Source organism: Eumetopias jubatus, unplaced genomic scaffold (genome assembly GCF_037043125.1).
Source record: "Eumetopias jubatus isolate StellerSeaLion01/CBP00866 unplaced genomic scaffold, mEumJub1_p1.0 scaffold_3, whole genome shotgun sequence".
Taxonomy (NCBI): domain Eukaryota; kingdom Metazoa; phylum Chordata; class Mammalia; order Carnivora; family Otariidae; genus Eumetopias; species Eumetopias jubatus.
In genome coordinates this window covers 6,861,418-7,005,596 of record NW_028274809.1, presented here as the reverse complement: position 1 = coordinate 7,005,596, position 144,179 = coordinate 6,861,418, and the positions used below count along the sequence as shown (strand labels likewise).

The 144,179-nt window shown below is 44.1% G+C and overlaps 1 protein-coding gene, 1 non-coding gene and 1 pseudogene across 8 annotated transcripts; 2 read left to right on the top strand and 1 right to left on the bottom strand.

The window, feature by feature from the left end:
* Nucleotides 1-27,893: 27,893 nt before the first annotated feature.
* LOC148164655 (charged multivesicular body protein 3 pseudogene) lies at nt 27,894-28,487 on the bottom strand (annotated as a pseudogene).
* Nucleotides 28,488-39,215: 10,728 nt separating this feature from the next.
* On the top strand, nt 39,216-91,431 carry LOC148164654 (uncharacterized). Of its 7 annotated transcripts, none has more exons than XR_015767830.1 (5): nt 39,216-39,458; nt 70,824-71,039; nt 79,239-79,281; nt 83,430-83,540; nt 89,472-91,431. XR_015767830.1 is itself a non-coding variant. In XM_088021484.1 (4 exons), the coding sequence occupies exons 1-3, from the start codon at nt 39,396-39,398 to the stop codon at nt 89,754-89,756; spliced, it is 456 nt and encodes a 151-aa protein (XP_087877610.1). In that variant the 5' UTR covers nt 39,216-39,395; the 3' UTR covers nt 89,757-89,778; nt 90,048-91,431. The 7 variants fall into 7 exon arrangements, 2 of the variants coding, with proteins under 2 accessions (XP_087877610.1, XP_087877609.1); XR_015767829.1 differs by having other exon boundaries at nt 79,174-79,281; XR_015767828.1 differs by lacking the exons at nt 70,824-71,039; nt 83,430-83,540 and having other exon boundaries at nt 79,174-79,281; nt 89,472-90,131; nt 91,134-91,431.
* Nucleotides 91,432-102,665: 11,234 nt separating this feature from the next.
* Nucleotides 102,666-102,793, top strand: LOC114210922 (U8 small nucleolar RNA). Its single transcript, XR_003609616.1, has one exon. It is a non-coding gene; the product is annotated as a U8 small nucleolar RNA (small nucleolar RNA).
* The last annotated feature ends 41,386 nt before the right edge of the window (nt 102,794-144,179 follow it).

The following is a 144,179-nucleotide window of genomic DNA, read 5'->3' as shown; positions in this document are numbered from 1 at the left end:
TAACATCGTGTTACCGGCCGTATACATGTACACTGTTGAGGTGGGACTGCATAAAGTTTATAGACTGCCTTTCTGACTAATTATAATAGATTGAATCATAACTTCTCCCTCCCCCAAGAGACATGGCTTCCCAGAACCCATGAATGTGACTTAATTTGGAAAAAGCGTCTTTGCCAACAGAATTCATTTAAGGATCTCAAGATGAGAGCGTCTTGATTTTAGGAAAGGTCCTAAATCCAATGACAGGTGTCATTTTGAAGAGGGGAGGGCACAGAGACACACAGGGGAGAAAACTGCGTGAGGGCAGAGGCGGAGATGGGACTCGGGTGGCTTCAAGACCATGAATGTCTGGAGCCACCAGCGGCTGCAAGAGGCAAGGAAGCAGTCTCCCCTGGAGACCTGGTCAGAGCATGGCCCTGCTGACACCTTGGCTGGTACCCTGGCTTCGGACTTCCAGCCTCCATGAGTGTGAGCCAGTAAATCTCTGCTGTTTCGAGCCACCCATTTATGGTAATTTGTTATGACAACCCTAGAAACTTAACACACGAATTATATTGTAAACATTTTTCCCCATGCTACTAGACATTGTGGAAATTATTTTTAAGGACAGCACATCATTCTATAGTTTGAGGAAGCCAATCAATCTTCTATTGCAAATTATTAAATGTTTTTAAATTGAACTAACTAAATAGCAAGGAATTAAATACACTTGGACATAACATGCATTTTGAGTATCTGATGATGTCCTCAGGAAGATCTCCCGGAAGTAGAACTGCTTGGTCAAAGCACACACCCTCCACTCACACGCACCTCTCTTGCAGGAAGCCGACTGCTCAAAGCCTGCAATTTCTGTAAATACTATTTTACACTAGTTGGTATAAGACGTGTAATAACTCTTTGACTCATCTGTCTGACAATGCTTACAAATGCTGTCTTTGTGAGCATGAAAAATAATTCTCTGAGGACCAGGTAACATTGCACTTATCTGTCCGGGTTTCCCTCTGGTATGTTTTAGTCAACATCAGCTCACGTCCCTCCACCTTGGTGCCAGACACATATTTAAAATGTGCTTCTTTGGGCCTCTTCTTTTATCGGTCCCTGCTCTAAAAACAAACCCTTGGGGCGCCTGGGTGGCTCTGTCGGTTAAGCATCTGCCTTCGGCTCAGGTCGTGATACTGGGGTCCTGGGATGGAGCCTGGCGTCGGGCTCCCCGCTCAGCGGGGAGTCTGCTTCTCCCTCTCCTTCTGCCCCTGCCCCCTAACTCATGCGTGCACTCTCTCTCAGGTAAATCAATAAAATCTTTAAAAAATAAAAACAAATTAAAGCAAATCCTCAGCTCTAGCCAGTCATCCTTAAGCAGCTGGAATAACAGTTGCATGGGGATGCTCTTTAGTCCCCATGTTGGAGTAGCATGAACGTATTGGCTACTGCACAAAATGGTGGCCCAAGAAGTCCGTGGGCACCATTGTTCTGAAGAAGACAGCATAGAAAAACCACAGAAAACTGTTATTTATCTAGAGTCAAAGGATCTGCGATTCCACTTGTTTTGGGCTAACATCAAATTATTTTTACCTTGGTAATGCTTGTAAGTTTCACTTCACGTTGGTGACATATCTGGGCAATGAGAGCAGTGAGATAAATAAACTCGAAGATTCCAAGATTCTACTCCCCTGCTAATGTTCGAAAGGCCCATTTGAAGGGCATTGGCATGTTCATTGCTAAGTATTGGAGCAAATGTATCTGAGCCACACCAAGCCGTCCTATGTGCTCAAAGGTGATACCTGAAGTCAAGCTCTTGCCAAAATCACTGTCAAAAAGGTCATGATTGTATTAAACAGAAGCGATTCTTCTGGGAGCCTACCTCGGTTTTTCAGTTGAATAAAACATTTTATTATTATATGAACTACCATCTTGACACGAAAGGTTATAATTAAAGGCAATAAAATAAATCACGGAATCATTCCCAAACTAACTATTTTGTCTCATTTGTAAGTTTATAAGAGACCGTGTCCTGCCATAAACTTACACAATATGTCCATGTAATTCTGACCTGGAATCTGACAATGACTTTAAAAATTTAGCCCAGAAAGAAGCTGATTCGTGTAATTAAATATGAGATGCCTTATTTATTTGGCCAATAGCTATCAGACAATCCTCCGTCTTGACTCAAAGAAAGAAACACAACACAGGTGCACAACAACACACTCGGGCCACACAGGTAAGGATGCACAAGCATGCACAGCCACACACACTAAAAAGTATGCAACCTTCCTCTTAGCAACTTATGCCAATGCCTCTTTAGGAAGAGGCAACCACACGTGCATGAGGAAAGGCCTGTAGCAGTAAAGCCCTCACAGAGGAAAAGGATGTGTGCATGTAACTCCCTTTTGAAGTTAGCGGGGAGCTAATAGATATGGGTCCTCAGTGTGTGTGCGTATCACTAGAAAATTCTGGGTCGACTTCTGTGCCCCTGGAAGCCGGGGGGCAGAGTGACCGTAGCCGGCTGCCAGACTGCCAACTCCACCCAGTGACTGCTCCGGAAATGGGCATGTGAATCCATTCCAGCCAGGGACCGGCAAGGGAGAGTGTGCTAGAGGCTGCTGGGTATGGCTTCATGGCTTCTTGCCTTATGGGTCTTTCTTCTACAAAGATGAAGCTGAGGCAGGGCACGAGGCAGAGCTAAGAATCTGAGGCTTGGAGCCAGAGCCAGTGAGTTCAATGAAGCCCCCAAATCCCTGTACTTCCAGAGCCGATCCATTCTTTATTATTCGAGCCATTTTGGGCGGGCCATTATGGCAGGGGGTTGTGTGATAGACTATCACATTTGGCTCATCTCATTTTATACATGATACCAGAGCCCATTAAGCCATGGCCCAGGGGCTTGCCCAAGATCATCAGCTATTTTCACAAAGACCAGCACCAGGGTCCAGTGTCCCGATGACCAGACTGCAGCCTGTAGAAGCTTGAACAGATCTTGCACGTGCTTTTTGAATGTTATGCTTTGGTGGATCAATGGGCTTTTCTGGTGAGGGTCTTTAATAATCAGAGAAAATAGGTAAAGTCAATGGAGCAATGCTTGTCTGGAAGATCATATCTCGATGACCCAATTTACTGAGATTTTTCTTAATCCTTGCTCTTGCGCCAAGGTCCTTGCCTCATGAATAACATTTTAGAATTTTGTTATTGATGGGCAAGCTAATTAAGATTCCTATTCTCCAATTAGTTCTTGCCTTTTGATTAGAGTGTTTCTGACTGTTGCTGTTGTAATGCTCAGAAAGGGTTTCAGGTTCCTCAGGACATCTTGCACACATACCCATTCTAGCCTTTGCCTTATAGGGAAGAGGAGGAGAAGAGGGGCTGCAGACAGCCCCCCTCCCACAAGCCTGGACTTTTTTTCAGAGAAGCGTAGACACTCTCTTCTTTGTTCCTCTCCTCTTCGTGGCTTATGTTACCTTACTCCTGATTCAGCCTCCCAATAACACACCTTTTGTTGTTGTTCTAGGCATTATGTAGGACAGAGAGGTACAAGGCCCTGAATCAGAAAATCCGGTTTTAACACCTGGAAATGACCATGTGTAAGTCATTTCCACGACACCCTGAAACACTTCATGTTCCCAGGCTTCCCCTCACTCATATGAGAAGGAGGACAACACTCTCTGAGCACACCTTCTGCCGAAGCTGCTCTGCACCTCCAGTCCTGTTGTGCTGATCCTGTAGTTCATGGACACATGTTGGGTGTCCAGTATGTAAAAGGTACATTGCCAGGGAGGAACTATAAAAGGAGACTGTGGAGCATTATCTAAGGTATCTTGTTACCATTATAAAAACGCTCATTTGGAAACTGTACCAAACATTGTGTTTCTTCTTAAACTACTGTCATCTTCCAGATCCATAAGCTTCCCAGCTGCCCTATTAGTCACATCAGTGGTAGGAACAAAATGCTACCCTTTTCATGCCCTGCCACTTTCCCCCGCTGAATAATAATTGTGTCAACCGGAAATATTATAAAGGTCATCTGGCCAGGGGATTTATTCTACATTGTGCATCATTGGGTTTTATAAGTGATTGATGTCCCTGACAATTCTCACTTTCTGTTTTGTATTTAATCAGTCTCACATGGATCAGGAATAACATAAACTTTTACTCTCTGTAAAAAGATAGTGGCCAGATTAAGCTTGTTTAATTCAGAAAATGGCATCACGTCGTTAAAAGCATCCTTTTATATATTATGGGTGGAATTTTTTTGCCCCCTCCACCAACCACCAAAAAGAAAAAAAAAAAAAAAGATATGTGAGGTCTGAACCCTAGTGCCTCCAACTTATTTGTAAATAGTGTTATTGTAGATGTGATGGAGATGAGGTCATCCTGGAGTAGGGTGGGCCCCAAGTCCAGTATGACTGATGTCCCTATGAGAGGATGGCCATGTGCAGACAGACACACAGAGAAGGCCATGTATAGGTGGAGACAGAGAATGCAGTTATGCAGCTGTGAGCCGAGGAATACCAAAGACTGCAGCTACCACCAGAAGGTGGGAAGAGGTAAGGAAGGATCCCCTTTCAGGTTTCAAAGAGTGCATGTCTTTGCACACACATTAATTTCAGATTTCCAGCCTCTGGAGCTGTGAGCAGATACATTTCTCTTGTTTAAGCCACCCGGTTTCTGGAAATTTGTTATGGCAGCCTTAGAAAACTAATACAGTATATAAGTATATAAGAAGTTTGGGAGGGGAGTGGGAGGGATGGGGTGGCTGGGTGATGGACATTGGGGAGGGTATGTGCTATGGTGAGTGCTGTGAATTGTGTAGGACTGATGAATCACAGGCCTGTACCCCTGAAACAAATAATACATTATATGTTAATAAAAAGGAAAAAAAAAGAAGTTTGGGAAGTGGAAGTTTTCCAAATGTAGCTTAATCTGTTTCTGTGTAACAAATTACCTCCATTTTGCAGCTTAAAACAACACAACTTTTTATCTCACAATTTCTACGGGTCAGGAACCTGAGGGTGGCTTAGCTGGGCCTTCTGCTTCCCTGTCCCTCGCAGGCTGCCCTCAAGGGCTGGGTGCTCATCTGAAGGCTCGATTGGGACAGGGCTAGTCATAAACTGATGGTGGCATCTGGTTCCAGCTGAAGGGCAAAAGAGGAGGCCCAGTCTCCTCATTCTTTACCCTATGAAAGCTTCCTGCCTTCTGCCCCATTTTTCAGTTCTCATGGAGACTGCTCACACCATGGAGTGTTAAATAAAATTTGTTCATATCACCAAAATTGTCTGCTGTAATCATTCTTTAACATATACTAATATGAACTGAAGTCTTCAGAGACACAGAGAGGGTGTGCAGCATTTTGAAGGGTACACGAATATGCTACTCCAAAATATATTTCTTTGGCATAAGGATAATTTTGAGCTGATTATTTTGAGACACAGCCGACACAGGAAAAGCTCTGAATATGGAGTTGAAATTACCTTTTTTAAAGGGAAATTAACATGTATAAAGGAAATCTCCATTTGTATGGGTATCTCTTTCTCTGTACCAGGAAGAGAAGGATGGCTCTAAATCATGAGAAACTTCTATCAGTGGAGAAGTCACCACTCAAATCTGCATAACATCCTTGCCCTTGTTTACCATGGCTTTCCTAGCAACCGCTCTGTGACTGGCCTCTCCTACCCCGACACATATCTTTCTTCCTTTCATCTTTAGCTAAAGATGACAGCTAAGCTAAAGATGGTACCTTAGGCCACCTGGGGAGTTACTCACTTTTCCTTGGGTATCTCCCGTGTATACGTGAGGTACACATGTTAATCAACTTCAGTTTGTTTTTCTCTTGTTCATCTGTCTTTTATTTAGGGGTCTCAACTAGGAACTCAGAAGGGTAGGGGGGCAATTATTTTTCCTCCCCTACAATTTCCTGAGCTTATTTGATTGGACTTCCCCTCCTTTTCTGTTTTGGGGAACTTTCCAAGGGATGTTTTGGGAAGTGCTAATCTAGAGTTATATTTTACTAAGTAAAATTTAAACCCACTGCAGTTGCTTGTTCTGGCTCTTAAGTTCAGGGAAGATGTGTTCTTGGCATGGCAACTTGGAATTCAAGAGTTATTTTCCATGAAACAATGCAGCTAGATGTAGTTGAAATAGAATGATTAGAGCTGTAATTTGGGTATATGTGGGTAAAACAAGTTTTTGTGGACTAGTCTGGAAACCAAACCACCAGGGATAGAGCTGTCACTAGAGAAGAATCCACTCGGGGTTGCACGCAGATTAGAAACATACATAAGGAATTCATCCCAGGCTTCACTGGGGAGCTGACTTTGTTGGAATTCTCAAAGCAAAGCTTTTTATCAAGCCTAAAACATGCACCCCTTTTTTGAATGACTGAACCTAACATGAATGGTTTTTACTTGTTGCCAACTTACGTGCCTTGAAATTCTGAGATGTTCTTTCATATTGAATTTTTCTTAAGAATTAAAAAAAAAATCCTGAGTAAATATCTTACAGTTATAATCAACTTTAATTACTTGTTGCTATGGAGTTTTGCTTGGTTACAAATTCTTCATCTGTTGTTCCTAATTCAACTTGAGTTTCAGAAGCTGAAGGGATAGTCTAATTCTAATGAGAGATAATACACAAATTTTTTAACAGGTTTAGTCTTCACTCCAGCAATGCCTACCCAAGGAGTGCCAAGAAAAGAAAATGTTGGTGGGGGGAATTTTTTCCTTTTTCCTTTCCAAAAACCCTTCTATGTTTTTTGACTGGTATAATAATCAAATTAACATAAGACATATTAACAGGAGAAAAACTAATGTAATTATGTATGTGGGGGGGGGGCTCTAAAAATATGAGACCTGAGGACAAGCTGGACAACTGAGGCTTATATCATCTTGAGTTGAGGAAAAGGATAGGGCCTGGGGCTTCAAAGGGAAGGAGGGCAGTTCACAGGAAGTTGAGTTTAGATGTTTGGTAATCAGGTGTTTGTCCTGCCATGTGGATAGGTCATTAAGATAAAAATGTGATTGCTTGGTAATAGCTCTCTTTCTGGGCTTGGACCCCTATCCAAATTCTTTTAGGTAGTTTAAAGGAGAGATGAAAGTTTTTCTTGAGTCTGCTGGGTCTTGATTGCCTTCAATCTAAAATAGTCCACATGCCAAAGTAGCAAATTTTGGGGAGGCTTCTTCTGAACCCCTTCAAAAACAAAACAGGAGAGAATGATACTTCGTAAGAGCTATAATACAGATCTTCAAGAAGAAACATTTGGAATGTTTTCTTTTTTCAGGATGGAGATTTTGTCATAGCAGCTTGGGAACAGGAGAAAAGCCATTTGTCAAAGGATTCATTTTAAAACTCAAGCTGTTAGTTGGGAGGCAGGCTCCCGTGAGAAATTTTATGCTAACTTGTTTTTCCCGAAGAAAAGAAAAAGTTTAGTATTTGTCAAAATGATTCTGATGATCTTATTCTATTGTTTGGTGGAGCAAAGTAAAAATCAATGCCAGACCAGGCCAGGTGAATTTAACAAAATCTTTCCAAAAACAGAAGATACTGTGTCAAATGAGAGTAAAATCGAACTGCAACAGTGACTAGGGCTTGTTCCGAACACTTAATCCATACCACTCACAAGAGCTGAACATTTGCCATTATCATTTCTCAGGTGGCTCTTCTGTCATTTTGGAAGGGAAACTTGAGATGAAAGTTGAATAATTTAGAGGTGGAATGGTAGCACTTTTGAAGCTTAATTCAAGATGGTGGTTTTGTAATGTGTTTGCTTGGCTATGCTGACCTGTTTCCAGGATCACCTTTCTTGTATGTTTCCGGTTCCGTGGGCCACAAAGGACATTTGTGGGAGATTCTGAGGGCACAGGGACACAGGAGCCATCCTCTAGGTCTTGCACATCCCTGAGCAGCTGATTCACCTTTCCGCTTGTTGGCATGAATGAGCATCTGGGGCTGCAACCAGTCCACCTTCCCTTGGATTTCCCTTCAGGTTCTCCAGTTCTTGGGTCAGATGTGTGTGTTCAGCTTCATGAGAAAGAACCCGGCTTTTGCAGGGCACCCGCCTCATCAAGGCTGGAGGCAGCAAGAATGGTTCGAATCTGCCAACTCTAGGCTTCGGCTGTTCTCTAAGCAGTAGCCATCTGTCTAAACTTGTGCGGTTCCTGCTTTGATCTCTTCCATTTTACATCAGTCTTCCCTTCTGACTCTTGCCCTGTGGACTTCGAGCTCCAGCATCAGACATGAAGGTAATGGCCTTACAGCTATATAAAAGCAAATATAGATATGAAGATATATAGATGTGTAGTGGTTCTGTATCTCTGAGCTTTAACTGGTACACATGCCTGTCTACAAATATAAATAAATGAAATATTGAAAAAAATAAATTAAACACAATAAACTGTTAATAATTACTGAACTAGATAGCATGTGTATGAATATTTATTTTACTATTCTCTCAACTTTTTTGTATGTTTGAACTTTTTTATATACACGATTTGGGGAAAGAAAGAATGAGTCGTAGTAATGGGTAAAGTTTATAGATTTTCAGTCCAAAGGGAGTAATGTTGTAGCAAATATTTTTTTTAAAGTTAAATTAAGTAATATATTCATTCAGTGAGTATTGAGACAGCATTCAATTGAGCCAGGCACTGCCCTAGGTGCTGAGGATTCTATGGCAAACAGACCATCAGAGTTCCTGCCCTCATGGAGTTTGTATTCTAGCATTTTCTTAAACATCTACAATTCATTGGCAGTCTTAACATTTTGGTTCCTCATGGCCACTCTTGATATCAATGCATAATGCAAGTGGGAGTAACCAATCACAGATTTCCTCTACTATCTGAAGACTAGCCATTACCTGACCTTCCTTTTTTACCAATTAGACCCTATCAGATGCTTGGCATGATCGATGAGTAAGATGCCAGTGACCATTTTGGGTTATGTCTTTTCAGTTGTACACAGACAGTAAAACTGACCTAAGCAAATGAACCATGGTAGTCGCTAAGGTCCCTTTTTTTCGAGGGGCCAGCCTCTAAAGTTGCATGTCAGGACAGTGCTATGGTGGAAGATGGTGGGTTGACAGTGGGCAGGTGTAATGCTGGCTTATGGAAACCTGGATATGGAGGTAAGAAGGTGATGTATAGAGAGATGCTGAGGCTCTGCATAGGTCACAGTTTGGGGTCCACCTCCGTTAAGAAGACCCAATGTTCTTGTTGTGATAACATGTCTTTTGATTAAAGATCTTAAATGTCCTAGTTGACAGTGTGTGGGGATTGCTCCTTTTCCTCTTTAGCAAACCCAACATAGGAAAAGCAAACCTATATAGTTTGGAAAGGAAGGACTAAGTGAAAGGTTAAAATCCAAATATGGTTTAAAAAAAAAACCCACTTGGTTTCTACAAGCTCAAAACCAGAGGAAAAACTTGCCGCTTGTGTTATCATTGTCTGCCAGTGAATTGTTTTCAGTTAGGCAGCATTGTCTCCTGTGTCTATTCTATTCTGGGTAGAGGATGTGATGAAGACAATAATTCCTTAATAGATAGTGTTTAGGAAGAGAAAGACAAAGAAATGAAGTCGTTTGTGTAAGATTTCAACAGTGAAAATTTAGAGAACTTATTCTCTAAATGAGTGTTGTCTTGGGATCTCTTTGCCTTGAGATCCATTCTTTTTCCAATCCCTTCTATGTCCGTACCCAGGAGGCCTGAGCAGGAGACACTTCCCAGTCTCCCTTATTGTGGTAGACAGAATAATGGCCCTCCAAAGATGTCCATGTCTTAGTCCCCAGAACCTGTGAATATATTTCTTTACATGGCAAAGGGGACTTTGCAGATGTGATTAAACTAGAGGTCTTGAGATGGAAAGGTTGCCCTGGATTATCTAGGTGGGTCCATGTAACCACTAGAATCAGAGAGAATAAGTTGTGACAACAGAAGTAGAGAGTGGGAACAGAGAGAAAGAAATTTGAAGATGTTACCCTGCTGACTTTGAAGTTGGAGGAAGGGGCTGTGAGCCAAGAAATGCAGGGAGTTATTCTAGGGCTGGAAAAAAGCTAGGAAAAAGATTCTCCTCTAGAGCCTCCAGAAGGAACCAGTCATTCTAACACTTTGACTTTAGCCCAATGAAACTGATTCTGGGTTTCTCATCTTTAGAATTGTAAGGAAATAAATTTATGTGACGGTGTGTTGAAAGTTTGAGCTGATTTGTTTCAGCAGCAATAGGAAGCTAACACATTTATTAACTGGCTTCCAAATGGATTTGGCCAAAGTGAGGCATTGTTGAGAGAGTGGAGGGTGAGGGAATGGAGAAGCCAAAGCATTTCTTCTCTTCTTTCTCTGCCTTTGGTGTTACCACTAACGTGGGCCATGTCTCCTCTGTGGACCCAGCTCAGACCAGACATACCCAGCTTCTAACACATGACACCATCTCTGGGCTTTGGTAGGTCCACTTTCTCTCTTTGCTCCTCCAGCTAGCAATGGCATCAGCGCCTGGCTGATGCTAATTTCTGGGTTGCCTCACTAACTCCTGTTGGGTTTTTTTAACAAAAAATCTCAAATGAGGTGCATGACAAAGTATATACTTAGAGTGATTATACATATGTAGTGATTACTATACACTTCAGTGAGTTTGTTAATAAAGATACCTTCCAAGTTGTATGGCCCCAGCTCCTATTGCAGTGCCATCACAGGCCATGCCCCTATTTTATCAAAATCAATTTTGATTTGTTGTAAAAATATCTTTATAACCCATGTGCATTGATTCCAGTTATCTCTTTATTAATGAGAAGAAAACAATCACAACATTGCTATGATTAAAATGCTCATATCATCTATTAGACTGGCTAGTGTTTTTATTGCATTAGCAAGTATATTACTATGTGATACTTTATAGTCTTAGATAATGACAATCTCACCCAGTGTTACCTGTTATTCTGTAATAGCCAGTCTCTACGTGGCCACAAATGATTCTCATCTCCTAGTATTTATACCCTGTATACTACCCCGCACATTGGATCTGTGTACCCAATAGAATATAGCAGAAGTGACAGTGTGTTACTTTTAAGGTTAAATCATAAAAGATATTTTAATTTTTACTTTGAACTGACTTTTAATCTATTTTTTTCTTTTACTGAGTGGAGGATTGAAATCCAACTGTAATTGTGCTTTGGTCAAATCAGCTTTTATATTTCAAAGCTCAGTTAGATGCATACACATTTATAATTGCTGTGTCTCCCTGATGAATTGACTCCCTTATCATTGTGAAATGTTCCTCTTTACCCCTTTTATTATTGTTTGCTCTGGAATTCACTTTGTGTGATGTTAATAAAACCACTCCAGCTTTCTTTTGATCAGTGTATTATCTTTTCTCTCTTCTACTTTTAACCTGTGTCTTTACCTTTATTTTTATTCATTTATATATTTATATATTTTTAAGTAGACTCCATGCCTAATGGTGGAGCCCAGTGTGAGGTTTGAATTCGCTACTTTGAGATCAAGACCTGAGCTGAGATCAAGGGTCAGTTGCTTTACTGACTGAGCCTCCCGGGCGCCCCTGTGTCTTCATCCTTGAGGTGGTTTTCTTGTAGGCAGCATATAGTTGCGTTTGCAGTTTTACCTACTTGGAAAATCTCTGCCCTTTAATTGAAGGGCATATCAGTTAGGGTTCAACTAGAGTTAGGGAGTCAGTAGGAAATACGTATTAAGAGCTTTCTGGTAAGGAATTGGCTTACGTGAGTGTGGGAACGGGCCAGACAAATCTAAAATTATAAAAGATCCCATCAGGAGCAGAGATCAGAATTCTCAGGCACAAGATGAAGCTACTATTCAAAGGTGAATTTCTTCTTCATCAAGAAAGCTCAGCTCTGCTCTTCAGGCCTTACACTGATTGAATCCAGCCACCCAAATCTTCTAAGATAATCCCATTGACTGACAGTCAAGTCGACTGATTATGGACTCTAATGATACCTACATAAAGTACAGCACCGCCTGGGTTACTATTTGATTGAAGTATCGGAGTCTGTACTTTCAGTTTTTTACTTTCTTAAAAACCATTCCTTGTTAATCCATCTTGGCCGGAAATAACTAATTATTTGTTTTTGGATGGTGTGAAATATTTTCATAAAATGGCCTTTCAATTTTTAAAATGTAACCTCACAGAAAGAAGGAGAGAGGCACAATTAGGAGCAATCGCAGGAGCTCTAGCTCACATTTGGAGCTCTAGCTCACAGTAACTGAAGTATAAAATTCTCACGGGGAAATTGAGTTAATAAGCCATCACCTTCGCTCTGTTGTAGCAGCCAGATTTTATACACCAGTAGCGAGTCCTTCAGGCTCCATGAATTTGGTTACAATTTCCACTCAGTAGGAGGCTGTGTCAGGTCTCCGAACCTCTAGCTTCCATTCCCCCTTGAGCAGTGTAAGTATATTCTAAGTAGGCAACTTAGAATTGAAAATGAGCCCTCTGCCCTCACTTGTCATGATTGGCTAGGTCAACTCAAAATCTGGCAGCGCTGACCACGCAGTAACTTTGTTGTCAGGACCATATCACAAACAGCCGAAATTACCCACATGGATAACAACAGAGAGTTTCGGAGTGCAAGCATACTGCATTTTTCGGGCTGGAATTTGCAATAAATCTGTAAAATTCACACACACATTTGATTTTTTAATATACCTCATACAGTGACCCTTTTCATTTAAATATAATTCTGATTTTTTCTTTTTTCAGTAAATGAATTTTTTTTTTCATTTTTTAGTTACTTTAAAATTTGAAATGTAGTGCCAGAGGGTCGGGGTGGATGGATGGGCAAAACGGGTGAAGGGCAGTGGCAGATGCAGGCTTCCAGTTATGGACTGGATAAGTCATGGAGATAAAAGCCTCAGCATGGGGAACACAGCCAATACGATTGTAACAACACTGTATGGTGACAGATGGGACCTGCACTTGCTGTGAGCATAGCACAGTGTATAAACTTGTCAAAAAACTGTGTTGTATACCTAAAACTAATGTAACATTGTACATCAACTACACTTCAAACAAAAAAATAATGAAAAAAATTTAATTACAATGTATCTTTATTTTTTTTTTAAAGATTTTATTTATTTATTTGACAGAGAGTGAGAGAGCGAGAGCAGGACCCCAAAGCAGGGGGAGCGGGAGAGGGAGACGCAGGCTTCCCCCGGAGGAAGGAGCCCGATGCGGGGCTCGATCCCAGGACCCTGGGATCATGACCTGAGCCGAAGGCAGACGCTTAACGACTGAGCCACCCAGGCGCCCCAATTACAATGTATTTTTATTCTAAGTCTCCAAACATTGGTAATATTTACTGATTACACAATTACATATACAATTACATACCTATGTAACAGATAATGATTTCATACTGTCCTCTCCATTTGCTGACCATATTTCTGCAATCCTCCTTCTTACACACTTCCTACTTGCCTCCCCAATATTTCATCTCTTCTAAAGAGGAAGCTCCTATGGCTTCAAAATCCTCAGAAATTAATTTTGGCCTCACTCCTTTATTCTCTCCACGTTACTTTGAAAATTTTATCATTTCTCTCAAATCATAAATACAGCATTTCTTTTCCCTCTTTCCTTTTGGAAAAAAAAAGAAAAATTATCTCTCATTTCTCTTTGAAGCATATTTTTAAAAGTCTGGAACACTCAGCATTTGGTAAAGACATGACAATTTAGATTGGTCGCTTATATCACTGTAGAATTGTTAATAAACTTCCAATACTTCAATCATTTAAAATTGTCCTCAATCCCTATTATAATAACAAACAACCCAACATGTTTGGAACTATTAGGTAGATTCCAGTATGATATATTTTTACTTTCCTTGGTTGATATCTTTAATTTGTCAATCTTTTTTTATAAATGCGTAAATCATGTCTTATAAAAATTGACAGTTGGGGCGCCTGAGTGGCTCAGTTGGTTAAGCGACTGCCTTCGGCTCAGGTCATGATCCTGGAGTCCCGGGATCGAGTCCCACATCGGGCTCCCTGCTCAGCAGGGAGTCTGCTTCTCCCTCTGACCCTCTTCCCTCTCGTGCTTTCTATCTCTCATTCTCTCTCTCTCTCAAATAAATAAATAAAATCTTTAAAAAAAATTGACAATTGTAGTAAAGATTGCTATTTTCTTATACAATATCAATTCTACTGCCTTTTTAAAGAAAATTCAGAGAAATAACCCTGATTTTAGCTACTTAGAACAAAGATTACATTTCCCAACTCTCCTTGCAGGCAGATGTGGCAATGTAATGAAGTCCCATCAGTGTAGTATGAGCAGAAGCATCAAGTGGGACTTCTAAGAAGCTCCTTCAAGTCAACTAGCTGCACTGGGAGGTGTGCCCCCTATTTTGCTGCTGCTTCTTCTTCTTCTTCTTCTTCTTCTTCTTCTTCTTCTTCTTCTTCTCCTCCGCCTCCTTCTCTTTTATAGCCTGGAATTCAGACTGATGGAGCTCTAGCTGTCATCACTCTTGTACTATGAAGCAAACATAAAAATGGAGACCAGGCATTTGGAGGGTAGAGCAGGAAGAGAGAAGGGTTCTTGATGATCACAGAGTTGCTATACCAGCCCTAGACTGCTGATCTCTGGTCTTCTTTCTAAAAACAGAGAGAGATATTCTGTTTTTTTAAAGCCACTTTTTTTTACATATTCTAAAATACACAACGTAGACCAATACTAATAAAACAATCTTAATATCATTTTGAAAATTACTCAGCTTCTCACAAAATCTCAAATTACATTCATGGAAAGGAAATATATAATATATATAAAAGAAATATATATATTTATAGAGCAATTATACATATTTAGTGATTAGCATATCTTTCAGGAAGTTTGTTAAAGTTCCTTCCCAACTGAGTGGCCCTGCCTCCTGTGGGTCGTGGCATCCCAGACCATGCCATTTCACCAAAATCCATTTCGATTTCTTTTTGTAGAAATACTTTTATAATTGATGTGTGTAGATTCTCGTTACCTCTTTATTAGTAAAATCAGTAACAACAACAGCAACATTTACTAAAATGTCCATGGCAAATATGAACTATTTGGGGCACCCCGGTGGCTCAGTGGGTTAAGCGTCTGACTCTTGGTTTCTGCTCAGGTCAGGATCTCAGGGCGGTGAGATAGAGCCCCATGTCGAGGCCCTGCGCTCAGTGCGGAGTCTCCTAGAGTTTCTTTTCCCCTCCATGTCTCTCCCCTCTGCTCCTCCCCGCTCCCCCACCTCATGCTCTCTCTTTCTTAGATAAATAGATATGTAGGTAAAATATTTTAGAAAAGAAAATATTCACTATTAGATTGGCTATTATTCTTTCATTTCACTTGAGATATGTATTATGATGTATCATCTTATAATCTTAGATAACGGTGACCTCACCCATACATTTCAGTCGTTATCCTGTAATAACAGGCCTCCAAGATGGCCTTCGATGATTCTCATCCCGGTATGAGCACTTTGTATCTCCCCCCCTACATTACTCAGGGCTGGCCCTGTGCACCCAGTAGAGTATGGTGGAAATTACAACGTGTAATTTCTGAGGCTAGGTCATGAAAGGGATTTCAGTGTCTGTTTTGATCTCTTGGATCACTTACTCTGGGGGAAGCTATAGCCATGTAAAGGCAGCCTCATGTTGAGGTTCACATGGTGATGTGGGTGAAGACTTTACTTGAGACTTGGGTGCAATGGTGAAGAAATAACTTGTTTTACCAACCTGCCAGCCACATGAGGGAGCAACCTTGGAACTGGGTCCTCCAGCCCCAGGCAAGCCTTCAGTTGATTACAGACAACCGTTTTAACTTGATCTGACGAGAAACTCAGAGCCAGAGCCACCTAACCAAGCTGCTCTTGAATTCCTGACAGAATCCATGAGAGGCAAAATATAATTATGGTTGTTTTAAGCCACTACATTTTATGATGATTTGTTATATAGCAATAGGGAATAATAGATATGCTAATGATACATTTTAGAATTTTGGATGTTTTTATAGGAATCAAACTGAGTTCATCATTTGAGCTCTTTCTTCTTTTTTACCTTTTGGTCAATTTCTAATAATTTGTAAAATCTTTTTTTTTTCCCCCAGAAAAACAAAAACTCAATAATGGCGAACACAGATTTCCAAAAAATAAATATTTTCAACTGTAAGTTTCAGGTATATTTTATTTTATTTTTCTCAACTTGTTTTGAGTGAGTAGATGGTAATTTATTAGCTATAGTTTCATCTACAAATCCTTAATTTTCAAAAGAATACCTACTCCAAAATTGTCATTATTTCTGTTATATTTCAGATATTTCTTTTCAAATTTGTTGAAAATTTCTAGAGTTGTTCCCCCGGCTAGAAACTCCTTGTATTATAAATAAATCTTTCGCACAACTGATTTTCTTATTGGCATAACAGTTGGCATGAGTAAAATGTTAAAGGGATGCATCCTTAGTGACTATATTCAAACTACTGAAAATCTGAAATTCAGGGTTCCTTGACATTTTACAACTGGCCTGAAATCTTCTTTATATGTACATACTGAAAGAAGACTTCATTGTGACCCATGACCCAAATACCCTGTGTCCATGTGTTCCGATGTTTAGGTTGGGGGTCTATGCTCTGGATTTGATCCCCATAAACCAGATATAGAAGCACAGAGCCTCTGCCTTGCTCCAATACATGGATTCCCAGCATCCGTGTGATATTTTCAGACTGCCTGGGCAGAAGGCACCCGTCTTTGCAATTTACCCTGGGTCCACCCAAAGACCCCTGACTGGTCTTGTCATCACTGGTGACATGTGGAGAGAATTGCACCCAAGTCTCAAGTAAAAGTTAAGCTCTCCCCAGAGAGGTAGTGAAAGTAGGCGGGTAGAGGGAGGTAAGTGCTATCTCGCTCTTACTCTTGTAGAGTGAAAAGTCCCAAGGTCTGTGATCCTTTGACTACAAAGGACAAGGGTTTCAAATGCTAAGGAGGCTTTTTTTTATAAGATTAAGTTCAATGTGCAGATGGAGGGAGACCCTGTAAGGAAGGCCACGGGGAAGCTTTATCCTCTGAATACACTTTCCCATGAAGCATCTGGGATTCTGAATAAGGAGGAAGAGGAGGCACAGGCCCTGTGGATGAATTTTCTCACTATGGAAACTTCCCCTCTGGAGGGGCTCTGCTGTAGTAGGGTCAGAGCTGAACTTGCTCAGCCAGCCAAGAGGAGAGGCACCTTGTTATGCATAAGGGAAGTGCCTCCAGGCAGGGGAAGGAGGCACGTGGCAGAGACTAGTGCACATTGTACTGCACAGTTGCTGTTTGCGTGGACTGAGACCAGCTGGCCTTGGAGTTAGATGGATTTGAGACTTGATCCTGATTCTCCAACTATGGCCCTTTGGAAAAATTTACCCAAACTCGTCATTTCTCAGCCGTCTCATCTACAAGATCAGGATAATAAAAGTTTCCACACAGAGTTGTTGGTGCTAAGTGAAGTGCAAGTCAGTGCTTCACCCAGGGCTGAGCCAATGCTCAGTGTCTGCTAGCAAGTCTTCTTCCCATCCCAAACAACGACAGGTGTGTGCTCAGGTAGTGGCCGGGTGGCACCTCTAGTGATCCGTTCGGGCTGCCGTAACGATTACCACGGGCTGGGGGCGGGGGTGTAGGCTTAACCGGCAGACACTTATTTCTCACCATTCTGGAGGCTGGAAGTCCAAGATCAAGGCGCTGGCAGACATGGCATCTGCTGAGGACCTGGTTCCTGATTTGCAGATGGCCTTCTCTTGTGTCCTCAGTGGCGGAGAGAAGAGATAAGGCGATCCTGAGTTTCCTCCTCTTCTCATAAAGGTGCTGATCCCATTCTTGAGGGCTCCCCCATCAGGACCTAATCACCTCCCAAAGGCCCTGCCTCCAAGTATCATTACCTTATTGGGATTTAAGCTTCAGTGTGTGCCTTTGAGGGGACACACACATTCAGTCCATAGCACAGCTGGAATATTGGTCCTCCCCTCTGCTTTTCCCCATCTGCCAGGTCACCCCAGCCTATACCAAAGCAGAGAGAAAAAGACCCAAAGGAATCTCTGGAGAAAAATCAAGATAAGCATAAAGCCGCAGGATTCTTGGAGAACCAGTTTCTCCACTCCCAGGGACTAGCGAGGTCAGCCGCGGGGAGGGGAAGTCTGCTGGAAAGAGGTCCTGGGTAGGTAGAAGAAGGGGCAGAATCCTCCTAGCACAAAAGGAAGAAGGACCTGCAGGTTGTCCTGAGAGCAGAGTAGAAGGAACATAACAGCCACTTAGCCTCTTTGAGTATGGACCCCACTGACACATCTTCTGGAGACATTTGCTGTCTAGCAGGCAAGGCCACTGCCTCTGAGTAGACGGTGGACCAGGTGCCCAGGTCCACCCAGGAACGGGATGTGAAGCGGATCTTCTACCTCTAACCGGGAGATAGTGGGATGTTCTCAGGATGGCCTGAGGATGGCCCCGAGGCCAGGACAATGGTGCACATCTACACCTCACCCATCTCCACCCTTTCTTTGCCAACACATGTGACAGATGCAGATGCTGGCTGGGTCACTCACAGACCCTCAGACAACCTGGCTCCCATGGTGTAGATATGTATCTGGGGTTACCATATATGTTGGCCGATTTCTATTTTTTTAAAAATGATATTCAAAAAGACTACTTTCCCTTAGCACTATCAATTTACTGAAGAAAGGACATTCTAATATAAAGGAAAACTGCAGAAGGGCAATATTGAAGTAAAGGAGTATTTTTTTAAGTTGAAGAAATTAAAAGCGTCGGCGACTCTCTCCTTCTTCCGGGCTGGTGGAGGCAGCCTGCTTGTGATGGGCTCTGGAGTGGGAGCCCCTTTGAGGTACTGTCCTGCTGGAGCCTGCCTTCCCGGGGAGCACTGACAGGAGAGTCCAGCAGGCTGGGCTGGCCCCTGTGCTCTGGTGCTTGGTGTCTGTGTGACTTCAGCAGAACTGCGGGGGTCACACAGCTTCCTCCCGAGTCGCACGGAGTATAAATGCCCGCCGGAGAGACTTGCTCTGAGGATAAAGTAGGTGACTATCCACAAAGCACTTTAGCTCACTGTCCAGAATTAGGACAGGGGCTAGAAAGGGTGGGTATCATTTTGTTTCATTATTTTAACTTTATTTTTTTTCCAAAGATTTTTATTTATCTATTTGATAGAGAGAGTGAGAGAGAGAGAGAGCCCGAGTAGGGTGAGGGGCGGAGGGAGAAGCAGGGAGCCCGATGTGGGACTCAATCCCCGGGCTCCGGGATCGTGACCTGAGCCGAAGGCAGCCGCTTAACTGACTGAGGCACCCAGGCGCCCCTATTACATTAACTTTAAAGCATCCAACAGCTGCTGTGTTTATCCAGGAGTGACTGCTTTCTCCTAGTTTAACAATACTGCTTCAGCTGGCTTTAGGCACTTTCAGTAATATCCATGGCATACTCCTGCACGCCCAAGTGGTGCCCCCATTTCTCCCACATGTCTGAGAGGCCCTGCACCTGCTTTATAATTGCTTCAGTTGAACTTGATCCCACCGGCTTGGCCACCCGTTTTCCTGCCAGTGCCCAGTCCTAAGAAATCAGTACCAGGCCAGCCCTGCCTGATTACACTGTCCACTGGGAAGATGAGCCTGACCCTCCCCCTGTGTTTTAAAGGACGTCAATATGGCCCAGACCTTCTGGATGACCTGGGGTGATTTTGACATCTGTGTAACTTCCTGCCTCTCTTCCTCCCCGCACACCCCGCCCCTTCCCACGGATAATGGGAAGATGATTGTGTACAAATTGTGTGTTTGGGCAGAGCCACGAGGAGAGCTGACACGGAATGTGGTGTGTCCTGCCCCTGGCACGGTGTCCGGCACAAGGATGGTCAGCATGGCAAATTCTGTGCCACTTGGCACTCTTCCCCTGCTTTTAGCCTGACTTTCAGCTTAAAGCTAAAAGTGGAAAAGTTTCTATGTCAAGCTTGTTTTGAATATTGCAAAGATGGGGATATGAATTTCTGTAACATCCATACGAAATGTTGAAGGCATGGGTGCCCTGTAACGGATTAAACAATCCGTGTTGCCAATGACAATGAAGAAAAAGACACAGATATTCATCCTTAGCAACACAAATCCATGATTTACACGTCTTGAAAGAAAGATCAACATTCACAGCTCTGATTGCAGATCCTCCTCAGAGACCACTCCCTGTGATGTTCAGTAATGTGGATATCGCAAGGCTGTCATAGAATCATATAAATGATCTCTGGAGAATCTCTGGAAGAAAGGTGAAATAAGAAACCAGATAGTTGAACAACGGGGAGAATGAAGGAGCCCGTAGCTGGAGAAACCTCATCTGTGTGCTGACGGGGTTCTGGCTGTGATGGGTCCGTCCTTCATCACACGGGGTAGCCCCTGGTGCGGTCTGGTTGATTGTATCAGACCGCTAAAACAACCAAGAAGCAGCAGGAGTCTGGGAAAAACTTGAACCAGAGAAGAAGGAGAAAAGGAAACATCCAAAGCACCCCTCGGAGCCCTATTCTCCTTCATTTCTTTAGCTGCCCGACTGAGTATGCAGCTTTCTATAGCCAAATCTGATGGAGCGAAAGGCCTTCAAAGAGATCGTTTGAGCTAAATAGATTTTATATTTTTATTTGCAAGCCTGGAGTTTTATTAAATACCTCTTATCCATTAAACAGATATTTGCCAAAGGTTCCAGATTCCTCTTGGGGGAGGAAGAGATGGCCTCTTTTGATTCACTTAGGAGGAGAAAAGACAATTAATGATAATAAGTTTTAAGAGGCTTTAATTAATAGTACACGAGTTAGATCATTACGTAAAACAATGGTCATAGGTATCAAAACTAACTTTTCCATACTTTGAAGGGCCATCTTTTTCAAAATAAGAGTATTGCTAAGGGGGAGTCCTTTGGTTTTCCGGCTGCCCCCATCGATGATTATGAAAGTATCACTTTATGGGACTGCCATAAGTATCTATGCTATGAACATAGCATAGATATGGCAGAGCCAGCTCTTCTTAGTCTTTTCTTGCCCAATCACATCTTCTTGGAGTCTGTGGTGGGACAAGGGGGTGGTTCTCACATCGCCCTGCTGCTGTCCTTCGAAGCTTGGGTGGGTGTCCACCATCTGCCATCTCCCCCTTCCCATGGTTGGGGGTCTTTGGGCTCAAGAAGGCTCTCCACGCTGCCAATCACCTGCAGCTGGCCCTGCCACTCACCACCAGCCTCGGCACTGAGCTGTGACCGGCTCTCCCTGGGGGCTTCCCTCATCATTCTGTCAATTTGTTTTGTTTGTACAGTATACGGAGGCATGCCTTGTGCCAAATAACCTGACTCATTTCTGAATGGGAGTTGTGTTTCCTTCTCACAACTCCGGGGATTCCTGGGCACTTTCCATGCTCTGCAAGGGCCCCAGAACAAGAATTTTGGGGTGTGAGTCATGGAAGGCAGGCCGGGAATCAAGGAAAGGAGATCTGTCCTAACAGCCAGAGCTGTTTGCCAGGTCGCTTAGGAACAGAGGGGCATGGTGGCCCTCCAACGGGGTCAAGGTTGCCCTGAGGCAGAGGTAGTGGGGGGTAAGTGCAGGGATTTCAAGGGTACCAGAGGCTCTCCTGGCACACCCAGGCTCCACCTGGAGAGCTGTGAGATCTCAGATAGCAAAGGTTGAATTTGCAGATCACGCAACGGGGAGTCAAAACCAGCTCTTGCGCAGCTGGTGAAGCCACTGGGACTCATGCTAATAACGGTATTAAGAGTGACAGGGAAATGTCTTTGTCCCCATCAGTGAAAGTCATCTCCAGGTAGCCATAAATTGATTCCTGAATATCGTGAGCAGCATAAATAAATAAATGGCCCAGAAATGAAATTCTAATAGACCTGTTGGGAAGTAATTTGCGAACAAATCTTTCCTCTGCTCGGAATGCAAACGGCATCTCTGGGAGAGGTCGTCAGCATCTCCAACCCATTTTCTAATTACTAATGCTAATTACTTGCATCATCATTTGCATACCATTATGAGTCAGAAGCTACACAGGGCAGAAGCTGTTGGGTTTTTTTTTTTTTTCTCCCATTCATTCAGGAATGTGGAGACTTCCACCTAGGCTGAGTGTTTTGCCAACAGACAGGATGGCTGGAGCAGGATTTGCCGCTCTCCAAGGCTGGCAGCTTCCTGCAATCAGATCTAAACGTAAATGCAGCTTAATTTATACCTACACCTGTACCTGTACCATCTACCTGTATCATCTGTATCTACCATCTGTCTATCTATCACCTATCTATCGACCATTTATCTATGTATCTAAGCCCATGGCCGATTTGCAAAGCTTTTCATGCACTCCCAACTATGGGAGGCCAAATGGCCTGGTGTCTTGGAGTCCAGGGGTTAGACCCCAAACTCTAACTGTGGAGTTAGACCCCAAACTCAACCAAATGAGCGCAGCTGCAGAGCTACAGCCGGCAAATTCTGATTACTTCCAGTGCGTGACTGTCATTGACGCATGTCCTGCTCCATCAGTCACTTTATTTTTTCATAACTAAATCAGTGGTGATGCGTAGGGTGTGGTTCTTTGGCTGTCAGGATGGGCTTCCCCTCCGGTCCAGGCTCCTGGCTTGAAGCTACCCTACTCATGGTTAGAGAGCATCCCAGAAAGTAGGGCCTCGGCACATTCCCCGCTCTTGCCCGTCTGCTACCTGCAGAGGGTTACAGTCTGCAAGGGGGAGTGTGGGGAGAATGCCCATCCATCCAAGAAAGATGCCCTTGACCTGCCTCATTCAGGAAAAAGTGTCTGTAAAGTTGATTGATGGCTATGTGGCTTTTTGACTCTTGTTTATTTTCCTGATTAAAAAAAAAAATAGACTGCAGGAAATTGTAGAAAATCAATTACGTATTTTTTTTAAGTTCAGAAGATGGAGCATATATTTCCCAGTCCACCTACATAGTCTGTACCACACCAGAAATTTCACCTTGAAATTGACCTTTGGCTTTTCCTCTCCATATTTGACTATCTTTACAATTTTTAAAATGAGAAGTGGGTTGAAGCCATTTAAAATATAGCGAGTCAACTTTTGTTATTCTAACCCTGAGGTTTAAATTTTAGTTCTTAAAAAGAAAATAAAATGGGAAATTTCCTACTGCTACAATATGCAATTATAATTATAATATAAATAATAGAGAGCACTTATTTGAGATGTGAAATGTGGGGTTTTATTAACAAATTAAAGAATCAAAATGTCTCTGTAGCTTGCTAAATTATGATTTGTTGTGTGCTGATGTGCTTGAAATTATATGTGTGAAGTCTTGTATAGAGTTCCAAAATGAACTTTGTTGCACTTAATTGCATGTTGTTCAATGAACACATTACAGTATACCTGACAGTAGTTTTCTGAGCCCTTTTCCTACAGGTATAATAATAGCCCTCGCACTTCTGGAATATGCTTACACATATATAAGTGTCAATCATCACATGACTTACAAATCTAGTCCAATACTCAGTGCTGCCCTGTATTAGTTTTTGTTGCTACCTATCAAATCATCACAAACTTAGCAGCTTAAAGTGGCACACTTTTATCATCTCACAGTTTCTATAGGCCAGGAGTCTGGACATGGCTTAGCTGAGTCCTCAGCTTGGCATCTCACAAAGCTACACTCTATGGGTTGATCAGGCTGTGTTCCCATCTGGAGGTTCGACTGGGGAAGAATCTGCTTCCATGCTCCCTCCTGCTTTTGGCAAGACTGACCTTGGGACAGTAGGATTTTCTCCGGTTTTCCTGCTGGCCATTAGCAGGGAACTGCTCTTGGTGGTTTCCAGATGCCTCCCATGGTTCCCTTCACATGGCCCTCTCCATAACGAGTTCATAATGTAGCTGTCTGCATCGCCTGCAGCACTCAAGGGGAGGGGGTTACTCAGGGTATCAATGCAGGGTTGGAGATGATGGGGTCACCTTAGGATTCTGTTTACCACTGGCCAATTCTTTGTGATTCTAGCCTAATGCTTTAGGAATATCTACGGGGGTTACAAACTTGTTTTGATGGACAGGGAAGATTGGCATTTTTATTCCCAACTTAGATTTAGAGAATTTGAGAAATTTCACAGCTTTTTTTGCTTAATTGTTCATGTGCTTTCGGAGTATAGAATCTTCTAGATACTTTTTACGGACTGGGCACTCATCCTCCAGCTGACTAACATAGCCTACTCTCCTTGCCTCCAGGTGGGGCAATTTTATGGAGACACTCCTCCCTTCCATTCTGTTGATTAATCCAAGGCTAGATTTTATCTGAAGCCACATTCTTTAAAAAAATTTTTTTATTGTTATGTTAATCGCCATACATTACATCATCAGTTCTTGATGTCGTGTTCCATGATTCATCGTTTGTGCACAACACCCAGTGCTCCACGCAGAACGTGCCCTCCTTAATACCCATCACCAGGCTAACCCATCCCCCCACCCCCTCTTCCCTCTAGAACCCTCAGTTTGTTTTTCAGAGTCCAACGTCTCTCATGGTTCGTCTCCCCCTCCGACTTACTCCCCTTCATTTTTGCCCTCCTGCTATCTTCTTCTTTTTCTTTTTTCTTAACATATGTTGCATTATTTGTTTCAGAGGTACAGATCTGTGATTCAACAGTCTTGCACAATTCACAGCGCTCACCATAGCACATACCCTCCGCAATGTCTATCACCCAGCCACCCCATCCCTCCCACCCCCCACCACTCGAGCAACTCTCAGTTTGTTTCCCTAGATTAAGAATTCCTCAAATCAGTGAGGTCCTATGATACATGTCTTTCTCTGATTGACTTGTTTTACTCAGCATGACACCCTCCAGTTCCAGCCACGTCATTGCAAATGGCAAGCTCTCATTCCTTTTGATGGCTGCATAATATTCCATTGTGTATATATACCACATCTTCTTTATCCATTCATCTGTCGATGGACATCTTGGCTCCTTCCACAGTTTGGCTATTGTGGACATTGCTTGAAGCCACATTCTTGCTTTGCATCTTCCCCTTGCTCTCCTGCTTTCTCCCTCCCTAAGAGGTGTCTCCTACAGAGAACCTTCTCAAAGTATCACCTGTACCTGAATTTCTGACTCAGGCTCTGCTTCTAGGGAATTTCACCTGAGACATCAGTCTTGTTTCAAAAGAAATGTCTGATATTCTAGTGCAGCCATTACCTGCTCCAGGCAAGTTGGAGCTTGTTTTTTGGCTCAGCCACTTACTGGCTATGTATATTTGTTGCTTAACCTCTGTAAGTCTGTTTTCCTACCAGTAAAATGGATATAATAAAAGTAAGGGGAGTGAAGAGAGAACATGTTTAAAAGGCACCTCGTAGAGTAAGTGCCTGGGACATTTATTATTACTGTTATTTCCAAAAGAAAGGTGAGTCTGTAGACACACTCTTCAAGGAAATATGTTTATTAAAATTTTAAGCTCCACATATATGCTTTTCTTCACATCTCAAAAAATTATGCAGGTTCTCCAGGTAGTGGCTTTGATTTGTTTTTTGGTGTTTGTGGTAATGGGATCCCATTGGAAGTTGCCTCTTTCAGGCACTGCCCCTGGACCCCAGGCCCCTGTAACAAAGCTGGCTGTACTTCCCAGGTAGACCTAAAGCCAGAGGTCTGAGCCCACCTTCCCTTTGGGGACCTGGAGCCAGGTCTTTGAATTTGTTAGCAGCTTGCTCTCATTTGTTTTTGAAGTGAATCAATCTAGGCATTCTGGATTTCTTCCAGTTCTGCTGCTCACTCATTGCCCTGAGCACTGAATTAAAGCTCAGATCATAGTTACGTCCTTCATTAGAAGGTGTGCGTGTGTGCGGAGGGCAGCAGGAGGGCTCACTGGGGAGAAAGAATGTAAATACTTACATAGTAGATTTTATTTTATCCCTGTTCCATTATGAATGACCTTCTAAGCCATCCAGCAAAAATTTAAATTTTACTCTAGGCAGTGGGGAGTCATTAAAATGTTTTAAGCAGAGAAATGGCATGATCAGATTTGCCCCATTTTAGAAATCTTTAGTTATGTGTGGAATGGATTGGCAGGGGAGAGGGAAGGCAGGTAGAATGATACCAAGCTGTTGCAGTTTGCAAAGGAAAGGTAATGGGACCCCGATTTAGTGCAGTGCTTGTATGGGGGTGGATGAGAGAAGTGGAGAAGTTGTGACAGATATCTGGAGAGCAGAGCCAAGGGATTTGATAATTGACCACTTGTAGGGGGAAGGGAAGGATCAAGAATGGGGCCAGGGGTTCTGTGTTTGGCAACTAGATTGATGGTGAGTCATTTGCTCGGATGGAGACATGGTGGGAAGGGTAGGTTGGGGAACGAGAATGTGAGTTAAGATTGGCCATGGTGAATTGAGCTAGGACATTCAGGTCAAGATGTCTGGTGAAAAATTGCTATAAAGAGGGAAGAATAATAGCCTTGGTGTAGCATGGAAGGGAGAGAATATGGGGGTATAGGAGAACCATCAGTCTCCGCTAAAGGATGATTGGGGAACACTGCCCCCAAGGTGCAGTCAGAATTCTGTAAAGGCAAGGGCGGAGAAGGAACATTTGGTGAAGTATTTCATGGTATAGGCTGGTGTATTAACCATGGAGGTTATTTATTTGGGACATAGAGGAAGAGTGAAAAGTTGAGTGAAGGGAGAAGAAAGATAGACAATATGGGAATGAGACTGTGGTAGAATGGGGTGGCCATTGCTGTTTCAGCTCAAATGGCACCAAGAAGAGGGCAGAAAACCACAAGGGTTTTGTTAATTGTACGAATTCCTGATAGAGGTAAGGGTCCTTGTCTAGGTGAGAAGCTTCCCAGTGAGTTTTTCTGGTTCCCACTCACTATTTCTCAGACCCCTTGACCAGCAGACGTAGGCTAATATCCACCTGCTCTGCCCATGAGAGAGCTTCACGCCAAAGCCAGGCCATGGGCCCCATTTACAGACTGCCCAGGTACGTGCCCAAGGCTTGGTTTGTTTTCTTCATCTTTTCCAAGACATTTTGTAAACATCTCTGCCATTAACTCCACCATCTTTCTCAGTCTCAGTTTCCAGTCCCTTCTCTTTCTATTTATGACCCATGTAAATGACTTAGGATTCATGAACTTTTACCCAAAGATCTCAAGGTAAGGATTTTGGAACATAGAAAAGAAATTCAGGGGGAAACTGCTACCAAAAAAAAAAAAAAAAAAAAAAAGGTAGGGCTAGATCAGAAGGAAGGAAGCGAAGAAAGGAACAGAATTTCTTAGGAGGAGACTCCAGATGTCCATCAGCTGGTTAGGTAGAGATAGAAACCAGAAGGGGAGCCTCAAACAGGCAAAGGGCATCTTGCATCAGGAACACAAGGAGGCCAAAGGGAGCAGAGCGGGCCTGGACTGGAGGTGAGACTAGATCAATAACAGAATCAAGTCTTGTATCACTACTAACATCATCATCATTGTTTCATAGTTAACTTTTTTAAACTTTTATTATTAGTATTAGTATTTACTATATGCTGGGCACATGAAATATTCAAGATATGACCAGCATTCAGGTATATCCCAACCCCTGGGTACCGCTCCCTCTTTGTAAAGCAGAAATGTATTGAAACCCATTTATATAGTGTTTAACTGATGTGAAAAATGTGTAGAGTTCTCAACATTCAGGCAAGAACATTCAGAAGTACTTTGTGATAAGGCGGAATTCTTTGCCCTCCCTCAAGCAAGATAACTTCTGTTTATACTCCTGGAAATAATGCATTTAATTATACCATCTCTCACAAGAAACGCCTTTGGGATCCAAGACAGCCCCAAACCTCTGCCAAGAGGGAGAAGATATTAGCAGAGAATCTTCTCCAAAATGCAGTGCTTCGTGACAGGTGCAGAGCAAGAGACATAGGCAATGGTGACTACCGCAGAGGGTAGATTGTGGGTGGGGGGCCTAGGGATGGGCATAGCTAGGTGCTTGCTAGCAGCAGTGCACAGCCAGGCAGTGCCTCTTCATCCTCCTGCTCCTCTTCTGAGGCGGGCATCACTCCTGGAGGTCCTAGCCCTAGAAAGGTGTTGGTCCCTTGACTGTGTGCTTTGCCCAAAGCCCTCCCGCAATTTCACACAGAATTTTGTCAGTTTCCAATTCTGCTACTTCTTCCTTTTCTTCCTGATTGTCCACATTTTCAAAAGTGTCCTTAAACATCTCTTCTGTGATCCCAGTCTTTGTCATGGCTCCCACAGATCCCTTGTAGATCCTGGATTTCTGGAATCTTTGCAAGACTCTGCATGGTTCCTGTCACTTCTGTGCTCTTCTGCAGAGAACCAGCCACTCAAAGGACCACAGCTCGCTCTTTGTCCTCATGAGCACAGAGTCCAAGTGAGCTTTGGATGCGTGGCGTTGCTCACAGCCTGCAACCTCATCATCTCACAGACATCCTCTGGCCCTTCTTGGCAGCATCTTTCCTGATCATTTCACTTGCCTCCTTCCATTTGGATATCTCTTATTTGCTGTCAACTACCCTAATGTCCCTTCTTATCTTCAGTGGCCAATCACCAAACATCTGTAGGTGGCTTTGCTGTCTTATTTGCTGTCAACTACCCTTATGTCCCTTCTTATCTTCAGTGGCCAATCACCAAACATCTGTAGGTGGCTTTGGTAGCCCTGATTGTCAGTGAGGTGGAAGAGCTACTCAGAACTTAAATGGGGCGGGGGAGGGGAGGAAGTGGGACACAACAGATCCCGTGGGTTTGGGGGCACAGACAAGACAAGGCCCTTGCCCAACACATGAGGTATCTGCAGTCAGGTCAGAGAGCTGTGTTGCAGAGAGGTTATTCAGAAGCAGAACATCAGTGGTTTGGGATGGCTGTTGTCACCATCTAGAAGGAGATAAGAAGTCTATACCAAGGAGCTGGTGCTCATAATGGAGGGCTGGAGTGAGTGTGGGCATATTAGAGAAGGAGGAGGGAGGGAGAAGGCAGTGCCCAAGGCTTCTGCCCTGGAGGCAGAGGGTGACGGTGCCATTAACCGAGGCATGGTGTTATAGGCTGAACTGTGTCCTCCCCGCCCTCCCCGAATTCGTATGCTGAAGTGCTAACCCACAGTACACACAGAATGTGTCTGTATTTGCCCTTCGAGGAGGTAATTAAGTTAAATTGAGGTCACTGGGGTGGCCCCAATCCAATATGACCAATGTCCTTATAAGGAGAGGAGATTAGGACAAAGAAACGCACAGATTGCAGGATGACCACAGGAAGATGCCCTCTACAAGCCAAGGAGAGAAGCCTCAGAAGAAACCAACCCTGCTGACACCTTGGTCTTGGACTTCCAGCCACCAGAAGTGTGAGAGAATAAATTTCTGATCTTTGGGCTACCCAGTGTGTGGTCCTTTGCTATGGCAGCCCAAGCCTACTAGTGCACAGACAGTGGAGGAGGAGCACCAGAGGAGGCAAACAACTTGATTTTGGCCCCTGCAAGGAGCAGCTGCTAGCAGGGTGTTCCTATGGGGTTTCCTCCACCCAGCAGGTGATGCCGTGGTCCGGCAAGCAGCAAGGCCGTGGCTGGAGGGTCTGACTCAGAGCCACAGACAGACTCTGGACATGGCCCTGTGCAGAATGAGGCTCGTGTGCAGTGACATCTACCCCACAGGGCCGAGGCCAGGGCAAAATGGGAAAATGGGAAAAGGCTGAAGCCCTTAATAAATGGTCACACTGTGTAGAGGGACAACTTGGAAGGTGGCTCTGGGTGGCCGCTCCAGCTTACTGCTTCCCATCTTGTGACTTGGGACAAGCTACACAACTTCTCTGTTCCCAGCTGTACAATGGGGATGATAATGCTAAAATGGCGGTCCCCTAGGATTACCTTGGGATGCTAACATGTGGGACACTCAGATCAGTGCCTGGCCCAGGGTGAGCATGCATTCCAACACATTTCTTCACCATTCTGCACATTGTTGATGTCCTCCTGGGCACAGACACTGTGTGATCTACTTTGGGGAAGAAAAAGATGGATCACAATCAAGCAATACCCTGAAAATGTGAGGACTTCCACGTCATCACCAGTCACTTCCTAATTTGTACTTTGCTTTACTCAACTAGATTTCTACAACAGTTTTATTGAGATAAAATTTACCCTTTTAAAGCATACAGTTCAATCATTTTGTCAATTTATACAACTGTGCAATGATCCTCACAGTCGAATTTAAGAACACTTCCATCACCCAGTCAAAACGGCGGTCAGTCCCTCCTCCCATCCTCGCCCAGGCAACCACCGGCTGGCTTTCTGCTGCCACAGCTCTGCCTCCTCTAGAGATTTCATATCGGTGAGATCATGAGATATGCAGTCTTTTGTGTCTGGCTACTTCCCCTCAGCACAAGGGTTGGGGAGCTCATCCACATTGTTGCCTGTATTAGTACTTTGTTCCTTTTCGTAATTTCCCGTTGCATGGATGTACGCCATTTTCTTACCCACAAGAGGACTTCTGGGTTGTTTCTGCTTGTTGGCCGTCATGAGTAATGCTGTTGTGAACACTCACATTCATGTCTTTGTGTAGACACGTCCTCATCTCTCTCGGCTGCGTGGGTAGGAGTGGAACTGCTGGGTCATGGGGTAAGCGTGTGCTTAACTTTTTAAGAGACTGACAAACCGTTTTCAGAAGTGGCTGTGCCAACCCAACCAGACTTTCATTCCTTTCAAATACACAATGTGCTGAGGCTATTATTTTACACCTGGCCTCCCACTACCATCACTGTCCTCCTCCCTCAAAACCGTGGGGTGCTCCAGCAGGAACTCACAGACCTATCCACTGGCCAGATGAGCGAACTCCTTAGAAACATGTAGTTTGCTGCCTGGCTGAGCAAGTATGGTCCTGTCAGAGGTGTTGGCTCTGCAACAGCGTGTGTGTGTAATAATTTAGCGCTGGGCGCGTTCTTTCTGGAGTGGCAAAATTACTAACACAAACTCTCCAAAACCAACTGATCCCTCACATGAGCAGGCTGGTGACCACAGAACCGCAGTGTGGCTGGGAGGCCCCACGGGGCGAGCATTCAACCTCCTGTGCTTCCTTTGATAGGAGACTCTACCGATTTACAGTCGTGTCTATCAGCTTGAAAACAGTGAGATCTGAAATGCAGAAAACACGGCCCACCCATGAGGTGTGAGCTCAGAACGCTAAAGGCACTCTGTCCTGGGACCCCCATCCAGATGTCCGGATAGGGCTGTTGATGTCTGTGGGGGTGTGACTCGGAAGCCAGGTCCCCGGGCCTTTGATGGCATTGTGCCTTCTCAGTCTAAACAAGCATGGACATACCCTCTCTCCCTCATAGCTCACGTGGAGGTCAAGTCATATGGCGTGTAAAAGCTCTGTGCAAACGGTAGAGGGGCTCACAGAGCCAGTGGCTGCCGTGAGGCTGAGCCCATCCGCGGCATCTCGCCCAGCACTCCCAGAGGCTGAGCACCCCCTGGATAGAGGCGCAGATTACCAGCCTCTTCCCTGGAAATTCTCGTTTCGTGGGGCTGGGTGGGGACCTAGGAATCTGCGTTTTAACAAGTTCCCTCTGCTAATCCTTCCCCTTGGGGCATTGAGGAAACACGAGTCTCATCCAGTGGTTCTGAGCTGAGGCTGCCTGGGGGTGTAATCAAGACAAAGACCCCATTTGTGATGTTTAGCCCCTGACAGCTTTCAGGCCCCACCCATCCTGTTCCTCAGCTGCGCCACATCTGGGAAAGCTGACGGGGAGGCTGATGGCCCCTTCTTTGGCCTGTGGGAAGTTCAAAGCCTGGCATGTGTGCAGGACCCTCAACCTGGCGCACGCCTAACCACAATGAAATCCAAAGTCAGCACCCCCAGCGCTGCTTGGCTCAAGCCCCTGGGCTGGCTGATCTCCCTACAAGTCCCACTCTGTGAGTCATATCCCTTTTCATGTCCTCCTGGCGCCCAGTCTCCACATCCTAACCAGTGTGGGATGGGGGTCAGTCCTGCCCTCCGTGAGGCAACCACACTGGGAGAGTCGTGTTTGACCCTCTGTGAGACAGCCTGGCCATGGCTTTCGAGGGCATCCAGGTGGCCACAATGTGCAGTAGGGATGAGGACCACGGGGCTAATCCCCTCCTTCCTGGCTGCGGTACTGCAGCTCTCTCCTAGCCAGCCATGAGGGTGAGGCCGTGCCTTTTTTGTTACCCTTCTTCTATTCTTGCATCTTCGTGGACGGACTGTGGCAGGTGCTCTGCAAGCAGGGGAAAGAAATGACACAGACGTGAAAGCTTGCAAGCAATTTACACACCCAGCCTCTCCCATTCTTCCCTGCTTCTTACTGTCATTCTTCTGTGGAACTTTGGGGTAAAGCAGCATGTTAAAAATGTAAGGAATGACTCCAGCTGAGGACTAGGGTTCTAACACTTAGAGTTGTCTGAAAATGCAGTAGGGAGTCCCCGTATTGTGGGGGACTTTAGGCAAAGGCCAGGTCTGGGATTCTTTAAGGGCTTCCTAAAGTGGGTGGTCCTCAAGATTGAACAATCTCCCTGCCCTCCTCATGCATTCCGGGAGTTAGGGCCCTTTGTGCCAGGAGAGGCTCACTTCCTCTTCTTGGGCACTAGATGGCGGCCAGGCATCAACCAGGCCTGGGACCTGCAGACCTGGGCTGGGCTGGTGGCCCCAGAGAGGCAGGCACTGTCATCCTGACTGTGGGCAGGAGACTAGAGGGCCTCGGTGGGGCCAAGGACATCGCCTGAAGATCATACCGTTGGTCCTTAATCCAAGTGGCAGGATGAAGCCTGCTCTGTGGGCTCTCCCGGCCCCGCCTGAGGCTGTGGGGCACCGCCAGTGAGCCAGGCCAGGGAGCGGGAGTGGTCGGGGTGCCGTGTAGCCGGGAACAGAGGAGCAGGTCTCTGCAGCCGCTGGAAATCTGTCCCACGAGCCTGGGAGGTGATGGGCATTTGAAGTCCTGTTAGGCGCTCTGCTCCAAGCCTGCCACCCAGGACTGCCCTGCAACCATTCAGATGGTTCTTCAGGATGCTTTAATAGTAACAACATCTATGAAGCTCTTACCACCGGCCAAGCACTGTTTTGAGCCCTTTCCATACATCAACATATTTAATCCTCACACTGACACTATGGGGCAGGCACTGTCTTCTCTATCATTTTGCAGTTGGAGAAATGGAAGCAGAGAAATTCTGGAGCTTGACCAAAATCACACCGCTAGTGGGTGACAGAGCTGGGATTCAGACCCAGGGCTCCGGGCCCAGAGTCATTACCTGCATTGCTTTGTGTTGCTTTTGAAATGACCATATTGGTCAGATTTATTCTGGAAGTTTTCGTCCAATAAATCTGTCCAGTGACCATATTGGACAGATTTATTCGACCCAGTTCATTTATGGACCAGAGGGTTCTTTCCCTGGCCTTGAAGTTATAGCCATCAGAATGGTCCTATCTGGGAGGGTGGGGAACAGGGCCTGGGGGTGAGCTGTTGACGAATTCAACTAGTGGGACCCACGCAGCTCCCTCCCCAGGCTGTGGCATGAGTTGGTCAGGGCACTTTCTAGAAGATTCCCATGTGAGTCTGCACAGTAAGGAGTGCTGGCCGACATTTCTGAACAGCCTGAAGATCGGCAAGATCTATCTTTTGTAGAGAGCACGGAGACAGAAAACAGAATTACTATCAAGAAGAACTCCTTGTTTGCTACAGTTCCACTTTTTTTAAGGCCAAGATAAACTTCTTTGGACCTCCTAGGGATGAAGCAATGGGCTCCTTCACATGGAAAATTTCTGACACTTGACAAAAGATATCAAATTGCTATGCCTTTGTTCTTTGAGAAATTAGAACTACCTCACCCTCAAATGCCTGAGGTTACATTTGCAACTCGTGATTCACTTCACTGAAGTGAGTTCTTTTTCCTATTAATGATGTCAAGTTTTTGACACTAGTTGGATCTTGGTGGGAACACTGAACGGGAACCACAAAGAATTCCACAGCCCAGGGCAATTAGGTCAAGCTTTAAGAAGCCCTTTAAGTCAGGTAAAGCTTCATCGGGTGACATGATAAAGGTGAGCAGCCCCTGGGGGCCAGCTCAGGAGCAGTCACACACACCCCCAGATGCACCAGGCCACCACTTGAGACATTCTGGACTCAGTCCGACTCCTGGTCCCAAAGGTCCCTGGCTGGCATGGATGGACTTCTGCCCCATGGGCTTCTCCAGGGTGGGCAGACAGGGCACAAGGCAGCGTGGGGACACCCTCCTGGGCCCAGCCTCCACCAGGAGACAAGGGCTGGAAAGAAGGATTTAAAATCATGTTTCTTTTGCTGTTGCTGTTGTGATTCAAAATATTTTCTTTTTTGACTTAAGTTTTGTGAGCTTCAAATTTTAAATTCCCGGCAAGATGATGCAAGCCACTTTCGCAAAAATGTCACTTTCTTAGGAAAGCCTCCTATGACCAAGCCTTCTAACCCCGCCACCATTTGGGCGAGTTCTTCTCTGAGACACTCACAGCACTGTGCTCCTATCCTTTAACAACATCTTAGTTTGGGGTCACCTGGGCGGCTCAGCGGTCGGGCGTCTGCCTTCATCTCAGGTCATGATCCTGTGGTCCCGGGATCCAGCCCCGCCTCAGGCTCCCTGCTCCGTGGAGAATCTGCTTCTCCCTCTCCTGCTGCCCCCGCTTGTGTTCTCTCTCTGTGTCAAATAAATAAGTAAAATCTTAAAAAAAAAACCCAACCCCCCCAAAAAAAACAACATCTTAGTTTGTCATCGTGGACTGATGTGTGCGATTATTTCATCTGTGGTTGCCCTCCACTACCACCACTAAACCCAGGCTTGTCTTTGAGAACCAGAGTGGCCAGGGAATACCGTTGAACTTCAAAACATGAAGCACTTGAATCACTAAAAAAAAAAAAGAAAAGAAAAAAGAATAAAAGTAAATGAGACATTAAAGTAAAGAAAAGGAGGGGGGCTTGGGTGGCTCAATTGGTTAGGCATCTGACTCTTGATTTCGGCTCAGGCCATGATCTCAGGGTTATGAGATGGAGCCCCACATCGGGCTCCTTCCTGGACGTGGAACCTGTTTGAGATTCTCTCTCTCCCTCTCCCTCTCCCCCTCCCCTACAACCTCCCTCTCTAAAAAAAAAGTAAAGAAGGGAAAAAAGTATCTGCGTAAGTAAGGAGGTCCCATGGAGAGATGAGGAGGAATGTATGTGTTTGGGTCTTCAAACTCAGAGTTTTCTGCATAAAAGACACCTGGTATTTACCTAAAAGATACAAAAATACAGACCTGAAGGGGGACATGCACCCAGATGTTCATAGCAGCATTATCAACAATGGCCAAACTATGGAAAGAGCCTAAAGGTCCACCGACTGATGAATGGGTAAAGAAGATGTGGTGTGTTTGTGTGTGTGTGTGTGTGTGTGTGTGTGTGTACGTATACACACACAATGGAATATTACTCATCCATAAAAAAATTGCGATCTTGCCATTTGTAATACATGGATGGAGCTGGAGTGTATTATGCTAAGGGAAATATGTCAGTTAGAGAAAGACAAATACCATATGATTTCACTCATATGTGGAATTTAGGGAATAAAAACAGATGAAAATAGGGGAAGGGAAAATAAAGAGAGAGGGAAATAAACCATAAGAGACTCTTAATGATAGAGAACAAACTGAGGGCTGATGGAGAGAGGTGGGTGGGGGGTGGGCGAGATGGGTGATGGGGATTAAGGAGGGCACTTGTTATGATGGGCACCGGGCGTTATATGCAAGTGAAGAATCACTGAATTCTATTCCTGAAACCAGTATTACACTATATGTTAACTAACTAGAATTTAAGTAAAAATTTGAAAAAACAAGAAAGAAATAGTGGATTGTGGTAAATAGATTAGGACACGCTGGTAAAGTAGAATGCTGTGCAACCATTAACAGGGATGAATATCCAACTACACCCACATATTCATTGACATGGAAAGCTGTCCACACACACACAAAAAGACACTCGACCTTGACTCTTCCAGTCCTGCTTCCAAGGGAAGACCTCTTCCAAGGGTAGTTTGGCCTCTCTGTCCCATGGGACGCAGGAAGTTTCATGTTAAGCAACAGAGCCTCTGATGGTGGCCCTGGAGGGTTGTAACAATTCACTGTGGGGGCCATCTTCATGGCAAAGGGGGCATTCTTGAGTAATCCCTGAGGGCAAGGAAAGATCTCGTCAGTATTTCACACCATCCTACTTAATTTCTGTGGGGGCCCCTCTCCAGATCGCATTCTCCTGATCTATTTCATAGAAGGTTCTTCCAGGAACAGAGCTGAAGATGATCATCTTTTAATTTCGCACTAGTGACTCTGGGGCAACATGAATTCTTTGACTAAGTCAAAGATAGAGAGCTCACTTCAGACCCAAAGCATTTCCTTGGAAGCTCTGGGTATTATATTTAAAAGAACTGGAAGTCTGCATGACTGGGGTCCATTTATGTAGATTCAACCATCTTATGAACAATCACATACTGCCTGTGTTTACGCAGAGGGAAGCAGAAACGACAACATTGCAATTAATTATTTAAGCAAAAGCATCTCTGAGAGTTGCCTAAGTGATATTTACGGTATTTTACCATGGCAACTACTCTTGTTTTGAATATCATTAAAGATCTATCAAAGCGCAGTGGTGGACTTCTGGTTTAAAATTGCACTGGGCTAGCAGCCCCTGAGACAGGCTCTCCCAACACACTAGAAAAATGCCTGTTCAGGATGAAGAAAGGATGAGTGTAGCGCTTTGACCGTGAGCTGGCTGGATACGGGAACCCCTGGGCAGAATTGTCATACCACCTGGAGAGATGGCTGTGTGTTCCCAGGAAAGGATGAAACGCCATTTCTTACATAGTGTTCTGAGTTTTCTGCGGCTGCCATAACAAATTACTACAAACCGAGTGGCTTAAAACTGCACACTTTTATTATTTTACGTTTCTGGAGGGCAGAAGTCTAAAATAGCTCGACAGGGCTGGGTTCCTCTGGAGGCTCTGGAAGAGAATCTGCTTCCTTAGTTTTTGGCTTCTAGAGGTGACAGGCATTCCTTGGCTCATGAACCCTTTCTCCATGGTCACATCTCCCTCTCCCCCTCTCCCGCCTTCTCTGACTCCGGCATTCCTACCTTTGTCTTATAATCATGTCCTTGTAACGACAGGGATCCCACCCTAATAATCCAGGTTAATCTCAGAATCCCTGAGTTAGTCACATCTCCAAAGTCTCCTTTTGCCATTTAAGGTAACATCTTCACAGGTTTGGGGGATTGGGATGGGACATCTTTTTTGGGAGGGGGCATTATTCAGCCCATGACACACAAGTTCACATCTCATGAGCTGGGAAACATCAGGATCTTTTAGGAATGGGGCTCTGTGAAGCTCTGTGAAGCTCTGTGAAGGAAAGCACATACTGCCCCCACGACCGGTCCAGCTCCTCTACCTTTGAGTCTTCTCCCCTCCTCTTGCACCCTGAGCCAGCCCCAGCCCACCTGCCTGTCTTGATGGCCCTAGCCTGTTCCATGCTTCTGTGTCCTCGTAGACGCCCTCCCTCCTGCCCGGGAAGCCCATGTCACTTCACACTGGCGGACCCACACTCCACTGCAGAATCCTCTGGCTTTGAGCCCCAGTTCTGCCTCAGCCCTGCCAAATGGGGAGCCAATGTCATGGTAAAAAGGACAGCCCCAAGGGCTTCTGGATCTAATTAATAATCCCTCTGTCTCATCAAAGTCACACATAAAATTTGTATAATTGTTTCATGCTAAAGAAAACACTATCTGTGACTTCTTACTAGTCCTTTCGACTTCCCATCTCCTATTTCGATTCCGAATGCATACATGCGTTTAATAAAGGGGTTTGAGGGATCGCCTGCTGCCGGGGTACAGACACCTGGAGGCCACGCTGCTCTGACTATGAATAGTTGTCTGACACCTCTGTTGCTGATTATTAAGTTGGCGTTTATCAAAGCATTTCTAAATTGCCTCATCCCTCGAAGATCCTCCGAGGAGGCTGGGTTACAAAGTGACAAAACTGTTTTATTCCAGTGGCCTAGCTTTAGGCCATAATAAAACACGAGCTGCTACATAAGGACACGTTCCCACGTGCCCTTATGTAGCAGGACATAAGGAATGTGGAGCGCGGCAGCAATGAAGAACGCGGGAGCGAGACCAGCTTCGGCGGTGAGCCGTCTCAAGGTCATCAGGGATGATTTTTCCATCAGCACGGGGCTCGGGCACGGTGCTCAAAGTCCACATACTTTGAGGGGCCCGCAAAAAATGTATCCATTTCTTTTAAAATCAGAAGAAGAAAGTGAACTTTCTTACATCAAAAAGAAATGAAATTTTTTAGGGCCTGTATTCATGTACTAGGGATAGCATAACAAAATACCATAGACAAAAATGTCTTCTTAAAGCAGACATTTATTTTCTCACCAAGATCAAGGTGCCCTCAAGGTGGGTTTCCCCTGAGGCCTCTCTCCTTGGCTTGTATGGGGCCTTCTTCTTGCTGTTTCTCCATATGGTCTTTCCTTGTGTGTGTGCAAGCATATTCCTGGTGTCTCTGTGTGTCCTAATCTCTTACAAGAAGACCAGTCATCCTGGATTAGGGCCCATCCGGTGGCCTCATTTTAACTTGATTACCTCTTTAAAGGCCCCATCTCCAAACGCAGTCACATTCTGAGATCCTGGGACTTAGGACTTCAACATATCAATTTGCAGGGGATACAACTGAGCCCATAACAGGCCCCATAACAATCTATTAGGATGGGAGGGACCTACAAAGGCAAGGGGCCCTTAAAAGCCATCAGGTAGCTCTTGTGATAGCAGATTAATTTGATTTTCTGTAAGGAGGACAATGGAACAGGAAGGAATCTGGGCCATCTGTAGAAATTCCAGAAGGATTCAGCTGACTACGGCAGGGGCTGTCATGCATTTGCTAGCAGCATCTCTATCTTCTCCTGTTAGCTACCCTGTTGCCTGAAGCTCAAAAGAACACACAGAATCAACAAAGCATGTTACAACAATTCTTGGAGAGCTTGCTATCTGCCAAGCCTATAAAACGAGTTTTATACACAAAATTCATTCAACAAACATTGAATTCTTTACTTCTAAACTGCAAAGATCTGTGCTAGACCCTTTGCTAAACTTATGAAAGGAAACTTATCAATGTGTTTTCCACGTCCTGAAGCTGACAGGAGAGCGGTGGGAAGCAGGCGAGTGAGTCAGGGTGGGGCACCAGGCCCAGAACTTGACTAACTCAGGTTGGGGAAGACCACATCCTGTCTCCTGTTTCTGCTTCTCATTAACAGGAGATTGTGTGTGTTCAGAGAGTTCTGCAGACATTAATCACATCCACAGACACAGAGGGAGACTTCCTAACGTTTAGGAGTGTGTGCCATCCTCAAGGTCAGCAAAGGGCATCCGGAAAGTCAATCTTAAAGGAAGAGGACACCATGCTGCCTGGAGAATGAAGCTGCGAAATGGCCCCAGTGTTAGCCTGGGCGCCAATGGAGTCCTTGGTCTTCACCTTTCCCAGGGAGAAGGTGCGTGGGCATCCTCACTCAGCCTCCAGGGGCCGCCCTGATTCTCAGAGAACCGCTGGGAGGAATCTTGGGGGGGATGGTTCTTGCGAAATACCAACTGGCGTGCTTGTCATTTATAATGCTGTGTTTTCATGGTCTAACAGGCTTCCTTTGGTTTCCTATCGGGCTGGTCCTCTGTCCTGCTGGCTGCTACATAAAATGGGTTGGGTGGGACTGGATGTCGCAGGGTCCCACCAGGAGAGGATGCTGAGCTGCCGCCAGACTTGGGGGTCAACATTCATCACGGGCTGGCGAAGGTGTGAGGGGACTCTGGGGGCCTTCGGGACCAGTTGGCAAAGCATTTGTGATTCCTTCTTCCCAGTTTGCTCTTCTGGAACAGGTGACTTAACCTGGACCCAGGGGCTCCCAGTTGGCAACGACCTCTAACAAGTAAACTGTCGAAGGGGAGCCTGGTAAGACTAAGTAAATAATTAACATGGGTTCTTGGAGATGCTCAGCGAAGCATTTCCAGGGCATCCCTCCACTAACAGTAAATGCTAATCAGGGCCTTTAGATTATAGACTCAGATAATGAGATCAAAGGTACAGGAAGTCACAAATCCTGAGGCTGCTTTTCAAACAAGTCAGGGTAGAATAGAGTCTCATTCTTCAGAATAGCTTTCCATACTGTCTCTGCCCTGACAGGTAGGGAAAATTTAATTATAGATAACCAACATGAGGGTAGAGTCTGCCCTCTGTAACCAAGCTTGGAAAACTATGTATGACGAATATTTGTTTAGAATCAGGCTGGTTATTCTCTCTCTGAAAGCTGAAGTACAACTCCACGGCCAGATTAATCATTAAATGAAGCAATTTCAGATGAATTCAGTTCTGCAGCCTGAGTTTCAGTGGATGAAAAGGAAGCTGGAACTACGAAGGGGTAGGCTATGGTTTTTCCAATTCGTGACTTAATTATTTGATAACAACTATTTGCACAGCCCTCAGTCAGCTTCCAGTACATTCCGCAGGCCTCCCTCTTTCTCCCCATGTAGGTTGAGAGTGGCCTTTTCAGGAGGGTCCCAGCCACGAAGACTCTACCCCATGGGAGCCTATCACCCACCTGACTCCCCACAAGGGTGAATTCGTGGGGAGAAAGAGAGGAGCATGTGCTTCTTCCTGCCAGTCTGGGAGGCAGGGCCAGACCCAGCCGTGCCAAAGCCTGCTTGGAACCCCACTGGCCCTCGTTCTGGTCTTCCTGTCCAGGATATGGGAGGAGACACAAAGCCACCCCAACTCAAGGACATTTGATCATCGCTTTCTTTTGGCATCTGAATATCTTCTTACCTTCTGCCAATCAGTGGTATCAGTGTGACCCTTTCCCCAAACACCCAACATAGGCCAGTCTCACCCAATTCTCACAGCCTGGAGCTGTCCCCTCTCTGCTGTCTTGGGGTCCTGGGGTGACTTCCTGGGGGATGAAGACCACATAAGATACAGGACAATGAAGGGAGAGAAGCTGCTGTCTGCCCATCCCAAGCCCCAGCATGCTGGGCACAATCCGGGTAGGGCCTCCTCTATTCTTCTGCCTGCTCACCTGGGGCAGCCATGCTACTCAGCAGGAGGGGATAAGAATTGAACAAGAACTGGCTGGCCAAGGGCAGGTGGCATCTCCTCTCAGCCTGAAGCTAATTTCCAGAGCTTGTAGGTAACAGATCTCGGCCAGCCTTGGTCTAGCAGAATGTACTGGTTACAAACTTCATTTGCCCTGGGTAAATAGCTTGCCTCAATTTTTAGGGGAACCAGATCCATCTCTGTGCAGGGGGCCTTCTGATGGCTTATTTAGAACAGTATCCCTTTCTGCTGGCTCTGTCAGACCTGCTCAGCTTCCCTAAAACGCTTGAGTTTGTGGTCAAAGTTCCTTCTCATTAAGAATGCAAGCAGAGCCTTGGGGCTGTTGGAAGAGTTTCCAGGCAGAGTCCTTTTGCAATTAGTATATTAGTTCTTCTTTTTTTTAAATAATTTTTTATTGTTATGTTAATCACCATACATTACATCATTAGTTTTTGATGTAGTGTTCCATGATTCATTGTTTGTGCATAACACCCAGTGCTCCACGCAGAATGTGCCCTCTTTAGTATATTAGTTCTAATAAAGGAAGGAAATGTGTGTCATGGGTGAAGATAGATGAGCATCATCTGTGGGCCAACACATGCTGCAGATTCATTGGGCTGGTAGGATCAGCTCCGCAACGGAAGAAAATTCGGGCCAAGAATAAGGCCGACCGTTCTTCCTTTCATTCAGGGCCGTGGCACAGAATCCCCCAGAGTGGGGAGATGGGAAAATGACCACACAGTTGCTCTGCGGTTGTGCCTGTGCATGTCTCTCATGCGGCGACTCAGGTGTTCATGTTCATGTAATGTGACTCTCCACCCCCGGTGTTTGTGGGCGCAGGGGCCAGAGGCCCAGGGGGGAGAGGTGACCCCTGGGACCACAATAGCAGATGCTGATTTGGAAGAATGGGAGGGCCAGGTGTGTGGGTCAGGCTGAGACTCCAACCCTGCAAGCACCAGCTGTCCCCATGAGCCACTTACCTGCTTTCTCCTCTATGCATTTTCATATGCTGGGTGTTTCATGTGAATGGAGTCATTCACTGGCCTTTTATGTCTGCCTTCCTCACTTAGCATAATGTTTTCAAGTTCATCTATGTTGTTGGGTTGAGCGTGTTGAGCATTATCTACCTTTGCGCTCACAAAAACAAACACAGCAATTGCAGATATTCATGTCCCCTTGGCTCCTTCCCCCTGACGGAGGGTTGACAGTTTTTTAAGGCAAATGGTTTATTTTATTTTATTTTATTTTATTTATTTTATTTTATTTTCAGGGAAGGCAAGTGATGTAATAGCCAGACATTTTCACACATGTGTTCCCATTTTTTCTTTCCTATGGTCTGGCCCAGGTTTTCATACTTTTGATTGCATGACAAATAGTGTACAGGGCTGTATATGAAAAGCTGAGTCTAGTGCACTTTCTGGGTTATTTAATGGGTGCCAAGGGTACTCTGGATGTCAACCAGTCTCCTGACTGGGGGTCAGACTGTGCCCGAGCACCTCTGTCTGGGGTTGGAGTGATGTCAGTTTGCTCTGTGTGCAGACACAGGGAATGTGGACTGCCCTCCATTCGTGGTCAGGAGCCTTCCCTGGGCTGAGGTCTGGGGCCACTTCCTGATCCTCTTTTGAAGGATGGTGACAAGACACGGCTGGATTTGTACCCCAATGGTTCTCTACAATTTTGGGACATTTCTTTAACTTAAAAGATTTAGACATTTTATGTTTTCAATTACCCCCAAGATCAACGAGGCCTTGGGGAACTGATTTGTACTAAGAACACTCATAAGAGATTGATTTACCAATCTCTTGGGAATTTGGTTCATTTATTGTTGGTGTTTGTATCAGTAAGTACAGGCGGGACTGTGTTGCCATGACAGCTCCAACAGGCAGGGCTGTAAAGCAACAAAGCTGCTGCTCTTGCTGGTGCAAAGGCCACTACAGGTCCCAGAACTCTCCAGGGCAGCTCTCCTCCTTGTGGTGGCTTGGTGCCGCACCTCAACCGTGACCGTATGGCTAGGATTGATGAGGTGGGAAAAGAACACGCTGGAGGGTCTCCTGGCAGCTACTTAAATGCCTCCCACCATGTGCCACCTCCACTCACAGCTCAGCCAAAGCAAGTCATGCAAGCACATCTGATCTCCAAGGAGCAGAGAAGAACAATTCTGGAAGTGTCCAGAAGGAAAAGAACTGGAAATATTGGAGAGGTGCATTGGTGCCTGCGGAGGGATGCACCTTTCTAACAGCTGAAATCCCCATGTCCATGTTCCTCCAGACAGTAGGGCCCCTAAGAAATGAAGTTACCAGGCAGAGGTCAGTGGGCGTAAACTGCACAACAGGGACTGGACATGCCCTTGTTTTTATAAGAATAGCCGACACGATTGTGCTTACTTCATATGTTATGTCCCAGGATGTGTCATGTTGACTGTTACAATGAGTCTGATGGACCTTCTTTGCTCTTCTATTGATTCAGTTGGAAGGTTAGATCATTTGTGGCCATGAGAAAGAGGGCTTCCTGTATCCAGTGCACCTTTTGTGCACCTTACTGGAAGCATGTTACTACATGGCAAACATTTTGTAGTAAATTCACTTATTACTTTGTCTTTGTATTGCACACATGGATAGATAGATGATGGATTGGTACATAGATAGGTAGATAGAGCTAGTTTGTTGTGTAGGTATGGTAGATGTGTGTGTGTGTATAGATCTATATTTATAGCTACCTCTGTGATCATCAGTGATCAATTCCACAGTCAATTCTTATAATTTTTTTGAGAGATTTTGGAAGCACACTGGTCTCCTTGATTATATTTGAGAAATATTAGTATTAGCAGGAAAATAATTCTCTTACCCCCAAATTATGAAGAGGGCCTTATGACAGCTATTCATGAACTAATTACGATTCCTACACGATCTCATGTTCTCTAGTAAAAAAAAAAAATGTAATGATTGTATTTAGCTCAGAATCTTTTGTGACTCAGTTTGGGATCTGCCTCTAACTGCAGGAGATAGTATTTTTAATTTATTTATCTCATTTAATATTAAATATCTCAACAGATGGTGCTCGTGAAACTTTCTTTATTGATAATTTTATGGTTGAATAAAGAGAATCTTTTCTTCCCTTTTAGTTAGCTTAAATTACCATATATTTTCTGTAATTGTATTTAATTAATCTATTTTATGCTTAATTGTACCACAGTAGGTTACTCATCCTCACTTTGATATTTAAACATTTTTAAAGTTTTTGATGTTTGTTGAAACAACATTTTCTTGTTTCCTCTGCATGCCATGGGAGGGTTTCATTGGGATGGTGGGATGTCTCCCCACCCGGATTCTCTCTCTTCTAGTGCTGGTTTCCTTTGGCCATGGCTGACGATGGTTGCTTTCCACAGTACTCCTTGATGTCATCACCTTTTACCAGGCAGCTCATGGTGTGGATTTTAATGGCAACCTGCTGTCAGTTGATGGTGAATCCTCTTGGCAGCTACATTCATAGCCGCTTGACCAGCAGCCCATATCCAGTGGCTTTGCCATCCAAGGGTAAACAGTTGCTAACACCAAGTTGCTAGCAATGTCTCCCCATAGCCATTATGGCTGTTTCCTGTGATATATGTTAGCTGTTGCCCTCTGCACCTTTTGTAGGGTCTTTGAGCTTCAATAGTCCATGCCTACTTTAAAAAACAACACAAAAGCTTTTCACTGCCTACACATGTCACTTGTTGATCTCTCAGCCTCACCTCTGTCAAACGGCCCGGAGGAAATCTCTGATGAGCTGCCTCTTAGAGAGGCTTCTTGCTCTTTAGCTTCCTCAAAGACAATGCCCATATCTTCTTGAGGAGCAAGGGCTAGATCGTGCCAATCTTACGAACCCCACAGCAGAGTTCTGCTCATAGAAGATCCTCAAGAAATGTTCGGTGAAAACCCAACTTCTTGGATGAGCTATATGAAATTGCCAATATGCAACTGCTTTTTTAACCTATAAAACCAATGATTTCATAGGGCTCAACTTAATTTATAGATGCGGTAATTTCCATCTCATTAAAATTATAATATATATTATTCTTATCAGCTTTCAAAATAGTTCCTAAGATAAAATGTTTACCTAAAAATTTTGGACTTGGTCTCTGTGGAGTCACAGTCATTTCATTTTGTTCCTGAATAGTCTATGCTTCGTATCATTTTAAGACATGAGAAAGAGTATGCCCTACGTATTTTAATAAACCGTGTAGTATCTTCTGATGCAACACTTGATGCCGGTCTTGTTCTAAAACCTAAAATAGTTCAAAGAATCACTCAGACATTTCACCAAAATTCCAGTCTAAAATCATGTAGGACCTCCTCTAAGTTCTTACTAACATGGTCATGAAAAGAGCAAAATACTAAAACTCATTGCAATTGGCAGACCCATTAATACCATGATCTGGGAGGAGCTGATGAAAGTTACAACACAAAACAGAGCTGGGTAAAATCAAAGCAGCAAATACATACAGACAATGCTGGGAATTCAACTGATGGCACTCCCAGGTTTTGCCTCAGCAGAATTCAGATGACCTTTAAAAAAAGAAAAATCACTCTGTTTATCTGTGAATTTAGTGAGCCGGGCCCTCCACCGTCAAGGGAATTGTGTGGTACGCTGCTTCTCCTCCTTGCGGGCAGCATCTGCGCACCCACTCTCCTCTCTACTCTTCTCAGAAGGGTGATGAGGGTTGGAAGGGAGGCTGAATGGAAGAAAAGCAGAGCATTTTGGGAGTTGTAGGCTGGAAAGAAATGAGACAGTGCATTTTGGGAGTTGTAGTCCCCAGGAATGTACACTATTAACTGATTCCACTATCAGTGGAGTGCTGACTATACATCAGGCATTGAATTGAGTGCTTAGTATAAATGACTCAGGAAAATTCTATCAAATCTCAACTTTTCAGTAGTGACTCCTTTTAATTAATTTTATTGCTTTACTCTCGTGAGTTATCTGTAGCCCCCCTTCGGCACCCCCCAATTCCAAACGATTGCTATGCATCTTTCAGGATAAATCTAGAAGTCCTTGAAAATTACATTTTGAGTGCCGGGGTGGCTCAGTCAATTGAGCATCTGAGTTCAGCTCAGGTCATGATCTCGGGGTCCTGGGATTGAGGCCCACGTTGGGCTCCCTGCTCAGTGGGGACTCTGCTTCTCCCTCTCCCTCTGCTCCCCCACCCCATTCATGCTCTCTCTCTCTCACTCTCAAATAAAATCTTTTAAAAAGAGGAAATTACAGTGCAATGATATATCAATCTACAACAGATCTGTGCTATTGCTTTTTGAAATAGCTCTTTCCATGCTGGAATGATTCAAGGGCTGAGTCCTCCAGCGTGTGTTCAGGTGAAAATGTACCCGTGGACATTTGTAATTGCTCCAAGGGATATTCACATTAATCATGAGCCATATTAAGAATTTTTTTTTGGAAAAACTCTTTTATCATCTTGCGTGTTTAGCTTTTAACCCAGTTCTGTAAGGTCAGGTCTGCAAAGCTATAATTACCTGTGTAATTAAGGTAAAATATATTCTTAAAATATCCCCCCCCTTTTTAAAGAAGACCCTATTTTGTTTTTGTAAAAATCACATATACTTATGGTAAAGAATTCAAGCAGGGTAGAACGAGGAAAGTTAAAGAGAACAATCACCCACATTTCTGCCTCTGCGAAATAGCCATTCTCGATTTCAGAAGAATATACACCCCAAAGAAAGATTCTTAATAATTGAAGACATATCAAGCAAAAAGGATTTCCGAAACACACTTTACGCGAATTATAGTTAGAGTCTGCCTTTTGATTAGAACTGCTTACAGAGTGTGAGTTGAAGCCCCTTTGTGAAAACGTAATTCTTCTGGATTGTCAGAGTGTATGGAGTCCCCCTCGATGCCCTCCCCAGAGATTTCTCTCCAGCTTCCAAGATTCTATTGACCCTGGGCAAGTCGTCTCACTCGCATTCTCTGGTTGCCCAGTTCCAAAATGAGGAGTGGGGCCCAAGTTGTTGCTAAAGGCCTCCCCACACCTTACACTCTATGGGATTTTTTTCCTTGTTAAAATGGAAGATCTCCTAAGTGGGGCTTGGGTCATGAGGCTGGGTGTGGAGCACTCAGGAGAATGGGCAGGATGAACCCCAGAGGAACCTGGCTCCTGAACTCTACAATGGAGGAAACTCAGATATTTGGGGTGGAGATGAAAAGGGAGAGAGAGACCAAATTTAAGAAATTTCATTTCTTCTGCATCTAGTCATCTAGGATTTACTTAAATTTTATTGTCTGCATCTTTGATGGTCAGTACATTAAAAAATATATGGACAACGAGAGCCTGAAATTTTTTTAAAAAAGCACATTAGTGAAGAGTCTTTGAATTATACCAGGGCTGCCTGCATTTCCAGTCCTGATTGTTTTCAGATCATTAACCCGTCGACAGAGAGGTGAGGGGTTGGACAAACTTCTAATGCAAGCGTCAGGGAAGAAAAGACCAGTCCCAACGTGAGAGTGAGTGCAAGGCTTCACTGAGCAGAACATGTAAGCCAAGGTACATGTGTGCCTCCGCTTATGAGAATTTGATGATCCCACACATTTTCCTTCCAGGTCTGCTTTGGGAGGTGATGTCCATATGGAGGGATCCCCACGGCTGCACAGTTAGAGCGTGTGCAGTGAGGTGATAGATTGCAGCAACGGGACCCTCCCGCTGAAAGCGTTTAGACCTCAGTCAGTGGCTGCCTGTGTTTGCTGTTGGCCTCCCTCACCTGACACACAACTCTAGTGCGCAGGAGCGCGCTCGGTTTGTTCTCTGCTATGTCCCTGAGCTTGGGACAGAGCCTGGTTCAGTAAACATCTGTGCATCTAGCCTGAAAAGATGGGCTTCCTGCCGGGGAAATGTGATTCGTAAAGTAATCAGGACAGAAAATTCTTTCATGTTCCCAATCCATACCCCAAGATGACAGTGAGGAAGGAACTCCCAAAGCACAACCAAAAATGGGGTGTCTTGACCTCAGTGGGTTGGGGGGCTGACCAAATGCATTCGATTTAAGAAAGTAAAGATGAGGGTTCCAGTCCCCTGCTGCTGTGTGAAAGACCACCCCCAAACTTAGTGGCGTACCACAACCACCTTTTCAGCTCTGTGAGTCTGGAATTTGGGCAGGGAGGGCTCCTCTCTGCTCCATGGGGTCTGGGGCCTCCGCTGGGATGATGTGAAGGGCAGAGCAGTTGGGGTCTTCAGCGGCGGCATCACTCACAAGTCTGGGCCCTGGGCTTAGACCACTGGAGTCTGGGCTCAGCTGGTCTCTTGAGCAGAGCACCTGTACGTGGCCTCTCCCGGTGGCCTGGGCGTCTCAGCACGTGGCTGGTTTGATGGCGGAATTTCTAAGAGCGAACATCCCCAGAGAACAGGTGGAGGCTGCCTCAGCTTTCTGACCCAGTTTCAGAGGTTACACAGTGTCCCTCCCACCACCCTCCATTGTCACAGTGTGCCCACATCAAAGGACTAGAACCCCACCTCTTGATGAAAAGGAGGCCAAAGAACTTGTGGCTACCTTGGAAGCCAGCCTGCCAGGGGTCCTGCCATGACGTCCCCAGGACCCTCAGCTCAGCCCACCCGCCAGCAGCATGGCATTTGTGCCCTAAGATGATGCATGTGGGGAGACTTTTTAACTGCAGTGATTCAGGAAACACAGACTGGAGTAGACACCAGCCGCCTCTGCAGGGGATAGGAACCTCCCATTCCCTGAGCACTGCTGACGGGTCCCACATACCCAGTCAATGAACAGAATGACTCAGTGAGGTGGTCTGTTATCTCCATTTTACAGAGAAGAAAACCGAGTCTGTCCAGAGGTGAAGTTACTTATTCATGATTGCACAGCCCTGAGAGGCTGAGTGAATTCAAACCCAGTTCTTTCTGACCCCGAATCCCATGTTCTGTCTGCTCTCCTATTCTGACAGGATGGGGACCCACAACTTTCCCCCCCGCCCCGATGACACGTCTGAGAATCACCTAGTGCTCTCTGGGGCCCCGGGAATATCTCTTACAAACAACCGGGCATGTGTAGTGAGAAAGAGCTCTTGATGTCGCCTGTTTTTAGGTATTATCCAGTTGTTTGCCTGAGAGACTGAATTATACTCATCTGGGTTCGAGGCCTTTAAAGCTCTCTGTAGCCAGGAAAGTCTGCTGCCCTCCCTGTTCAGTAAACTGCACTCACATTGGTGAGGAAGCGTCCCCAGTTCTACTCTGTTGATCCCACAGACATGCTGTCAATACCCACCCAAACAGACAGGTGTGGACCGTCGGCCAAGTGATGCAACAACTCGATCCTAACGAATAATCTAGAGCGTGTTTTGTAAGCCCTACACATACATGTTAAAGTTTCTTTTACACAGTTTGTCTTATGCACACATAAAGTTGCTCCGTCAAGTACAATTCCAGACCTGATGACAAGCATTAGGTGAGCTATATCTAGGTAAGGGGTCTCTGTCCAGAGTGCTCAAATCACTCTGGATGAATGACTCCACTCTTCAGAACACTGAGCCTGAACGCAGGCTTTCTACACCACCAGCTACAGACAGGGCCAAGGTTAGAGTTGCGTGATGAGTCAGGCCAGTGGGTTTGAAGAATTTCTGCTGATCTACGAGGCAGGGTGAGTCATAAAGGTTCCAAAGTCATAACTAGGCAAAGGGAGAAATGAGATGTCTGATCAAGTTATCCTCCTAGAGTGCACAAAGAAAGATAGTGTGTGTGTGTGTGTGTGTGTGTGTGTGTTTTAGGTGTGTATTGTGGGTATTGTATGTATGTCCACTGTGTATGTGTTGGGCATGTGTGTGTTGTGTGTGTATTGTATATGTTGTGTGTATATGTGTTCTGTGCACATGTGTTGTGTAGGTTGTGGGTGGCTGTGCATGCACACAGGTATGTCTAGTGTCAGGAGGGAGTAGAAGCTGATTTAGCAATACCAGGCTCAAGGGCAGGAAGACAGGTGATCCAGAGAGGTGGGATGTGATCCGTGTCCGGCCAGGGGTTCCTGCAGGGGCCCAGGAGGCAGCTTGAGGTAATAGCAGAGCTCCAGAGGACTGGCCACACCTGGTCAGGTGAGCGCCATTACAGCCAGTCTCATGGGAAGACTGAAAAATGGGCAGTTATTTCCAGGTCAACATAGAAATAACCTGAAATTGAGGCTGGTTGGAAAGGAAACAGAAGACCGGGGAAGGAGACATGAAGTCCAACTCTCTCTGCCTCTGTCTCAGTGAGGATTGGAATAAAATACAAGTATGTGCTGTGTCCTATATCTTATCTAATCTTCGGATCTGAGTAATAATTCCCCCCATGAAGCCCACTATGCCTTACGGGTCTCACATCTGCATTTATCTTCGGGAAACTATTTACATTTGCATCTGTTCCTCTCTAGCTTCTTCTTCCTTTTCCTTGACATCTCGAGCTCTTTGTCTGTCAAATGACAACCCCACACACAGAGGGAATGCCTGACTTTGCACTCTTATTTAGCTCTATATTGAAGTCTGCTCTGTGGCCATATTTATGAATCCCAAGGTTCTTACTAAAAACGGGTTTCCTTAGGATGAGAGGAAGAAACATTCCTGTCTTTCACATAAATAATACAATGCCAGTGGCTAAAGGCTGCTGTGTGGGGCCCATTTCTTTTCCTCTTTCATTTAAAACCCCTTGCTTCTGCTCACAGTCCTCACGTAAGTTGAAGTCCACCTCAGGAAACCTAGAATCTCAGGAAGGAAGGGAAGGGGACCAAAGGAGAGAAGACAGTACAATACAGGGTCCAGAATTGAAGCATGGGAGACCAAAAGCTGCCCATAATACAGGGCCCCTATCCCTACCCAGCCATGAGATCAGCCGTGGACCAGATCTTGGTCATCAGCGAAGAATGCGCTAACACATGGACCTTCTTATGACCTTGCCTATGTTCTTGGCCATGTCCATGGGAGTTTCTCTGTGGAGGTGGCTCTAGACGGCAAAGGAGCCTAGGTTCTTGAAGGCCTACTGGGGCTTTGATGATTTGAAGGAAAGACTGTTCAAGGAAAGCTTCTGAAACACTGAGCAGGGGGTCATCAAGGAAGGTCCCTGGTGTAGTACAGCCATTGACCTGATTGTGAATCCTGGCTCTGCCAGTTATGAGTGCTTGGCCTTAGGCAAGTCACATGACCTTTCTGAGCCTTTGCCTTCACATCTGTCAAATGGGCCGATACCAGTCAGCTCTGAGGCTGATACTGGGATATAGGAGACACCGAGTTGTGAAAGCATCCAAAATGTTGGACTATGGAACAGGTCCACACCCAACAGGATGGCGTTCCCTTCTTCCTTCTTCCTTCCAAGGGATGGTTGTCATGCACAATTTGCATATAAAAGGAGAAAGAAACGTGAAGTCTCCCTTGAGATTTATCTCATCTCCTTTTTGTTCCTCAAACTTCACCCATTTTGCTCTTGTGAGTTTCCTGTGGTCCCCTGAACCACAACCCGTAAGTCAGGAGCTGAGAAAAGTCTGGGAGGGAGGCTCATTGCTGGCTCTGCACTGATGGATGAATGCAGGTGACTCAGGGATCCATGGAGATCACAAGCCAGACGGAGGGGCTCTAGCCCTCCCAGGGTCCCTCTGTCGATCCACCACTCTCCATTGCTCTCAGTGTCCCTGCAGCTCCTGGGTCTGTGGTGCTGGCCCTTCTTTTCCTGCAGAGGCATCATCCCCAGCCCCCTCAGGTGGCACCCTCGGCACCCTGGGGCTCTTGATGCACTGGTTGTCCCTGCCCTGCTCCGGGCGGCAGATTCCTGACGCCTCCTCTGCAGCTGCCTCCCCTTTCGCACGCCTGCTTCCCTCCATTCAACCTCCTCACCTGCCAAGATGATCTCCCTGACACATCTGCCTCAGATCCTCCAGCGACAGGCTGGTGCCTGCAGCACAACCACGGCCATTCCCGGCCGGCGACCTCAGAGGTCCCAGATGACCACCCTGCCCTTCCTACGCCAATATCCAACAGTGATCCCAAATGGGCAGCAGTGTCCCTTGGGCTTTGCTTATGACCCCGTCTCTCTCTGAAATTTCCTCTGCTTGGATTTCTAGTCGTCCCTGTCTGCCAGGAAAGTTCCTTCTTTCCCTAAAGATGCTGCTTAAATGTCACTTTCTCTGAAAAGCTATTCTAAAATCTACAAGGCAAAGTTAAGCTTCAGCCCATCACGTTTCTGCAGCCACCTCCGTGGCTGGGATAAATATTAACCGGGCACTTTCTAGGTGTTCTATTCCCCAGACCCCAGGATGCAAAGGTGGACAAGAAAGTCTCTGCCCACCAAAATCTTTCCAACTAGGGGACAGATGACAAGCTAACAGCCAAATAAAATACAGTGAGATCAGAGTGAGAAAACTGAGAGACAAAACCATGGCAAGCCAGGCAGTGAAGTGCTTCACAAACATGCTTCACAAACTCAAGTTCATGGAATCATCATTACAACAGAAAGAGATAGAGGCTACTAACCTTTTCCAGTTTTATAGATGAGAACACTGAGGCACAGAGATGTCAAGAGACCTGTCTGCTGTCACACAGCAAGTATGTGATATAGTTAGGACTTGAGAATCTGTGTTCTTAGCACAGACATCCGGTCCTGGGCAATGTCACACAGTCACATTCCATGGGTCAGGAAGGAACTGTCACAGGCCATTGTCATCCTGAGACCCAGCTGCACACCCATACTCCCATGGGGGCCACAAGCCTCCCTAAACCCCAAGGAAGACATGCACACTCAGAGTCACATGCAAAGTCACAGAGAGCCGAGTAGGAAAAAAAACACACGGGAAACCCTGCTAGGGTCCCTGCCCTGGGGGCCCCGAGAAGTCTCCCTGTCCAGGGTAGTTCAAGAAAGATCTAGAATAGGTAAACAGTACCAGATGTAGATCTGGAGATGAGAATGCGCACATTTCAGACAGCCTGTAAGTAATTCAGTGCCTGAGGGGTAGAGTCGGGGTTGGTGGGTGCCTGGGTGGGGACATGGGTGGGGGGCAGTGAGAAATGGCAGAAGAAGGAAACAGATCACGGGGAACCTTAGCTCACACTGAGGACTTGTTCTGAGGGTAAGGGGGAGCTAATGTGATACTTAGAGTGTGGAAGGTGGCCCTCACGTGGCTGACACAGCTGATGTCGGCTTGTCAGATTTAGCAAATAAAAATACAGGACCCCCAGTGAGATTTGAATTTTATAGAAATAGTAAATCATGTTTATAAGAGTGTTCTCTGTGATATTTGGGACATTCTGATACTAAAAATGTATTTGTTGTGTATCTATGCAATCAAACGCACAACAAATACTACTTTAGTATCTGAATGTCCCAAATATCACATGGGACTTACATATATTTAAAAAAAATAGGGGGGCACCTGGGTGGCTCAGTCCTTAAGTGTCTGCCTTTGGCTCATGTGATGATCCCAGGGTCCTGGGATTGAGCCCTGCATCAGGCTCCTTGCTCAGCGGGAAGCTTGCTTCTCCCTTTCCCACTCCTCATGCTTGTGTTCCTGCTCTCTCCACATCTCTCTGTCAAATAAATAAAATTGAGTCTTAAAAAAAAGAAAAATAATAAAAAAATATTCCCCGTGGTTTATGGAAAATTCAAATGTAACTAAGTATCCCGTATTTTCTTGGCAACACTGACGGGCGGAGTGTGGGTTCCAGAAGGAGGACCAGCAGTCTGAGTTCGAGGCCATGCTGAGTCTGAGATGCCTGTGGGCCATCCATCTACGTAGATACGAGGTGTGGCCAGTCAGCTGTGCAGGGGCCCGGGCTCAGCCTGAGTGGAGCTAAAACAATGTGTTCATCTGAGTATAAAGAGTAGAAGAAGCCGCCGGTGTAGATGCGTGATGGAAAAGCCAGTCCTTCGCCACCGTGAATGGTCTCTACAGACGAGCCTCTCCAGAAAATGCTGACTCTGAGGATTAGAGCTCTGTTCGCGTTGATCTTTTTTTTTTTAATTTTTTTATTGTTATGTTAATCACCATATATTACATCATTTGTTTTGGTGTAGTGTTCCATGATTCATTGTTTGTTCATAACACCCAGTGCTCCATGCAGAATGTACCCTCTTTAATACCCATCACCAGGCTAACCCATCCCCCAACCCTCCTCCCTTCTAGAACCCTCAGTTTGTTTTTCAGAGTCCATCATCTCTCCTGGTTCATCTCCCCCTCTGACTTACTCCCCTTCATTCTTCCCCTCCTGCTATCTTCTTCTTTTTCTTTTTTCTTAAAATATGTTGCGTTATTTGTTTCAGAAGTACAGATCTGTGATTCAACAGTCTTGCACAATTCACAGCGCTCACCGTAGCACATACCCTCCCCAATGTCTATCACCCAGCCACCCCATCCCTCCCACCCCCCACCACTCCAGCAACCCTCAGTTTGTTCCTGAGATTAAGAATTCCTCATATCAGTGAGGTCATATGATATATGTCTTTCTCTGATTGACTTATTTCACTAAGCATAACACCCTCCAGTTCCATCCACGTCATTGCAAATGGCAAGATCTCATTCCTTTTGAGGGCTGCATAATATTCCATTGTGTATATATACCACCTCTTCTTTATCCATTCATCTGTCGATGGACATCTTGGCTCTTTCCACAGTTTGGCTATTGTGGACATTACTGCTATAAACATTGGGGTGCACGTACCCCTTCGGGTCCCTACATTTGTATCTTTGGGGTAAATAACCAGCAGTGCAATTGCTGCATCGTATGGTAGCTCTAATTTCAACTGTTTGAGGAACCTCCATACTGTTTTCCAGAGGGGTTGCACCAGCTTGCATTCCCACCAACAGTGTAGGAGGGTTCCACTTTCTCCGCATCCCCGCCAACATCTGTCGTTCCCTGACTTGTTAATTTTAGCCATTCTGATGGGTATGAGGTGGTATCTCATTGAGGTTTTGATTTGGATTTCCCTGATGCCGAGCGTTGTTGAGCACTTTTTCATGTGCCTGTTGGCCATTTGGATGTCTTCTTTGGAAAAATGTCTGTTCATGTCTTCTGCCCATTTCTTGATTGGATTATTTGTTCTTTGGGTGTTGAGTTTGATAAGTTCTTTATAGATTTTGGATACTAGCCCTTTATCTGATATGTCATTTGCAAATATTTTCTCCCATTCTGTCGGTTGTCTTTTGGTTTTGTGGACTGTTTCTTTTGCTGTGCAAAAGCTTTTTATCTTGATGAAATCCCAATAGTTCATTTTTGCCCTGGCTTCCCGTGCCTTTGGCGATGTTTCTAGGAAGAAGTTGCTGTGGCTGAGGTCGAAGAGGTTGCTACCTGTGTTCTCCTTTAGGATTTTGATGGACTCCTGTCTCACGTTTAGGTCTTTCAACCATTTGGAGTCTATTTTTGTGTGTGGTGTAAGGAAATGGTCCAGTTTCATTCTTCTGCATGTGGCTGTCCAATTTTCCCAACACCATTTGTTGAAGAGACTGTCTTTTTTCCATTGGACATTCTTTCCTGCTTTGTCAAAGATGAGTTGACCATAGAGTTGAGGGTCCATTTCTGGGCTCTCGATTCTGTTCCATTGATCTATGTGTCTGTTTTTGTGCCAGTACCATACTGTCTTGATGACGACAGCTTTGTAATAGAGCTGAAAGTCCGGAATTGTGATGCCGCCAGCTTTGCTTTTCTTTTTCAACATTCCTCTGGCTATTCGGGGTCTCTTCTGGTTCCATACAAATTTTAGGATTATTTGTTCCATTTCTTTGAAAAAAGTGGATGGTATTTTGATGGGGATTGCATTGAATGTGTAGATTGCTCTAGGTAGCATTGACATCTTCACAATGTTGGTTCTCCCAATCCATGAGCATGGAACGTTTTTCCATTTCTTTGTGTCTTCTTCAATTTCTTTCCTGAGTATTTTATAGTTTTCTGAGTACAGATCCTTTGCCTCTTTGGTTAAATTTATTCCTAGGTATCTTATGGTTTTGGGTGCAGTTGTGAATGGGATCGACTCCTTGATTTGTCTCTCTTCTGTCTTGTTGTTGGTGTATAGGAATGCCACTGATTTCTGTGCATTGATTTTATAGCCTGCTACTTGACTGAATTCCTGTATGAGTTCTAGCAGTTTTGGGGTGGAGTCTTTTGGGTTTTCCACATACAGTATCATATCATCTGCAAAGAGTGAGAGTTTGACTTCCTCTTTGCCGATTTGGATGCCTTTGATTTCTTTTTGTTTTCTGATTGCTGTGGCTAGGACTTCTAATACTATGTTGAATAGCAGTGGTGAGAGTGGACATCCCTGCCGCGTTCCTGACCTTAGGGGAAAAGCTCTCAGTGTTCGCGTTGATCTTAATAGAAAGGGCAGTAAAGGTGAAGGTCATTGGAATTTGAAGAGTCTAGTGTTTTAAAGCACATTGATACGGACACTCCGTGACCCTTCTGTCTAGATGACACTTGATTATTTCCAGCACGTTTAACGGGGAGCTTGTTGGGGCATCCACCAATTCAGTAAAGTATTTATTTCAGCTTCATAAATGATGAAATGAATTCACAGAGAGATTTAGTAACTTAGTCCATTATAAGAAAACCAGTGAGTGACAGGGTCGCAGGGACAAACTCAGCCTTCGGATGCATGCATTCCTCCGCACATAGACCCTTCTGCAGAATATCACAATTCTGCGGTGTTTGGGGAAAATAAACTATCTGGAGCAAAGATATGCATTCACTTTGGCCTCAAAACGCCATCCCAAATGACTCTTAAACACAGCTGAGGTGTCATCTTGTTATAACACACAGTCTTACTCGAACAAGGACCACAGCAACCCTCCTTCCTGTGCCACATCCATCCAATCCCTTGGCCATATCCCTGCAAACGCAGAGCCCCGTATGTCTGTTGTGGTGTGGTGACCAGCATCGATCCTGAAGTTGGGTCAGTAACTGAATTCCCGGTGCTATGGGCTCTTTCAGCAGTAACTTAGAGACAGATTATGCCATTTTAGAGAGATGCTTGTCTGCATAAGAACAGCCCGGTCTTGAAGTCTTTCGAGGAGCCACACACATGACTCAAGGACAATTCTCTGCCTTAGAGAGCTAATGGCCTCGCTCATCTTCTCTACGTTTGCATGTGGATGTTAATTCATAAATTTTTTCTAGCCAGTAGTTTCCTGGGAAAAATATTTCTGAGCAGCTGTACGATGAAATACTGGTGCTCCTTTCGAGGCAAAGAAAGCATGTAACTGCTCCTGTGCTGTAGTTGGGGGAGACCCCATTACACATCCTCCCTCTACCAGACACTTGCAGACCCAAAGCTTGTTCCCATCCAGTTATTCAACTTAGGGTGCTATCGGTCATTGCATTTCCCATGCTGTCACAAATATTTTAGGGCAAGGGCAAAAATGGGAGTTTATATATGTGCACACATACACGCACCCATAAGACAGATTGTATGGGTAGAGGAAACGTGTTTGACTCAGCACTGGCATGTTTTTTAGACTGTGTTGTTTTATGATCCAATAATGTGGATTCCTTGTGTTCCTTCCAGGTGGCATCTGGTTTACCAATAAGAGTTTGAGCTTTTGGGGGGCTCGTTGGGGGCTCGGTCCATTAAGTGGCTGACTCTTGATTTTGGCTTCAGGCCATGATCTCAGAGGGCTGGGATCGAGCCCTGGGTCAGGCTCTGCGCTTAGCGGGGAGTCTGCTTGAGGATTCTCTCTCCCTCTCCCTCTGCCCCTCCCCCCATGCTCGCTTTCTCTCTCAAATAAATAAATAAAATCTTTAAAAAAAAAGTTTGAGATTTTTCAGGAAAGAATCAGGACTCGAAGGAGATGGAGATGTTTACCTCTAAGAAAAGATGAGGTGTGAGCATGCCTTGTGGGTGGGCTAAGTGCTGAAGGGGTAGGGAATGAAGGTCATGATTGTCTGAAGATTCTAGAAGAGCTGCCGTAGATTTACTCTACATAGAGACAGGTTGTGAGTGACAGGAAGGCAGGTTTTGTTAAATACAGAAAAGAATGTTCTAGCAATTTTTGCTATTAAAAATGGAAAAAATTATGTTATGAAGCACAGAGTCTGCTATTCCTAGAAGTGTTTGAGCTGAGACTAGATATTGGTTTGGTTATCTACTGCTGTGCAATAAACTATCTCCCATCTCTGTGGTGTAAGCACAGCCATTTCACTGATTTGCTCAGGGTTCTGCAATCTGAGCAGGGCTCGGTAAGGACAGTTCATGAAGCATCATGTGGCTGGTTCAGAAGATCCACTCTGGAGATGGTCTCATTCTGGACTGGCAGGCTTGTGCTGATTGTCACCTGTAAGTCCAGCTGGGGCTGTTGGCTGGAAGCCTCAACCTCCTCTGTGTGGCCTCCATGCATGGCCTCTGTGCATGGCTGGGCTGGCTTCTCACAGCATGGCGGTCATGGGGTAGTCCGACTTCTTCTCTTTCAGCCGGCTCCACCTAGACCAAGAGAAGTCACTAGGCTCCACTATGGGTTAAGCCTAGGAAAGGCATGGGGTCCCTTCCTCCACCTTCCACCCCTTGAAGCAGGTCATTGGGCCTGAGCAAATTCAAGGGGAGGGGACTGCCTGAAGATGTGAATACATCAAGTTTCTTGGAGGCCGCCAAAGCCACGTTCTATCACAGTGCCCAACTAGCTTTATTTTATTATGGAGATTTATTCTCTACACTGGATGTTAAATTGGATGACCAGTGATTCCTCTTCGAACTCTGGAGTTCCCTGGTTCAATTTCTTTTCAACCTCCGGTTCCCTGGTATAATAACAGGCCAGCCATGGACATTAAAATGGGACTTACTGACTGATTGATTTCACATGTCTTCCATTTTCCATCTTCTATTTTCTAGCCTTGGTCAATCATTTCACAGGAATATAGCCAGACACAGTACCTTCTCAAGCCAATGAATGATTACTCCTCATGCTGCAGATATCAACCTGGTCCCAAGTGATTCATTTTGTAAATGCTGTTACCAGACAGAAGCACACATTGCTCTAGTTTGCAAATCTAGGCTACAATAGAAGGACTGGTGGGGAGCTATATGCTATAACTTACATATATATAGCTTTTGCTATTTGAATTTTTTTAAAAAGGTAAAGTTTCTGTTTGTTTTAAATGTAATACACACCCACTATAGCAGATGTAGATGGAAAAGAACCACACAAAAAAGAAAAACAATCACAATGACCCGTAGACAACTACTCCAGCTTTTTAATACGTATTTTAATATAAATTAACTTAACTATAGTTATATTAGCTCATTTAGTTTCATAACAGGTAAGTTTCAGAAGTTACTTTCTATGATACTAAAAAGTTTTATGAGATCAAATAATATACTTTATGTTATAATAATATTCAATAATATTATTAAAATCATTGCAAATGTTTTTAATTACTATATATAATTCTGCCATTAGTATAAATTTTTTTATGCATAAAAACTTTATTTAGAAATATGTTCTTAGAATACACTTCAAAGAGATGTTTAATGTTTGCTCATCTCATTGCACAAACATTTATTGAGTGCCAACTATGTTTCAGACACATGTTAGGTTAGCAAAATATACCTCTACATTGGTTGTGTGCTTAATATTTACCAGGTACTATGCTAAAGGCGTCTGTATTTGTTTGCTAGGGATACCATGACAAGTGATCACAAATTGGGTGACATACAACAGAAATTTATTCTCTCACAGCTCTGGAGGCTGGGAGTCTGAGATCAAGGTGTGGGCTGGACCACGCTCCCTCCAAAGGATCTAGGGAAGAATCCTTCCTTGCTTCTTCCAGCTTCTGATGGTTGTCAACAATCCTTGGCGCCCCTCGGCTTGCTTCTATGTGACAATGACTCATAGCTGCATCACTCTAATCTTTGTCTCCATCATCACATGAACTTCTTCCCTTTGTGTGCTTGTGTCCAGATTTTCCTCTTCTTATGAGGACACCAATCACTGGCTTAAGGCCCACCCTAATCCAGCATGACTTCATCTCCACTTGATTACACCTACAAAGACCCTATTTCCAAGTAAGGTGACATTCACAGACCCAAGACATGGAGTTTTGGAGGAAACTATTCAACTCTATACAGCATTCCATGAATATAATCCTTTCTGGTCCTCACAATTGTCCCGTTGGGTAAGGGTGTCTATCATTCTGAGTCTTGGAGATGTCAATGATCTTTTCTAGAAATGAGGAAGCCATAGAGCAGGTGTTCAAAACCAGGCATCTCAATTCCAAGGCCCCTTGCTTGCAAATATGAGCATCATTGCTGGAGGGGCAGTTTGTATCAGAGGCCAACAAGTTAGAAATTACCAGAAGTGAAGGGCTTGTGCAGCCAAGAAGATAATGAATGCAAGGATAATGAATGCCTAGGCCTGGGGGTTGCTAAGGCCTTGCACCTTATTTTTCCTTTCAGGAAAGCACAAGGGAGCCTAGGGATGGGGAGGGAAGAGAGGTGCTCTGGTCAGGGGTCCCTTGGAGCCCCAGCTGGGAAGGCCAGGGATGGCCCCAGCTTGTCCTCGGGGCCACAGCAGCTGCTACCAGGCTCCAGCTGTGGAACTACAAGGGGTTCTGGAGCAGCTGGGGTCATTGGGTGGTTCTGAGAGGCACAGATGATGATGGCAACAGAAGGGGAGCTCTCAGCCAACGAGACATCCTTTCCTAATGAATTTTGCATTCCTCTTGATGAGAACACATGGATTGGCCTAAAAATAGCCCGAATGGAGCCTCTATTAGCCTCATCATTCCCACTATCACATCCTGAATGAGGGGCCTCTAAATTTGGAACTGACAAAAGGCTGCCAAAAGATTTCCTTTCAGAAAATAATGGACTTAATGGGGCTTTTGACAAATGGCTGAGGTTTCATTTTCTCCTGCTCCTTAGTTTGAACTATTTTCAGTTTTTTAAAGCAGGTGCCATGTGCATCTTTGTTTCCAATAATTGGATCTGAATTGAAAGGGAAAGACTCTGGAATGAGTTTCCTGTGAAAATCGGATCTCAACCTTCTAAAATGAAATAGTAGTAGGAAGCTGTCTGGTTTCTAGAAGCCAATTGTGGAAAGATGGTCTTCCCACTAACTGCTGCTGACAAGGGGGAAGATGGCTGTGAGGTGGGTGACAGGGGAGCTGATGTCCCCGGAGTCAGGGCTGCATTGGTCCTGGGTTCCCCGCAGCTCTGGACGCTGGTTCCATGGGTGAAGGCTCAGGGCCTTTCAGAGCTGGCTTCCTTGACGTCTGCTGCTCCTCACCTCAGAAACCCGTTTGAGCCATATCCCCCTTGTTTTGTTCTACATTTAGCAAGAAAGGAGAAACCTCCCTATGATCTTTTCAGTTAAAATGGTGAATGGAAAAACGGCATCCTCCCCCGATCCCATTTCTGATTTTAAATCAAGAAAGTAATCCAAAAAGAGAAGAAAATACATTCACACTACAAACCAGGAATGGTGCATTTCAAAAGCATGCCAGAAACTTCATGGGATCTCTGCAAAATGTCATACAATGGAAATCAGATGGAGGGCATGTGTGTCCCACGCCTCCTGGGAAAGACTTAGCAGGGCTCCATCTATACCTTATGGCCAGGCTGCACAGACGAGAGGCAGAGGGGGACTTGGGCAGCAATGGGAAGCCACCCTCTGTCCCTCCTAGTGGGCGTCCTGGAGCTGACAGAGATGGCACTGGAAGCCCTCATCACAGCAATGTCCGCATGCATAGGCAGAGACCCCCTGACACTGGGAACACTGTTACCTCCTGCTGCTAACAAGAGGCTCCCTCAGCTTGAGAAGTGACGAGCAACCCAGCCTCCTTCAGCAAAGAAACTGGCACAGCAAGGAAGCCCCTCATAGAGAATGTGACTTCCAACCTACGAAGGTAAAAGGCATGGTCAGTCACGGCTTTCCTTTCTCCCTCATCTAGGCTTAGACCCATTCAGCAGGGTGCTGCATGGTCTCCCCATCATTTCTGGAAGCCTGCTCCTCTACCCATGCCCCAGATATAGTCAGAACCCTTTTGCACAACAAGCAAGCTGGGAAAAAACAACCGGACACTTGGAAAGATCCCTCCCAAAGGAATCACTCTAGGGACGGAGGGCAAACACCACCTCACCATGGCCCTGAATTCCCGGGGGTGGAATAGGCAACTGACCAGAAAAGAGACTTGGAGAGTCTCCAGTCTGTGTTCACAGCGGGCAGTGTGTCTGACCAGAGAAGGACACGAGAGCAGGGGAGAAGGTTTTCTGATGAACAGTACAACTGCTGGAGCAACAGGAAAAGAAGTCAGTGGGAGCGAAGAAATCCAGAGCAGGTGCTTTGAGATCCTCAGAAGAAAAGTCTGCAGAGATTAACGAGAGGAGCAGAGTTAGCTAGATAAACGAGCCAGAGACGTGTAGAGATAAGTAAGTGACATGGAGGACAAATTCAGGAGATTAGAAATATCTGTCATCAGAGTGGAAATAGCAACAAAAGACAGAGACATGATTGAAGGATTTCTGTCATGGATGACATTCCATTCTTTTATACTTTTTGAGTTTTCTCTATAAATGTGGGTGTGGCTCCTCTTAAGCTCAATTAGCTTCTCTATTTGAACTACTGGTCCTTTTACCTTGATTAGCTTTGTTGAAGACTGGCTACTTTCAGGGTTTCCTGAAGTTGCCCATTTATGAGAGTCTCCTGAAGAGTGTGTAATGAATACAGACTTCAGGGCCTCTCCTCTGAAGTCCTGGATTTGAATTTCGGGGGGGAAGCGGTGGGTAGAAGGACCTGGAAATTTCATTTTTTCAACCACCGGAAGCTATTTTAGGCTCACTTAAGTTTGAGAAACTGGTATAAACCATGGTCTTTTCAAATAATTCATTTTTGGATTAATTTAATACTTTTATTGTTTTTTTAAATAATTCATGAATTTTTGGTTTTGTCTTCATTATTTTTTCTCTCAGTATTTTGCTTCTCCTACTCCTTTTCTAGATTCTTAAGATAAATCCTTGGTTTATTGATAATTTTCTCTATTTTGCTAAGTAACAGAAACTCTTAAAACCTAGACTTTTCATCTGGGGATAGCTTTGTCCAAACTCTATGGATTTATGTACTGATTGTAACTGCAAGTTGATTGCTTTTACTAACCAAAGCAACGGTTAAGTTTTTTTTCCACTTGGTTTTTGTCTCCCCTCTAAATTAAAAAAAAAAAAAAAAATCAGTGCCAGTAAAGACCTGAAGTGCTCTAACCAACTAGAAAACCTATGGTCAATCTTGACATGTAATCAAAATTGTAAAGTTGTTAGTATGGGTGTATAAATTTGGAGACTAAGCAGATATTGCTAAGTAGAGAAAAATAGAATTAAATGTTAGAATACACCATTTCAGAGCAGAGTTTCTCAGCCTTGACACTAATGACAATTGGGACCAGATAATTCTTGGTGGGGAGCTGCCCTGTGCATTGTAGGATGTTTAGGGGTACCCCTGATCTCCACCCCCTCAGCATCCCCACACCTTGTGCATCGGCAGCCACCAAAATTACCATCTGAGAGGTAAAATCACCCCAGCTGACAACCAGAGTTAGAGAAAGTGACTTCTATCCTTGTTCAAGGACGAGTCTGGCAACCTGCAGGTCTCAAAACTGCCCTTTTGATCCCTTTCAGAGGTCCTTTCTCCAGCAGAGATTCACTCCCCTGGGCTTTGGAGAGGAGACGGGAGGAAGGAGCTCACTTTAAAGAGCACAGAGTAATGTGCTTTAATCAATGTATTGATTCTTTTTCTGTCCGGCAGAGCTCCCAGCTGCATTGCTCTTCTTCTTTGGCAACAGTTTCCTAAGCCAATTACCAGCCAAAGCAAGTGGAGCAGAACCTATCAGACAGTTATACAGCAGGCCCTTCATACATGTTAATAGCCCACTCCAAAATATTTATTCTATATCACCCAAACGGGGGCCGTTTAAATCTCTTTGTAGTCAATAAATTGAAGCCTGGGAGGTTAAATAAATAGCCCAAAGTTATGTATGTACTTCAGAAGTGGTTAACCGGAAATAGGACCTCAGGGTGGCCCTATCCCCATGTGAGTTCTGGCATTTCTTAGTTAGGACAGAGGCCAGTTCACTGAGTCTTGTGTCTCATAAAATTGCCCATAAAGTTTGTAAAACTACACTGCTCTGCAAAGTAAGACTATCAACCAACAAATCGCCAGTGAGGGGAATTTTTCCAAATATCAGTTTACTTGCTGTCTTGTTCTTTTCTGTTTTATGTCATAAAGTTTATATTTTGTTGTATGAAGATAAGGAAGATAAGAAAACAGGAGAGTCACGGGACGCCTGGGTGGTGCAGTCGGTTCAGTGTCCGACTCTTGGTTTCGGCTCAGGTTGTGATCTCAGGGTGGTGAGATCGAGCCTCACGTTGGGCTCCACACTCACCAGGGAGTCTGCTTGTGATTCTTTCCCTCTGCCCCTCCCCCTACATGACCCCCCCAAATAAATAAACAAATCTTAAAAAAAAAAAAAGAAAGCAGGAGAGTCAGAAAACGTTCACATCATTTGGTCCACTAATACTGCTGATGGCAATCTATCCTAATGAAACTCAAGTAAACCTATTTTGCAATAAAATATTTATGGTAGTGTTATGTATAACAGCAAAACCTTTGGAAAAATACAAATGTTCAAGATAAGGTAATGGGTTACTGATTATGATTCAGCCACACAATAGATTACTATAAGAAATATTTAAAAGTGTGATTACAAAGCTATTTTATAAGCTTTTAAAAGATATATGTTAATCACAAAAATAAAGTATTACAAGGTACAAATGTGAAAATATTGAGCGCTTGTAGTTATCCTTTTGTGACTGACCCTTTAAGTCATTTAACTGACTTTTACTGTGAATAATCTTTGCATACGAGCCCATTATCTGCCAGATAGGTTGCAAACATTTTATCCCTCTTTGTCATGTTTTTTCAACTTTGTTCATGATTTCTTTTCACAAAGAAGCTGATGTTTCTATAGTCACATTTTACTCTTTATTGGAAGGTTTTGGTCTTATGCTTCAAAGATGCTTCCCCATTTCAAAATGATATATATTCTCCAAAGCTGTACCCTAGTGTTTTTATGTTTTTGTATTTTCATGCTTAAAATTTTTATAATCTGGAATTTATTTTGGAGGAAGAATTCAAATTCACTCAAGAATTGATTGAATCTCCTTTTCTTTTCCAAGTGATTAATAAATTGTCCCAACTTTATTTATTAAGCCATTTCTCACATCCCCATTCACTTAAATTAGGCAGTTTTTGTTGACAGGGGAACATACTCATTACGATGCCATATGAAAAGAATTGAATGAATCAAAATTGTAACAGATAGAATAAGTACCCTATCTCAGGCAAATGTATTTATCAAAAAAATTTGGAAGGGATTATTTAATACTGGTTTTTGGAGAACATTTTTTACTTTAATACTTTTATATATTTTCTCAAATCTCTACTATGCATTATACCGTTTTATAATTGGGAAAAACACATATAATTTTAAACTACCAAGCTCTTGCATGAAGTGAGGCAAGGGGCTGATCAATTCAGCTTAGTTTCTTCATAGAATTATCTTCCTTGCCTTCTGGCAACATAACTAGTTAATTCTCTGCTTTATTGTGCTTCCATATCTCAAATTCATCACCCCATAAAGCTTCCACACAGTGGGGATAAACGTGAGTTTTCTCAAGTGAAGAATTACAGTGCATCTTTAGTGAAAAAGTAAAATCTTACGAGTGCAATGGAGTTGTGTACAGAGATAGAGTGAAGATTTGTAGTGACCAGACAACTCACTCTCCTGCTGTTTAATGGTTTTCTTCTTCTTTTTGCTTCTGGTTACAATAGATTATGGAAATGCTTGGCTTTTTTTTTTTTTTTTTTATGCTTCGAGAAGTCAAACCACTCTCCTCTAAGGTCATCATGGCAAATACCACTCTTCACAATTCACAACAAGATTCTGTACAGCAGTGAAATAAACTAACTAGATCTGCCACTTATGGATATGTTCTATGAATATGTGCATATATGTTCACATATTTACAATGAGTTTCATAAATACAACTTACACAATATATAAAACAGAAATTTATGCAAAATAAGCAAATTACTGAATTTACCATAAGATACTATTTTTATTATATTATCATTTTTGAAAATATAAAAACCTTTGTAAAGGTTAAAGGGATAATGCAGGAATGATCTAAAGAAACACACTCGGAGAATGATAACTGTCCAACTGGGTGGCAGTCAGCTCTGCTGGGGAGAGCGGGGGATGCGGTGGGGAGACACCCTCAGAGGCAGGAGGAATCAGGAGAACCTTGATTGCCTGAGAGAGCTGAATCTGTACGGAAATGAGGAAGGACGAGGGAGAGGCCAAGCGGCTCCAGATTGCCAGAGGATGGTTCCACCGTTCCCCAAGATCCAGGATGTAGCAGAAGGCTGATTATCCTCTCCATTCTTTCGAAACCCTTCCATTCTGTGCCCAGTGGGAATGATCTCTAAGGATGGCTCAGTTGGGCTCCCTGGCCCTGTGGCTTGTAGCTGGGGTTGGTCCTTGGGCAGCCCTTACAGAGACCAGAGGGCAAGAGGAGGGAGCGGTGAGGGTATTTATTCGCTGGCTCCCCACCCTGCCAGCCTATAGGCCCTTCCAAGGGGCCCCTCTGGTCCTGCAGACTGATGGCTGCCCCATGCTGCCCATGCAGGGATGCGTCACCTCCCCCTGTCCCCTTGTTTTTCTTCAACTGGGCTCACATCTTAAAATTGGCTCCTTTGTTAAACTGTCCTCAGTCACCCATTTGGAGTGAGTCTTTGGTTACCTACAGGTCTTCTGACTCATAGAAGGAGATGGCAGGTGTGTTAGTTCCCTATGGCTACTGTAACAAATGACCACAAACTGAGCAGCTTAAAGAACTCAAATTTATTCTCTTGAAGTTTTGAAGGTCAGAAGTCTAAAATAGGAGGCTACGGCTGCAATTCCTTCTGAAGGTTCTAGACGAGAATCCATTTCTTAGCAGCTTCCAGCCTCTAGGGGCTGCCACATTCCCTGGCATGTGACTCTACCTCACTCTAGCCTCTGCATCTTGCTGTCACCTCCTCTCTGGCTCTGACCCTCCTGCCCCCCTCTCATCGGGACCCTTGTGACTTTGTCTGACCCACTCCAACAATCCAGGGTAATCTCTCCATCTCATGATCTTCAATGAATCACATCTGCAAAGGCCCTCTTGCCATGGAGGGTAAAATTCACAGGTTCTAGGAGGATTAAGATGTGGGCATCTTTTGGGAACCCATTTTTCTGCCTACCATACCAGATTTCTTAGGAAAGATGGTACATGTGATTTTAGTTTAAGATGTCTGTGGCAATTGGAGGGGGTTCATAACCCATTCCAACATTGAAATCAACTTAAAGTCAAAGGTAACTCATCCTCCCATATTTGGTTTTGTTAAGTTTTGTGAAGAAAGCAATCCATACTCCAATACCACTTATTAAGATGGTCTTAAAATTGTCCTGTTTCCCCATGGGCCTGCCTTTTCTATCTGCTGATATAAATCCTCTCAATTTTGTAGTCTTGTGATTTCAGGCAATAGTCAAGCAAACCCAAAGTGAATTACAGCATGATTCAAATCCAGTGACCTCATATGCAGGTGGTTGTTTTTAAGACTTGCACTTGCTGTATTGACTCCACTATGGTGTTTGGGGCCATTGAGAGTAGAGATATGCTGTCATACGCTAAGACTAGCTGGATTTGGAAATCTAAGTGTTTTTAGATCATAACAATAACTTTTATAGGCTTAGATTCTAAATTAGCTTACATATCACTTCAACATTTTATTATGTAGGTGTCCTTGAGCTTATACTTTGTTTGCCTCATTTTTCCTTTTTATGACACAGTGATGGGGTCATTTACAGGTCGTTGTCACGTTAAAGATATTAAAGTTTCAAAAACCTACTAACAGTCCTTGTAACCAGAAAGCACATGAAATCATTAGTTCCTTGGTTAGTTTTCCACTTGACCGTCATGTATTGCAATAATGTGCCACTAGCAAAATACTCATTCTTGGTAAAATTCAATTCAGTGATTGCTTATTGAACACATACACTAAGTACCATTGGGTACCGAGGCAGACACAAGGATGAATGAGGTTTGCAGTCAAATGAGAAAAGTGGGTGAGGGCAGAAATAACCCTAATAGAGCATGTCTAGTAAATATGTCTTTACCCAGAGCAATGGTGACAGTTTTAGACCAGTCTCTTCAGCTTTTCCATCTGATATTCATTATTATATACAACTGGCATTTTGGCAACAGCTGACTGGAAACAAGGGTGCAGTTTATGGCCATGGACCAGAAGATGACTGCTCATCCATGATCATGGTTTTTGTAACACAGTGTTCTAACCTGCTGAGCTCATCAGCCAGAAACATACAGATTTGCCCTGGAAAATGATATTGATTATAGTTCTTGAAAGAAGAGAATATTTATTAAAAGGAGAGAATCAATAATCCATAAAGGACTATTTCAAAATCCAATTCAATAAATAATTAATATCGTCTGTGTACAGACACTGTGCTTGGGGGTGAGGGATATTACGCAGTGAATAAGGTCAGGGAAGAAACGGTCTTACCCTCAAGAAACTGGCAGTCTAGGGAAGGAGAAACATCCTTGAGGATACTTAAAGCAGAAGACGACAAGAGCCCTGGGGAAAGAGCTACACTGTGGGGTTTGAAGGAGAACAAGAATAGATTTGGTTGAATGGGTCAAAAAAGAAGTCAAGCAGTTGGGGCACTTAAAATAGACTTTGAGGAATGACCCCATGAATACGCTCCAAATATTACATTTGCCTTATAATTTATTTGTTCAGTTATGCTTGTATCTTTCTTGCTTTTCTGAAATTATTTAGAAATCAACCCAGTGGTACATTGCTACATTATCATTACATGCAAACATAGAGTCAAATATGAAAGCCCCTTTCACTGTGACTCCTACGTCAACTCCTTTCTCCAGAGATTAGTAAATGTGTATAATTTCAGAACATTCTCTATTCTCATTTGTGTCTATGCAAATATTTGAAAAAAATTGACCTACACTATGTACGCCTTAAACATACACAGTGTTATATGTCAATTATATCTCGGTAAAGCTGAAAAAACACAGTGTGTAAATGTTAGCAGAGATTGAAAGAGTATACTTTATGATGTTGATTACTTCTAGTTGGCTAGGACTAATTTTGCGATTCTGGTACTTTCCTCTATTTTCTACAATGAATGTATATTTAAAAAAATTTAAAACATTATTGAAACCAAACCAACCAAAAAACAGTCAGGGGGAAAAAAGGGTTCTCTTTCTTCAACCATGGAATACAAGTTCTGGCTTCCCTTTTAATGGACCAACTTGGGTCACTCATCCACCCCTAAAACTAATTAGTAGCAGGGGAATGAGTCTTGCCTGTTCCTGAACCACTCACTGTGGTACAGAGGATGGGGCCATAGTGGTCGTCTTCACATACTGAATGTGGGAATCCTACCACCCAAACCAGATGGCGCCTCCCCAGTGGTGGGATGAATGTTTGGGAGACAACCATGGCTATTACTTCTTAAATCCTCCCTCAGTGTTCTACGTCCTGGGTTGTATAGTGTCCGTCCCTCCAGAATTCATGTCTGTCCAGAACCTGTGAATGTGACCTTACTTGGAAAGAGGCAGATATAATCAAGTTAAGATGAGGTTATACTGGATTAGGATGGATTCCATCCAATGACTGATGTCCTTATAAGAAGCAGGTTTGAGACAGACCCACAGGGAGAAACCCAGGTGACAACTGGAGGCAGAGATGGGCTGAGAGAGGTCCAGAAGGCTTCCCAGAGGGGCTGGCCAGCCTGTGCCATGCCAACGAGGAGATGAAAGCAGGTTACAGAAGAAAGCACATGAGGGGAACACAGGCAGGTGCTCTCAAGGTGCACTGGCAGGGGTGTGGTTAAATCACTTCAGCCACACACACTGAAGGTCTGGATAATAAGCTCCCCCTGTGGCCTTTCTAAAAACACTTCCTTGCCCTTTGTGTTCCCACTAATATTTCTAGTAGATTCCCAAAGTTTCCATGATTTTTCAGTAGCTCATCTAAGTGCTCCTTTCTTATTTTAAGGAAGAGATTCTTCTATTGTGTAAAAAAAAAGGTTTACTTTTCCTATCACTCTTTTTCTGATTAGAGTAGGGATAGGTGTGATTGATTCTTACACTGAACCTCTTGCCATCTTTCTACCTCAATGGTTGCCCTCCTGAGACAAGCTGCCTTCTCTTCTCTCTCTTTCTCTCCATTATCTCACTTTGTTCTATTTTTAGCAGAACACTGATACTGACTTTTATTTTCCTGTTTATTTATTTGTGTGTTTATTGATGGTTCCTCTCTCCAGGACATAAGCTGTATGAAGGCAGGGACCTTGGCTGTCTGGTCTACCGCTACATCCCAGGTACAGAGAACAGGGATTGGTCCATGGCAGATGCCAAAAAGAATTTAATACACGAATTGATGAAAACATGTGAGAGATACAGCAAAGAAGAAAGAAATGACATTTTCTCTACCAATGAGGTAATTTGGCAACATTTTCCTGCATGGAGCCGCTGGTTGAGGAAGTCAGCCTGCTCCACCCCTGGCACCTGTTCCCATCTCTCTTTTCACCCCACACTCAGAAAAACCACAGAACAGGAAGTGGGGTGGGGTTCTGGTGGTGCATTGCACCTCAAGAGTTGTAGTTCATACATGTAGGACATAAGACAATTGGTCCGGCACATGTGATTTGTTGCTTTTCCTGTGTTCTGTTGTTTCAGGATCTCAAAGACAGCGATGTGCTTATAAATGATTAACAATCAGCTTTTTGGAGTGAGGGGAATAATCTCTGATTTGTAGCATTTGCCAAACTTTTACTACCACTATAGCCAATTTCAAGCTACCAACATGAATTCACGGAACACAGAGTTGGGAAGATTTGTGCACAGTCAGGTTTCATAAACCTGAGTGCCACCTCCAAGCACATCACAAGAAAGGTACGGGCACCCCAGGGTCTCACAAAATTCCAAGTAGCTTATATATTCATGGAGGGTATGACTTTCCCTGCAAACAAGGATGTGTTTTATAATTTAACCAGTTTCTGGCTGGACCCTCGTTCTCCCTGACCGGCAGAAGCACTCAGACAGAATCTTTGCCATTCTGTTGTGGCATTTGCTAATACAGCCAGGCTCTGTGTGGTTGTGAGGTGAGAATAGCTGCACAAAAAGCCTTTTTCTTCTCTCTCCACAAGCAGCAGAGATGCACAGAAAAACATAATGGCCAGTTTCAGTGCCAAAAACTAGAGTGGAGGTTTTCTGCGTCTTCCAAACTCATAATGATGGGCCCGAATCTTGGGAGATTCTTTTTAGAGAATAGTCCATAAACCACCAAGAAGCAGCTTTTCTGTGATGAGCACACAATTTCCTTTTAAACAGGGGAAAATAGACTTGAATATCATTACGCCCAATTCTGAATGTACCACAGGGTCTTAAGAACTGTAAGATGAAAAGCAAATAGAAAAAAAGACTTGAAGGAAATGCACTCAACTATTAATTGTTCTTATCTTTGATAATGAAAATGTTTGCAATTTTTTTTACTTCTACTTTTCGCTTAGTTTCCAAAATAAAAAAGAATACTTGAGCATTATTTTAATAATAGGAAAAAATTATTTAATTGGCAATAGCAGGAAAGCAAGCCAAAAGTAAACCATGTTTCCACCGCCACTAATGAAAGCAGAAGGAGCTGCACTGAACCCGCACTGGGGACTAAGGCTAAGTCTCAAGTTGGGGTGGAAAGTGGTCAGAGACACAGCCAGAGAACAGGTTCGAGAATAGTGTCTTAAGTTCTGCCCTTATAGTCACTACCTGCCACTTCACTGCAGAAATTGGCAGTTCCTGCTTGATCGTGGGTTCCGGGGTATACCAGTGTTGGGGGGCCAGGGTGGGGGTTTCAGGGCTCTGGGGGCTGAGCCGGGAGAGAGACATGACCACAAGGTGGGGGTTGTACACTCAAGCTCTAGCCTGCCTCGCTTTGACAGGTTTGCAAGGGAGGGAAGTCCCTCAGGGGTGGCTTCTCAGAAGGGGAGAGGGCTCTAGGGAGGCGGCCTTACAGTGTCTAGGTCAGAGAACACTGAATGAAAGTCAGTGGGGGCTTAGGGCCTTCTAGCTACAGGCTCTATCTTCTGAACTGGTAACAGCTGATGCGTGAGTTTTCATAGGATATGCAAAGGAGGCAGGTTCTGAACCTACTTCTTTGGGCTACTTTGTACGTAACTGGGATATAAAATTTGAGTCTGGCAGCAGTGAGCTTTTGAGGTAAAGTGTCTCTGTCTGCAGTTTAGAAGTAAACAACCTAGGGGCTACGACACAGAGGCCATCTTTGGCTCATGTATGTACATACAGTAGAGTACCATCGGCAGGGGAAGGCCTGCTGGGAGGGGGCTGAAGAGAACAGGTGCACAGAGAGTGTTCAGCCTCTCCCATCTCCACCCTGCTTCCAAGCCACCAGCATTGATGGACTCAGCCCCAGGAACTGACTTTTCTGGGGCAGCCTGCCCCTGAGCAGAGGGCCCACTAAGGCCGTGGTGGCTGTAGGGGTGACACCCACGGCCTGTTTGCCTGGGACTCTCCCTGCTAAAGTCAGTCCTTGGCCCTCCATAAATTAATCAGGTCCACACACAGGTGGGCTTGGCCCCACATCGGGCTCCCCACACAGCTCAGGGACTGCTTCCCTCCCGCCCATACACTCTCTTTCTCAAATAAATAAATAAATCTTTAAAAAAAAGAGAAATGTCAGTATCAGATGAAAGAAAATTAAAGCAAAAAGTATATCTTAGGGAGCAAAGAAGCCTGTTTTATATTTGTGTATTTGTAAAATGGAATAAAGAGAACAATCTCTCAGAGACATGTGCATCAAACCATCTCAAACTTGGAGATGCAAGAATGGATGGAATGGCCGAGAAACAGGCAAAGCAGCAGACTGGAGAGGGTAAACACACTTTCTCCCCAAAGTGAAGGATCCCGCAGGCCAAATTTTAGAAATAATAATGACAAACAGAGATACCAAAGACTTTCACAATACCATGAATGAGCTTGAATTTTTACATATATGTAGAACTCTGGGCCACATAAACAAAGAACACATGTCCATTTCAATTGCTCTAAAACTTTTACAAAAACATGGATGCATTTGATTATATAGGAAATTCTAAGAAACTAATATTTGTATAACGGGTTCTCCAACCGTAATGCAACACAATTATGAATTAATGACAAAAAGCCAGCTTTAAAATCCCTTATCTTTGTAAAGTTAAGAAGGAAATTATAAAGTAAATTAGGAAGCAATTAAAACGGAGTGAGGATCATGGGTTAGCCTGGTGATGGGTATTAAGAAGGGCACGTTCTGCATGGAGCACTGGGTGTTATATGCAAACAATGAATCACGGAACACTACATCAAAAACTAATGATGTATGGTGATTAACATAAAAGTTAAAAATTAAAAAAAGAAATATAAAGTGTTAAAAGTTGGCAAAAAAAATGGAATGAGGATGAAAACAGTTTATGTTGAGAGTTTTGAGACATATCTCAAGCAATATCTAAAGAGACAGTCATTACTTTAAATACAGTTATCAGGAAACAAGCAAGTTAAAAGTACATGGACGAAGTTTCCAACTCGAGAAGTTGAAAGAACACACCGGAGGAGACATAGCAGAAGGGAATAATACAGGTATGGACAGAAATCAATCCAATGGAGCATAAAACAACAACAGCAATGAACAACCGAGAAGATTCACAGTATCAAAGCTGGCTCTTTGGTAAGATCATTAAAATAAACAAATCTCCAAGACTGATCCGGGGGCGGGGGTGGAAATAGAGAGACAGAAGATGCAAATAATCAAAATAAAGAATACAAAACAAGTAATTACACCCTAACAGTTAAAAATAATAAAAAGTTTATTGTGAGCATATATGCATTAAAAATGTGGAAGCCTAGTAGATGCAGTCCTAGAAAAAAAAAGTAAAATGTCAAATTGGAGCCAGAAGAAAGAGAACATGAATGCATCAGTAAGATTAAGGATGCTGAAATTGTCGTAAAAATCTTACCTCTCCCCCAACTCAATTCCAAATAATTTCACAGATGAGTTCAACCAAACTTTCAAGGAACAGTAACTCTGTATCACACAAGTTGGTCTAGAAAGCAGAAGGAATAGGCTACCTACCATTCCTTGGATGGTCCTCTGTAACCTTGATTCTAAAATTAGACAAGGGGGGGTGATACCAGAAGGGAAAGCCATGGGCCCGTTGCATTTATGAAGATAAGAGCAAAGCCTCAGCTACAGTGCTTGCAATCCAAATCCAACAGCGCACTCAAAACCAGCTCATGATGATGATGATGATCTTGGCTCTGGATACAGGGACGTTTCAGATCAGACAAGGAATCAGTGTAATTCACCACATTCATAGACGTAAGGAGGAAAATCACACAATTATCTCCAAATGTGAGGAAAAAGCATTCGGTAAAATTAGAGCCCTTCCAAACCTGCAAAAGAAAAGAATGTCCTCACTGGAGAAAGTTTATATACTCACACTCTATAATGGCAAATATGCTTAGCGGCAAATTTTTGGCTACCTTCTCCTTAACTTTGTGAACAAGAACGTCTGTTATCAATGCGAATGTTTACCATAAAACTGGAAATTCTGGCCCAAACTTAAGAAAGAGGAATAAGGGATTAGTAGGTGAAACGTAAAGTTATCACTCTCTGAGGACTGATGTCTTCATTTGCCTAGGAAAGGAAAACAACAGACTTAACAGATTAACTATTAGAATCAGAAAAATCTCTGTAATTTACCAATATCAGCCCTAACCAACTAGAACATAAAATAAGAGTTAAGAAACCATTCACAGAAGCATCAAAAGGTTGATGAGTATTTAGGATTTAACCAAGAACACTCTAGAAGATTTCTGAGGATCAGACTTTAGGAAAGGGGGATATAATCTAGACAAATGGAGACGGACTCCACATTCTCATAGAGGATAACTTAACGTTACAGAGATGTCGTTTCTCTCCAACGCATTGCCAACCCAAATTGCAGGTGGGGTTTTCCCAGCATATTCAACTTTACTGAAACATGCACTTGAGTGAATAAAAGTACATGGATAGCCGAGCCACCACAAGAGTTTTCGGAGTCAGACAGAAATCCTACAGGGCCATTTTCTCTCTTGGGAGCTTTCTGGCTCCGTTGTCACCTTCAGAAACGGAATATAAAGGGTGGATCTTGCCCTACCACATATTCATGTACATGCGAAGCCACAACGATCGTTTTTAAAAAACCCAGTGTAGCATTTGTTCCTGAACAGGGAAACATCAGCTGATGGACACCGACAGAGAGCCGAGAGATGGGCCAGGCAATAGTCCAGGATGTTTCCTCACTGCTGAGACCCCAGAAAGCCCACGCTCGCAGGCTCTAGGGGTCCTGACAGCCCCTCCCCAGTCCTGCTCCCGACCTGCTTGCTGCCCCTCTCCCTCCTCTCCTCCGTTTTCCGAGCAGGACTAGATTTAGAGCTCAAATGGCCCCCATAGATCACTTAGAATCTCAGTGTTGTTTAAAAGACCACGTTGAGCGATCAAAGAGGAAAAGAAGAGAAGTAATTTGGGGGCCTTGGCCCCCAGTCTTTGCCATTGTGTTTATGGGCCACTTGTTCCACCTCCAATGTGACAGCTTCTCTGTTAGGTGCGTTCTCAAGCACCATTGTGGTGTTGGGGCTTTTGTGAAAAGGAAGAAGGAAGCAAGAGTTAACACGGCACGTTTCATGCGGATCCTGTGGATCATCTGTTTTGTGAAGCCCCAGCGCGAGGAGAGGCAGCAACGCGTTGGTGTCCCATCCCCTCCCGCCTCGTAGGCATTGCTGGAACTCGGGCTAGGGTGGAGAATCAGGTCCCCGGGGCTGCCAGAGCAAAGTGCCACAAACGAGGTGGCTTACACAATGGAAATTGACTCTCTCCCAGTTCCAGGGGCCAGAAGTCTGACGTCAAGGTCACAGTGGGCCAAACGCTTCCTGAAACTCCATGGGAGAACCTGTGCCCAGGCTCTCTCTCAGCTGCTGGCATTGTTGGCAATCCTTGGCATTCCTTGGCTTGGAGACGCACCTGTCCCATCCCTGCCTCTGTTGTTTTTCTGTGTGTCTGCGTTTCTTCTTTTCTTATAAAGATCTCAGTCATCCTGGATTAAGGGCCCACCCTACTCTAGTATGACCTCTTTTTGACTGATGACATCTTCAACAAACTTATTTCCAAACAAGGTCACCTTCTGGGATTTTGAGTAGATATGAATTTGGGGAGACACTATTCAGCCCAGTACAGGTGTGCTTGGTTGGCTTAATTTTGTATGACACCGATTTTGGCATTCCCTTAACTATTAGGGCTAATTCTTATGCCCCTCCATTGTTTTCCCCATGAAACCATGGTTAGTAATATGAAATCATGAGACACTGGTGCATGCACTCATTCTGTAATGTGCCAGGGATTGTGCCAATGAGGACATTGAGGGGTTCACACTCTGTGAGGGGAGCAAACACATAAACAAAAATATCACAACAAGTTGAAATAGATGCCAAAATGAGGGGCCCATGGAGGGGAACCTGACCAGACCAGAAAAGGCTGCCCTGAAGTGAGCCTCAGCGAGGATGAGGTGGGTCTTGCAGTGAGGAAGGAAGGGAAGGGAGTTGGGGGCAGGAGGACCAGCACAGGCAAAGGCACAGAGACCTAAAAGAACATTTGTGTTGGAGGAGTTCCATGCATTTCAGGCTGACTGGGAGGGTCTGGAGGGTCTGGGAGCAGCAAGCAATGAGTCTGGAAGGACCATCCCAGACAAGAGGGCAGCTGGGAGTAGAACTTCAGCATGTTGGTGGTGTGGAGGGCTTTAAGCAAGGGATTAAAACAAAAGCACATGGATTTTTCGGAAGGTACCTGGGAGCAACGGGAAGCGTATATTGAAGAGGAAGGGATAAGGTTGGGACCTCAAATGGAATGATGCCTTACAATTCGTCCAGACCAGGGAGGGTGTCTCAGGGTCTTAGATGATGCATCAAAGAGTCAGGGGACAGCAGTAGTAGGGTTGTAGGGAGGTGAGGGAGAGAGAGGAGATTCAGGTACAACTCCCAGTTTCCAGCGAACAGCGGCCACGTAGGTGTCATTGATCAGGGCAGGAAACAGTGGTTTTGCAGAGGTTGGCATAGGCAGTGACTTCCGATTTGAAGTTGGACGTGTATTCCTTCGTGTGGCAGGTGAACCGGGATGCTCAGGCGGAGAGCCGGCTGCAGTCGTGGGCATATGAAAGGAAATAGGAGGGTAAACATGCAGGTTTGAGGGCCACTGTGCTTTGGACATGGTCATGGGTGTGCCCAGAGCATGCAGAATTACAGGAGGATCGTCGTGGAAGCTCATGAGAACTGAACACATGCAGAAGAAAATGGTGAGAGGTCTGAGTGGAGGATGGGGTAGGAGGACAGAAGACCCGGATGTGGCGGGAGGTGGTTCTCAGACCCAAAACTATGTTCAGTGAAGTATAGGGAACATGTTGGGCTCTGAGGCATGGGCCACACACACACAAATTATTTCTATCACAGTGATTCCCAAGAACTTAGCTTTCTAAATCTGTAACATTAGCATTTTGATGCTGATTGTTATAGGATATATAAATGCGAAGGACAGTTAAGAGCATTTCGAAAACACTTCGAAGGTATTTTTGCTGAAGGAAATTTACTACAGCAAATGCATTCCATAAATAAAGACAAGAGGAAATTAACTCAGAGCTCTGTTGTAGCTCTCTAAATGAGCTCCACACTACTCTGCCACAAAGGTGTTTCTTAGGGCGAATTTGATCGGTGGTAGGGAAAAGATCCCAGGGATGCCATTACTGACAATTATAGGAATGACACTGACACACATGCACACACACATGCACACACATGCACACACACATGCACACACACATGCACACACACATGCACACACATGCACACACACATGCACACACACATGCACACACACATGCACACCCCCCCCCACAGCTTTTAAAATGAAAATCAGTCCATCATTAAGCAGTTCACTATTATTTCTTTCTCTTCCTCCTTCCCTCCCTCCCCTCCTCCCTTCTTTCCTTCTTCCTTTAGAACAGGAAACATAAGCAGCACCTAGAGGCTATCTCCTGGTTTTGCACACTTGGGGTTAGGTGATGGTGATGATAGCTAGGAAGTAGATCCACCCAATCCAGCTACTTACAGATAGTAATACCTAAGGATTAAAAACAAAAACTCTAGATATCTTTATGAAGATAAGACTGCTTTAAGAATAATGGAACCCTGTTGATGTGACAACCACCTAGAATTCATCATACCTGTGCAGAGACTGAGATGCACAAGAATCGGTGGCCTGAGCCCATGTTGTGCAGCTCGGCCATGCTGAGGGTGTGGTGGTTGCTGGGCCAGCCCGGTTAAGAGCACACTTGTGTTGACCTGCGTTCCTCTCTTCTGGGTTCCAAAATTCTCTCCTGTGGGGTCCAGCCTGCCCTGGCTTACTCTGTCCTGCAAGGATGTCTGATTTCTGTTGGCTAAGATGTCCGACCTCTTTCTGCTAAGCCTTGGCTACATCTTATGCATCTGTCCAAACCTCAAGCTTTGAGGTCTGAATTTTTATTTGTTGGCATAAATGAAAGACTTGCAAATTCCAGGCAGTCTTAGTGAACTTAACTATAGATATGTCACCTTTCTGCCTCTAACTGGAGACCCCTGACTGCAACCTCTCACGGCTCTAGTCTCCCTGGGGGAGAGGACAGTCCTTCCCTTGGAAAGGGTGCATCACCTCCTGCTAGACCTCAGTGAAAACAACAGTAGCCATGACACTCCCTGCAAAACACCATTTAATATCTGCCCCGCCCGTCCTGCACCCAAAGCCAACAGGCATTTACTGCTCACAGTTACCTCCAAAAACTCAGGATGTTTCCTGGGCGTGGCTTGAAGATTGCAGGTAGCTTCATCTTTAGGTGGTCTCTGAATTTATACTGATTTTATTCGGCGGGTTTCCAAAGTCAGTTTTTACTATCTTACGTCTCTTATACACCTTTTGCTACAGAGATCCGTGTCCCTGCTCAGCATGGCTAACTTTCCCTTCCCCATGGTGTGGGTTGCCTTGTACAGATCTCTGTTGGAACACCTGGACTCAGCTTCCAGAGGCACCCGGGTAAGTTGTCGCTCTTTTAAGGGTGGTGTTTTGTAGCAGCAATGGATTGTTTCCCTTGTTTCCTGTCAATCGATTCTCTGCATGCTTCTCTCAGCTCAGTTTCTCTAAACTAATCATTGGGAAGAAGTAGCGCCGGTGAGCTGAAACTAGCACGCTCTTCCCATCAAAAAAAAAAAAAAATTAATCAAAAGCAACTAACCGGAGTACCACGTTGTGGGACTATCCTAGTTGTACTACTGATTCATACTATTCGTCAGTGTTGCTAGACGTTTTCTATGAAGCAACTAGTGTTGCTAGTGCTTTCTTATTTCAGGGCCTGGAGCAATTATAGCCAACAAAATTTGCATATATACACCTAAGTCCACATGTATACTTATATACGTACATATATTCACATACATATGCATATACACTTTACTTTTCATTTCTTCCTTTTACATTTCATTTTACTTTTTGCATTTCTTCATGTGATTATCGGCCGGCTCATGTTACTTGTTGAATGATTTGGCCGGTTCAGGACAGGTGTGGCCTTCGTCTGCAGGGACGTTATCCAACCTACTGCTAACCAGCCAGGGAAGCATGGGTTCCACCCAGAGCCTCAGATGATATGTCACTAAAGCAAGAAACTTGGACCAGAGAATCTTCAGTCTTTGCAGGCTCTCAGTATTTATGGTTCCAGGACTTACTTCCCCTCACACTCAGAAATAGGTGCCAAGAAGGGAAACTTCAGAGCACCATGAGAGAAGGAAATAGGAGGACCCCACTTAGTAGGGGGGCCATGGAAGTTTCTGAGGAGAGATGTGAGCATAAGTAGAAGTGGCCAAGTGCAGTGTGGACCAACAGGGGAGAAAAGAGGGTGATAAAGAATGAAATAGATCCAGTAACACCCATGGAAAGACGGTCCATTTGGACCACTGTGATCAGCACAGAGATCATCATGATGGGATTTTGCAGTGGGGGAGAGACTGGGCTGGTCTCCAGATACAGCATGGGCAAGTGGGGGGTTTATAGCCAAGGAGCAGGGTGGGGATCAGTGGAGAGAAAAATGACTAAGAGGAAACATCAGGAGTAAAGGGGGTTCTGGCTAAACCCACCTACTGATTCTTGCTGAAGACAGGCCAGAGCGGCCGGATATCACCTGGGGGCTGGTTGAGGACGAGGGTCCTGATCAGATATCCAGGGTAGGTGGTTCTGGTCAATCTCCCTAAGCAGGGTTCTTGTTAAAACTAGATTTTACAAGGCAGTGCACAGATGGGTTCAGGAGCCTGATGGAAGTTTGGTCAAGCAAAGAATCTTTGTCAGGGGTGGCACGGACATTGGGGATTAAATGATTAAATTAATCAAATTGGCTTTAAATTAAATTAACTGATCAAATCTAGGGCTAGACATGGCAGACACGAGAACATCTGAACCAGCCTCTGAGAAAGATAAGGATAAGCTGGAGTGCCGTGTTGTTCCTGGTACCCATTCTCTTTGCCATGTAAGTTCTCAGTGTCCACCTGCCGTGGGCAGGGAAACTTCCCTATGCCTTCATGAGGGGCCCTACCACGTGATTTGCTTTGGCCAATGGGATATTAGCAGACTGGATGCAGTAGGCATGGAATGCACACAGGCGTCTCTTCCGGCATCTGTACTTCTGCCATCGTCCAAGGAGCTATATGACCAAGGGGCCCTGCTGCTCCTGGAAGGAGGATGACAGCCGTATAGAGCAGAGCCATCTCCAGTCATGCCAAGCCTAGACTGGCTGACCCCCGGCCAACTCACAGGCTCAGGAGCTAAATAAACACCTATCGTCGCATGCTGATTGATGATATTCAGAATTAAGGCTACAGTTACCTGATACGTGGCGAACTTGGACTGGAGCAGAGCTTATGTTGACCTCCAGGGCACTTCAAGTGATACTGCAGGAAATATTGTATCTGTTTCCAGGGAGTTCCAACACTGGGTAGAAGCCCAGACACTGACTTGGGGTAAAGGCAAGGAAGTCCAGTGGGACCCTAGGAGGAGGGAACTGGTAAGGTGTAGAAAGGCCATCAAGATCCAGGCAAGGGGAACAGGAATCAGCAAAACCAACTTAACAAAGAAATAAGAGTATATCCGGGAACCATGTGGGAAGCTTGCTACATCAACTGGAATAGAACAGAAGGCATTGAAGGAAGACCAGAAAGAACTTCATGGTCTATAAGTGCCCTGGGGAAGAGCCTCACACCCTGGAGGGGATCTCGTTCATTGGAATAACACTGATTCACATCATACTTCCCTTTGGAGCCGGTGTACAACCAGCAACTCCAAAGATGGATCAGGACCTTTGTGGGACTCAGTCTCCAAGTGAGATCTTCGGGTCCCGAGGAGTAGCCAGGGGCAGAGCGGATGGAAATGATTATATTTTACATGCATATGGCACTATCACATAGATTGCCTCCTTAATCCTCCCCGTCATCCTAGAGATAGGTACTAATATCCACATCTCATGGATCAGGACCTGAGGTTCACGTAAACCAAGTGATTTTACTCCAGGTCATGCAAACAGGAAGAGGCAAAACCAAGGTCCAAACCCATCACTTCTGAATTCTGCACTCCTAAGGGAGAGCTTGTGCCCATATCTCTTATACATATGTCTGTTCTCCTGGCTGTTAAAATTTTCTTATTTTAGTCATCAAAAATATCCAGTGAGTTCCTTTTATTTTGGATCCATGTTCACAAAGTAACTTTCTGTTTGCATTTTGCTTTCTCCTGTAGACTTGTTGGTAGGATGACCATAAATGTATCCAACTTTATGGAGTTAATTCTGTCTTCCTCCTTGAGGATTTGTAGGTTGGCAATCTTGAGCATACTCGTGGTTTTGCTGATGTTGGTTAGGATGAGGCTTTGTAGCTCTGGGTATACTGACCAACTGAGATTCTGGACAGGGAGGGGACCTCCAACTTGGGGACCCATCCAAGTGCTGCTGCTCAGCTGGATTTGGGGTGACCTTCCTAGACAGCTCTGCTCAGCCTTCATATCTTTCTTTCAATTGCAGAACACAATGGCAAGACCAGGCTGGTGGCCTTATTTTGGGAGGCGTGTTCTTAAATTCCACACTGTCTTTTCTCAAGTCAATAGCACCATGCTTTTGTGACAGATTAATCCTTTTTGTTGTCATTAGCTTCCCATGCAAAGGGTGAAAATCAAACTATAGGTTGCTAATAGAGTTTGTTTTTTTTTTTTAAAGTAATCCACTGGATTGCAATTACAAATCTCAAGGCTGAAATGCCGAGATTCCTATGTGTGGCAGCCTGGTGCTGTCTGCCCAGTTGTGATGGGCTTGGCGTCCTCTCACACATGCTCAGTGGTACCCCTGTTTGTGCAGCAGATGCCACGCTTGTTTCGTCTGGAACCCACTCTGAAGTATAAATTTTCTGCTCAAAAACATGTTTTAATAGGTTTTGTTTTATTTTGTTGGCTACTAATTCAAACACTTGTACTGCTTTAATAGTCAGTGATTAATTACAGGCTCCTATTCATGTGGGAATTACTCAAGGCTCCTCTCAAAACTATGCTGCATTAATCAGTGTGACTCACCTTTTCTCAATTCCAGAGCTAATAACAGGGATTATCCAGTCGGTACTTCAGGAAATGAGTGAGAGTGAAGTAAGCTGGCAAGCTCCTTCTTCTCTTCTTTTGAGTTTAAAATGAAAACTTTTCCTAAGTGTTTGTTTTGTTTGTTTTTTGTTTTTGCTTTTGCAGAAGGACACTATTATATTTGCTTTTCTTTTGGAAAAACTTTTCAGTGAAGTATAATATATAGAAGAAAGCATGAATAAATAATAAGTGTATAGCCTGATAGATTTTAGCTGCATAAACCCACGGGTGTTTCCAGCACCCAGAGCAAGAATCAGAACATTATAATTAGCACCCTAGAAGCCCCTGTGCCCCTGACTTCCTTTTTTGAGGTATAATTAACATTAAAAATTGTACATATTTATTTGGTGTACGACATGCTTTTTTAAAATACATATACATTGTGAAATGATTACCACAATCAAGCTAGTTAATATATCTGTTACCTCACAATGTGTGTGTGTGAGAACACTTATAATCTACTCTCTTAGCATATTTCAAATATGTAATACAGCCTTACTAACTCAAGTTACTATTCTGTCCATCAGACCTTCGGAACATATTTATCCTGCGTAACTGAAACTTTGTACCCTTGACCAACATCTTCCCATCTCCTACCCCTCCAGCCTCTGGCAACCACCATTCTCATCTCTGCTTCTGTGAGTTAGATGTTTTTGGTTTTTGTTTTTCTTGGGGTAGGGGAGGGACAGAGGGCGAGGGAGAGAGAGAATCCCAAGCAGGCTCCACGCCCAGTGTAGAGCCCAAGGTGGGGCTCATAACCCTGAGACCGTGACCTGAGCCAAAACCAAGAGTCAGATGTTCAATCGACTGAGCCGCCCAGGTGCCCCAGTGAGTTAGACATTGTAAGATTCTCATACCTGAAATTATGTAGTATTTGTCTTTCTGTGCCTGGCTTATTTCACTTAGCGTGATGTCCTTCAGGTTCATCTATGGTATCAAAAATCACAGAATTTCCTTCTTTTTAAAGGCTGATTAATATTTTTATACACACACACACACACACACACACACCTGTATCTCACATTTTATTTATTTATCAAGTGAGGGACACTTAGGTTATTTCCACGTCTTGGCTATTGTGAATAATGCTTCAATAAAAATGGAAGTGCAGATATCTCTTGAAGATATTGATTTCATTTCCTTTGGATATATACCCAGAGGTGGGATTGCTAGATCATGTGCTCCCTGAGTTCTAACTCCTTAAAGAGTTTTCTGCCTTGATCTTTACATAAATGGAATCCGACTATATACTCATTTGTATGCTTTCTTTTTTTCACACACTGTTAGGATTGTGAGTTTCATTTGTGTTATTAAGTCTAGCAACTATTTTTCATTTTCATTGCTGTATAGTGTTCCACTTCAAATCACAACTTATTATTCTACTGCTAATTCTGTCCCTAGTGACTAATGATGTGGGATCTCCTTTCAAATGTTTCTCAGCTATTTATTTATCCTATAACTTCTGTCCATTTCTCTATCAAGTCTTCTTTCTTCGGACTTCTAAAATTTTATTTTGTCTTCTATAAATTTTTAACTTTTTGTTTTAGCTTTTATTTTTATTTTATTTTATTTATTTACTTGACAGAGAAAGACACAGTGAGAGAGGGAACACAAGCAGGGGGAGTGGGAGAGGGAGAAGCAGGCCTCCCTCCGAGCAGGGAGCCCAACGTGGGGCTCGATCCCAGGACCTTGGGATCATGACCCCTGAGCCGAAGGCAGCCGCTTAACTGCCTGAGCCACCCAGGTGCCCCTGTTTTAGCTTTTAATCTGCAGAGAAGTTGTAAGAAGTATCTAATGAATGCTCCTATATCTTTTCATCTAGATTCATCAAGTATTAACAATTTGCCACATTTGCTTTATCTACTTATTTATGTATGTATCTATTAACCTATTTGTCAATGTTTTTGTGAATCATTTGAGAGTAAGTTATAGATGCCATAACCCTTCATCTCTAAATACTTATAGGTACCTTCAGCACAAGGAGATTTTCTTTCAAAACCACAATATTACTATCAAATTGGATGAATTTAGCATTTTTGTATTGCTATTATATGACAGGTAGTCTATATTAGAAATTCAGCCGTTGTCCCACTGTGTCTGTGATAGCATTTTCCCTGATCCAGGACCACACACTGCATTAATCATCCTAGATCTGTAGACTCCTTTAGTCAAAATAGGTTCTTAATCTGTATTTCTCATGGCGTTGACATTCTTGAAGAATACAGACCACTCATTTTGTAGAATGTGCTCTAGTATGGATATTTCTGGCTGCTTCTTCAGGATTAAGTCAGAGTTTTTATTTCTCTCAGGAGATTTCATAATTGATGCTGTGTGCTCAATGCATCATTTCTGGAGGCCATGATGTCACTTTGATCACTCAAAGCAATTTCTACCCAATTTCTTTTTTTAAAAAAAGATTTTATTTACTTATTTGAGAGAGAAAGAGCACAAGAGAGCACAAGCAGGGGGAGGGGCAGAGGGAGAGGGAGAAGCAGATTCCCTGCCGAGCAGGGAGCCCGATGCGGGGCTCGATCCCAGGACCCTGAGATCATGACCTGAGCAGAAGGCAGACGCTTAACTGACTGAGCCACCCAGGCGCCCCTCTAACCAATTTCTCCACTATAAAGGTACCTTTTCCTCCTATGTAATTAATATGTATTCTGTGGAGAGATGATACCACGTTGACACCTGGTTCCCCAACAAACATTCACCCAAGTTCTTGTCTGAAATAATAACACTGTGGTAGTCGCAAGATGGTGATTTTCCAACTCCATGATGCCTTTTACACTTGTTAGTTGGCATTTTTCGCTTAAATAAAAGGGGAGCCTTCCCTTCTTTCCTTTGCATTTCATTCATCTATATTTATTAGCACACTGTGGACTCCTGTATTCGTTTTACATTCATTTTTTGTCATTATTCTTTTGGAGAATCAACTCATCCTAAATTTAACCAGTGGGAAGTCTTTCATGCCAGTTAGGACGTGTTATGCTTGGGATCAGTCTTTGAACACTTCCTTGTTTTATGGCACAAGATATTCTAGGTTTATCACTAGAGTCATTTGATGGACACATTATCTTAATGTAGTGCTTTAAGGTCATCACTTTCTGTATTCCGATTAGGAAGTCTTTTCTTTGCTCAATATTGTGAAATGTTTTTCCCATGATTTCTTCTATTTTACCCTTCAGCTTGAATTGAATAAGGAGAAGAAACAGACCTTGAGGATATAACGAGGCACCATTGATTACATAGGGCCAGCAGGCATGCACCAGAACTGTCCTGGGGAGACTGGGACCATGCCCAGCAGGACCCCTAAGGCCCACTGATGACATGCATTGCTTGCTGGCCACCTCCCGACCTCAGTGCCTACAGGTTTCCTCAACACACTGATGTCCTTGCTCTTCCTCAAACCCATCAAGCACTCCCTCATCCTTAGCATGTGTTGCCCACTCCACCTGAACTCAGCTCTCCCCAACATCAGTTTGGTTCCATCGACTCTTCACTGGGGTCTTTGTTCAAAGTCACCTCCTCAGAAACCCAATCCAGAAGAGATCTGCCCCATGACCTCAGTCACTGTCTACCCTCTTAACTTGCATCCTGTTCTTCATGGCCTTTACCACTGCTGGATGTAGGCTAACATTGGCCCACAAGCTCCAGGACTGCTGGGACAGATTCTCTTCATTTACTGTTGTAGCCTGTCACAGTCATGACAGCATCTGCCACCCAACAGGACGCAATCAACGTCCACCAAATTCATGAATGATTGAGTGTTTGCTGCTACCATATCTTCACATCCAATGGACCTCGTCTTTCCCACCATGCTTTTTTTTTTTTTAATATTTATTTGTTACCTTTGTCTGCTTATTTTTCTGGAAAAAAATGTTAGAATCCCTTTCCCAAATTCTAAAATAAACAAACAAAAACCACCTCTATTTGGGTTATTTTTTGAAATTGTCTACACTTAAAAATTAACTTGGAGGAAAATGCCATTTTTACCATAGTCTGCCTTAGCAGGGTACAGAATCCCCATTCTTCCTTCCCTTCTGCAAGGTTCTCTTAGGGCTCTCAGTGTGGCGTTCGTTAGTCTTCAAGATGATTTCGAGGTATTTTGTGGGATATTTTGTGTTACTATAGTGAATGAGATCCTTCTGCTACCATGTCTTCTCCGTCAGAATTTTGGGTATACAAGAAAACTCCTTCAGGTGTTGATTTTGTCCACAGGCTTGAGTGAATTGCCTGCTGATGCGTGCTTCATTGTTGTGCACTTGGGCATGTGAGGAGTGTGGCTGATAGAATTTTTAACAGCAGCATTCACAGCAACAACCATAGCAATCACATGACCACGGGGAGCCTAACACTGTCTCCAACACCTACAATACCGGGAGCCTAGTGCAGGCCCTCAATGAGTATTTGTTGGATAAATGAATAAATTAGCAGCCATTGTCATAATCCCCATTCCTGCCCCCTTTCCCAGTTTCATTGTGTGACCCAAGTGAATCACTGACTCCAATGAGGACCCTTCTTAGAATAACTATCCTTAATCTGTGAGGCAAGAATTTTTTCTGTTTTAGTTTTCAAACAGTTATATCTGAAAAAGGAACAGAAATGTATTAAAGCATTTGCAACACCTCAGAGATGCTTATATATTTTTCTTTTCAAAAACATCAGTATAATGTATAGTTTAAATATTATAACATCTTTCCATTCCTGGATATAAATTCTATATTTCTGTGTATGTATATGTTCAGATTTAGTACATAGGAGTGTGGTAGGATTTTAGTTAGGGTCTTTATTCACATTCCAGTTAAATATGAGACTGATTTACAATTGCCATACCTGTGCTGTGCTAGTCACATGTAGAAATCAGGTTTAAGTTAGCATTGCAAAAACGCATTTTCTATTACATTATCAGTGCAATTTGCTTAAGAAGATACCTGAAATCAGAGCTTTAAGGAGTAATTATTTGAAAACTTCTACAGTATTTTTTGGTTATTGGCCCTGTTATTTTAAAGCTTCAATTATTTAAAAAAATTGCATGAAATATTTCTCTTTATTGACATTTTCAATTTACTACTACACAGTTTGACCAAGTAGACTTGTATTGCTAAGAAATGGTGTCATATCTTTTCTTAGGACAACTTACAAATTTCTGATTTTATTTCTTTGCATTTTGGAATTTTAAAAATTAGATTTAACAAAGGTTTGTCTATTTTACTCATTAGGAAAGGAAGCAACTTTTAGCTGTATTTATAGATTCCATTCTTTTTGCCAATTAATTTCTGTCATATTTCTGTTATTCCTCTCCCCAGGTTTCTTTAGGACTAATTTTATTTAAAAACAAAATTTAAAAAAATGAAGCCTGAGGTAACTATTAGTACTTTTTGTTATTCTTTTTTTGAAAATGTACCTTTCTCTCTGATGACCCTATCTGTGGTGGCCTATGTGTTTTGAAATAGTGTGATCTCACTTCTATTTTCATCTGAGTACTTGACCATTATATATTTTCATTTACTTCTTAATCCTACCAGTTTTTAGACAGGTGATTTTCATTCTTATTTATTTTTAAATTTCTGAGTGATTTTGGTGCTTTGTTTTGAATCCATTTATTAATGTGTAAGTTCATCGTATCGTGTTAAAAAAAATGTGTTTTGTGCAATTTCTAGTTTGGGGAATGTATGAGATCTGTCAAGGTAAACATGTGTTCAATTTTCTAAATTTCCAAGGCCACAAAATAAGGAAGAAAGCTTATTTATTTTAGGAAAAATAACATATCTACACATTTCTCCTTATTAATTATATTGATCAAGTCCCCTATGTTCATATACATTTTGTGTGTGTTTTATCTCTCTTAGAATGACAATACTGTTTTAAAATCTTGTCATTGCTTTTCTGTTAAATGTCCCTTGTGGTTATAATAATTTTTGCCTTATCAGTTTTGAGTCAGAGTATATATAAATCTCTAAGACCATTATCCTCTCACATTGGGTTGGGTTTTGTGTCCATTAAAAATGGCCCTATTTGCCCCATTAAATAAGGTTTGCTTGGAATTCAATTTCTCTGCAATTTCTTTCTTTTTCTTTATGTACTAACATTCACATGTTGTATATTTGCTCATCCTTTTATTTTTTTATCTCCCTGTTTTTCCCCCTTGGGGATATATTTTTGTAAGTAACATGTCAGGGAGAATCTTGGTATTTTAATAAGTGGGTTAATCCATTTCTTGTCCTGCTATGCTTTTGTGTTTTGTGCTCTTGGCCTGAAAGCTCCTGGCCACTCCATTTCTTATCTGCCCTTTGCCGTAGAGAAATGCGTTTAGCTTGCTCTTATCTTCTGAAATGGTTTTGAACTTTGACATTCTAAATGTAATCCTATCAGAGCAGAACTTTCCCGTGTGTTTGGCAGAACACTGGCCCTGTGAGATGCTCTGTGGGAAAAAGATCTGTGGTCAAACCTCATGAGGAAGGAGGCATACTGTGTACCCTGTAAAACAGTCTTAGAGCACAGCAGTGCAGAAGATGCTCTGATAAGTCCTGCAGTCCATGTCTTTGTCTTTTTCCTGAATTACTTTTTAGGAGGGGGTCCATATGGGACAGCTTCACAAGGCCCAGAGCACCTGGAGGACAACACCCAACGATGACACAGGGACCAGCCGTGGATTCAAGCCCCTCCTGCTCCCATGCTGGGAGGCGAAGTCCACTCTCCTCTCTACTCAGGTGGAATCTTGCTGGGGTGGGGGGAGCAGGGGAGAATTGCAGAAAAAGAGCCCAGCACACCCTTCAGCAGGAAACTGGCATGCTTGGTCCAGCCTCCTTGCCCTGCCATCTCTTGAGTCCCAGAAGAGGGATTCACATCCATAGGAGACAGTGATGCAAAGGAGCAGTAAGTATGTTTGCACACGTGAGCAAAGTGTGTAACTGTGAACCCTGATCCATAGGTACATGAACATTTAGTATGAATAAGCTTTAAATATTTATTTGTTTTGGTGGCAGCTAGTTATTCTGATGAAAAACCTTTGTTTCATGGTTAATGCCTCAAAATGATTCTCATTTTCCTTGCACAAATCAGCATCCATTATTTACAACCCATAGTTTGTCAAACAGTGATGTCTTTGCATTTACTTCCCTTTAATTGAAGTCTTGTATGATTAGGAACCTTCTGGGAGCAGCCTCCACAAGAACCTGTTGACTGCAAGCCTGGGTAGACCTTCCAAAGAAGCTCTGCGGTGGTGGAAGGCATGGCCTGTGTCTCTTTTTCTGTGACCTGTTAGCATCAGGAGTCAGGATGTGACTGGACTTGCCGCCACACTTCTGGCCCTGCTGTGAAAGCCTGAGGCTCCCTGGGCACAGCCAGGAACCCCCTGGTCCCATATTGGTTCTCACTGGAGCAGCGGGTCCTCACGATCTAAGGCACTTCCAGCAGCCTTGGCAACAGGGGCAGCCCCCACGTCCCTATGGGACCTTCTAAAACTCCCAACTTCCTTCTTCTGGATGCCTTTGGACCACTGGGTGCAGTCTCTGCCCCTGGCTGGTCTCCCTGAGCTCCAAACAAGAAATGGGACAAAAGGCCCCCTGCTTTCTCCTTTCTTCTTGTTCCCCCCCCGCCCCGGGGTTGTTATCCCTTTTCTATCCCTAGAGAGCTCAACCCTAGGGGGAGTCAGGATTCTAGCTGTACCCTCGTCTCCTCCCCCTCTCCTCTTCCCTCCCATTTTGAAGGTTCTCCACCCCTTCATTCCTCATGGGGACCTCCTGCAAGTCAAATGCATCTCCTTTCCCACCCTGTGAAACTTTTTGCCAGGGCCAGAAGGGCACAAACAGAACTAGGGCATCACTCAGAGGTGATGTGGTTACCAGTTGGGTTCAACAAATGAGGATGTTAGCAAGAGACAGAGAGAAGGAGGAGCATGAGACCAGGGAATGTATTTCCCTGGTTCCTTCCCTGTGGGGTCCCTGGGGGCTGCCTTATCCCTTGACTAATGGTCTCAGGTCCTGGAAGACAGACCCCTCTCTGCAGCCCTTCTTTGTCTCTGGGTTCAGGAAGCACTTCCTCTCCTTGCTCAGGGCTCTGCACTGTCACCTGTGGTCCCCTTCCCTCAGACACACTTTGTAGGTAGCTCTTTTATCTCTACATCAGATACTCCCCCTTTTTAATTTAAATTTAATTAGCCAACATATAGTACATCATTAGTTTCAGATCTACATCAGATATCTTAACTCGAGTGTGCTCTGTGTTTCCAGAAGGAATTCTGACCGAGGTTTGGATCCTTCTCAGCTGTCCCCAACCCAGACCTCACCACGGACTCAGCACAGAGCATGGCCTGGAATGCTGCCCTAATCCTGCACCGGAGCAAACCCTACTGCATCAGATGGCATACATTTTGCTTAAGCTTCTTAATTCATATAGAAGAAATGCCCATTCAGGGAAAGTTACAGTAAATTATTTTCCTAGCAGAAATATATGAAAGTTCTCCAGTCTTTGTTAACAAGGGATATGATTCTTCTTTATCCTTAAGTTTAGAGATGAAAAATACTATCAAGTGCTTATTTTAATCTTCTTTTTGTTGATTAATGTTGAGATTAAAACTCTATATATTTTTATTCTTTTTGAATTAAATGTCTTTTTTATTTTCCCCAGGAGGATTTTTTCTAATTGATTGTAAGAGCTCTTTATATAGTAAAACTCATGTAAATTGAAAATATTCCCTCTAGATTGTCATTTATCTTACTTTTGCTTTTAGTGGTTTTTCACAAAAACTTTATAGTTTCTGTAATAACATATATCATTACTTTCCTCTCCGTTTGAAGCTGAAAACAAAACTCATCTCAACTTTCAATATTAATGAACAATTACATTCTGAAAGAATGACCGACACAGAAAAGTCATCAATGTACATGCAGAGATGCAGGAGGTCATGAAAGGGCAAATAATCTGAGAAAATAGAGCAGAGGTGTCTCTCCCCATGAAACAGACCTGTTGCAAGACATCGAACACTTCAGAATGCACTAATAAACATCCTGAAGGATATTGAATTATTCAAAAGGAAACCTCCACTAAGGTCAGAAGAGATGGATTTCAGGTGGAAAACAGGATTGCAATATTTTTTTATTTTAAGGGAGGTGGGGATCAGTGGTTTGGCCACTGCAGAAAAATGAGTTGGTGAAGTAGAAAAACAGTTCAAGAGCTAAGAGCTGAAGAACAGGGAGATGTAAGTCCATTCGTTCATCCAATAAGCATTGGAGTGCCTCTTGTGTGCCAGGCAACGTTTGGCGACTGAGACAAAGCAATGAACAAAACAAAGTCCAAGCTGTCGTGGAATTTGTGTTCTTCAGTGGGAGATAGGTAATAAAATGAAAATGCAAGTGATCATGTATGCTCTGGAGAAAGATACAGCAGGGAAGACAGGGCTCAACTGGGGTGGAGATGACTCTTTAAAATAAGTGGTCAGAGAGGTTTTCTCTGGTTCAGTAATGTTTAAGAAGAGGCTAGAATGAAAGTGGGGCAGGGGCGCCTAGGTGGCTCAGTTGGTTGAGCATGCGACTCAGGTCGTGATCCCAGGGTCATGGGATCGAGCCCCGAATTGGGCTCCACCCTCAGCAGGGAGTCTGCTTGAGATTCTCTCTCTCCCTCTGCGCCTCCCCACCTCCAGCACTCTCTCTCTCTCTCTCAAATAAATAAGTGAAACTTTAAACAAACAAACAAAAAGAAAATGGGGGGGGGCAAACGATAGCTGTAAGAAGAGCATTCAGGCAAAGGGAGTAGCAAGTGCTAAGGCCCTGGGGAAGGACTGTGCATGGCATTTCGAAGAAAACTGATTTGTTTCATCCATTTGGAAGCAAACACAGATCTCTCATTTTTGCGAGGAATTACCTAGTTCTCCACGGCCTTTAATACTAGGAAGTCTACTATCCCCCTCCCGAAGCCCCAGCCTATCTCCACACCCTGTCGCAAAGCCTGAGAAGTTTGGGAATCTATATAGTCCACTGGAGTCCCCTGTCTCTCATTGCTGGTTGGAGAGAAAGCTGAAGCCTCTGAGCAGGCAATGACATCATTTCTCTTGCTGCCACACAGAGTCATGTTTGAAAATGTCTTGCACATTCCAATGACATCTACCCAATGGGTGCTGCTTCCGCCTCCTATGTCCCAGCAGGGACCGTGGGGTTCCCCACCCTTGGTCTCCAGGCTCTCGTTCCTGTGGCCATGGTCAGGTGCTCAGTGTCTCTCCTCATGTAAAACCACTCTGGCAGGTTGGCTGGGTGCAGACAAACTTCTAACTTTGGCCACATGCTTTGTTACATCCAGTATACTCACTGGATGTAAAATGGTATAACAATAAAACCTCCGTGCAGAAATTTCAACGTAGATTTAAAAACCCAGTTGTGTAGCTTTTTAAGACCCTCACCCACATTGAGGTTGAGACGTGGCGATTGAGAGAGAGGGTTTTTGGAGGAGGCTATCGTGGCTGTAAACACTCCTCTCATCCCTCAAGGCTGGTTTAAGGGTTTCCACCAAGCCCCCTGAGAGAGCCTGAAGCATATTCCCTGCAGTTTGTGGACACAGTGAGCTGGCACCTGACTCCCCAGAGCAAATACGAAAGGCAGGAGGAGATGGCCCATTGCCGATGAGTGAGTGGACGGAGAGAAGGGCATGCTGGGACCGACGTGTGAGCACCCATGTTGTTGGGGCAAACATTCAGGCATGTTTCCTTATTTGAGTCCACACGCTTTAGCCCACAGTGCAAGTTGCCGGGTCCTGTGATGAAGTGCATCAGAGACAAGCCTGAGGTACCTGTGAGTTCCTAGTGGGGAGCAAAAAGGGTAAGAAGCTGGCTGGGATTTATCCATATTATGGGAAAACAAGTAAGAAACATCCGGGCGTTGGGGCAGGAATTGTCAAAGAACCTAGAAATTCCCCCACAAAGAGTCAGAGTAAGCATCTGCTATTCAACTCAGAACATCCTTGCTTAAATTACCACCTCTTTTCCCACAGCTCTGTAGCAGACGCTCTGCATTGTGTGTGTGTGTGTGTGTGTGTGTGTGTGTGTGTAGAGGGGGTGTTTGGGTGGGGGCACAGGATGAGGGGAAATAAAGAAGGAACAGCCCCAGCCCCAGGGCAGCCCACTGCCTGTAGGCCTGGGCTGGAAGGGGAAGCTGCATATCTGAATGAAGCATAAACTTGAACCCCTACATGTACTGGACATTCTAACGACTAGAAGGGGGACTGCATGTTGTCTAAGAGTGGCCAGAAAACATGAGAGACTTCCTCGGTTTTCACTGGGGCAGAGAAGACCCAGTGCCACAGAATTCACTTGAAGACAAGAGTGCTTGACCCTTCTAAGCAATGTGTCCTCGGGTTTGACATGCTGGTTATGTTTAGAACTGCAGGGAAGAACACAAGGAAGGGTAAGCTCACATTGCATTTACCACCTTTCAAGCTTCTGCCCTTAAGGCTTCCACATGTATTAGCTCATTTCATTTCCACCATCTCCTGGGAGGATATGCTCTTATCTTATACACAAGGAGACTGAGTATCACAGAGATGAAGGAATTTGCCAAAGCTTAGCAGGTGAGTAATGGGTGCATCTGGGGTAAATTAAAATTCTTAACCTAATCCAGTTGAGAAGGGAGCCTGGGGATATAGATGAACAAGATCAGCCATGAGTTGGTAACTGTTGAAGGCTGGTGGTGGCAGATAGGCTTCACTCTACTACTCTGCTTTTTTATATGTTTGAAAATTTCCATAATAAAAGGTTAAAAACATATTGCACACAAGGTTTGGTGAGGGCAGTACAGGGATTGGTGAGAAGGTACACACTGGAAATCACCGGAAGGCCCCCACCTGTGCATTCTAGCTGCGGACCAAGCTCTCAGTGCAACAGGGACTCCAACCCAGCAGTCTGCCTCCAGCTCGGGCCCCTGTCATCTACCCCAACTGCCCACCTCACTGAAATGGCCAGAGGAGAAGTAGATCTGGGCACCAGGCCTTTTCTGGTCCCTACGCCTGTAACCCTCTCCCCTCTCTTCATTCTAGGGTGACCCCCTTCCAGGGTCCTTCCAAGGACTTGGCAGGGGGGAAAATCAGATTTGCCCCACGAAGAGTTAAATCCGCTGCATGATCTCAGAGATTTGCAAAGCCATGCTGAGAGGCTGAATGGGTTTCGAGCCATTAACGAGGAACCAGACGCTCATTTGTCTAATTAACAGGTTTCAAGGTCATGCTCCTTTCTTCTCCACGAATGCTTATCTCTTTTAAAAGTCATTAAAATAATATTTCATGGAAGAGGGTTTGATCACAAACACTGAGCATCTTGTATGTCTGTGGTTTTCCACCACTAACATGTCATTAGAGTGGCTCTAATGGTGGTTTCGGCACCAAAGTTTATGAGTCTTATTTTCATCGGCCAGAATTAGAATGTATTTAAGGTTATCCTTGTAAATTGTCACAATCATCTTTTCTTGCATTCTGATACATGCTTCTAAGTGTGAGATGAGGGAGTGGAACCGAGGGTTGTCCCGGGCCACCCTGGGGAAGGTTTTGTATGTGTGAGCACCATTGGGCATTTGTCTTGCTCTGGGTAGAATAAAAAATTGAGATCCACTGTTCAGATGCGAATAAGTGATCATCAGATGGGATTGAACACCAAATCCTACTGTTTCTATTCAGAATGGAAGCATAGAGCTAACAGAATGGATTCCTTCGAACCAAATCCTCACCCAGAGGGGATGGCACGTGTGAACAGAGGGATAAATCACTGTTTGCTTATAAGCTTTTTCAGGAAAATCACCACTAAGGATCCTCTAAGTGGCACATCAAATTCTTGTTTTGTTAAAAGGTATTGATAATGATGAATCTGTCTTGGATAAAAGGTTTATTGTTAGAGGTAATTTTATTGATTTGGGCCTGGCTGGCCTCTTGGAAGTACAACATTGTTTTCAGTAAATCAATTGTGTCTGGTTTGGAAAGGCTTTGCACTACGTTTGTCTTAAATTATATTTAAATAACTGATCATCATTTGTATTTGTTAATGACCTTTAACTGAACTGTCATTGACCTGTGTTGGGCCACAGAGATCAATTTGGTGGATGGCTCATTCGTCTTTGTGACTTTTTTAACATCCTTGGTGTTATTCCACACTCGAATGCTCCCCTAGGTGTTTAAGTCAGAAATCACGGATTCTGGAGTATTTCTGTAAATTAAAATGGAATTTCCATGGGGACAAATGTGTTTCTACTGCCTTCACAGCCATAGAGAAGATTCATGTACACACATCATCCTCCTGCTTTGGGGTCAGATTGGAAACTGTAGGACAGGGAAAGAAAAGGAATTCCATGTACTTCGCATTGCGCACACCCCCATTCCACTACTCTGACTCAGATCCTGAAGGAAAGGGAGTCGGCAGGAATATAATGGGTGGTGGCCTATCTCTTGGTGTCCTGAGAGACTCCAAAATTGGGCAGTGTTGTGCACTCAGGTTCTCAGGAAACTGGACATCAAATCTAGAAGCCCGATTGTGCCCTAACCTGCACAGGGAAGGTGGCTACTCAGCAGTCAGTTGCTTATCCAGGGTGCCATCCAGATGCCACAGAAGCCCTGAGGGGGGGCAGGGACCCAGGTCCCCAACCCCTGTGTCACCCAGGGCTTTGACACTTCATCTTTTTGAAACAATTTGCTAGCATTTCCTTCCTTCTTGTAGGGAGGTGGCGAAGTTCATGGGGTGGGGGTGGGGTATAAATGACTTTTTAGCTTCTGGAAAGCTTTGAAGGGGATCAGGTTATAGTGGATTAAAGTGAGCTACTTTGCTTTGAAATAGCAAAGTGTTTGAGTTTTCTTCAGGCAGCCTCGTGCTTGGGGGCTTAAGGGGTCAGGTTAGAAGCTTGAATCTCAAGGATGAGAGTGCTTTAGCTTCCTCGAGCTGCTCTTACAGGGGACCACAAACTGGGTGGCTTTAAACAACAGAAATGTATTGTCTCACAGTTTTGGAAACTGGAAGCCTAAGATCAAGGTGTTGGCAGGGCCAGGTTCCTCTGAAACCTGTAGAAGAGAATCATTCCTTGCTTCTTACAGCTCCTGATGTCTGGCCAGCAATGTTTGGTGCTCCTTGGCTTATAGACGCATCACTCCAATCCCTTGTGTGTTTTCACATCTGTGCCTATCTGTCTTTGTGTCCAATTTTCTCCTTTTCATAAGGACAGCAATCATAATGGATCTGCCACCCCCAATGACCTCATTTGAACTTATTACTTTTGAAAAGACTCTTTTTCTAAATAGGGTCACAATCTGAGGTACTGGGAGTTAGGACCTCAACATCATATCTTTTTTGGGAAATGGGCACAATTCAACCCATATCAAGGGGAAGACTGAAGAAAATGCTCAAGGGGTGGAAATCCAGATGCTGGGATCTCAGGAAATCAAGCCATTTGGTGGGGAAAAGGCAGAGAATTTTTAGGAATAGTGAAGTCTGACATTAAATTGGAAGGTATTCTTAGGTCTAACCTATAGTCACACTTCATTTCCCCAAACTGTCAATAAAAGATTGGTACACAGCAGCCTTGAGTTGGTAGAGCTTGGGGGAAGGATGGAGGAGCAGGTGTGTCCATGTTCAGGCAAGGGAGAGTGGCTGTTCTACTATAGAATGGCTGGTTAGTAAATTGTCTGGGTCTTTTCCACATGTATCATATGACCTCACTGATATGAGGAATTCTTAATCTCAGGAAACAAACTGAGGGTTGCTGGAGTGGTGGGGGGTGGGAGGGACGGGGTGGCTGGGTGATAGACATTGGGGAGGGTATGTGCTACGGTGAGGGCTGTGAATTGTGCAAGACTGTTGAATCACAGACCTGTACCTCTGAAACAAATAATGCAACATATGTTAAGAAAAAAAAAAGAAGAAGATAGCAGGAGGGGAAGAATGAAGGGGGGAATTTGGAGGGGAGACGAACCATGAGAGACGATGGACTCTGAAAAACAAACTGAGGGTTCTAGAGGGGAGGGGGGTGGGGGGATGGGTTAGCCTGGTGATGGGTATTAAAGAGGGCACGTTCTGCGTGGAGCACTGGGTGTTATGCACAAACAATGAATCATGGAACACTGCATCAAAAACTAATGATGTAATGTATGGTGATTAACATAACAATAAAAAATTTAAAGAGAAAAAATTGTCTGGGTCTTTTCCTAGATTATAAGGAGCATGGTCACAAGAGTAGGGCTCTCCGTCTTGTTCATCGTGCAGTACGAGGCCTGGGCACTAGTAGGAATTCCATAGACACTTGCTGAAGACGTACATGAATGAAACTGCAGGAGGAGAGAGAATCATTTGGGTTGAAACCTGGGCCAATAGCATTCATTTGTAGTGAGTGGTAGTAGGACACTTGCTACTCTTTATCCCCTGTTCTCAGATCCCAGCCATAGTGCTGGCTTCCCTCCATCAATGGTGGGGACTCAAGTAGTTTCATTTGGATGTTAATGGAGAGGGCCTCCAGAAGACTGAAGAACTCAGGAACAATCAAATGCCATGTTTGTAAATGATTATCTTCCTGATTTGACATAGTGCCATCATGGAGATGGATAGCAGGTGGACAGCAGCGAGCCTTTCCCTTAGTAGTTGCTCAGTGAATATTTACTGAATTGAAATAAGTAATGTTACGGGGATATTTGTAAGGTGCAAAAAGGAGGGGGAGGTAATGGTTGAGGATCTAACTTCTACAGAAACTGAAATTCAAATATACCAGTGAAACGTCAGTGAAATATATCAGTATCACCCTGACATTCTTAACAAATAGTTCAGCTTTTTTTTTTTTTTTTTTTTAAAAACTTCCCTTTATGATCCTGAGGTCCTCCTCATTTGTATGCTGCCTGGGGAACTGAACATGAGACCCAGATTGATGCTGTGACATTTAAGTTTTACCCATGACATTTTCCCGAAGCTCTGCATAGCCGTAATGCTGCCTCCAGGATGGTGCAGAGGTTGGGGTGGGGCAGAGCATCAGTCATGTGGTCCCGGCTCTCCAGTCGAGCTTAAATCTGCTGCTGGTTCGTGAGTTTACAGAAAGAAATACTAGGGGCTGTGGAGGAAGGTGAGTTTACAGAAAGAAATACTAGGGGCTGTGGAGGAAGGTGTGTCCTAAGCCCTGACATAAAACCAGAGCTTGGGGAGGACACTGAATGAATCAGGTGTCCGAACATTTGAGTTCCAACATCTCAACTGGCTGTAAGACCTTGAGCCAACTTGCCTTACTGCTCAGCAAGGTCATTTAGAGGACTAAATGAGAAATACATATACAAGTACTTTCAAAGTGGAGGCTACCAAGGCCCTTCAAATGAATATACTGGAGACAGTTTGCCTGCTAGCAAACAGCATGCCTTATGTTGAGGAAGGGGGCGTCGGCCAGAAGGGCTCTTTTGGTGAGCGTCCCCTTGGCAAGCCCTTGCTGATCCACTTTGGTGAGACATGAAGGGTCAGAGTCATTGGTCTGGCCTCCCACAAACCAATCCTTTGATGTGCAGGCCCCACATCTGGCTGGTTGCAGTACTCGGTTCATCCCTGAGGGCACGCTGTCTCTGGCTACGTGTCTCCAACCAGGGCCTTCTCACCAAGGGCCTGCTGATCTTGGAGCAGGCATCCTGGAGTGACTCTCTGTGTGTGTGGCTCTCCTCTGTGGAGGCATAAAGAGCCACATGGTGGTCTTCTGCCCAGTGAAGTCCATTCTGGGGTTAGATGCCCTCTACAGGCAGGGCCACGTCTCCTTGGACCTTGCATCTCTGATGTTTTAGTGGGGATTGGGCTCAGCAGGATAGAAGCTCTTTTCTGTTCACCTAACAGTTGTGGGCAGGTGTTCAGTTTGGTGGGGTCATTCAGGGACTCAAGCTGAAGAAGGTTCTCCCATCCTCAGCACATGGCTTCCATGGCCGCCATGTTGTTTCTGATCCAGTCAACTGGGAGAAGGAAGGGCGTGGTGGAGGAGACTGAGGGATTCCAAAGGACAGGCCTGAAGAGGGACACTTTTCTTCACTTCCCACTAGCTAGAACCAGCCACATGGCCTTAGTCGCAGTGAAGGAGATAGGGAAATGACTCAGAGAGAAGAAGAAATGGATTCTGCTGATGAGCATTTTGCCACATCCAGTGTCAGGGTCTAGTAAAATGCTCAGTACACACTTGTTGACTGAATGGGCCCAGTGAAGAATTTAGCTAGTTTATGTAGTGATGGGCAGCACCAGCAGGAACATGGTCTTCAGAGAATCTGTCAAAAGTTGTTGATTTTCTGCCCACGGTTTCTACATATCTCATCAGGCTGAGCAACATTTCATTTAATGCTTACTGTCCTTAGTGTGCCCAGGGCATTAAGCCGCATGCTAGAGATCCCCTTTGAGTAATACCAGGTCCCTACCTGCAAGGTGCTTACAGCCTATGTAAGGGCATCTGGTGTCTGTATATTAAACTAGCTACAGTTCCACCAGAGAGCCAGATACTATTATATTCATAACCAGAGTTGGATCCTCTTCAGTGGATTTATCCAAAATCCTTTAAACACTGAACCATATGTTGAAACCCTCGATGGACTATTAATCACAATTTTGTTCTGGGCTCTAGAGCCCTGATTGGAAATGCATCTGTGTAAGTAGCCTTTTTTGGGAAAATTACACATCTTACACTGAAGCAACTAATCAAGTCTTCCCCACTCTTCACAATGGAAAAGCAGAGATGGCAGCTTATCCAAATGAAAACCAAGATGATTATATTCTAATGAGAATGCAGGGCAAGCGCAATTATAGACAAGTGTGCAAAGTTAGTGAGGCCTTTCTTTCTATTTTGGTGAGTAGTTATATGAAAATACCCTTAGGCTTTCCTGCTGCATTGTGGGGATCAGAAATGGCTCTCGATGTATTTGAATGTAATCATGAATACATCTTACTCTATCAGTTTCCACTTTAAAAAGGGAGTTGGATTCTCGGGAACAGTGAAGACATGAAATCTGAGAGCCAGGAGGAGACGACAGGTGGAACCCAGGCCGACAGCAGAGACAGTCTAGGGTGAGGCCATCTGGCACGTCGCCTCTCTGACAGACACCCCCTCAGGTTAGCGACATAAGAGCCTAATATAGACAGGAACCTGTAGCATGTGGAAGACAATTCCAGAATCTCCGATACTCTTACTTGGCTTTGTTAGGAAGCAAGTTGATTCACATTGATGCCTTTCCTGCATCCATCTTAGAATTTACACCTGCCCATCGGGCTGGTCAATGGTAGGGGCTGGTGTGGGGACAAGATCAGGCAATAGAAGATGGTTGATTAGAGTTTCCTGAGGTTTTAAACTTTGAATCTGTATATATGGATTTGTTGCGCCCGTTTGAAATTAAAGTGTTGTTAATAAAAAATGTCTGATCTTTGGAGGAGAAACTGTATGTGTATATAAGTGAAGGCACATGCCCCAGAGTCAGCATTAATATTTTAACTATGTAAGGGATTAATTTATTTTAAATGTATTTTCTGCTCTTGATGTGTGCTGGCTAAGCAGCAGCTAATTCTGTTTTTAAGACGCCAGACTCTATTTCCCTAGGGGAGCAAAAGACCTGCATCCTCAAAGGTGTAAACTTCTAATTAAAGAGGTAAAAAACCACACATAGGCTGTCAGGATGTCAAATGCTATGACGATTTGGAATTTATCTAAGAGTACTTGTTTTGAATCTCAAGTTTAGCTAAGATAACCACACCTCCCCAACCCCTTTTCTTTCCCACTGATGGACAAGGAGAGAAACTTCCTAAATATTCCTGAGAGAGAGAAAAAAGAGTGAAACTCACCTGCCATAAAATTTTCAAACTCTGAGGAAAAAAGGGGGCTTTGCTGTGTTTGGAGACCTAACAAGAGAGGAGACTGCCCATGAATTAATGGAAGGTCTCAGGAGCATCACGCTCCGCCAACCCCAACCTGGGGTGAGGGCCATCCGAATGGATGCATTATGCCTGCCCACACTCAGGCTATTCTCACAGGGCCATGACTGCCCTCCCCATCCCTGAATTTGCAATAGTTGAGTATGACTTAAAGGGAACTGGTGGATCAGCACATATGATGGAGAGGAGAGGAACGGAGCGGGAAGGAGGGAGGGAAGGAAGGTGCTAAATGGAAACAAGGTGTCCCCCCGCCCATCACCAAGAGAGAGGAGAGCCCATGGGAGCTGCATAACTCGGCCCTGCTGGCCAAGGCATTATTCTAGCCACTGACGAAGAATTATACTTGCTGCTACAAAGAATATACACATCTGAAATTCTATTAAATGTTGTTAGCTTGCAGAAAGTTCGAACCAATTAAAACCACTCACACCAAAACAGAATACTATCTAAAAAAAAAAAAAAAAATCATTGGGATTGTCAGGTAGGATAATCTTTACCTGTTCCTGCTTTTGTTTTTTTTCCTTTAAATTTTTTATTGTTATGTTAATCACCATCCATTACATCATTAGTTTTTGATGCAGTGTTCCATGATTCATTGTTTGCGTGTAACGCCCAGTGCTCCACGCAGAACGTGCCCTCTTTAATACCCATCACCGGGCTAACCCATCCCCCCACCCCCTCCCCTCTAGAACCCTCAGTTTGTTTTTCAGAGTCCATCGTCTCTCATGGTTCGTCTCCCCCTCCGATTTACCCCCCTTCATTCTTCCCCTCCTGCTATCTTCTTCTTTTTTTTTTCTTAACATATATCGCATTATTTGTTTCGGAGGTACAGATCTGTGATTCAACAGTCTTGCACAATTCACAGCGCTCACCATAGCACATACCTTCCCCAATGTCTGTTCCTGCTTTTAGAGGGCAGATTGGAACATGATGATTGAAGTTTGCATGATTTGTGATTAGCATCTCTGCATAATCAGGACTTATGGCACCCTGATTTGATTGCTCTTATTTGATTCTTTCTGGGAAAAAAGTGATTGATCCCTCTGACAGGTACTCTTTTCATGTTTGCTCGTTCTGTTCAATTCTTTTTCCAAAGTGTGTATTTATATCCTTTGCCCACTTTTCTCTTGTCTCTTAATTATTGATTTGTAAAAGCTTTTTATATAAGAAGGACATTGACTTTTGCCAATTTTGTCATAAATAACTTATCATAGGTCTTTTAACTGTTTTGGTCATATAGAAATCATTTTTATTATTATTCAGCTGTTTATGTCTTCATATACATCCATTATTTTCCTTTAAAGGTTTCTGGCTTGGGAGTTACAGTTAGAAATTCATGTTCATTTTAAAATTACGGAATTATTCACTAAAATTTTCTCCCAATAGAGGTGTCTGGCTGGCTCAGTCCATGGTGTGTGTGACTCTTGATCTCCAGGTTGTGAGTTCAAGTCTCATGTTGGGTGTAGAGATTATTTAAAAATAAAATATTTAAAAATAAATAAATAAAATAAAATTTTCTCCCAATAGCTTCATGGTTTCATTTTTTAAAAAATATGTATATTTAAATCTTTACTCTCTGTGGGCATAAGATACAAGTTCAGGTTTTAACCTTGTATCCCCCCTCAAACGATTTGTTAGTTTTCCTAAAAAGCTGTACTGGATTTCTTTCTCATTCTCTCATTGCTTTAAATTCATGTGGATGTTTGGAACTATTCGTGGACTTTCAATCTCTTTGTCCTGGTGTCAATTATACTGTAGCTCTACAATTTTGGAGATTATTAGGGTATGTCCCAATCATTCCTTTTCTGTTTTCAAAATTTGACTATTCTCATATGTCTTCTTCCAACTGAATTTTATTGTTTTTTTTTAAAGATATTATTTATTTATTTGAGAGAGTGAGCAAGCGAGAGAGCACGAACAGGGGAAGGAGCAGAAGGAAAGGGAGAAGCAGACTCCCCACTGAGCAGGGAGCCTGACACAGGGCTCAATCCCAGGACCCTGAGATCATGACCTGAGCCGAAGGCAGACGCTTAACAGACTGAGCCACCCAGGCACCCCTCTTCCAGCTGAATTTTAAATTTATATGCTCTTTACCTTTTTTCAAAGGGCTTGTTTGGTATATGTGGTAGTCAGAATAATACCCCCCACCCACAAAATTCTCCTAATTCTCAGGACCTGTGAACATATTCACTTACATGACAAAGGGACTTTGTTGTTGCATTAAATTAAGGATCTTGAGGTGGGGAGATTATGGGTCATCTGGGTTAGCCCAGTATAATCCCATGGGTCCTTTTAAATGGAAGAGAGAGGCAGAACAGGAGCCTCAGAAGGAGCTGGGAGGATGGGTGAATGGTCAAAGATGCAACTGTGCCAGCTTTGAAGACAGACGAAGGAACCGCAAGACCAGGAATATGGATGAGTTCTAGACACTGAAATAGGCAAAGGAAAGGAACCGCCCCTAGAACCTCCAGAAGGAATGCAGCCCTTGATTCTAGGATGTCTCACCACTAGAACTATAAGGGAATAATAAATCTGTACTGTTTAAGCCACTAAGTTTGTGATGGTTTGTTATGGCAACTGTAGGGAAACTAAAATGGTATACTTTTTAAATACCACTATATCTGAGAATCTATATGTTACACTCACACATAAACAATAGCTTGGTAGGTTAAAGAATCGGCTTACAATAATTTTCCCTCAAAATTGTAAAGATACTGATATGTTGATTTTTAACACTTTGTCCTGCAGAAGATAAGTTTGAAGCCAATCTGACTGTATGTTTACCTTTAACATGCTCACCCTAGGGGCTAAGAATAGGTCCCTTTAGCCTTGAAATTCATCTTCACTGTCTATAGGTCTCCTTCTACTTAATTTCCTTGGTGTTGGTGGGCCCTTCAACTTGCAGGCTTGTATCTGTCTTCAGCCAAGGAAAATTTGGGGGTATTATTTCTATGGGTTCTGCTTCTACTTCCTCTACAACATTTTCTGCTTCTGAGAATTCCCTTTATAGTTAAGAGTTGGTTTCTTGTCTCTATTGTCAAAATCTCATAACTGTTGGGTTTTTTTTCCCCAATCAACTGCTACAATACAGTATTTTATTACAGTTTGGTAATACATGTCTCCCCATACTTCTCAGGGCAAAATGAAGCAAGATATCACAGAAATAAACAGCATACTAAAATCACAACCCATGCGTCCATGGTGTACATGCTATAATCTAAGCGACACTAGGCTGTTCTCTTTCACACCATCCAAAATGCACTTCTTATTTGTTTCGTTTTGTGCAAACGTGTTTCTTGGATCTAACCATTGTGATTACTAGAAAATGAATTCCATCATTTGCACATTAATGGCTAAGTGAAAGCGAACCTATATATAATAAAGCTGACTGAGCTCATTTCATGCTTCCTGCTTTGGGAACTTCCACATAAAAGCATTTATAATGCGTCGTGTGTTCAAACACACACTCAAATGAAGGGGAATAAAGGGAAGTGGAAGCCAAGAAGGCATCAGCATTTTTCTGGAAATGACTCAGGAAAGGCTTTTAAAGAGAGATTTTCGTCATGGCTTCATGAAGTGCAAGCACACTGTGACTAAGCTTGTTCTAAATGAGGTATAAACACTTCCATGGTGCAATACTTCTGGATAACTGAGAAGTGGATTTACTCTATCCACAGGTTGGGGCTCCATAAAAACTAGGTGAAAACACCATTATTCGTAGATGACATACAACTCCAAGAAAGAGACACCCGTGTTTATTTAGAGTATACAAGGGTCATGAGTTCAACAACCCCAAGGAAGCTGTGTTCTGGGGCAGGATTATTGGGGATTACATGATGAAATATGTTTCTTACAGAAATCCAAACCAAATTAAATATAGGCATTGGGGGGCATAAATATAACACAAAACTTTGGGGCAACTTTTGTTGACTTTGAAAACCTAACACTTAAAAAAAAAATTCTCCCATGCAGACCTCCTAGAAACTTCTGAAACAATGAGACACATAGGTTACTTCAGATTAACGGGGATGAAATTTATGCACTTATAAGTTTATAATTTAGTACAGTTGTTTTGGTTCTAGGTGTGCTCCCAAGAGGGTACCAGATGTAGAAGTGATGTAGACAGTAGAGGCTGGGGGTGGGTGTTGGGTGAAGACCAGGGGTAAAGAAGTCTTCCTCCAAGATTTCTGCTGAGTCATGTTAGCAGTGTTGAAATGATTAGGACCACAAGCCGCCATGTCTGAGTGAACTCACCATTACCTCCATTATCCACCACAGCAGACACCCAATGGTCAGCCTTCACTTCGCCCTCCCTCGCTCTCACACCATTCTTGTTATCACCATTATGACAAGCTCAGTTCAGGTCTTCATAACCTCTCACTTGGCTTACTGTGCGAGGCCATCATGTTAAAAATGGGCCAGCGATTTGAACAGACACTTCACCAAGGAAGACAATGACCAATTAGCACAGGGAAAGATGCTAAGTGTCACTGGTGTTCGGGAAAGTGAAAATTAAAACCACCAGCAAGATATCACTTCATACTCAAATTAAAATGAAAAATACCAAGAGCACCAAAAGTTGGCCAGGATGTGGAGCAAATAGGACTCTGAGACACTACTGGGGAGCACGCAAGACAAAACAACCGCTTTGTAGAGCCCTGGGTGGTTTCCTGTGAAGTTGAACACAAGCTCGCCCTGTCTCAGCGCATCCTCAGGTATTTACCCAAGAGAAGTGAGAACATATGTCTACAAGAAACTCGTAAGAGAACGTTCATAGCAACTTTATTTATTATAGCCAAAAACTGGGAGCAATCCAAATGTTCATTAGCAAGAGAAATGACAAACAGATTGTTGTTTATTCATACAATGGAGTATGTCTCAGCAATAGAAAGAAATAAACCACTGATGGATTGCGAAGACATATGGAGAGAGGAGAAGCCAGACAGTTACACACTGTACAGTTCCATCTATGTGAAGTTCACTAATCTACACTGATCTGCAGTGAGAGAAAGCAGAATGGTGGCTGCCTCTGGGAGTAAGAAGGATTAAGGGAGCACGAGGGCACTTACTAGGGTTTGGGAATTATTTTCTATTCTATTTGTGTGTCGAAACTTTTAGAACAAAACACTTAGGATCTGTGCATTTTCTTGTTTTTCACTTAAGATAAGAATTACACAGAACATATTTATTGCTCCTATTTTTTTGATAATTTTAGTCTGTACTTAATGAATCTTTTCAAGGTGCAGAATCGCGTTTTTCTTAAATAAAGGAATTTTTATTCTATCATATATCATTCCTTCTTTTCCATGGCTTCTGATCTCTTCCGCAGAAATTTCAACTACCCCGATATCTTTCACATTCTCCAGTGCTCCACTTTTTGTCCTTCTCATCTGCATTCTCAGAGAACTTCTCAGCTGCTTCTCCACATCACAGAGGGTGCTTCCTCTCTTTATGGCTTCCGTGTGCAGATTTTAATTCTGAAATTTATCTAGCGTCTAATACTACTCTCTTTGTGCACACAGCTCCCTTTCTATCTCTCCTGATGATATGGAAATGACAAACACAGGCTTTGGAATCAGATCTTGTTTGTCAACATAGGCTCCAGCCTGTACACATGTTTCGGGCAAATTAATTTAATTTAATAAGCCTCTTTTTCTAATCCGCAAAATGAGAATCGGAGTTGTAACAACTTCATAGTGTTATTGTAACACTATATTTTGTGAGCTAATGATTGTACAACACTTAGCCCAGCTTTGGGCAAGGAGTCCTGAATAAATATCAGCTTTCAGCAGCAGTAAGGAGCATCTTCATCATCCTGGTGCTTGTCTTCCTCCTGACAACTGTTTGGTTTCAAGCTATTCACGACTCACCATCTAGGTCTTTCATACACCGGCTGACACATGGCGGACGTCCAGCCAACATCTGCTGAAGAAACAGATAAATTTGCTCCTTTATTTTTACTGTCTGCTCTCACATAGTGTAATGTCACTATGTTTTTGTTGTTAATGAAACTCAATTATTAGTGAAAACCTATTCTTGGAGCGGGTTTTAAAACAATGAATCAATTCCTCTCCCCAGAAAAATATTGTTACAAGGTCACCTTGATGGCACTTGAACAATGACCCCATCAGGAATGGAAAACTGATTCCATGTTGAATTTTTATTCAGACAAATATTATAACAAGACCGCATCAGAATTAGTTTTCATGAAATAGGAATTTGGGGGAGTTTGCCTTGTGGCAGTAGTTATTAAAATTTTGTTCTTTAAGATTTTTAAAACATTTTCTAACCTGTTTTATTTTTCTTTCATGAAGTCTCAAATTATTAGAGAGATGATAAAGAAAGTCCCCTTCTGACTGGCTGGCTCAGTCGGTGGAGCGTGTGACTCTTTATCTCAGGGTTGTGAGTTCGAGCCCCACGCTGGGTATAGAGATTATCTAAAAATAAAATCTTAAGAAAAAAAGAAAAGAAAGAAACATCTAGTTTCTTAATGTCTAAGTAAATCCCAACTTTAAAAGGATAGGTACATCTTAGGTTTTAATTTCGAAATTCCAATCCACATGTCCAAATGTGAACTTTTCATCCTCTGTGGGCAGGAGAAATCAAGATCACTCACGTCAGACTTTAATCCGTAATACTTAAAGCCCTAGGCACTGATGAGCCAACTCCTTTCATGTTCTGCAAAATTCTTTGCACCACTGTTGACCCCCAGGCAAGGCTTTGGTGGAGCCCGTTTGGAGTTGGTCCAGTTTCCCCGTCACCACCATAGCCACAGTCACCAGCCAACCAAACCACTGGCCCTCAGGCTTCTCCTCACGCTTATCACATCAGGGTCTGTCGCAGATGACACAGTCCTCATTGACACTTTGCCAACACTGCCCCCATGTCTAGCACTTTGCTGACCCCACAACTATGTCATGTGGTCGGGACCCTGTCCCTTCTGTCTGCTTTTGGTAGAGAGTTGATCTGCAGGACCATTCCTGTATCTTCTGAGCTTCTTTCCATCCTTACCTCCTCTCCAGTTAGTGAGCCTTCCAGTTATAGGGAATTCCTTTCCCCACCAGACCAATATGGCCCCAGCCATGTGGAGTAGATACACATTACCTAAGATAGCTTCCCTGTGCCCTCAACAGCTCTGATCACTGGATATAGTAGTTATCTATTGCTGCATAACAAACTACCCCAAACCTAGCATGTTAAGACAACAGGCACTTATGAACTCACACAGTTTCTGAGGGTCGGAAATCTAGGGGCAGCTTAGCTTGGTGCTTCTGGCTCAGGCTCTTCCATAAGACTTCAGTAATGCTGTTGACGCAGACTGTGGTCTCTGAAGATTGACTGGGACTGGAGGTCTCACCTTCAAACTCATTCACGGGGCTGTCACAGGAGGATTCCATCTCTTGCCATGTGGACCTCGCCACGGAGTGCTGGTCACACAGCTTCCCCCAGAATAAGAGACGAAGGAGAGAGAGGGAGAGAGACAGCGAGCGATCGAGCACACCCAAGAGGGGAGTGCAGCTTCATTTGTAACTTAATCTCAGAATTGACATCCCTTGACTTCTGCCATATTCTCTTTATTCATGAATCACTAAGTCTAGCCCACACTCACGGGAAAGAGAATTAAGCTCCATCTCTTGGATGGAGGAACATCAAGAATTTTTGGACACCTTTTAAAAATCACCACCCTGAGTTAACATATACATTCAGGTGTATGAAAACACAGTTAAGTGAACTCATGATGTGTGAGCTTATTTCTTATCCTGGAATGTTAGGATTCCTGTAGAAAAAAAAAAAAAACCCACTGCTCAGAGCTGCCCCAGCCCCAGAGGGGGCTCTGATCCATCTGGTTGCTCATGAACATGGTACAGGTGGGCCCCTGACAAAGCAGAACTAATGAATTATCTCAATGTAAGAGGGAGAGTATGTGAGAAAGCCCCGGAAAGGGGCAGAAGTGGCTTAGTGCTGCAGGCAACATAATAGATTAACTCTTCATCCACAGAGTGATTCATCACCCTGTCATGGACTCATTGAGCTGGAAAGGAAGCCAGGTCTCTTAACTGTCTAGAAAGTGGGCTTTTTGGATGGGGGTCAAACCCAAGAGAGTCATGGCTGTCCTGACAAGTTTGAGAAGTAGTTTAAGGGATCGTACAGTGGGTTTCACAGCTTTGACACGGATTTGAGTAGCGAGAAGCACCAAGTGTCTTGAAAGATGAGAACGATTTTAAAACAAATATTCCTCTCTGCGCATGGCTTCCTCCTGCCGAAGGGATTCTGTCCCGTTCCTTGTAATGCGCCATCTAAGGTCTGGTGATGCTCCTCCCTGGGAGCATCAGTGCGTGGTTGGATTGAACTATGCACTGTGACGTCAGATGTCCTCTCTGGCCATGTGGTTGCCAGAGCAAGTGAAATAGGGTTAATAAAAATAATATGGTTTCTGTGAAGTTTAGCCCGGAGGAGCTGTGGAACAATGTTTCCCAAAGTGTGTTCCACAGAACACTGGTCCCGTGAGTCACTCCATGAGTAGAAAATTGTATGGTAAAATGAGCCTATGAAATATTGCATTAAATGCTGTCACCTAGATAATAATGATATACATTTTTAGTATATGAAGGCACACGAGAACTTCTCCTCCTCCTCCTTCTCTTCCTTATTACTATTAAACTGGATTTTACCCACTGTTTCCCAGATATCTTCATCTATGGAACACATGGGACTTTAAATTTTAGAAAAACATGTATTTTAGTTAATTTCTAACTAATTTGCATTGTTGTCAAAGAACATAATTTGTAAGATGTATTTTTTTATTTTTAATTTTTGAGATTTTCTTTATGGTCTATTGCATATTCGATTTTTGCAGATAATCCATTCGTACATGAGAAAAATGTGCATTTCCCCATTGTTGAATGCCAGGATATCCGGCCATCTATTGAACAGAGTTTGTGAAGTAGTGTTGGGCCAATCTCGTACCTCTGTATAATGTTGTTGTCTATTTGATACATCAGTTACTGAGAAAGGTAGGTCACAACCTTCCATTCTGGTGAGGAATATCTCAGGGTCTCGCTATAGTCTCTCAGTTTTTGCCATATGTATTTTGTAGCTACTTAGGATGACACAAACTCGGAATTGTCACAGCAATATAGAGTGACCATTATTATCCCTAGTGATAATTTATTTTGTCTATTTTTATAACTGCTCCAGATTTCTTTTTTTTTTTTTTTTTTAAAGATTTTATTTATTTATTTGAGGAGAGAATGAGAGAGAGAGAGCACATGAGAGGAGGGAGGGTCAGAGGGAGAAGCAGACTCCCTGCTGAGCAGGGAGCCCGATGTGGGACTCGATCCGGGGACTCCAGGATCATGACCTGAGCTGAAGGCAGTCGCCCAACCAACTGAGCCACCCAGGCGCCCTCCAGATTTCTTTAGTATTTGCCTTGTAGCTGTTGCCTCTTTTAGCCTGCAATACGCTCATGCTTTAGGAGTGCCGCATCTAAATAGGGCGTCGTAGATTTTTTTCTTATGTGGAACTGGAACTCTGTATTTTCAGTGGAAAGTTTAGTTTGATTTAATCGACCGCAGTTATTATACATGAAGCCTTATTTTTCATCTTCACCTTACTTTGTGCTTTCTATTTGCCCTGTTAATCCTTTTTTTTTTTTTTTTGAGATTTTATTTATTTATTTGACAGAGAGAGACCCAGCGAGAGAGGGAACACAAGCAGGGGGAGTGGGAGAGGGAGAAGCAGGCCTCCCGCTGAGCAGGGAGCCCGATGCGGGGCTCGATCCCAGGACCCTGGGAGACGCTGAACGACTGAGCCACCCAGGTGCCCCTGCCCTGCTAATTCTTTATTTGTTTTTTTTTTTTTCTGTTTGAATAAGTTGATTTGTTGTTGATTCCATTTTCCCCTCTTCCAACCTCCCCCTCCCTTCCTCCCTCCCTCTCTGTCACATCTGAAATTCAGGCTTACCAAGCCTCCAATCTAAAGTTCATAGCTTGACCACTCCTGAGCAATCATTCCACCTCCAGACTTAGCCACGATTGCTTTCCCAACATTTTGTCCTTTGTTTAAATTTTTGTTATTATTTTATATAGACTTTTAAAAATGTAGCCACTTGTTTAAAAATTATTTTACTATTTTTTCAACATCCGACTTTTCTCTGGAATCTTTTGTCTCTTCCTGGAGAACATATTTTGGAGTCCTTTTTGTTAAAGTCTCTTAGCAGTATGACTATCGTGTGTCTATAAAATTCAATTTGCCATGGTTTCTGAAACTTAGTTTACCGGGTTGACAGTCTGAAGTCAGTGCTTTAAAAGGATCACCACGCGGTCTCTGGCCTCGTTGTGGCTAATAATGCGTCTCTCGTAAACCCAGTTTCCACTTGTAGCTTGGCTATTTCTTCTCTTTGGCTGCTTTCGGGATCTTTCATCTTTCATTGGATTTTCTGTAATTTCACCGTAATCCCGCATGGTGTGGGCATCTTTTCATTTAACCAGCTTGGGCTTCATTGTGTTCCCTGTAACTGGGGATTCTTGTTCTCATCAGTTGTGGAAAGTTCTGAGCCACTATCTCTTCAAATACTTCTCCTCTTTCATTCTCTGTGTTCTGGATTTCTGCTTAGAAACAGGTCACACTTGCTCACTCCCTACTTTGTATCTATTCACCTTTCTTTCACATTTTTTATCTCATTTCTCTGTGCTCAATGTTGGCTAATTCCTTCTCTTCTTTTTGTTTCTTTCTCCAGCTGTATTTAATCTACTTGTAACCCATCTATTGAGTTTCTTGTTTTATTAATTATAACTTGTAAGATTTGATTATTAAAAAAGTATTCCTAGAAATTTGTATTGTCCCCTGCTTGTGATGATTTATAGTTTTTCATTTCTCCAAATAAAAATAGTTATGTCATGGTCTGTATATGATAATTACAATAATTGAAGTACTTGAGGGGACTCATTCTGTTGTTTGTTATTTTCTGCTTTTCCTCATTGTGGCTTATTTCTTTGCATGTTTTAGAATTAATTTTGAATTCATATTCGCCTGTGTTACCCAGGGCAATCTCAAGGATGTACATTGAGGCTGTTTTTGTCTGTTGAGGGTTTGCTTCTGTAGGGACCCTGGGGCTTGAGGTCTTGTGCATCTCCCCCTGAGTTCCAGGCTTCCTGGAACTCTTCCTGGTCTGCCTCCCTCCCCTCATCTACCAGAATGAGTCTCATTAACAAGAAGCTGAGAACATGGAAATAAAAGCCAACTAGTCTTTATAAAAATTTCCCCCAGAGAGTTAATGGTTATTAGTGGCTTTCCCAAGACTTTGCTGGCTTTGGCGCTCAGGTGACTTTGAGTCTTGGCTAAGACAGCATAGTGAGTGAACTGCTGTTTTCCTGAGAAAGCCACACTCCCAGCATGAGACTGAGGGAAAGGAAGAACAAAAGAACAAAGCCACACGTATGATGAAACGACACACAGGAACATTCTTTATGTACGATGGCATATTAATGGCATGACTCACAAACGACTCTCTTTCCAGCAACTTTACTGAAAGAAACCAATATCCAGTGGAGAGCCTCAAAAGTTTCGAGTGATAATTAAAAATTAAAAAAAACAAAAGCTGTTAAACCTAACATCATCTAATCACTCAAGAAGATCTCAAAAATTTATTATAAATCATTTCAATCCAGGAGACAATGTGATGTGCAATGAATATTTAAATCCAATCACATTAGATCTAACAACACAACGAGAAACGTAATTTCTATTCGTGCTGAGCGGCTTGAGAAAAAGGATGCTTTTTTTTCTATTTGAATAATGAACGCAGTAGAGATGAGAAATTTTAAAGACAACCTGAATTTTGTTGCTGTTAAAATCAAGTCCAAGACATAATGCTGGAAAATCAAATCCATGTTGGCTGATGGAAACCCACATTCTGATCTCAGCTCTGCCACAGGATTTCCACGTGACTCTGAAAATTCACTTCTGCTCTCTGGATCCTGGTTTGCTCAAATAGAAGAGATTCTCTCGAGGGCTTCTCCTGGCCCTGGAATTGCAAGATTTTTGTGATAAATACACATTGGTTGTTACAATACCAGGAGCACTGAAGATGGGCCTCAAACTTTAAATTTTTTATTTGACAAAATCCAGACTTTGAAAGGTACTGTGAGTGGCTTGTTTAAAGCTACCCAGCTAGTTGTTAACCAAGTCACAGAGGTTGAAGCTATTTTCCTGGTAAGAAAGAAGGGAAAGAGGGAGGGGGAGAAGGAAAGAAGGGAAGAAAAAGGAGTAATCTTATAAAGTTGATTTTTAGGTGGCATAGTAAGAGGGGAAGGACCTCGACCCTTATTGGGAGGTGTTGAGACACAATTTAAGTATGCAAAAACCCCAATCTTTAGACGATAAAGTCTCTCTTGTGTTCAATGATGTCTATAATGCAAACTTCTTCAATTTCTATGAGAACAGAGTTTAAAAAATCTCCATGAGGTTATATTTAAGGGTAAGATGCTTGGTACTTGTGCAGACAGATGGTTTTAGACTGTATTAGATGCTTCAGTATGGAGGTACAATATTTCAGAATTTTTTGAGACACTTCGATCTGGAAAAAAATGAGGAAAAAATAAGAAATGGTAGAATTTTCTAAAAGAAATTTTAGTTTCTTAGAAACTTCCTGGAGGACATATTCTCAAACGGTTCTGTATAAGCATTATGGAATGGGTATATTTCCCTTCACTAAGACAACACTCTGCTGAAAGTGTCCTTCAGCCAGAGGACAGAGAAAATGAGAGGCAGAGAGGGCAGGGCTGTAGGGGAACCCTACATGGACACTTGTCTGGAGATGTACGGTTCTTTCCAGTTAGGTATTCACGTCTCTATGTGCTGCCACAATACTTCCTGTCTTCTGCTTTTCTCTCAAGTCACCTCCTGCCTCCCCACATTCTTGATACAAGTTTTCCCCAGTATCCAAAAGTACAGTATTCTATGAAAACTTTCATAAGCCGAAAGAGCATACAGCAAAGAAGCAACTGGCATTAATTTATATGGAAAAAGTTTTGAGCATTTCAAGACTCCCAAGATCACCTCTCTTAGGCTTTTCTGATACCTTAGGACATGTCTTGCTAATGGATGCACAAAATAAATCGAGATAAAGCCCGAATGTTCAGACAAGCTCGAAGCTCTGGCAGCTGAGTGTGGTTCCTGGGGCGGGGGGCGGGGGGAGATGGACGGGGCCCCTCTCACCATTCTGGGTGCACGCTACCTCCACAACCACTCGCTGCAAACCAATGCCGAATGCTTTGTTATTGCTGATTTTCACCTTTTTTCATAAGAGCAAAAATCCCCTTTGGATTTCCATCAGTTAATGAAAACAGATAGTAGTGTTAGGTGTTTTGTAAAAATAAAGTGGTGAAACATGAACTTTCAAAAAGCTGGTATATCCATATTCAATTGACTCAAAGCTGGATCCTTCCTACCAATGACTGCCCATATTTTTAGATCACTTTTTCAAAACATCTACAAAAACTTTATAACTGGCTTTGGGGAAAAATATGTTAGGGTTTTTAACACAACATAATTATATGTGTGGCAGATACTACTGGTGTCTACCTGATGTAGACATTCCAACAGATTCTATTCAGAATGGCAATGTGCTGTGTATCTTCTCAGGTTTCCTTGCTGCTGAGGATGTCCATGTGACACAGTTCTGGTCATGTAATATAAGCAGAAGTCCCTGGGAAGAGCTCACCTTGTGTAAGAAACAAAGCTTTTAAGGTGAGTCCCTTTGCCTTCAACGTGCCTGGATTGTACTATGATGGGTGAGGCACGGCAGCCATCTTGTGATCAAGAGACCGAAAGGCACAAGCCAACAATGACAAAGCAGAAAGATAAAAGTGGCCTAGCTTCCCTAATGACTCTGGAGCTGCCATAACACCCTTGGATGTCCTACCCTGCATGTTCTCATTACCCTCCATGTTCTCATTACCCTCCATGTTCTCATTGCCTGAAACAAAAACTCTCCTAAGCCAATATTAAACGGATTTTCTTTATTATATCTGAACAGAATTTCTAACTGATATAAAAAGCCTACATAGGGTAGACATTTCCTAAACTATTTTAAAGATTGTTGTATATGGTCAATTTGTATTTTATTTACAGTGGAGAGTAATGCTAGGGAAGAAATAGCATCCCCATGATAGTATTAATGAATAATCTCAAAATACTTTATAGTTTATGACTCTTCTTGAGACTTTTTCCAAGGAAATAATCCTTACCTTATTTAAAGCTTATGGATAAATATGTTTGCTACAAAACTGTTTAAGTTACTAAATTATTGGAAAGATCTTAAATGTTCAAGAATATGTAAAGATAAGACAATTTGGTGCATCAGTAGAGTGGAATGGTCTATAGTCATTAAGAATTGTGTTTTTCAAAAAAGATTCTTAATGGCAACTGAAAATGCATGTATTACAATATTAAGCCAAATATGCAGGATATAAACTATAGTTTTAACGTGATAAAAACTACATTAAATTTATTGGACAAAGACTAGACAATATAAAATTCCATTTGTATTTGTTGATGTGTGTGTGTGTGTGTGTGTGTGTGTGTATGTGTGTGTTTGGTGTATGGATGCTTGCTCTATATTTTTTTATGTTTTCCTGTATTTTCCAAATTTTCTACAATGAGAAAAATCAGTAGGAAAAACGTTTTTTTTTTCTTTAAAATACCTTCTAGTTCTTCTTCATTTTTTCTCCAGAGATACGTCTTTAATGGAAATCCTTTAGACTGGTTTTAAATAGGGTAAAATGGGCTATTTTACAACAGACTGAAGACTATAAAGAGCTCAAACTCTAAGAAGGATGCTAGTTCAAGACAAACAAAATGTTCACTATTCACCCTTACCTAAATTAAAATAAGTCTTTACCAGAGATCACATCCAATTCAAGGGTCTGAACCCAGATCTCACTGTGGCTCTGTGAGAAGTCTGCATCCTGTCTCCTTCCACCTGCGTCCATCTCCCTCCCTCAACTTCTGGTCTTTGGCAGAGCAGCTCTGCAGGACCCAGTGCCCTGGCTTTCTTGGACATCTTGTTCTTGTTCCATCCAGCTCTGTCTCCTGACTCTGGAACCAATAAAGTTCTCCTCTATGGTGCCAAGTTCTTGGTCCACTGCTCCAAGCAAGTCTAGCTTCTCTGTTTCCTCCAAGGGATTTCTCCCTTCCACCCTGAGGTACTAGCTGTTCCATTTGTTTTCCACCAGCACAGAGGGCTCTGGGGTGCTCCCTGTCCTTCCTGGAACCACAGCTAAAAAGCAATTTTACACAGATAGACAGCAAACAACAGCACAGACTGGAGGGTCCACGTGGTGGTGATGGCTGGAGGGAATGGGTTTACTGCTGAGCAGATTCTCCCACTGATTCTGTAGGTTCTTGACTTGGGGTGACAAGGTGCCACACTCCTGCTGTCCAGTTTGCCCCTGGAAACTACCTTCCCTCTGTCAACCGGATTGGAAACAAGAGATGCCACCATATTGTAAAATGTAAAGCCAGGTAACAGCACTTCCATTGATTAAGCCTTTTTTTTTTTTTTTTAACTGATGAGTCATCCCTCAACTATTTAGAGGCGAGGACTCAGCCCTGGCAGGTGAAAGGCATTCAACAAAGAGAGACATTTCTAAAAGCCAGGAAGAGAGAGTGAATCACAGACTAGAGCCCTGGGGCTGGTGGGTCCTGGAAACCTTACAAGCGTGTTTTGATTTCACAATTCACTTCAAACTGCTACTCTTAGTTCCTATCGTGCCAACTCAATTCTTAGTGCTCAGGTTGATTGTTCTGATACAAAAGGCTGACCTGACTTCTGATCCATGAGCCCACCCAGGCTAACCCTGAATGCCGTCCATTCCGAGGTTCATCCGCAAGTAAAACATACTTGAGATGGGGAAAGAATTTATGGAGAAGCACATTACAGTGTGGATTAGGATCACTAGCTACGTTTAATCAACTGGTTTCAGCATATGCCAAATCAGTAGATTTCTAGATAGGTCATTCTCAACACTTAAAAAAAAGGGGGGGGGGGGAAATGCAAGCATATCCGATTACTCTAGTATTTACTTCCTGCCAGGCTTCCTTGTCCTGAAAATGCCGTAGGTGAGGAGGTTTCTACAAGGGCACGCAGGTGGGAAATGTGAGGACTCTGTGAGACCACAGGATCTCAGAAATAGGGAGATTAGCCCATACAAATAGCTCATCACAGAGAGGACAGCCTCTTACGGGGAGCTGTGCCTCTTCTGTTAACTCTCTTTACCTCTGCCACGGAGTCTTTCCAAGAACCCACCCTCTGGTCTAAGATGAGGGGTAAACACCTGTAACCACAGAATCAGTGGGAGAATCAGCTAGAGCACGAGTAGAAGAATCTTTGTCACATACCTGTCCACAGTTACAAAAAACACACTGGGTATGATCCATTTGTGTTTAGAAAATGTAGGTAGATGGATGATAGAAAACATTAAGCATCAAAATCTTGTGTGATTAGCTCGAGGTGGTGATCTATCTATATGATTTTTTCAATGGATTTGCATTTGCTAAAGCAGGCACAATGCAATTAAAACACAGTGGTTTTGTTTTGTTTTGTTTTGTTTTTTTAAGGAGAAAACCTCCAGAGAAGAGTGACTCCTGGTCAGCACTATTGGGTTTTGTGTCAAGGCATGCTCAATTCTCAAGCAACTGGCGGAACGCCTTGAACCCTGACAGGTCCTCAAAGTCCCGGAATTGCAACACTGGCTCCTGGACAAAAGTGGCCTTAATTCAATTGGCGAAAAGGTTGGCCCCAACCCTTGTTCCACCTCAGGACAGCAGAGGGGAAGCAGCAAGTCCACCACGGAATGGAGGAGGAAAGAGAGACACCAGAGGCCTTGGGAAAAGCAGGGAGGTGGGCTCCATGAGAAAGCTTTCCCTGGAATCCTGGCCACATCACGAGCCAAGAATGAAGCTGAGTCGAAGCTGACCCTGAACTGATTCTCCCCTCCCTGCCTTCCTGGGCCTGACCTTGGAACTCCCTCTTGAAGGACTTGAGCAGAATCTACAGTGGTCTCCGGCAGGGTCCAGCTGAACCCCCACCTGTCGATAAGCTGATGTTGGCCAAACGCAGAACTTGCTCCAACAAGTTGACAGAAGAATCCTCAAGCCCGTGGCAATTCAGCACTCTTCCAGAAAGAGAGACAGATAGGTTCTGGAAGACCCAGAGGGCCTGTCTTCCTTTGGAATAACTTTTCTTTAAGAAGATGACAAAGAATAATTTTAGAGAAAATATCTGATTCATGTGCTCAAGATTCAGGTGAGCATAATGCTTCATCAGTTGTAGGAAACCTTTCTTAAAAGTGTTAACGCATGAAACAGGGACTGATGGTGTGAAATGGGAAGCCCAACCGTGGGATGCAAAGCATGAGTGGTCACTGTGGAAAATGAGCCTGGACTGGCTCCCTGGGTAATGTATGGCATTGAAGCTGGTTTGATGAGCTACATGTGATAATTATAATCTGGTCACCTTACAGTAACGCATCATACACAAATCCTTGTTTGCTTTTGAAAGGAAACTTATGTGTGGAGGCCACTGTTGAGCAAGGTAACATCTCTTCAGTTTTTCTGAAATGCAGCCCATCACTTCCCAGCCTCCATCCCTGGATCAGTGGCTCTCCCAGGAAAATGTAAAGTAGGGCACCAAGTGTAAGTGGTAGAGGCTAGAACAAGAAACTATTTTGGAATGAATGAATGTTGCTTCTGCCCATTCCTTATTCATGAGCATCACTCAGGTGGGATGCCAACTCTGTTTCCAACATCATTTTGCCCTCTCATGTTACTGGCTTTTGAACTCATGTCCGTGTTGGGGAAGGAGAAAAACGGAGGAGGTGGCAGGATTTACACACACATGTTCAGAGATTTGAAGTGAACTTTCGACAAGATCTGTATTCTCAAGGGATGGCCAGGTCTGGAAAAGGAGATGTGTCTGGTCAATGCAGCTGGTAAAACAAGCCACCAGCACCTTCTCCCACCCTTGGTTCTCTCTCAGCACTGGGCAACCAGGTCCTGCAGCGAAAAAATCCCACTGTTTTGGTCTCATCTCATTCCTGGCAGACAAACATGTGAAAATAGATGTGTCAGTCACGTTCACGATTTCCAGGGTGGCTGCCAAGTAACCAGCAGGACCACATGTGGGAACTGACGTGGTAAGCGTGCACCTGCTATTTTCCCATTAACATTTTCCCAGGTGGGGGCTACAATTCTGCCAAAATGTTGGAAGATTTTATCTGTTTATATTTTAATGTGTGAATTCCACTTTTTTGTTGTTGTGAAAAAAACCCACCATAGATAGCCCCTCTTGATTATATTGTCTTGGTATTCTTTTGAACGTGCATCTGCATTAGGAATATAGAGTGGTCAACTCAGAAACTCTCTTAAGCCCTAAGTTCAAGTCTGTTCTGATCATTGTCCACCAGAATGAACACCAGCCTTGACCAACCTGGCAGTCATCCTTTTGTCTGGCTATTGGTATTTGAATCAATAAAACTGTGGAAGGGTGTGCTATTAGTATCCCCATTTTACAGATGAGAAAACTGAAGTCCAGCAAGGTTAGGTGATTGTCCAGGGTTTTGCAGCCCATAAGTGGTGTGGTCAGGGTTAGAGCCCTGGCAGTTTGTCCCAAGGGTCCGTGCTGTTAACAACTCTGTCTTGCTGAGATTGGTGCCTATATATATCAGTCACTCAGGGGTAGAGTGTTTAACAAGAGCAAAGAAACAAACAAACAGAACGGGATGCCCAGTTAAATCTGAATCTCACAAACAGCAAAATGTTTTGGTATAAGCATGTTCTCTGGAATATTTGGGACATGCTTTTACTTAAAAATTCTCGTTGTTTGTCTGAAATTCAAATTTAACTGGATGTCTTGTATTTTCTCTGGCTATCTCAGGCAAGAGAAGCATTGGCCATGGGTTGACCCTTTGGAGAGCCAGAATCCTGGGGCTTAGGGCAACCTAGAGTGGGAGGTAGGGGTCAGCGAAGACAGACTGGTCAGTGGAGGCAGCCTGGAGCTTCATCTCATCCCGGCCCCAGCCTGACTCCCTAAAGAGGAGCTGCAGAGCTCCATGGAAAGTGCTCATCCAAACTACACACATGTGGGAGCATGCACACTTGCACATGTATGGCCAGCATGCTCCTGCACATATTCCTGCACACTCACATGCATGCCTGCACATGCACACTCACAAACACACACACTCATACATGTGCCTGCGCACACACTCACACAATGCACACTCAGATGCCTGCACACTCACATGCATACTCATGACTGTGCGCACAGGTGTGCATGCACACATACACACACACACACATACACACCTGCCTGAGACACCAGCCCATCAGGAGGAAGCCCATGCCAGTGGAGTTTCAGAGCTTCTGCTGGGCAGATGGGAAGCAAAGTCAAGTCAGGGGGCTCCAGAGAACCCTAGCTAGAGCTCATCTCCCAGGAGTCCATGCTTTTAAACTGAAGGGGCTGGAGGGCATTATCAGGGCCCACCGTACATCCTTAACAGGCATAGACAGGTATCTCTGGCCATGAAGTGTTGCCCCCAAATCAGTGTTTTCTGTCTGGTCCTGTCCAACAACCCTGTATTCTCAGAAACTCCCCCATGGATTCTGGGACGGGACTAATTTTTAATTTCATTTTGCAGTAAAGATACATAGTGCTTCTATTTTACAATTTTAGATGTGCATGTACCTGTGAACATACAGACAGATAGAGAGATACAGACATATGCTCACTTCAAAAATGTTTCAAGGGGATTTAGGTTGTGGCTGTTTAAAGGAGAAGCATGGTCTGCCACCTTGCTCAGAAAACTAATAAGTGTCTTATCCCTAGATTGTAAGCTCCTCAACACATGGACAGGATTCTGGCCTCTAATGCCCAGTATAGGGCCTTGTATTTATTGTATTTATTAGCTCATTTGTAAAATCTGATTAAACAAATACTGTTTGGTCAAAATGATAAGCCCTGCTGTAGGCAACAGTGTTCCTCAGCCCATGAACTACATGATTAATAACTATAATACATAATAGGATTCAAAGTTCATTTTTGCCATTCCCTAAACAGATGAGAGTTCGTTGCTTATTGTTTTCAATGGAAATAATCGAGATACCTTGGCTAAACGAAAGAGGGCACAGATGGCATTGTACTTTACCACACAAGAGAAGCCTGTTGTACACATTCACTGCATGCCAATTGAGCCTGTCTGGGATTTTGGTGGAGAAACAAGATGTTTATTAAAACATTAAAATAAATATCAGCAAAGTAACCCTTTATCTTTACAGTAAAGATTTGCTTTGGAGTGCAATCAGGATTTTGAGTTTGCTCAGGGCTCAGTAGAAATCTATTCGAGGCCAAAATATATCTTTCTGGAACCTTCAAGAATCTACAGAGTGAAAGACAGATTAGGATATGAGTATCAGGCAGCTCCAAAATCAAAGTGATTAGAGTTTCTAGAATCTGTATAACACAATAAAAAAATATGAATGTATACAACGTTCGTAAACCAGGAGAGTCTTCATTGCTAAATGTTAACACTTTTGTAAGAAAGCATTGCACTTAACCAGCTCAGCAACTAATGATACTTCAGTGCAAATTTGTTAGAACAAAGAAGTCAGAGTCACTCATTCAAAATATAAGGAGAGATATGAATCACATTCGCAGTACTGGATGCCGCTAGAATAGCCCAGCCCAGGTACTCCAGCATGGTCAAAGTGGAATGTGGGTAGCCATGGTTCAATGCAGAGTACAACCAGGGGTGGTCTTGACAGAACCAATCAGAAGCGCCTCTCTAAACCACACCATTTGGACAGACACCTGAGAAGCCTGTGAAGTTTCTTGCTGAGGTGTGGAAATTTTAGAAGCAAAGCAAATGTCCCTGTTACAAGCCTGTCAGCCATGAACCTGTCATTACTTCAACCAGATCAGGGTTGAAGAAGAGAGAGGTTGGTCTAAGTGCTGGCATTTAAGCCTGCTCAAACTGTGGTTGGATGCTGCTGGTCTTCCGTTATATTGGGCCAAGGACTCTAGGTTAGATAGAGGTGTGTGTTTGTCTGTGTGTGGTATTATGTGAGTGTACATAGTGTGTATATGTATATATAATAACTATATATATCATATACAAATAGTAAATATATATTATATATAAATATATAATATATTTATGTATAGTTATATATATAACTACATAAAAATATATAAAAATAATATATATACATATAAATATATGTAGGCTATGTTTTTTATATATATATATACACTCTTTGATAAAATTTATTGTAAAAAGTCATCCTTGTCTAAGTTGAACTAGGAGAAACAGAGAAACAGTTACGGAGACCTAGAGAAATCAGGGCACTTGTCCAGAGCCAGGGTGCAGGGCACAGCTAACCCCCGCTGGGTTCAAGCTGGGGCCTGAGGAATCCCGTAGCTCATGGAGGTGGCCAGGACACTGAGGGCTGGGCTGGGCATGGCTCCAGTCTGCATTCCTGTCAAGATGAGAGTGATCCTGCCCCCATGTGACCTCGTTTGCTGATCCCACCAGGCCAACCTTTTTGGAATAAATGCCGCTCTGTCAAGTACTGGTCATGTCCCGGCCTCTCAAGAGACTGTGGGTCTCTCCATGAGATAGGGGGGTGCCTGCCTGTCTGGGGTTGGCTACCCTCATTGGTCTCTTTGTCACTGACTGTCAAAATCATGGAGGTCTTGCTGTGTTACCCTTGCATGTGATAGAAAGTCACTGAAAACAGCTGAAGCTTTAGTGAAAAGTCACTTCTTCCTAATGTACCTGTTGACAGACACCCAGGGATGGATATAGACTGCAGCCAGCGGGACCTGGGTTCAAATCTCTGCTCCTCTGCTTATAGGTAAGAAAGCCTGGAAATCTTGGTTCCATTGAGGGTAAAGATGCAAATGATGGCAATGCCAATACCAGAGGGTTTTGTGTGAGTTAAATGACAGAATCCAGTGTAGAGTGTGTACCACTGGGTCTGACATGTAAAAAGCATCATCATCATCATCATGGAGTGAGTTATGGCGACTCTGGGTGGGAAGAGGCCACAGAAAATGTTCCATTAACTTCATGAGCTTAGGACATTTCAATATGAATTTTGAAACGTCAGTCATCACAACACTTACCAAACCCTTACCACAGGCCAACAAGATTCAAGGGTTTGGGCAAGAGAGTTGGTGTCCTGCCCTCAGGAAGCTTGTGTAATAATACAATAAAAAAAAAAAAAAAGAAAGAAAGAAAATTTAACTCAGGTGAAGGTTCAAACCCTCGGGCATTATATCAGGAATGATTTTTGCGAATCCTCTCTAGTGACTACGCAACTTAGCTCTGGTCTTGTCAGAAACACCGGCTTGTGTCCTTATACGGAATTCCTTACCATCGAGGCTGGAGGTGTGGAGACAGCACCCCTAGACGCTGCCAATGGCGGGGGGGAAGGCCAGGAAGGGTCCAGCCTGTGTTTGAAGAGCCATCTACGTCCAGCCAGAGCTGTCTCTCGGCAATCGCCATTGCCATAGTGAAGAGGGTGGAGGTGAGGATGTCACCCCATGGGGAAGAGAGAGTGTCAGCTCATAGCCAGCATTTCTGACGTCTTTGGGGGTTCTGCAGAGGCATAATACTCTCTCAAAGTGGAGGGATGAGAAAGGCAGTTTTCACCCTGGCTTGCTCTGGCACTTTTTTTTTTTTTTAAGACTTTATTTATTTGACAGAGAGAGCACAAGCAGAGGGGGAGAGAGAGAGAAGCAGGCTCCCTGCTGAGCAAGGAGCCCGATGTGGGACTCGATTCCAGGACGCTGTGATCATGACCCGGGCCGAAGGCAGCCACTTAACTGACTGAGCCATCCAGGCGTCCCTCTCCGGCACGTTTTAAGGAGCATGTGTGGGATCCGTCTCCTGACAAGGAGGATGCTGGCACTGGCCGAGCACGTTCGGTATGGGATGGTCTGTGTGACTCACATGCAGGTCCTGCGAGTCACAGATATGAAGCTGAGGGGAGGTGCAGGGCAGGGGTCGGGGGAAACACCGAGAACGGGCAGCAAAAGGCGGAGGGTACATGTTCTTTCATTGGGCGATTTTCCAAAGACCTGGATCAAGTTAACGAGCTGCTTTCCCTAGGGCTCTGGAAGCCCTGGGTCCTTTGACTGGGGGAATCCAAAGACGGAGCTTCAAATGACAATGCACATTTTAATTTGTCATTTGTAATTTGTCCCAATCGGTCTGGGTCTTTGAATCGTGGCAAGAAATGATTACGTGTTGGAAAAGCTATAGTTCGCAGCAAAAGGAAAGGAGCTTTTTGGCAAAACTTCAGTTACTTCCAAGAGGAGTCATTCACCCAGAATCGTCTTTACTAGCAGGGAGGGAAATGTGCCCAGACAAGCCCTGGGCTGGAAGAAGGAGCATGCGGGTGTTGGACCTGCCCCATGCTTACCTGTCCCAGGAGCAAGGCATGTCCGACCCCTCAGCCCGTGCCCTTCCCACCTGTGGGAAGGTGGGGACACTGTGGGGACCAGGTGAAAGAGGGCCTTCGGAATCCACAGTCACGACAGGAGAATGGAGGGCTCAGTACACTTGAGTTTTTGTAGTGCCCACTGATGGCAGCACCATACCCAGAGGCCCACGCACTTTGGCTTTTTGGGGCTGACACAGGGAGCAGGGGAGAGATAGACATATGTGGAAAATGAAAGGGATAAGAAGGTAAGTTGGGCCTTTTAATCAGAATAAACATGAATTTGTCTGATCGTTACTTGCATCTTCTGCAAACACTTGCTTGGGCTCTGTGTTGTGTTCTCTGGGGTGACTACCGCTGAAGCAGACGCAGGCCCACCTGTCAAGGCATTTGTCACACGGTAAAGAATGCACCTGTGTGGAGCACAAGCACTGGGAGCAGGATTACTCGGGCCACTGCCACCAGGAGTAAAGACGCTCCCAGGAGGGGTGTCACTGCCCTGGGGGCTCTCAGCAGCTTCTTCCTGCGGGCTCTGGGCCTCCTCAGGTTCTCCTTGCGTGTTCAGAAAACTTGGTCCCTGGTCTCCTGCTTGAGGTCCACCATGTGCCCCCTCCTGATGAGCTCTCCGGGGTGTTCCTGCGGTGGTTCTGCTCCCGGTGCCCACAGGAGACACCTGCAGAGAGGACATCCATGACTTCCATCTGGGGCCTCTCCCACCTCCCCCACCCTTCTGATAATTGGATCATTTTCTTTGGGAAACCGCTCCCTCCTTTACTGTAACCAGGTCACTGTGGTGGGGTTACCGATTTTTGACCTCAACCCTCTGGCTGCATTGATTGCTCTGTGCGGGGCGCAGGGGTCCTTGTCAAGCCAATCCCATCCCTACATGTACCGAAGTGTGCAGAAGGCAGTTCTCTTGGGGTCGCTGAGCTGGGATCCCCACTGTGTCCACGTCTCCTGCAGCATAAAGGGAAGCACATTGCAGGTGAAGTGAAAGAGCACAATGCAGGGAAGGAGGAGAACGGAGACACAGTCGTACCGAGGATCTCATTTGCCTGCTGGGATCGGGCTTTCGCAGAGACCAGCCCCACCTCTGGCCTCCCCAGATGTGTTGGCCAATACATCCTCCTCTTCAACTTCAGCTGATTCAACTTCACTTTCTTGCATTTCCCGTCATGGTCTCTGCTGCCACCGGATGACCTGGATGTGCCCCCTGGAGCTGCCAACACTGACACCCAGGCCTCTGAGGTCTGCGCTCACCCCTCGGGGCTGGTCCTCACCCATAAGGTCAGCTGTGATGCAGCTGGAAATAGTTTCACGGATTCTGATGCCCAGATGCCTGGTGTCTTCAGACCCATTGTCAGTGACCTCTTGGTGGCCTCAGCTCTCTTCCCGTGGGATGAGTTCTTGCTAAGAGGCTCCACAGTCTCCCAGATAGATAGATCCCTGGTAGCTTTTCCCCTGTGCCCTGAAGACACTCCCTGGCTGGCTGAAGACCAAGATGAGGTGGCTCAGGCTTAGGATGGGAATCCTGGTGCAGAAGGAGCGCTGTGGCAGTCAGAGGAGAACGAGGAATGATTTCTGAGGGATAGGAATCTGGTGGCCTCATGCTTCCTGGAGGATGTGGCATTTGCAATGAGTCTGAAGGAAAGATAGCATTCTCCCACTTCAGGCATGAGCAAAGGAAAGTGGGGATATATTGTAGCAACCTGGACAAAGAGCACTGTGGAAAATACGGAAGTGCCCGATCACAGCTACAATGTGGAAGGTCTAGAATGCCATTTGGAAGGTTTGGGTGGTCTTGTGTGGGTTATGGGGAGCCATCAAAGGCTTTAGGAGAAGGTAAGGTTACCAGAGGGGAGTTGGGGAGGGTGAGGTTATCAGAGCTCTGTTTCAAGCTCACAAGCTCACAAGGCTTTGGTTGCAACTTGCCCTGAGTCAGCCTCTGGTCAGACCCATTCACCTCCCACTACTGGACCTTTTGTCCTAAGCCAGCCACCTCAGTCCAAGTCCAAGCCCAAGTCCAAGGGGCAGCCCACAAGGAGGGAAGGCTTGCACAAGGGGACTCAGTGTTGTCCAGTTTCCTCCTGTAGGAGCAGGTGGATCCAGGATGCAGGGTCAGCTTTCACAGGGCAGTGAGGATGAGCCCAGAGACAGGCTGAAGGGCTGGCATGTTTCTGGAGGCGGCCAAAGCAACATGTCCAGAGGGACCACTGGCTTGAAAAGAGCCATCAGGCAGTGCTCAGATTCCTTCCACCTGTTCTCCCTCAGGACCTCACTCTACTGATATCTCCTTCCACTTCTGTACCATCGACGTTCCCTCTACTGGTTCTTTCCAGTTACCATTTGAGTGTATTTAGTTCTCTCTACTCTCAAATAAATTCCTCTCCTGACTGCCCACACCTTTCCCTCTACTTCTTAGCACACTGTTTCCCTTGGCACTCTTGAGAGGGGTATCTACACCCCCCGTCTCCACTTCCTTATCTCCCATTTGTTCCTCAGCTCTTACAAGGTGGCTTCCATTACCACTAGCCCTTATAGAACCAAAATACCAGTTACACCCCTTCACTGATTTTTACAACATTTTCATTGTATGCATTAGCTAGTCTATAAAATCAACAACAAAACCTTGCTTTAGGAGTTCAGGATCCAGGACATTCTCATCAAGGGTGCTGCTGACAAGCAAGAACACATCTGGCAGCCTACTTCCTAAGTCCTGGGGATAAATTATAAGTCAGGGCTGTCACTGTTCTCTTCAATTCTTACTTTTGCCTACTTACCAAGCGACATGTCTCTTGCTTTGGAATTAATCTTTTTGGCATGATGACTACCTCTTCATATTTCAGAAAGTTAACTCGGATCCTATTGCAAGGCAAGCCTACATGTTCCCAGTGTACAACACCATTCCTTCCCACAATCGCCTCCTTGAAGCTCCAGTGGACAGTGGTGGAAGTTTGGTGGGGTGAATGAGACTTCTCAAGTTTTACACTCCAGAAGCTCCTGATATGTTTCAAAGAATGTTAGTGGTGGGGCATGTCTCCACCTGTTCCCCTGTCACCGCTCCAGGCTCTGGGGCTAACTGTGGAGCCTTGGACATCCTACACTGAAGATTCAGCCCCATCCCTGCCCTCTCCTCCTTCCTGCTTCAAAAGATGAGATGTCCCTCTTTCTATTTAAGGCCATTGTCTCCACCTGTGCTTTGGACCACATCCTCTCTGGGAAGATGCTCCATAGGAGGGGTGACCACATAATGTATTATCCAAATTGGGACACTTTGGGAAGTGAAATATGGTACCAGCTCATTTGGATGCTGTGATAACAGGTGAATCTGAGGACTGTCCCAGGAAACTGGGATGTGTGGCCACCCTATCCAAAGCGATCTCTTCCCTTTTTGGTGCCTACAGTCTGATCTCTAAACAGACTCTTTTTCCTTCCATAGCTAAGTGTGGCCAGACCACTCTCACCTTTGTGCCTCTGTTCTCTTTCCCAGCCCTTTCTCTTCCTCTTTTCATCCAAACTTTTTGGCCCCCTTTCAGTGTCTCATTTCTTCATCTCCTATTCGCTCTATAATCCAGTGCAATTTGTTTTCTGCCTCTACTGCTCCTTAAAACTGTACTTACTAAGGTTACAAATCATATTCTAATTGCTGAATCAAGCAAATTCATCCTTTTCTTACTGAGTTTGAGACTACTGCTCATTCCTTTCTTCAGTCCAGACACTCTCTTATCCTTTGCTCCTCACTGCATTCGCCGTCTCTGCATTCTCTGTGACCCACCGTAGCTGCTCTGTTAGGAAAGTAGGGATCCAGTTCTGCTTTCTCTTGCATGGAGAACCGGCTGTGTCAGCACTGTGTATTAAGCAACGAGTGCTTTTCTGACACACTTGTCATATATTTAGTTCTCAACTGTACTGAAATCTATGACAAAATTTGCTATTTTCTTTTACTGATCTTTTCTTTTTTAAAAAAAGATTTTATTTATTTATTTGACAGAGAGAGAGAGCACAAACAGGGGGAGCATCAGATAGAGGGAGAGGGAAAAGCAGGCTTCCCACCGAGTGGGGAGCCTGATGGGGGCTCCATCCCAGGACCCTGGGATCATGACTTGAACTGAAGGCAGATGCTTAACCCGCTGAGCCACCCAGGCGCCCCTCACTGATCTTTTCATTCTTTTCTTAAATACTCTCTTATATATGAAAAATCTCAATACATCTCCCCAAATAAGAATGATCTACGTTGTCTAACTATAATGCAAAAGAAGATCAAGAATGACCAATAAACTACCAATAATAAAAATATAAACAATTGGAGAAAAAACCTGTTCGCATCAAAGAGAAATCATGATTTCAGTGCAAATATGTAGAAAATATTAATCAGAATACTACATATGAAATAGATGTAATTCAGCCAAAGTTGTTCCTAGAGATAAATTCATAGCATTCAACATGTTCATTAACTTTTAAATGCATTAAAAATTACACACTCAACTCAAGAAGTGGGAAGGCAGTAAGAACAAAACAGAAAAATCAATAGGAAAGCAGAAGAATTGATGAATAAATTTAAGTGGTGTTTCTTTGAAAAAATCAATAAAATAGAAAAACCAACATGTATTCTAATAAAGAATAAATGGAAGAAGAACTAGTGGTTGTTAAACTTTCTTGTCTTGCTTTTTTTTTTAAAGATTTTACTTATTTATTTGACAGAGAGTGAGAGAGAGCACGCACAAGCAGAGGGAGTGGCAGGCAAAGGGAGAGGGAGAAGCAGGCTCCCCGCTGAGCAGAGAGCCGGACGTGGGGCTTGATACCAGGACCCTGAGATCATGGTCTGAGCTGAGGCAGACACTTAACCGACTGAGCCACCCAGGCACCCCTTTTTTTGTCTTTCTTAACTATTATGTAAAGTATTAACCAAGTCCTGCACAATACTTCTTAATTAGGAGCACAGCACTTATTTTAAAAAGATTGATTGGTTCATTGCTTTATTACATCTCAGTACTGGGAATGGTGTCTCGCACATAGTTGGAGCCCAAAAATCAAGGCAATTTCAGACAAATGAGCACCTCCAATTGCTCTGCAGAGTGGTAAGTCCTGACCACCTAAGCAATCATTGCCTTTAAGATTATAGACTAGCTCATGCACGCAATGACAATGTAAAAACCAGTGAGGGGAAAATCCTGGGAAAGTACGTGCATCTCTAAGAGAAGAGAATGAATGAATTACTGTAGAGTCAAATAGAAGAACACTATGAAGCCATTAAAAATGAGGAAGATTGACACACACTGGTCTAGAAATAAGCCCATGATGTTAAAAAAAAGTAGTTCTATTTGTACATATGCAAACATCACACACATACATACACACACCCCCCCACACACACATCATGATTCTGTTTTATATAAATGTGTCTGCCTAAGAATATAAATAGATCTGAATGAATTTAGGACGAATTCAGGAAGGCTACCCACCACCTGTTAAGAGTAGCTACGTGCTAGGCAACAGATTGGAAGGGTGAAGCATTTTTTTTCCACTTCTTACTTTCTATGACTAAATTTGAAAACAAGAAGAGGTACGATGGCTGATCTTCAAAATAAAAGAACAGAAGTAGATGGAGATGGGTCAGGCTTCAAAAGAGGAGCTGCTGCTAAACCACATGACAGCCACGTGGGCCACCAGCCGCCACCTGTCCCTCAGAGGTGTGGTGCTAAAAATGCCCCCAACCCAGGCTCTCAGAAATCAGGTTTGGCAACCCCCTGCCAAGCTGGCCCAGAGTTTGACAGACTACAGACCCTCCATGAAGGCCAGGAGAGTGACAGAAACTGCGCACGTGGGCAGCAGTATGGGGGAAGAGCCTGGCACGAGACAAGGCTGTCCCCTCCCTGAGCTGGAAGTCCCTGCCCTCCCAGATCTCTGAGGCTTCTACCACCTCCTCCTTCCAGTAAGTGTCCCCAAGAATCCTGGACGGGAGGCAGAAGCAGCCTATTGATCCACAGCGAACGTTAGCGATTCCATGCCCAAAACAGCAGGGGCAGACGGCTTTTCCTTGGAGAAATTCAGAAACAATGACAATTTCAAACGAGTCTTTTTTTCTTTCCTTTTATGCCACATCTTATCACATGAAAACCCTAGAGTTTTCAACACCAGAAGCTTCTTTCTTGGAATTATTTCTTCCCCTAAAATAATACCTTAAAATATCTCATGGCAGCACAAAACAGAAAAATAAATCCACACACCCAGCAATTAAGTGGGAAACTGGAAGAAAATGAAATTTACAGCGCGACTTCTTCCTGAGCACAGACCGCGTGCGAGGTACTGAGGATGCTCATCACAGGGGTGAACGCTTTGCTCCTGAAGGAACCCAGACTTAAGGGTGGGCTTGTGAGCGGGGAATATAGCATCTGATCAGGTCACCACTGTACCCCAGAGTTCTGGTGGACCTGCCGTCACAACACCCTCCCATTAGAAGGCTGTTAATGCGCACAGCAGACGAGGTAGCGGGCTCCAAGCCTTAGCAGATGGCACTCTGAGTTATAGATGGCGCTTCACCACTTTCAAAATACAGGGGCGGGGGTGCCTGGCTGGCAAGCGGTAGAGTGTGCCACTCTTGATCTCAGAGTCATGAGTTCGAGCCCCACGTTGGGTGTGGAGCCTACTTAAAAAATATGTGGGCATGGGTTCTTTATTTCATCCCCAATATGAGGCTGTAACATGGGCAGGGAAGATGTCCTTATCTCAGAAAACTTACCTTGCTTCAAGTTGCAGAACTAGGGGCTGTTTGATTAAGCTTTCTTCTTAGGACTTACTAGTGTCCGATTTATCATATAGTGTTTTGTTTGTTGTTTATCTCTCCCATCAGAATGTGATGGCATCAGCAAGAACTTTATCTGCTTCACCCACTGCTGCCTCCTCAGCGGCCGGAATAGAACCTGGTACTTTGTAGCCAGTGAATAAAAAAATGTAGCTACTTCTGTTGCCAGTCTCAGTCATTATCATCCCGGAGGAGGGCTTTCTGCAGAAAAGTCATGTGAGCCGAGATGGAAGACCAGGGACAGGGAACAAGACCAAGGGGAATGTGTAGAGGCTTTCGGGCAAATGGACACACATATGTAAAGGCCCAGGGGCAAGGAGGAGCACGGAAGAGCAAGGGGCCAGGAAAGGCAGTGGGAGCCGAGATGGGGAGCACGGGGTCTCGAGAGGGGTGGGTCACCTCTGGGACTCCTCATCACACATTCTCCCCACAGCTGCTCTCCCAACACACACAGGCTGTGGCACAAGCTACCCACCTGCCTCGACCACCTCACACATCTGCCATGTGACCAAAGCCGACTTTGAAAAATTCAGACATATGCAAACCCCACTCTTCCTTAATGTCCCTTCAGGCCTTCGTGACACACTGCATGAGGCCCTGCCAGGCCTGCCCCTCACCAAGAACAGCCACGGCAATCCTGGGGGACAGAACCGGGTGCCCGGCCACCAGCTCTCCTCGCCCACAAAGCTGTAAACAGGAGGATGGTATATTGACAAAAGAGAGGATGGACAGACGGACCGATGGGGTAGAATGAAGTTCAGAAACAGACCACACATGCACAGTCAATTTAATTTATGATAAAGGTGACATGCCAGGCAAGCGAATTGGGAGATTAATACACTTCTCAGTAAATTTTGATGGAAAAAATTAATCTTGACGCCTCTCTTAGAGCATCCATAAAAAATCGCTCCCAGACACCATTGCAGATCCACATGTGAAAGCTAATGTCAGAACATTTTGAGATGAACACAAGAGCACATCTTCATGGCTCTGGAGTCATCACGGATTTGTTAAATAAGATGGATAAAGCACGTTTTCAGCCCAGGGTCAAACACCCAGTAGCTTTAATAAAGACTGACTGATCACCTAAATGGTTAAAGAGATGATAATTACACCAGCAGAAGGGCTTATTCCTACATCTCTGGAGTTGTTACCAAAACAGACACCGGGGCGGGGGGGGTTGGTGCATCCGTGTCCTAGGGTGGCGGGCGATCCAGGAGTACTGAGCGTAAACCTCGGAGAAGAGCCACTGTCAAAGAAATTTTGTGGTTAATTAGCACAAAGACAATTAGAATTTCCACGGCCCTTTGCCCCAGTGGCATGTGGAAAAGCTTAGTGCTTACCAAACTAACGCTTACTTTTTTGAAACCATTTAGAGCAGCACGTGTAATATCTATCATTTCCCCACAGTCCTTTCATGGTTCAGATATGCTCTTTGTTTTCCAGAACATGCTGACAGCTCTTTAGAACAGAGCAAACTCTTCTACTCAATTGTGACTTTTAGAAAAAATAGTCAGGTTTATTTTGCTGAATTTCTGCATGAAGCTATTCAGTGCACACATCTAGTTTGTGATGTAGCTGGAGCCATAAATGGCTCTTCACTCTATACATAAAATGACTTCAGGTCCTGCTTCAAGTTTTCTGCCTAAAACTCTTTGTCTGATATTAATTTTGCCATACCTGTCTTTTTAAAAATTATTATTATTATTATTATTATTATTCTGTTATTGCTGGTTTGGGTCTAGAGTTTATGTTTAACCTTCGGTTTCTCTTAAATGGATTTTTTATAGAAAGCTAGTTAATGAAGTTTTAATGATCTAATACAAATCATGCTATTCAATAAGAGAACAAAAGCACTTTTATTGCCATACTATTTTTGCTGGACCTTTTCTAATCTTGTGTATACGTTCTTGTTCTACCTTCTCACTTTTTTTCCACCTTTTGTTACAAACGCTATTCTATCTGCTCTCACTTCTGCAGCAATCTAAAAGTTTAAAATCTGATTTTAGTTTTATGAGGCTTTACTTTATAGCTTTGCAAAAAGGTCTTGAACCTAAGTTTAGGTATTTTCACACTGAAAAAGAAACCAAGCACATTTTCCTTTCTTTCATGGGAGATTGAAGATCATCAAGCTTTGACTTATTATTCCAATATTACCCAGTCTCCTGTGATTTTATCCAGGATTATAAACCACATCATATCATTATTTAGATTTTTACAATTAGTTTTTTATTATTTTTATTGACTATTTGTTATGATTTCAAATTCATGCACAAATTTAAAAAGAATTACCGTGATTTATCTATATGTTGAGTGGACTTTAATCCTTATCACCTACCCGATTACTTTCAACAAAACGTCATCATACTTAAACTTTCAACAAAACTTCATCATACTTAAATATGATTCTGTGTCTGGGGTCTTAAGAACATTTGTATGTTATTATTTTAGGAAGAGCATTATGATGTCTCATCACAGGAGAGGACATATATGAAGAAGGTTTTTTACCTTCTTCATTGCAAGCTTCCTGCTTGCAAATGTCAATCACAGATTCTCCAAACAAAAAAGGATTAAGGGTCACATCTTACTGTTGTTGTTGTTTTTTTTTTTTCCAAAGCAAATTAACTTTCTTAGCTTGAACTGGCAAAGAAGTTTGTGGTTAATCTGATTTCTATTTTTTGAAGGTAACACATTACCCATTTGAGTTTTTTTTCTCCTCCCTGGATATTTATAAAATTCTTTTAAGACCTTTGACTTTTTTATTTTATTTTATTTTTTTAAAGATTTTATTTATTTATTTGACAGAGACATAGCGAGAGAGGGAACACAAGCAGGGGGAGTGGGGGAGGGAGAAGCAGGCTTCCCGCCGAGCAGGGAGCCCGATGTGGGGCTCGATCCCAGGACCCCGGGATCATGACCTGAGCCGAAGGCAGACGCTTAACCAACTGATCCACCCAGGTGTCCAAGATGTAAGTTTTTATTTAGCTTTTGATTCACATGCAGGTCCTATACTTATCTTTTTGTAATCCCCATTCTTCACAATTAATATAAAAATAAAATTTTCCTAAAATTTCTTTTGCTTTCCAATAAAAAAATAAGTTTATATTCAGAGGGTGCCCCCTTCTTGGAGAGCTGTACAGGTGCTACATAATCGCTGTGACTCAGTGTCTACGAGAGGCCCCTGATTTCCATGACTTCCCTTGTTAACGCCTGCAGGGTTCTCCCAGCAGCAGGACTGGGTATCCCGTCAGGACCCTTAACACAGTGAGGTAATGACTACAGAGCTCTCAGTTTGGGGTTTTAAAATTAATCTTTAAAGCAGAGGCTTCACAGATTGTATTTCCACTTCTCCAGCTATTTTTATGCTATTTGCACCTGCACAGATGAGGTGACCAGTAACGTGTAGACTGTGGAATACAAACCGACTCGGCAATTTGCTGCTTCATGCACCTGCTACAACGTGAAGTGGTGGGCACATTGCTCAGTTCTTCCTGCTCTTGCCTTCTCGTTCTCAGAAGCCATTTGCCCTGGTTTTCAGGCACTGTGAAACATCTCTCTCCCCAGAAGCTTTTTCAAGGATTAAAAACCCTTTGCCGATGGGCATTTATCTCAAAGAAATAAAAATGTATATACACGCACAAACCTGTACACAAACATTCCTAACAGCTTTACTCATAATAGCGAAAGATTGGGAGCAACCCAGATGTCCTGCAATGGGTGGATGGTTACACAAATGCAATGCACCCATACCCTGGAGCTAGGTTCACCCATACCCAGAAGGGAGGTGCACCCACATCCTGGAGGGAGGTTCACCCATACCCAGAAGGGAGGTGCACCCACATCCTGGAGGGAGGTTCACCCATACCCAGAAGGGAGGTGCACCCACATCCTGGAGGGAGGTTCACCCATACCCAGAAGGGATGTGCACCCACATCCTGGAGGGAGGTGCACCCATACCCTGGAGTGAGGTTCACCCATACCCTGGAGGGAGGTACACCCATACTCAGAAGGGAGGTGCACCCATACCCTGGAGGGAGGTGCACCCATACCCAGAAGGGAGGTGCACCCATACCCTGGAGGGAGGTGCACCCATACCCAGAAGGGAGGTGCAGCGATACCCTGGAGGGAGGTTCACCCATACCCTGGAGGGAGGTGCCTCCATACCCTGGAGGGAGGTGCACCCATACCATGGAAGGAGGTGTACCCACACCATGGAGGGAGGTTCACCCATACCCTGGAGGGAGGTGCCTCCATACCCTGGAGGGAGGTGCACACATACCATGGAAAGAGGTGCACCCACACCATGGAGGGAGGTGCACCCATACCCAGAAGGGAGGTGCACCCACACCATGGAGGGAGGTGCACCCACACCATAGAGGGAGGTGCATCCATACCCTGGAGGGATGTTCACCCATACCCTGGAGGGAGGTGCACCCATACACTGGAGGGATGTTCACCCATACACTGGAGGGAGGTGCACCCATACTCTGGAGGTAGGTTCACCCACACCATAGAGGGAGGTGCATCCATACCCTGGAGGGAGATTCACCCATACCCTAGAGGGAGGTGCACCCGTACCCTAGAGGGAGGTGCACCCACACCATGGAGGGAGGTGCACCCACACCATGGAGGGAGGTGCATCCATACCCTGGAGGGAGGTGCATCCATATCTTGGAGGGAGGTGCACCCACACCATAGAGGCAGGTGCACCCACACCATGGAGGGAGGTGCACCCATACCCTGGAGGGAGATTCACCCATACCCTGGAGGAACTCCCATACCTTGGAGGTACACTCTACCATGGAATACTACCAGTGATGAAAAGGAATGAACTATCTATACACAAATAACCTGGATGAGACTTCAGAGAATTATGGTGAGTGAATAAAAGTTTATATACTATGATTCCGTTTATATAATATTCTTAAGATGACAAAATCACAGAAATGGAAAACATATTAAAGGTTACCAAAGGGCTAAGAATTAGGTAGGAATAGGAAGGAAGCAGGTGTGGCTATTAGAAAAGCAACACGAGGGGCTCCCTGTAGTGATGAAACATCCTGTATCTTGACCACATCAACGCCAATATCCTAACTACAATAGTAGACTATAGTTTTGAAGGATGCCATCACGGGAGGGCAGTTTTCAACTGCCTGAGAACCTACAACCATCTCAAGATAAAAAAAAAAAATTTTTTTTAAAGACCCTTTGCCTAATTCCTTTCAAAGACTCCACATTTTTGGCGTTTTTATCCCCCATTTTCATTCCCATTACCCTAAAGATGTGCAATGAATCATAATCAACACGAATATAATCTGATTGAGTGAGTCTGATTCATTAGGATCCACGCCAACTACTCACTCTACCTCAGCATGTCCTTATGCATTTTTCCACGCAAGACGGCGCTTCAGGAGATGTGCGCCAGGCAATGAGCACAATGGTGCGGTCTTCTCTCTCAAGGAGCCAATGTTATCAATAGACCACTGGGTAATTACGTGAACCATTAGGGTGCGAGTATCACAGAGATGTCCTGTTCCAGGTATAGGGACCACAAAGCTGAAAGCATGAGTTTCAAATAGCGCACATCCTGAAATGGGCTGCCAATTCGGGAGGCTGCCAACTAGGCTTTTAAAGAGGTCTAACTGAGTCAGCCACAATGATGGGCTCCTGGGGAATTTAGTTCTCGAGGAAGGGTTGTTCCTCCCAGAAGGCTGGGCAAGTAGTGGACACGAAGTTCTGTTTGGCTCTGCTCTGGAGGTCAAGAGGTAGAACGATTGTCAGAGAGACTTGCAGCAGGGCAGGCAGACGCCGTGAGAGCGTGCCTGGGGGAACCGATGCGGAGAAAGCCCAAGACTCTTTTCCCTTCTCTCCTGCCCCAAGGAGGAGGTGCCTGCAGCAGGGCAAGGACTGAAGAATTTCAGGAGGAGGAGGAGGAGCACCATGACTCACTTTGACTCACTTGGGCCACTGCTGTTCCGATTCAGCTCCCCAGCTATGGGGGGAGAGAGAGTGAGAGAGAGAGAGTTCGACAAAGTGGAAACCAAGCCCAGATTGCAAAGAAGTAAGAATGGAAGCCAGGAAGACAGCTGTCACCTTTTCTGTGGAGATGTGCTTTCTATGAACAGGAAGGAAGCAAAACAAGTGAAGACCCGGTGATTGGATTTGCTCTGAGGAAACGACTGAGGGGGCTTCTGAAGCTGGAAGGCATGAAGGAGGCCGATGCAGGGCTGAGGGAAAGAGCAGGGGTGCAGCCTGTCCGGCAGGAGAGGAGAGCAGGAACTGAGGGGGCGTGGAGGGATTCACACTGGAAGTGTTGGCGGCACCCGCGCGATTTGGATAAAGCCGCGAGTTGTAAGTGCGGGACCTGGATACCCCTCCCTGCAGCTTTGTCTGAGTCAGAGGAAGGGAGAGACACCAAACTAGAAGAGAGTGGACAAAGTCAGCGGGCCACACCGGGCAGCCGTGGGCTCCGCAGTCAGACCTGTGGGCGCGAGTCTAAAATCTGCCACCAAAAAACTAGCTTGTCCTTGGACAGCTTAGTTAGCCTTTCGGGCCTTGGTTTCCTCGTTAGCAAGGTGGGTACATTACAGGGTTGGCAGAGGATTCCGGTGAGATAAGTCGATAATATAAAAGCGGGCCTGGCACCTAAGCACTTGGCACATGGTGGTTCTCGGCTTCCTTCCAGGGTGCCGGCCTTTGCAGTAGAGTGGAAGGAAGGTGGAAGCTTCTGGCTCTTGCTGATGGGAGGGCGCCTGCAACCCTGGCATGAATGCGGCCTTCCAATCACCACACTGCTATCGATTGTCTGGAGAGCGTTGACTGCGCACCAGATGGAGGCCGTTTGAACCGATTCCATCTTGCTCAATCCTTTGAATGTCTGACCTCATAGCTGCCACGTCAGGGTCGCCACGCTAAAAGGGAGCTCTAGAGAAATAAGGGAAAGAGGAAGAGATAAAGTCAAGAAAACTTTTAAAAGATGTCTCCAGGCCAAACCCATCTGCTGCCTGCTTCCTTCCCCGTGGAACCCGCTGGTTTGGCCCCGGCTGGGAACCCCTCCGTGGAGCGCCAAGCAGCACTGCGGTGCCGCCTTAGTAGTAGCTCCTCCGAGCAGCAAACGGGGAAGTCCCCTGGGGTAGAATTGCAGGGTCGTGGATCTCAAGTAAGGGCTCTCCTCTGTCCCTGGAAACCTTCAGGTCTGGATCACCCCTCTCTCAGGCCTGGGGCTCAAAGAGCCAGGTTGCTACAGTTGACACTTAAAAAAAAAAAATCTCATTGCATTCTCATCTTTGGATAAACACACAAAGAAGCAGAAACAAGATTGGAGCTCCGCCAAACTCACTTTGCCTGGAGGCCAGGGAGAAGAAGCCAGAGGGATTCTTTTCCCCATTATGTTGGTCCTTAATCTACCTCTTCATCTGCCTGAGGTCCCGTGGGTGGCCCTGGCATTTCCCCTACTCAGCCTCATATGTGTGTTTTGAGGCTCATTCCCTTCTGTGCCCCACGCTCCCTCCTACACCTCCGACTTTCTTTTGCTTATTTGATCCCAAATAGGATATTTCCTCCCCATTCAGCGTGTTCCTCTCCCCAACCCCCAGTGTGGCTTTCCCATTAAATAAGGTGAAGGACCAAGGAAGACATCACCTTAGTGGCAGGCGCATCAGGCAGGGGAGGATGCCAGACTGGACGGCATTGATCTTCTCTCTAAAGTGAGTGGACTTCCCAGGAACACCTGAAGGAAGGAGCCATGGAATGATCACGGAGCTCTGTGACAGGTGCCACCGCTATTGTGGCCTCTTAAGCTCACGTGTGCCCAGAGCCTGCCCTAGAGTGTCTTTGCACTGCTCGGATCTGAGACCCTGGGGCCACGGTCGCCTGATGCCGGCACTGAGTATCTTTTTTTAGGACATAAAATGTCCGTCTTTCATCAGTGGGATTTTTGTCTGGCAGGGCCTAGGGTGGCACCTCGTTTTACTAGTGCAAGCCCTTGCCATCCCGGGCCTGTGTCACCTGCAAACCTCCACCCTTCCATGAGTGGAGTGAGTTCACTAGCAGCATGGCATGGGAGGAAGGATGTGCCGTGCCCGAGGGAGCCCGAGACCTGCTCTTCTGGACATTCCTAGGAACCTGTTCAGTTCCAGTACGTTAGAATTTCCAGCCTCCGCGGACCGATGTTGATTTGATCAAGAAATGGATGTTTGCAGGCCTGCTAATACCCTCTCTCTCCCAGCCACCGGAGAAGATAATTCTTTGTTATATCAGAGTCACCTTGGTCAAAACTGGACACATTCCATACTAAGGGTTGGTGACCACGAGCCTCCTTCTCAAAGCTGCTGACCAGGAGCCCAAGGACACTGCATTCCATGGTGCTTCCAGCAGTCCCGTCCCTGGAAGTGACCTCCTGCTCACTTCCACTCACCTGCAGGTTTCTTCTTGCCACTGCTTTGGCATCACGAGCCTGATGGGATGATGGAGACACGCAGTGTGCCAAATTTAGGAAAGTGCATAGTTCTGGACTTCAAGAGTGAGCGCCTCCATCAGTGTGGTGCCCGGATGCCTCATTCATGCCATCCTAACCCTGACCCTGTAGGACAGCCTCCTCCTAGGTCTGCTCCCCTGGCTACCTGCCTCTGTTTCTGCTGAGCCCTCAGGAGCACTTTCTTATTCTAGCTCTGCACCTGAGCTGAAGCCAGGCTCCCCAGCAAACGACTGACACTCACCTCGGGAACACCGTACTTTCTGAAGCCAGCAGCAATGCATCTCCCTGTGCCAGGCTCTGCTACAACCCAGCTTCTGCTCTGCCTCAAGTGGAGCCTAATTCCCCTCCCACTGTAGTCTAGGTCCTGTTTTGTTTGCTTGCAGTAATGCAGTCAAAGCCATGCTGACTTGGAGGTCAAGTCCAAAAAGATGATGCAGCCCCTACCTTGCTTGTTGGAAGACTCGTCACGGCCCAGGTGGCAGAAGAGCTGATGTTGGCTCCTTTGTTCTGCAGCTGCCTCTTCGTGGGGAGCCAGCACCTTCTGGGTCACCGTGCAGGGAAGCTCTCATGATGCTTCCTACTTCTGCCCAGAACTTAACCTCCATCTTCAGTAGCATTTCGCTCAGAGAAGGCACTCAATATATTTTGTAGAATGAATGGATGAATTTTAGCTTCATAATTCATGTTAATATCTGGTAAAGAAACATATCCCTTTTATAATTTTTCTTTTTCAGCGATGTCCTGGCTATTCTATACATATTTCTTTTCCCCTACAAATAAAACCTAAAATTATTTGACCAAGTTTCAAAAATTCTGTTGGGGTACTGATTGGGTCATATCTAACATAGGTGAGAATAAATAACATTTTTCATAATGTTGGGTTTCTGCTCTGTATTGATTTTATCTTATTTTATTATTTATTTTTTAGTAATCTCTAAACCCAACAGGGGGCTCAAACCCACAACCCCAAGATCAAGAGTCGCATGCTCCACCAACTGAGCCAGCCAGTCTCTATCTCTATATCTCTTTTTAACAGGTTTTACTCTCAATGCCCATCAGCAGAGTTTATATATGGTTTTCTTCATATAAATCTTGTACCTTCTTATTTATCTTATTCCTAATTATTCTGCTTCTGTTGCTACTGCGAATAGAAGTTGTCTCCTTAATCTTTTTTTGCCTGGGTTTTTTTTTTAATAATTTTTTATTGTTATGTTAATCACCATACATTACATCATTAGTTTTTGATGTAGTGTTCCATGATTCATTGTTTGTGCATAACACCCAGTGCTCCACGCAGAACGTGCCCTCTTGAATACCCATCACCAGGCTAACCCATCCCCCCACCCCCTCTCCCCACTAGAACCCTCAGTTTGTTTTTCAGAGTCCATCATCTCTAATGGTTCGTCTCCCATCCGACTTACTCCCCTTCATTCTTCCCCTCCTGCTATCTTCTTTTTTTTTTTCTTAACATATATTGCATTATTTGTTTCAGAGGTACAGATCCGTGATTCATCAGTCTTGTACAATTCACAGCGCTCACCATAGCACATAACCTCCCCAATGTCTATCATCCAGCCACCCCATCCCTCCCACCCCCCACCACTCCAGCAACACTCAGTTTGTTTCCTGAGATTAAGAATTCCTCATATCAGTGAGGTCATATGATACATGTCTTTCTCTGATTGACTTATTTCCCTCAGCATAACACCCTACAGTTCCATCCACGTCGTTGCAAATGGCAAGATCTCATTCCTTTTGATGGCAGCATAATATTCCATTGTGTATACATACCACCTCTTCTTTATCCATTCATCTGTTGATGGACATCTTGGCTCTTTCCACAGTTTGGCTATTGTGGACATTGCTGCTATAAACATTGGGGTGCACGTACCCCTTTGGATCCCTACATTTGTATCTTTATGGTAAATACCCAGTAGTGCAATTGCTGCATCGTAGGGTAGCTCTATTTTCAACTGTTTGAGGACCCTCCATACTGTTTTCCAGAGTGGCTGCACCAGCTTGCATTCCCACCAACAGTGTAGGAGGGTTCCCCTTTCTCCACATCCCCGCCAACACCTGTCGTTTCCTGACTTGTTAATTTTAGCCATTCTGACTGGTGTGAGGTGGTATCTCATTGAGGTTTTGATTTGGATTTCCCTGATGCCAAGCAATGGTGAGCACTTTTTCATGTGTCTGTTGGCCATTTGGATGTCTTCTTTGGAAAAATGTCTGCTCATGTCTTCTGCCCATTTCTTCATTGGATTATTTGTTCTTTGGGTGTTGAGTTTGATAAGTTCTTTATAGATTTTGAATACTAGCCCTTTATCTGATATGTCATTTGAAAATATTTTCTCCCATTCTGTCGGTTGTCTTTTGGTTTTGTGGACTGTTTCTTTTGCTGTGCAAAAGCTTTTTATCTTGATGAAATCCCAATAGTTCATTTTTGCCCTGGCTTCCCTTGCCTTTGGCGATGTTTCTAGGAAGAAGTTGCTGTGGCTGAGGTGGAAGAGGTTGCTGCCTGTGTTCTCCTTTAGGATTTTGATGGACTCCTGTCTCACGTTTAGGTCTTTCAACCATTTGGAGTCTATTTTTGTGTGTGGTGTAAGGAAATGGTCCAGTTTCATTCTTCTGCTAGTGGCTCTCCAATTCTCCCAACACCATTTGTTGAAGAGACTGTCTTTTTTCCATTGGACATTCTTTCCTGCTTTGTCAAAGATGAGTTGACCATAGAGTTGAGGGTCCATTTCTGGGCTCTCGATTCTGTTCCATTGATCTATGTGTCTGTTTTCGTGCCAGTACCATACTGTCTTGATGATGACAGCTTTGTAATAGAGCTGGAAGTCCGGAATTGTGATGCCGCCAGCTTTGCTTTTCTTTTTCAATATTCCTCTGGCTATTCGGGGTCTCTTCTGGTTCCATACAAATTTTAGGATTATTTGTTCCATTTCTTTGAAAAAGGTGTATGGTATTTTGATGGGGATTGCATTGAATGTGTAGATTGCTCTAGGTAGCACTGACATCTTCACAATGTTTGTTCTTCCAATCCATGAGCACGGGACGTTTTTCCATTTCTTTGTGTCTTCTTCAGCTTCTTTCATGAGTATTTTATAGTTTTGTGAGTACAGATCCTTTGCCTCTTTGGTTAAATTTATTCCTAGGTATCTTATGGTTTGGGGTGCAATTGTAAATGGGATCGACTCCTTGATTTGTCTCTCTTCTGTCTTGTTGTTGGTGTATAGGAATTCCACTGATTTCTGTGCATTGATTTTATATCCTGCCACTTTACTGAATTCCTGTATGAGTTCTAGCAGTTTTGGGGTGGAGTCTTCTGGGTTTTCCACATACAGTATCATATCATCTGCAAAGAGTGAGAGTGTGACTTCCTCTTTGCCGATGTGGATGCCTTTGATTTCTTTTTGTTGTCTGATTGCTGTGGCTAGGACTTCTAATACTATGTTGAATAGCAGTGGTGAGAGTGGACATCCCTGCCACGTTCCTGACCTTAGGGGAAAAGCTCTGAGCTTTTCCCCATTGAGAATGATATTCGCTGTAGGTTTTTCATAGATGGCTTTTATGATATTGAGGTATGTACCCTCTATCCCTATACTCTGAAGAGT

Excerpts from the sequence above, each read along its gene's own strand:
- LOC148164654 (XM_088021484.1), top strand. The coding sequence starts at position 39,396 with ATGGCCCCAGTGTTAGCCTGGGCGCCAATGGAGTCCTTGGTCTTCACC. Across the intron at positions 39,459-79,173 it reads TCACCTTTCCCAGGGAGAAG|AGATCCGTGTCCCTGCTCAG; the intron begins GTGCGTGGGCAT and ends CTTTTGCTACAG. Across the intron at positions 79,282-89,471 it reads CAGCTTCCAGAGGCACCCGG|GAGGGGGTCCATATGGGACA; the intron begins GTAAGTTGTCGC and ends ATTACTTTTTAG.